At 40.6% G+C, this 143,719-nt stretch overlaps 3 protein-coding genes across 5 annotated transcripts; all 3 read left to right on the top strand.

Annotated features, from left to right (window-relative positions):
* Positions 1–26,869: 26,869 nt before the first annotated feature.
* LOC128940955 (phospholipid scramblase family member 5-like) lies at positions 26,870–37,895 on the top strand. Its single transcript, XM_054282783.1, has 8 exons — positions 26,870–26,956; positions 29,525–29,676; positions 33,705–33,747; positions 34,562–34,782; positions 35,725–35,886; positions 36,527–36,688; positions 37,577–37,659; positions 37,734–37,895. Exons 1-7 carry the CDS (start codon positions 26,944–26,946, stop codon positions 37,613–37,615), a joined length of 792 nt encoding a protein of 263 aa, XP_054138758.1. The 5' UTR covers positions 26,870–26,943; the 3' UTR covers positions 37,616–37,659; positions 37,734–37,895.
* Positions 37,896–50,960: 13,065 nt separating this feature from the next.
* PLSCR1 (phospholipid scramblase 1) lies at positions 50,961–62,504 on the top strand. 2 transcript variants are annotated; one of them, XM_054282643.1, is made up of 10 exons: positions 50,961–51,048; positions 52,833–52,945; positions 53,638–53,666; positions 54,462–54,530; positions 56,035–56,192; positions 57,182–57,224; positions 58,275–58,495; positions 59,282–59,443; positions 60,468–60,629; positions 61,836–62,504. In XM_054282643.1, the coding sequence occupies exons 3-10, from the start codon at positions 53,660–53,662 to the stop codon at positions 61,866–61,868; spliced, it is 855 nt and encodes a 284-aa protein (XP_054138618.1). In that variant the 5' UTR covers positions 50,961–51,048; positions 52,833–52,945; positions 53,638–53,659; the 3' UTR covers positions 61,869–62,504. The 2 variants fall into 2 exon arrangements, with proteins under 2 accessions (XP_054138618.1, XP_054138617.1); XM_054282642.1 differs by lacking the exons at positions 50,961–51,048; positions 52,833–52,945 and having other exon boundaries at positions 53,624–53,666.
* A 19,508-nt stretch (positions 62,505–82,012) lies between these two features.
* PLOD2 (procollagen-lysine,2-oxoglutarate 5-dioxygenase 2) lies at positions 82,013–131,619 on the top strand. 2 transcript variants are annotated; one of them, XM_054282681.1, is made up of 20 exons: positions 82,013–82,158; positions 96,766–96,857; positions 98,309–98,445; positions 103,816–103,979; positions 105,090–105,202; positions 107,096–107,159; positions 107,880–107,977; positions 109,696–109,797; positions 114,428–114,553; positions 116,175–116,296; positions 120,800–120,904; positions 121,164–121,289; positions 122,467–122,608; positions 123,810–123,872; positions 125,252–125,365; positions 125,769–125,834; positions 126,315–126,419; positions 127,742–127,888; positions 128,115–128,240; positions 129,279–131,619. In XM_054282681.1, exons 1-20 carry the CDS (start codon positions 82,062–82,064, stop codon positions 129,432–129,434), a joined length of 2,265 nt encoding a protein of 754 aa, XP_054138656.1. In that variant the 5' UTR covers positions 82,013–82,061; the 3' UTR covers positions 129,435–131,619. The 2 variants fall into 2 exon arrangements, with proteins under 2 accessions (XP_054138656.1, XP_054138657.1); XM_054282682.1 differs by lacking the exon at positions 123,810–123,872 and having other exon boundaries at positions 82,017–82,158; positions 129,279–131,617.
* The last annotated feature ends 12,100 nt before the right edge of the window (positions 131,620–143,719 follow it).

Genomic DNA, 143,719 nt, shown 5'->3' with positions numbered 1-143,719 from the left:
AAGCTACTCTGTGTACACTACCTGAAATACTCAGTCTTCCTTTAAAGAGTAAAATAAAAGTAGGAAAAAACTTTTTTCATACACTTTGACCTACAGTAGCTTTGGCTTTTACAGTAGTTTTGGCTTTTCTTGATTTATTTTCAAAGTTTCATAGAAAAATACATGTTACAGGTAGAGAATCAATTCATGCTTAAACTACCATAGGAAGGTGCCCAGGTTGGTTATTAATAATCAAACTGTCTTCGTTAATGTCTGTTTCAATTATTAGTTCTCCAATCACCCTTTTTATATGGGAAGTCACTCTGGAAATTGTTGGCACTGAATTTGAGATGAATATGGTAATAGTGGATGTATCATGTTAATGAGAATTCGCATATTAAGAAATATAAGGCACATTATTTTAATGATTCTACTGGCATCAAACCATGGAAGCCACAAAGTTATTTTTTAATGAATCAATCCCCACAGGCCTAAGGTAATTGTGTGAAAACTGTTGGTCTTTTTTTTCATTCCAGTAAAAGACAGCCCCAAACTGAAATTATACTTTTTCACTGGCTTAGCTGATGTTTTGCAATAGTGCCAGGCATTTTGTAAACCTCAGAAGAAAGAAAAAAGGCTTAGGAGAGCGCTGGAGTGGGGAGGTTGAGTCATGCCTCCCATTGCATGTCAATAAAGATGTGATAATTAGAGGGAGAAAAAGCAGAGCCTTCATTAGGCCACAGATTGCTGGAGTTTCATCAGCAAAGTGTCAGACTGAGCTCACTGGGATGATGTGTCTGGTGAGAGAGCCTGCACCCAGAGCATGGGGACAGTGGCATTTGGGGACAGCCTGCGCCCAGAGAATGGGGACAGTGGCATTTGGGGACAACCTGCGCCCAGAGAATGGGGACAGTGGCATTTGGGGACAGCCTGTGTCCAGGGCATGGGGACAGTGGCATTTGGGGACAGCCTGTGTCCAGGGCATGGGGACAGTGGCCTTTGGGGACAGTGGCATTTAGGGACAGCCTGTGTCCAGGGCATGGGGACAGTGGCATTTGGGGACAGCGCGTATCCAGGGCATGGGCACAGTGGCATTTGGGGACAGCCTGCACCCAGGGCATGGGGACAGTGGCCTTTGGGGACAGTGGCATTTAGGGACAGCCTGTGTCCAGGGCATGGGCACAGTGGCATTTGGGGACAGCCCGTATCCACGGCATTGGGACAGTGGCATTTGGGGACAGCCTGCGTCCAGAGCATGGGGACAGTGGCATTTGGGGACAGCCTGCGCCCAGAGAATGGGGACAGTGGCATTTGGGGACAGCCTGTGTCCAGGGCATGGGCACAGTGGCATTTGTGTAACAGGGACATGGTACAGGAAGGGGGAGGAGATGGCCAAGAGTAGAAAAGCCCTACTGTCCACTTTGGTTCATTATATTTTTCTTCTAGACGTCCTCTCTAAGAGTTTAATCTGCTCAAGAATTTTAAAAATAAATAAATGAGCGGTCCTGTCTTTCTAAAGATGGGAGTTAATGTGGGAGTGTGGGGAATAATGGAACCACACTGTGTATGTATTTTCTAGTTCCTGTGAATTTTGATAATTTCCAGATGGTCACTTCTAAGTATTCATCAAATGTGAAGAATGGTTTTATAGTCTGCAGTATATATTCTAGGACACCCCTAAAATGTCTAGAAAATTTGAATCTTTAGGTTTTGTTTTTCTCCCTAACCAACCACTGATGCCACAAGGAGTAATAATAAAAAAGTTCATATGATAGTGTGCTTTTCATTTTTGTGGATCCTGGAAATATATGCTAAGCCATGTACACCATCTGCTCCTCTAAGGTCAAAGTCCCAGCTGTATAAGCTTTAGGAGTAAATGCTGAAGAGCTGATATTTTATATGGGCTGAAGTTGGTGTTTTAAGTAGTTTCAAGCAATCCTTTCACAGAGTTCAGCAGTGCAACTGGCACTTGTAAGCATGCACCTTCTTTTGAGTTTTTAGCTGAAAAAATCAGAGTTCTTTACTGGGTGTCTTAAGCAAGGTACCAAACTTTGTCTCTCAGCTGGGACCAGAGAAGCGGGAAGGGACCTGTTCCCTCTGTGGTAGGTGGGACAGGAAACACTCTTCAAAGAGCCAGTTCAATGCACATCCTAATTTACTTGAGCAGTCTTCAGTTTGAGTTTGTACCTGCCTGGTTCCAAAATACAGCCCCATTATAAAATGCCACCCCATGTTGGCTTCCCTTCTCTTCCTTTTTTGGGCTGTTCTTTGCCAGATATTTGTTATCTGAGCACGAGACACTAAGGAATCACACAAAACCTCGTGGTGCTTATTCATGGTCCAGATACTTGTTTTACACCTTTGTCATTTTGAAGTGGGGAAAGGAATCATTAGACACAGGGGAAATGGAGGAAATCAGCAGCAGCATCCTTACCCTAGGATGGTCAAATATCCAAGATATCCTGGTAGAATAGTCCTGGTTGCTAAGCAGCTTGTGTTACCTTGACCCTTTCAAACCTTTTTAGAGAAATGAAACAGAAGAAGAGGATTGCAGAGCTTCACACCACAATTTGGCCTTCGCTTCTACTTAGTTGGTTGTCTTCCTAGAAAATCCCATTCCCTTTTACACATGCTTTTGCATCCTTATAGATGTAAAATATTTTTTTTATTTGCCGGGTGAAGTAGTTTTAAATAGAAAAATATTGCCAGCCCTGTGCATTCTAGCTATACAATCAATCTATTAAAATGTAAAATTAAAAAGCATATCTGTGGAATATGACTGAGTTGAGCCTACAGCCACAAGGGATAATCTACTACCTTTGTTGCCTCTCATTTTATTCTTCTCAAACATTAGTTCTCAATGCCAGAATTTGAAAGAAAACCAGAAATTCTCACCCATTTTTGTTCATCTTCTAAAACAGACACTTCTAGATATCGTCAAATATTTCAAAGGTTACATTCAGCAGCCTATGCCTAAAGGCAATGATGAAAATTGGATGAAAATACAAACATAATATTTAGAAATACTACTGAGGGAGGCAAGAAAAAAGGAGTCCTCCCAAACCACATTTCTGCTGCTCTATTGTTTAGCAGTTACACCAGTATCACATAACAGAATATCTCAATCATCAAATTATTGTTATTGGTTATTACCAAACAAAGAATTTTAAACTCATGGCTCAATTCACTTCTTTAAATGCCATTGTATGCACCTCTGATGAAGTGCTATTTGCTTGATCCTTGCAAGATCACACAAACCCTTCTGGGAGCTGAGGTTTACCATGGAAGTGTTATTTTGTTAGTGCCAGTAGTTTGGAATAAGCCACTCAAGGAGTCCTCTGTGCATTCTTCTGCAAATCAAATTATCTGGGAGAGCAATAAGATGCAAAAGACAATTTGTGTGAAGAAAGGAAAGCAAAGAGCAGGGAAGTAGTAGCAATTCCAGTTACTTTACTTGATATATCCCTGGAAGAAAGGGATGTTTTCCCACCAACACTGACCCAGGTGCAGTGGCACAGGTCTGTCTTGCTCCATCCCTTTTTGCTGTGAGTCTCTGCAACAGAGCTCCAGAGCAGCCTTGCTATCAGCTGTTCAGGGGCCATTGAGAAGGCTCCTCAGTTACTGGGAGTTGGTTTTGTTTTTCCCTCTGAAAAACTTTTGTCTTTCCCTGTTTTGGAACCAGCACTGGTTACTGAAGTTGGGTGGGTGAATTTAGGCAGTAGCAAGTGAGGGTTTTCTGTGGAGCCTGCAGTGCTCTTCCTGGATAGGTTTTTAGATCACAATTTATCAAAGTGTTTAGATTAGAAAACTGTTGTAGTTTGGTGTTTTTTTGCAGATAAAAGTTTTTAATTTGTGGTATTTTGGCCAAATTTAGCTACAAACTAGACTACATTTCACGTGGGTTTTAACTACACATGTGGTATCATGAGGAGGCTGCCACTTTATTCTCTTAGATCAATCTTCATGTGGACAGAATAAATTGCTTTGGTAGGGAGGACTTCATATGGAGTAATGTCCTTCCTGTTAGAATTAAGGGTGATCATGACAAACCTTTTTAGTTTCTGTTTCATGTGGAAGGCAGTTCTATTTCAGAATTTTTAAATCCTTTTTAAAATTTCGTGCCATAGGTAACTTTTCAAACATCAAGCAGTCGTAGGAACGTGGTGCAGTTGTGCCAATACTTTTTGGAAAATCTTTGTACCTCTAGGATGGAATTTAATGAGACTTGACAGTGCTCTCCTAAAAGGTCACAACCCAGGTGGTTGTGTCATCCTGCTCAGGAGGAGAACTCAGCATCTTGAATTCTTCTCTTCCTATTCAGGTTGGGGATTATATTGAGAGGTTTTAATGCCTCTCCTGTTGTACCCTCTGAGCTGTCAGAAATGGCTGTAACCACATTGGATGCTGAGATCCTTGGCCTGATTCAGGTTAGGAATAGCTCTGGGCTATTGGATACAACCACAGGAGGGGAAGGGTTCCTCCTTTGGCCCATTTGGAAAAGGGTTTGGTCCTTCCCTCCTTACAGGGCACAAAGATTATTTCCTACCTGTTCTCGTTCTTTGACCTGGTTATTTTTTAATAGGAGATAAAGTATTCACAAAGGAGTTTCTTCAAAATAGTTCTGCCTGGGCTGCTTCTCTCTGTGTGGAATTATGGAGTGAACACCTTGCTTAACTTGTCACTGCACAATGCTTCACGGTAGTGTGGTAGGAGCACTTCCATGGAGTGTTGTGTGCGTTATCCTACATTTCCTGAGCAACGTGCATTCCACCAGAATGTATCCTAAGCTTCCCAAGCCACGAATTTGCACCTCTGTACCTCAGTACATGCTGTTATCGTGGGAATTTTGTTTGGGCTGTGGATTAATCCTCCTGTGAATATGGAGAAGCCAAGCAGAGGCTGGGCACTGGTCTGGGAGCTCCCTGCCCTCATGGGTGGTGCTGAGCAGGGGATAATGCAGCCCCTGCCCAGTCTGAGTGTCTGCCTGGGACCTCCTCAGCAGGTTACCCACGTTTTTTGGTTATTCAGAGTAACCTCCCCTTGCCATTACCTCTAATGGGCAAATGGTTCATTTTTGTGGTTGTAATTAACATTGTTTGCCATTCTGTTCTCTAGATGTTTCAGAAGTAGGAATAATCTTTCCATTACAAGTCATGACTGCAGGTGCTGTGAGGTATTGGCTCTTTCAGATTATATCTATTTTGTATGAGAAATGTGTATCTTTGGCAGACTGCTAAATATTACTGCTTAAGTCCATTACAAGGGAGCACAGTTTTCTGTAACTTAATTTCCTAAGCCTAATGAACCCAGTAAATTTCCTCTGATGTCTTCCCAAGTTAATATATTAAATCTAATTTATTTGGCAAAAAATTGGACAAATTTCCTCTTAATTCAATTAACCCAGAAGAAAAAAATGTATTGTTATGGAAATCTGGGACTAATAATTCACAGATGTGAAAGTCCTGTGTTTGGTTCCATTCATTTACTAGCTTACAATTGCTATTTTTGTTTTCTATAATTTAACTCAAAAAAGTCCATTGTACCATGTACGTATTTGAAAAGCTTGATAAATGATAACAAATTAATTTTTTGTCAGTTAATGTTGCAGAAGATTCTTCTGTCCTAAGTGATTATTTGCATACTTATTGAGTATTATATGTGCCAGTTGATTTCCTTGATATGTTAACTGATATTTTGTGGGCACTGCTAATGAGTGGATGATGCATTTTCATTAGCAGTAGTGTTTCCCTGGCAATTTTGCTAGAACTCAGAGTGGTACAAAAAGAGTTCTCGTTGTTCATGTCTCAATGCTGCAAAAACCAAAGCTCTGAGTCCCCACAGAAGCCAAAGCAAAGCTGTGGCAGGGAGTGGGCTCAGCAGCAGCACACAAACATAAGCTTGCCTGTGCTGCTGCTTTGATTTTCTGTGGCCAGGATATGGATAACAGGGATATGGTTGCATATACTCTGGGAAGATAATTCATATTTTTCATGCCAACAGCTCTAGTCCTGCTTTCCTGCCACTTCCTCAATACATGTGAGAGGTCTAATGTAAACAATGGAGCCAAACCTCTGACAAATAAATTACAAGGGCCACTAATGAGTGCAAATCCATGTATGACCTTTAGAGCATTCGTGCAGCTGTCTCCATGCTCTGATGTGGCTTGTGCTGGAAGAAACCTACAGATAGCCAGGATTTCAAAATGCCTGTCTACCTCAGCATAATAGAGTTGGTTTCTTTCTGTTTGTGCACCTCGATCAGTTTCAGAATTGCTCAGGACAAGATTTGGCTTTAAATCTGTAGGGCAAAGATCATTAACACTGCTGCATTTAAAGTGGCTACTAGTGATACCCAAGATTATTTTACAAATGGTCCAGTTTTCCTGCTATAAATTTTTATCCAGACATTTACCTCTTTTCCAGCACAACAGCAATCTTATGAAAAATAGTCAAGAAGCTGTAATACTAAGGTCAACATTTTTAGTATTAAAATCAGCTTACAGTATGTTTGCTTGAGGTGCACATAAATTCAAAGAGGCAAGAAGTATAAACAGAATAGCTGGTTTCTTGGATGCACTCCAATATAATTATAGCTATTCACCCTTGTGACTATTTGTGTGTGTAGCTTAAAGCTATTTGCCTGCCCTAAGGTACGGTAGCAGTATTTTTATACATCTTTGTATCTGATTGAAATGCAAAACTCAGTAAACCTGGGAAGGATGCTAACAAGCTTAAAGAAATGTATGAGTAAAATTAACCAGCAGATTGAATGTGCCTTTTGACATTTGTTAGCAGCACCACCCCATTCCTAGCACAGGTACTTCTCATTCTCTTCAGTTTTGAAACTGAGATATCCCTTAAGGATTTGTCACCAAAATAGTGTATTTCTAATAGGCAATTATGAAAAAAAAATCATCATCAATCACATTTATTGCAAACATCTCATAAAACAGTAAAACATTTATGTGGCTATGGAAGGCAAGTATGTTGCCATGTAATATATTAAGATTTGCATATAAAGAACAGCAGGCAGCAAACAAGTCTCTTTCCCTTTCTTATGCCATTTATACAAATGCCTTTGATGCAATGTATCTATTTAATTTCCATCAAAATGTTATTGCTGCAACACCTGAGTGATACTGGCTGTCATTAGGTCTCCGAAGCACACCCTGGGAAGGGAGGGGTGATGCTGCTTCCTCCAGGTAGGGTCCATCAGCCGTGTCACACCTTGTCACAACCTATCTGTCACCCAGGAGGCAGGGTTTGCCTCAAGCTGATGTGCACCTGTCACTGACACACACACACACACACATACGCATCTATGTTTATACACATTTTTAATTTCTCTCCTCCCCAGTATCAGTTTTTCACCAAGATCAGTTATTTCAGTATTTAGCTTTCAGGCAGATTGCAGGGGTGTTGGGACTCCATATTGTTTCTGTGTGAGCAGGAATGAAAAGCAGTTGCTTGGGAAGGAGCACAGCTCTTTTTGTGGGGGACATGGCAACTGCCTGTCGATACCAACATCTGCTAATCTTCTCCGTAGTCATCTGTACCCTGTTCTCTGCAAACACTCAGAAATGATTTCCTTGAAACTTTTTTTTAATAGCTCAGAGTGAATCTACCGTGAGGCTGTATGATATAAAATGACTAATAAAATGTAGGGTTATTTCCATGTCAGAGTTGGTAACAACTGTCTTTATCTGGGTTTTTCCACAAGCCTCGAGGTAAAATGAAGCAGGCAGCATTGCAGAGAAGAGAGAAATGAATGACAACACATTGTATAAATCTATGGGATTTTTTGACACTTGACTTTGTACTATCATTTTAAAAAATTCTGCCTTCTATTTACTTGTCAGAACTGGATTTAATTCTTATATGCTGTAAGGAATTCACCGTGTTAAGATATTGATATAACAAATTGCCAAATGTTTTAGAGATTGATTCTTGCTGACCAAAATGGGCTTTCAGATTGGAAGTCTTTTTTTCCAGAAAACACCTGCTGAGATAGAAGTCTGACAGCTGCACAAAAGAAATATTCAGTTTGTTTAGTCTGCTCCTATCTAGCAATCGGCAGATGCTATCAAAAATTGTGTTTTTAAAATGAAAATTACCTAAGGATTTGGCAAAGGACCTTGGTTAAAAGGGACTGAGTGGCCACTGTCAGGTGAGCATTACCAGACTGATTGGTTGTTACTTCTGTCAGTCTTTCTTCAAAATTATGACAGGCCACACAGCAGGGAGCAAATGATCATTAATACTTCATCCCCTGGGACACAATAAACTGCCATTCACTTGCATACAAATAAAATACATAAAGCTTGTCAGACAAGGTTACAGAAAAAGGTGCCTTTTCAAAATTATTTTATACTACAGTGGGATGTGATCAGCTAAGACATATTTCTGTATTGTGTGGTGTATGTATGATCTTGACAGCAGCACCTTTGAATTCATTCTGCTTTAAAAATACATTTCAGTGCTTTTCCCTGATGCTTATTTTATTTCATTAGAAGAACATAAGATTTTGAGCACTCCTCAGCTCTGCAGTGGAAACTTAAGAATAGGTTTTGCAGGAGAATATTCCTCTGGAGCCAGTGCTGTTTCTGCCATCCAGCCCCACAGCAGAACAACCCAGGCTCTCCATGTGTGCCACTGGGTGCTGGCACAGGTGACCACCAAGTCCCAAATAAAGAGATGGCCACTGCTCAGAGGCTCACAAGATAAAACACAAGCTGTTCTAAATATCAATAAGCCATTTTCACAATATTTTTGCAAACAAAAAATCTAAAAAAAACAAATAATAAAAGCAAACAAACTGTTATGCTGTATTAGACTTTTGCTAAGGTCAGAAGGAGGCTGGAATGTGAGGCATTTTGCTTAGCCACTGCTTCCAGTAATGCCGTTCTGTTCTGGGAAGTGCACTGAGAAAGATAATTACTGATTTATGAGGAGACTTAACATATTCTGCCTATAGGGCTGTTTTGTTTTGGGTTTGTTTGTTTTTTGACACATCTACCAATGAATTATTAGGTGGTTATGCACTGAAAGTTTTGTGTAGGCAAGGCACATAGGGTTGCCTAACTAGTCTGTGTGGAGCTTCATAATCTCACTGTATTGACAATGAATTCCTTTGGCTTTTACTGGAAAAAACAAATTTTCTGTCATGCTCTTTGTGCTTCAACCCCCTTTACTCCTTTAATATTTCCCGTGGAAATATATGGGATGTGCTGCATATCCCTTTGTGCAAGCTTTTTTTTGGAATATTTCAATTCCAGTGGAACTACACTATTTTAGGAAGCAGAAGATGTGTTATCAAATATTTTGTCTGCTTTGTGAAAGTACAGCAGTTTCTATCATAGTAAAAGATCTCATTTAAAGAACTTTGATACCATACTTTGTTGCTTATTTCATTTTCAGGGCAGGTAAAGAATTTTTTTCCTTTGCCAAAATGGATTCTGAATTACTATTTTCACAGTTTGGTTGTGCTTGGTTTTTTTCCTTCTCCCAGTCTTGATGGCAGAGAGAGAACAGACTAATGAATATCTCATGACTGAGATAAATACTGGAAGTTTCACATGAAAGCTTGGTAGATGTGCCTGTGTTCTCTCCTTGGGTTTCTGTGCCCTCTATGTCCCAGTGCCACTGTTGGTATTGTAATGTCACCTACTTTGAAGATCTGCAATGGCAATGTTATTTAGTATTTGAGAATCAATTGATTGAAGAATTTTGGTGAGGAGTTTGCCAGTATTGTGTAAGAAGTAGTTAAATGGTGAATTGGTAAGAAGTAGTTAAATGGTAAATTGGTGAATCCACAGCACCACTGTCCGTGTGTGTGACTGGGCAGGGAGAACAGTAAAAATGCGAGCAGGAAATGCATCACTCCTGCCACAGCTCTCATTTCTGTTCTGCCTTTGTGCACGGAATTACCCTGGTTCTAGACAACCACTACACCATTTGAGAATGGAGTAACAAAATTAAATAGCACCCTGGAAAAAGTATTAGGAGGAGACTGAATCAATGTGATTTTTCCCTTTTATTTACATACACTAAAGCAGTTGTGGGTTTTTGTTTTTTGATCATTGATGAAATGAAAAACCACCTGCTGATTTCAGGCCTAAACAGAAGAGTAAATAGTATCTTTAATAAATAAATTTTCTTTTGGCAGAAGTTTAATGTAAAGATGGACTTTTAAATAGAATTTCAAAATAGATCTTTTATATTAAAGTCTATATTAAAGAAACATCCCATAGAGCAAACCTGGAGACTGAGAGCAGACTGGTTAAGGTAATGACTGCCTTGAATTCAGTGTAAAATGTTAAGTATCATGGTTCACATTGCTTGGGGATTGTGAAGTTCAGTAATGAAATCAGGATGGGATTTTTTTTTTGGCATAGTAATTTCACTTCACCTTCCTTAAGTCCTATTCCTTCTGCTTTGTGCATGCAGAAGCATGAAATCTAGGAATGATTAGGTGGCATTGGCATTGCAAAATCCCCAGAAAAATACTATTGTTAATGAGAATTGTATGTATAACCCCCTGCTTACTGCAGTGACAATTCTCTCCTATGATTCTGTCAAACATTGCAAAAACCAAATAAACCTGATAGTGCAATAATAAATAACTGCTCAAAATGCCCCTTTTTTTTTTTTTTGCTATAAAATTCAATAGCTAAATCCTCAACTAGATTGAATTCACCTCTCTCCATTGAGTTCACTGCTGCTAAACTGATTTACAGTGGTTGGGGAATTTTGGCACTTGTGAGTCAAGCTGCAAAGTGTGCAGTTTTGTCAAATCTGTTTGGGACATGGATGGAAGTGAATATGGGGTTTCAAATGTTCAAAAGCAGCACTGGTTAGAAAAACTCCCAACAACTCTGAAAATCCTAAACTACCAGTGCATATGTTCCAGTAATTTGCTCACCCCGCAGTATGTTGTGCTCCCTGGCTGCAGAAAACTTCTCGTGAGAATGTTTGAAATGTCACTGAGGTTCAGTGTGGATCAGGGTGCAGGTGGCTCTACAAAGGCTCTGCTCAGGGGATGTGTTTATACAGTTGCTGCTGACGGATGGTATTGATTGGCCAGGCCACTCATAAAACAAGCGACTTCACTTTCATCTTGCTGCTTTCTGTTCCTTCGGTAGATAGAAAAGTGGTTTTAATTATTCACATCATCCATTTTAATATTTTTCTTTTTCTCTTATCCACCCACTGTCTTACAGCCAAGTAATATTCTCATCTTCTCATTGTAGAACACTTGCAAAGGGGGCAAGAGTGGGTAGATAAGAAATTTTTGAGAATTAAATGTTGGTCTTGCCTCACTGGTAAGATTAGCAGAAGTCAAAATCTGCTGAAATCTCTATCCTTCAATATTGCCTGAGTCCCCTTCAGGATGACAGAGCACTTGACAGCAGCTGAGATTTGGGTGTTGGCACAGTGTCTCTGGTGTTCACTCACATATCTCAGGGTTCTGTTCAGCACTCACCTCCTACATGGGCACAGATCTGTGCTCTCAACCCTGCTGTGTTACAGGCTGCACTGCTTTCCACCAGAGAATATGTTTTTCTCTCTTTTTCAGCTTTCATATGGCTTGGGAGTTGTGCTAAGAGCTTGAGGTCTTTTAATGCTTCTGGGTTTTGCAGTTTGTTCATCCTCAGAACAGAAAGATGTGATCCGTACTGTAATGGGAATTTTGATGATCTTAATTACAATTGTCCATTTTTAATGTTTAATGTCCAATATTAATGGCTAGTGAGGAGAAAGTGATATCATGTGGTTATGTGCAAATCAGAAGACAGTGGTTGAGTTAACTAAACTAGAAGGAAAATCCTTGGGTTTGGGGACAAAATACTCTTTGGCTGATTTGCCAGCTTTAGTTAACATGAGCTATTTACTAGATTGCTGTCATCAGGATCTGTATGTTCCACTCATCATTCTCAGACAGACTTACTAAGAACTACTGCATGGGCTACCTGCTAATTCTGTCTCACCATGGGCTTGAGTCAGGCTTTCTGATGAGAGAGACCTTGAAATTTGAGGTTTTTATACTTTGTGCATGCTTCCCTGGAACTGCTCTTTCAAAAAATTTGCCCTTGGGGCCTTGAGTTTCTCCACAGTTGTATTTTTAAATACTCACTTTTAAGAAGCATGTGTAAAAATTATGAAAGCTACAAAATCTTTACTGTTTTCTGGCTTCATAAAAAAAGAAAAATGCATGAAGTAAAGAAATGAGTTGTGCAAGAGCAAAGAGTTTCTAGGTGGACTGGTTGATAACTCCAAGGAAAAGCAGGAGGTAGAGAAGGAGCATTGCTACTGTCCCTGGAATGGCCTTACACCAAGCTCTAAAGCAGTGACAGTCTCAGCTATAGTAAATAAAAATACACAGGTGTGCTCTCATTCAGAAGTAGCAACCTATTTATGGCACAACATTAAAATGAGATGGGGGAGTTCCTAAGTCAACTCACAGAAGGGATTGTTCAGACAAAGCTGTGACTTTTCTGCGGTTTTTCCTTTTTTCTTCTTGAGATGCTCCATTTTCCTTCGAGCTAATTTTAACTCTAAACCAGCTGTGATTATTTTCTTTTTAAATCAAGATGAGCTTTAAGGAGAAGGGGGGCAGGGAAACAAGAACCAAAAGCTGCAAGGTAGGAGCCCTCCCTCCTGTGCATGGAGTCTGCTGGAAAGCACAATTGCAGAGTCCTGCTGAATGGTAGGAAAAGCTGCCTCACTCTCCCATGACAAATAAACAAGTAAAAGAATTAAGAATCCCAAAACCAAGCAAACCTTCCCACCCCACACCACAAAAAAAAAAAAAAAAGAAAAAAAAAAAAAGAACAGTTTTGCAAAACCTTATTGTATGCCTCATTCATATTTAGCATCCAATCCTTACTGTACAGCACTGATTTGGGGTACTGTATATTCTTTTTATGCTTCTTTGGTTCCCCTGCCACCTCAGACTGTCAGAAGTAAAAATTTGTGACTGGGAGGAAGAAAGTTGAGCTGCTAACAGTGGATGCATATTGCCCATCCCCAGTAAAATAACCCAGGCACCCATGTAAATGAGGCATAAGGTTTGTAATGGATTGGGCTGGTAGCAGTGAGGTGTTCAAGTGTATCTCCCTGAGTTCATTAACTTAACCTGATATACAGTGGCAAGAATGATACCTGTGATCATTCCAATTAAAATTAAAGTTTTGTGCTTTCCTGTGATGCAAGCTAGTGCTGTGAAAACATGAAACACACCTCATAAATGCCACCCAGCTGCAAAAGTGACAACGTGAGTCTGCCAGCTTTTCCTAGTGGCAGCCAGAATAATGGGAATGGCTGCAACTGGCTTTTGTTATTGCTGGAAGCTCTGGCAGCTCACCAAGCATGGTAAGACCAAGGCAGTCAGACTGTGATAGCATTGCTCAACAAGTGATTAAAATACACTGGGGAAGATGTGGAAAAATATACTCTTAAATGGAAATGAAAAGAAAGTAAATATCACTGTAAGTGTATGGTGTGTGGATACCACTAAGAGAAGGCTGTAACAAGTGAGGATAGCACACCATCCTGCTCAAAAGAAGTATAGGATTAAAGCTTTGTTCTGTTTGAGCTCACTGCTTATTAATAAAGAGAGGATGGTAACTGAGGAGATGAAGAGACTGTATTGTGAGATACCACAGAGCACGGCATGTGTGATGTTCCTTCTGAAGCCATAATAACCATTTGATTTCTGACCCTGAGGTGAATTTTGTGTACTCATATGCATGAAGGAGGTGAAAGGATATGCACTGAGCTGTGCCCTTCTTTCCAAACTGTGTTTTCAGAAGTGATATAATTGAGGCATAAATAAAATAACAAAGAAGGCTTTTGTAGACATGTATTATTATTTCAAACTACCAACAGTTGTCTTTGCGCTTGCTGGTATTTTAGAGTCCTGAATTTTAAATGGCACAGCTCTCTTTTACCATCTCATGTAAAAAACACTCAATAGGGAACACATCTTAAGGGAAAATTCCAGAAAGCAGGTATGTATAGCCAACAGTCCTAAGGACTTTGAGTTCCCTGCTCATCTCCTCTTTGTCCTGTGACAGCTCTGAAAATAAGGAATACAGCCCTAAAATTGGCACTAGGTGAGTCCATATCCTTTCCCCAAAATTAAAATGGGATCCTAGGGCATGGTGGTTGCCATTATATGGGATGCCCAGAGCCAGCCCCTGCTGCTTTCCATTCAGAGGAATGGGACACCTGTGGATAAATCTCCACCTGCAGCTGCCACAGGCTGTCTGTAATTAGGCAAGTATTCTACTAAAATTATAAAATCAGATGGCCCCATCTCACTTTCTCTCTCTGGCTGGTGTTTCTGTAGGTGCCAGGAGCACTGAATTCTCCCCCTGTTCAATCACTTTGAGCAGCGCAAGCAGCACTTTCCCAATGCTCCTGGAGCTGGCACCTTCCTGCACTAGAGTTTGTCTTCTGCTGCCTCACTGTCCGGTGCTGCATCACTGTTCTGTGCTGTGAGCTGTCCCAACCCACGGTGACTGCTGTCAGTGCACACCCAACCTTCCTTCTCTTAGCGACTTCAGGCACTGTGCGCTGTTAGCCAGGTGCAGCTGGCTTTGTTCTCTGCAGCAGAAGTTCTCTGGCAGCATTGAGTGGCTGAGATGTGAGACCAAGAAGCATCAGTGCATCCTTTCTGCATCTGAGGGATCTCTGTGCTGAAAGGAATGGGAGAGAAACTGGATGGCATGATGCAATGCCAGCTCTTTCGCAATTAAACACAGAGTGCAGTTCTGGAGAACCACCTCAGAATCAAATTGTTAGTGGTTCAGAAAAATACATTTTACCACAAAATGTTCCTGCCTTTCTCATCATATTATCCTTCTCAGGATCACAGTCTATAATAAGCAGTGAATTAATGAATGGTAAAAACTCGACATTTCCTAAAGATTCTTAATAATAGTGGCTGATATTTCATTTTTTTCTCTTGCAAAACCCAACCCCAATGCCATTTTACAATCTAATACTTTTTGTCCACTACTTCTGGTTTTTGTTTTGGCAAGCCTTTATTTGAACAAGGATCTGGCCAGGTCTCTTGATACCATAGAGGGTATCAAATCTCATCCTGAGAGATTGGTATTTATTCTGAAGTGGTCTAAATACTGTTTGTTAAAACAATCTACAAAATCTGCCCTTTTTTCCCTATATTTCTTAGTAAAGGAAACAAGATGAGGATCTGTTCTTCAATTAACCTTTTCCTGTCAGACTAAAGTTTGAAATAAGTTTAGATTCAACACAAAGCCTGCTAATTAACACCTGCTTTTTTAAACCTAAATTTGGGCTAAATCACAGTGAATTCTATGCTTTAAAGGCTTCCCTGAAAGATAATTTCTGTAAGCAAAAATTATGAACCAGTTTTGAAATTACCTTTATTTCTGCTGTTTACAGGATGCTCAAACCTTCTTACTGCAGCAAGCATGCAAAGGGTATAAACTGTGCTTTGGGAGCACCTGAAGCTATGAGCTCTTCACCCTCCCTCCATGGACACCTGGCCCTGGCTGTGGGAGCTGAGCTGGGCACAGGCTGGGAAAGGTTTGTGGAGGGCACTGCTCAGAGACCTGTGAGTTTGTGCAACCTGCAGTTGCATTTCCTCTCAAGTAAACAATGAGGGAATACTTCCATGCTGTGCAGAGCCCAGGAGTGTTAAATGACCTTTATCGTCTCTTCCTGAATGTTAGTCCCTTGCTTTCTTTGTACATCAGTAACAGATTTATGGCACTTTACAGATTAACCTGCACGTTTCAGAGCATGTAAATGGATCTAAATGAAGTTGCAGATAAAAACACACATATTCCATGCTTTGAATGTCCTGAAAAGGACTTTTGAAACAGCAGACTAAGTAGAACATATTTTTCTGCATTTATTTCTTGCATTGGTGTTAAGATAGGGATTTTGAGAGCTGGATGAATATGACAATAGCAGAACATAATTTAAATTTGATAAATGAGAAGAACAAACCATGGTAACATAATGCCCCCTATGGTTTGTAAGGCAGTATGTACAACAGCTTTAAGGGCAATGCTTTCCTACATACCTTATTTTAGCAGAATCAGGATTACATGTTATGCTCCTCAGCTAGAGAGGAAAAAACACCTGGTTGGATTTTATTAATAGGTCAGATAATTAATTTAGATGCTTTAAGTCTCCTCCTCCTTTTCGGAGATGGAAAGCACTTGGGATGAGAAGCGATGTAGAGGGAGATGAGTCCTGCCCTGGGTGGGGAATGGCCCCGGGAGCGGCGGGCGCTCTGTAACGGAGGGAGCGGCCGCTGGATGGCAACATCGTCCCGCACATGGAGCGGGACAGACGGCCCTGGGCGCCGGGACAGCGCCGGGGACACGCACGGGCACCGGGGACAGAGCCGGACACCAGGCATGGGCTCTGGGGACAGTGCTGGGCCCCGGGGACACGCACGGGCACCGGGGATGGGCACCAGGGACAGCCCTGGGCACCGGGGACGGGCCAGGCCACGCCGGGCTCTCCTCCGCCGCGGGCTGTGGATGCGGACTGAGTGTCCCCTCAGGAATTCCCTTGCTGCAGGGTTTCCTTTACCCTCTCGGGCACAGCAGGTTTGCGGAGTGGGGATCACCCCAGCAATGTTATGCAGGAGATGATGTGTAAATAATGACAGGACACTTTGCTGATAAATTCGTGCTCGGTTTTTATCCTGCTAGCCCATGTCCCATTGAAAGGCAAGCCTTGCCTCTTGTGCCTTCGGATCCTTTATGGTGTCAGTTAGGGCAGAGCAGCCCCCAGAGCCAGCAGAGGAGCAAACCTGCCCAGCCAAGCCCTGTGGGATGAGGGCTATTGTCACATTGATCCAGCTCTCAGTGCCCAGCTGGGCTGTCCTGCCCTGCAGGGTGCAGTGATCCAAGGCCTAAACTGGACTAAATGAATTATGCCCACCTTTGAGCTGTGGATTGGGAAAAACCCCAAGGCTGGTTCTCTTTCAGTTCCCACAGAGCTCACAAATTCACTTTTAAGCCTTCCCAGAGAAAAAAGGAACGGCTGATCCTTGTATGGCGGGGAACTCAGGGAGGACACACAGGTGCCTATCAGTGCTCACATAAAATGAGAAAGAATCCCTGAGGGTTCTTGCAGGTCTCCAAGGAGTCCTGGAGCAAATGTGTTCAAGTGAAACATTCCAGCAAGTTGGTTTTGTGTCGTGTGATGGAGGAGGTGTCTCCCACCCCAGTGTTTGACGATTGTGTCTTGGATCTTTTTGTGTTTCAGTACTTAATAACCTCGATTATGCATTTCTATTTCAGTAATCACTGAAAAAGTCATGGTTATCATGTATTTATGTGTTTGCAACCTGGGAGCTGGGAAGGACAAAGTGGGAGTCACTCACGTTGTATGTTGTCAGAATATAATGGGAATTACTTTGGTCTTCTGCCTTTAAGATGGACACCTGCTAGTAAACTGAAGGCAGACTGATTGAACAGTAAGTACAATTAGAACTCTGAAAAGCCACAGACAATTCTTTTTGCTGTCAGTTTATGATGATATGATGATAATAATAATAATACATAATTAGATAATACAGTAATTATTTTGATAATAATCCTCTTGCTACCTTCCAGGTGCCGCCAAGTCCATACCTGGAGCAGGGAATGCCTCTTCCTCACTCCTTCTGCAACAGTCATTTATGTGTTGGACTGGGACTGAAAATACATTTCTCTGCTAAAATTGCCATGGATAAGGTTGTACAAGTGATTATTTGTTATTTCAGCTACTGATCCATGGGCATATATACAGTTAAAGTTTAAAACCCATGAAAAGACATATTCAGAGGATTTGTGAAAAATGAGACAGTTTTCCTTCCCTTAATGACAGGGATCTCAAATGAGTTGTGTTGTCAATGGGAGAGCAAGAGGTTATATAGTTTTCCATAATCTATAAAGCTTCTTCAGAATCATGTCATTAGCTTTCCTGTGGTAGAGCACAGCAGAGCTAATAATGCAATTATGGTTCATGTAGTTAAACTATGCTGCTGATATTTTTTTTTCCCAGGAGGCCTTCATTTCTGGCAATTCTAATCATCTTCATTGTACAGCTGTATAGATTCCATGTTTCACTCTGAGGGAAATAAAATTGCAAATAAATACCATCTTTCCTAATGTCTCTGTAAATGCCAGATTTAGTAACCATTAACCAAATGTTGGAGTCCATAAAATGTAATGTATAGTTCTGTGTGTATATATATATATGTGTGTGCGTGTGTGTATATATGGCACACTCATATACTAGTCACCAGAACAAACTATTGTGTTGGAATAGGCAAGAGTAGAATTTCTTCCAGTATTTCATTATTCTCATTTCTTGGTGCTATAATTAAAACATTTTCTGGTTTTGACATGCCAAGCCTCTCCCTGGCTTTCTACTGTTTTCAATCTGTAAGTATCAGAGTAAAATAGTATAATTACTGCATAAAAATGGTGTGTATGTGTTTAGCAGGAGGGGGATTATTTTGAACAAATCTGGAATTTGGAGTTCTTTATCTGGTTCTGTATTACCTGATACTCAAGAAGTATGAGAGCTGGCAAGCACAGGCTAATTAAGACGTTATTTAGTCTATTATTTAGCATTAATTTAGTACTCTTATTAATGAAAAATTACTTAAAAAAATCTATGTGCCAGTCCCCACTACAGCAAAAATATCAATCCTGAGATGTTGAAACCCTAATTAAAGAACATAAAATATGAAATAAGGATATTCCCTGTTTCTGTGGTCTCAGTCTTCCACGATTCAGATCCTTCTAAGATAAAATTTTAAAACAATGGATCTCTGAAAGCACTGCCCTGTTTTCTTGTGTGGAGGGGAAAGTTTCTCTAAACTTGTGTGTTTTTCTGAGTAAACTGCCAAACACATTACAAAGCCTTTCAAAAAGATGCATAATAAAGTGATGATAAGGCATGTTAATAATTCTGCTGACAATCATCCTTCTTTAACATGCCTGGGACATAAACAGTAGGAAATAAGCACAGACAATAATTGCTATTAGGTGCCTGAAGAAAAAACAAAGATATGAGAGGGACATGCTAATTAGGCTTCCTCGATGGACCACATGGTGATTGAAAGGAGATGAAAATAAAAATAAAGCAAACAAAGCTGAAGTATTTAGACAGCCTTGCAAGCAGTTGTTGTCTATGACAATGAACTGTCCATGGTTGTAAAGTCCTTAGAGACAATATCTGAGACAGCATCTGTCATTTCCCTGCGTACATCAGAGGCAGGGTAGCACCAGGGTGTCACTTTGGCATCTCGTGGGATGTGCAACAGAACTGATCAATCCTGAGGGAGCTGAGATGGGGAGGCAGCAGGACCAGCTTCTGCCAGAGCATCTTGTTATGGGAATAGAGCCATTCCCCTCTCTGTGAATGCTGGAGGAGAGAGGAACTGTGCAGCCATGGCAGGTGTGCTAGGGAAGGTCGCATGGCTTTTCCATTACAGCGCACTTTTAAGTTATTCACCTATTTCTACAAACTCTATTATTGGTAATTGTCTTTCTGTTACACAGTAACTGTTTTGGGTTCAGTACTTCTGTAAAGCATTGAAAAGATTCAACCTGGGAGTTTGAAAGCAAAATGCTGTCAAGACATACTAATTAGAAAAATTGTGCACACGCAACCTCCTAGTGTTCACTTTGCTCTCATTTGTTTTACAGATGGTGCTGGGTCAAAGAAGCAACCTGTCCTTGCAGGACAAGCAGTTCTGAAGTTCTGAGCATCTCTACGTTTTCATATATGCACAAGTGTTCTCCTTAGGTTTTTTTGCTTACCTAATCACACTGGTGATTTGCTAACATTTTCCTCTTCTCTTTTAATTTGTATAACAGGCAATCTGCAAAGTGATTTGCAGGAATCAAAAGTACATATTTGTTGTTTTTGGGATCAAGAAAAAATGGAAAAACTTGTTGTGGTTTTGGTTTTTTTTTTTTTTTAATTTTGCCAGTAATCGACCTGTGATACGAGAAGAGAGGAATATAAAATCAACCTGGGGAAAAAGAATCAGGTTTCCAGATCTGCTTTGAACAGACTAATGCATGAACATGTCTATAAAAATGGGTGATTGGACCCGTAGTAAAATGGCTGCTTGGTGCCCACTGAATGGTCCTGGCAAACTGAGGCACAAAACTCTTACTGTGTAGCTTGGTGTCCCAGATAAGTTCCTTGGGTTTTGTTTGACCCAGTTGGGATGCTAACAGTTGGATAATTGTTATTGCATTATTTTTCTGGAAAATCCACAGTAGATAAGGATTGTAATAAATTCTATGTGTTTCCCCTATTGGTTATCAATAGGAAATAATATGAAAAATAAAATTACCTGGAATCCTGCAAGGATTACTTAGTGGGCCGTTACCATTCCTTCAGTAGGTAGAAGGTCTAAAATGCAAAACCAAAACATTTTCAGATTAAAAGAAAACACTCATATTTATGCTGTAATATTGGGTAGACTTTCAAAGCATTGGTACTAAATGTAGAAAACAAATTGGATTGAGGTTCTTAGTTCCTTTTGTTATTTTTTAGGGGATGAAAAGCTTTATCAGAACTAAGCTCGTCTAAAACTTATTATTCTTTCAGTATGCTAATTAATAGAGCAGGATCATGGATTTGTTAATTAAAATAAGATACCTCAGGGAAACCGAAATTAATTTTGCTGTCCTAATAGAGTTACCATTATGCCATTAAATCTTATGGATGTCTTATCTATTTCTCTTTTCTTCCCTCCCTCAAAAAGTAAAAAAAAATTGTTTTATTTAGTTTGAATTTAGAATCAGAATATTGAATGGTGTTTTTTTGAAAATGTGGAGAAGATCAATGAATAATCTGTGCTCTTGGTGCAGCTTGGGATGGCCAGACCTTACCTGGACCTGCCTTGGCAGAAGCTCACACTGCTGACCTGAGAGTGGGTATCAACCTCAATTTCAAAGCTTTTCACTTTTTTACATTTTTTACAGAAGGAAAAGCACCTGACATATCCTCAGTGTTTTCTGATACTCTGGCATTTCACTACTCTTGCTTCCAATTTAGATGTTCCATGGAAGAGAGAGGGAAAAGAAGTAAGTGTGAGAGAAGCACTAGTTTTTCTTCTACACCAAAGCACAATTCTTCTGATTTTGCTTGATGAATTTTCAAGGTCAGCAAAAAGGTTCTCCATCATGACCAAGAGCGTTAATTGCAATTTGTATCCAAGACTTCTGTCATTCAATGTACTAGATGACAGAAATAATCTTACTAATATACCAGTGTAAGCAGAGCACTTTATCCCATTTTATCATAGGCCTAAATATGTAAAATTTGAGACAAGCACAAAATCTAATTGTTAGGGACTGCTGAGCAGTTGCAGTTTGCTTAGTCCTGTGAAAGCTTCTGACTTCCCAGGAAGAATGTCTGCTGTTTGCTTTCAGCCTGTATAGTGTTCAGAGGCATTGGCTGCCTTAAGGACAGGCAGGAGGCTGTTCTGTTACTGCTCAGTTCGTGTTTAGTCAGCAGACAGAATTTGGGATGTTTTGTGAATTTCAGTTGAATGTGGCAGCTGGTTTCAGGCAAAAGTAAAAATAATAACAGATGGAATTAATTTCAGCTTCTCAAAATAAATTAATGACAGTATATTAAAGTAAGCAGAAAAGTATCCTAAAATATCTTTGTTTCCAGTTTACAGTCAAATCAAGTAAACAGTGGACCTCCAATGTGCTCTTGCCACAGAGAAAGTTATTCTTTCTCACACTCAAACCCAATAAATATTAAAGGATATTTATCTGGAGCAGAATAGATCTTCAGAATAGATTTGCCTTCAGGATAGATGTGTTCATTATTTAGAACAAAATCACTTAGAAGTGAAAGACAAGTTTGGAAATTTCGTCATGAGCAGTGGTGAGTTTTGGTACAGATTTTGGTGCAAGGCATTCAGGTCTTCTGTGCTGCATCTTCCTGGCCTTATTTTTTGATTAAATAATGTTCTGCTTACATAAGTCTTGATGGCCATACTTCCTCTGCTTTTTATTCTAAAACCTGCTTAATGTGACTAAAATTGAAACACTTGGATGTGGGGATGAATTCACTTTTTTGGACTTTTTGTAGCTGTTTCAGAACTGGTAGGAAACCAGTAGATACATGAGCTTAGGCAGTGCCCACAGCCCCTTGAAGGCTGTATTTTCATAAGAACAAGATTTTAACCACTTTTAAAAATCTTTAAAACTCAGTGCAACAGAAATATACTTAAAAAATAAAAACTGACAAAAACCAAAAACCAGACACACCTGTTTCCCTAAAACCCCCCCAAAGACAAACCCCATGCCAAAGCCTTTTCTTTCTCCTGTGTCAAGATTTAGTATGGAAGCTGCTTTATGAATTTCCAGCGGATTGTTGTATTTTGCTGACATCTGGATTTAGTTTCCAATCCACACCAATACTTGCTGGGGTAGCATTAAAACCTCTGATATGTATTCAGTACCATGTGCCATCTCTAACCACAAACACTCCAAAGGTTTCTTCCCTTCCACAGTCACTCTGAGATTGCTATTTTGATCCCATTTCTCCCAGCGGAGTTGAATGCAAAGTAAAGCTCAGGTTGCTGGAGAGCTGTTGTTTTAAAGATTGCGTTTTGCTGTTAATTGGTGCACGACAGGCACCTTGTGTAGCAGCTCCTGGCAGTGCTACTCAGGATGCGGCTCCGCAGCGGCTCCGGGCGCTGCCTGCGGAATTCCAGCGCCTCTGCGGACGTCCTTGCAGGGGAGGAGCTCCTGCAGGCACCAGCTCAAGCAAGACACCTCACAAACTAAAGTTCAAGGTGAGAGCCCTTTTAGGTGCTGGCTGATTTAAGAAATTGTTTGGGTTGATTTTTCTCTCCAGTGCAGAAAGCAATACTTGATGAAATAATCTAACTCGGGGCTTGTAATTGCACAGGGTCACAGTCTGATGGTTATGATTGCTCTCAGCATTTCTTCCTCTGCTAAAGGGAAGGCAAGAAAAGGGAAGAAAGAAGGCTATAATATTTCTTGTTTAAACAAACGGCAATAGCAATGCATTTTAATGCTGGTCACAATTGATATTTCAAGGGAGGGAAATCTAGAATGCAAACAGTGATTGGTGATGATCCCTCTCAGCAGCAGGGGAGCTCAGGCTGAGCCTGGTGTGCTCAGGGCATGTCCTGGTGCTGTGTGTGCTGCTCTCCGCCTGTCCTGGTGCTGTGTGTGCTGCTCCCAGCCTGTCCTGGTGCTGTTCCCATCCTGTCCTGGTGCTGTGTGTGCTGCTCTCCGCCTGTCCTGGTGCTGTGTGTGCTGCTCCCAGCCTGTCCTGGTGCTGTTCCCATCCTGTCCTGGTGCTGTGTGTGCTGCTGTCAGCCTGTTTTGCATGGCACAGGGCATGCCTGGAGCTCAGGAAGGGCAGGTGGGCAGGGACTGAGCTCTCTTGCCTGAACTTATGGAGGTTGAGAGGAAATTTCTTCTTACCTGGAGGGGTCCCTAGTGGTACAGTGGGGAAAGGGGAGTGCCATCTTCTCCTGCTGAGTGCAGGGACAAACACCTGACACCAGGTTCACAAAGCAGTTTTCTGAACAGCAGGGAGCAGGACAAGAAATGAAACAGCTTTTCCTAATACTTTGAAATTTGGTACTGTCTCCTGTTTTTCTCTCGTGAAGGTGTTTTTTGTGAAACCATTGCCATACTCCTCCTATGGTGCCTGTAGAAAATGGAAGAGTGATTAGGCTCCAGAGAAATGGCACCTATGCTGAGCTATATGACATTTTTGCTCTCTTGATCCACCTGGTTGGCTGTTACTGCATCCTTTCTGGAGGAAAATCTGTGTTCTGTTTCTGTGCTGAGGACAAGGATGTCTCAGTCCATGGATGTGGTTCCTGCAGACTGCAGTAATTTGTGTAATAACCATTAACTGCAGTGGTGCTTATACGTCAGCTCAGCAGGGACGGATCTCTGGGCCTTTGTGGAACTGGTAGTTATAGAAAAGATGCAATTTTTCTTTAAGGAAAAAAGGAAGGTCTTAAATGTATAAACTCCTCCAGCTAAGCACTGCTTACTCTGATCTGGATAGGCTCATTGATTTTGATGGATCCATGCTAACTTGTGCCTTTCTAAGGATTTGCCCATCAATTTTTATCAGCTTTACAGCATGGGATCGAGGAAGAATGTTTTAGAGGTAGCAGGAATGTATGACTCAATTTCTTCTTTTTTTTTTTTTTCTTTTTGTTTCTTTTTCTTTTTTTTTTTTTTTCCAAATAGCTTTGAATGTGTTTCAGATGCCCAGCACATTGATGCAGAGGAAGGCAGTGTACTTTGTTTTAGTGCTGAGACTCGGACTGGTAGAGTCAGTGTAGGCAGTGATTTGGTTCCCCTGGGCCTTCTTCAAGGGGCAGAGGCAGCCAGTTCATTGTCTTGGAGAAATTCTCCTTTGGGTGCTGCTGCTCTGCTTCCTGAAGGCCCTAAAATATGGTTAGAAGTAGCAGTACACAATTCTTTAAATGTTTGTTCTCATTTCTTGAGTGTTCCTCCTGTGCCTATCTAAAGGGAACCAAAGAATGGCTGTCTTTGTGCTTGAATAAATATGATAAAGTCTTATGTTCCTTATGTCTTAGTGAGAATGCTTTTAATCATGGCAGCAGCATATTTGCACCAATATGTGAGTATTTATTTAAAAAAAATACTCACCAAAAATTCAGATTAAATTATTAAATATGTGGTTTTACTTGTAAGGACTTATGCTGGTGCAAGACTATTGCTTGCAAATCCTTCAGAAATCTGCTGATATATTCTACTACAATTGTTGCTTTGGAATAAACCAATAGGAGTGGGGTAAAAGGGGACATTGTAAAAGATGTAAAAATTTGTGAAAAAAAAGAAAAAAACCCACAAAATATACTTAGAGCAAGTTGTATTTCTTTCTGTTACGTATTTATTGCAATTTTGCAAGTAATGTCATAAAAATTAGTTCTTTGGAGCAGAACTATTTCAGGGAAATGTTTATTTCATGAGCAGCAGGAAAATGAAACCTGGCTCCTGCAGGGAGGGGAGGCTGCCTGTGCTGCCAGGGCAGCTCTTGGGCAGAGCCTGGGTCAGCAAATGAATCACTTGGACTTCTCAAAAAATGCTTTTTAAACTTCTTCTTTCAGCATATATTTTTTTTTAATCTGTTTTGTCTTTTTGAGCAACTTTTCTTAATGTATTATGATTGTTTTATGCAGTGACAGAATTACTGGGACGTTTTTTGCCCTGCAATTTTCTGGGACGTAAAATAAGTCTTTATTAATTTTTAGAGAGAATTGAGTGCCCTCTCATTTGAATTCTCTTCTATCATTTTAAAAGATAGATTTACTATATTTATCCAGAGCTCTGCCTGTATTTTTTCTTCTTTTAGGCTTTGTGTCTGCTCTCTGGATTAGAGCCTCTGCTCCAAAGAAGCCCATCCTTGACAGGGAGAAAGGAAGCAAAAACTTTTGGTCATTCTTAATTTTTATTTCCAGTTATGTCAAACTTCCTCCTAATGCAGAAGGACCTGTTCAGTACCCATTTTTCAATCACCAAAACGTTTGTCTCTGTCACTTCTCTGGTTGTTTCCATGTTGAGCACAGCTGGGCTGTGCTTGCCACTGCACCCAGGGAGTTCCCAAGCAGGCAATGATAAACTCCTGGGAAACTTTATGTAGCCAAATCCATAAGTAGGTCTGAGGCTCTTGAATTTGCTACTTTATTCTATAAAAATCAGCTTCTATATAATTTGGGGGGTTTTTAGAATGGAGTTTCTGTATTCTTCCTTCAGCGAATCCTCATCAGCATCTTCCTGAGCTGAAAACTCTGGAATTTAGTCTGCTCAACCATTCTTCAGACATATTCAAACCAGTGCAACTTGCAGTAGCAGAGAGGACAGGAAATGGTCCCCAGCACCTCCCTGTGCTCTGCTGGGCTCTGTGCATAGGCTCTGCCATTCCTGCAGCCGTGCATCCCAGCTGCCGGCAGATCACATCTGCCTGATGATTTCCACAGCAGCTTGGGCACCCAAGGCAGGAATATGAGCTGGTAAGTGAACATTACTCTCCCTTCTCCTCATCTTTTCCTCCCAATGCAATGAGGGTAATTATGTATGTCACAATTTTGTACAGTGCTTGTCCAGGACAAACAGTGCCAGACTGTTTCAGTTCTCCAAATCCAGTTCAAACACTTCACAGGGATCAGCAGAGCCCTGTGTGGATGTGCTGGGGGGCATGGTGGTGAGGGAATGAATGTACAGGATGATTTTCTGGGTCTGGGTGTAGGCATGACATCCCTCAGAGGAATCCTCTGGCTAATGTTACATGGATGGAATCCAGTGAGAAATCCAAGACGGCTTTTCCTGCTCTGTGCATGGAAAATGTTCACTAGGGTCAGCTGCAGGGAAATCATAGAATCATAGAGTGACCTGGGTTGGAAGGGACCTTTAAGATGATCTAGTTCCAAATGCCCTGACTTGGACAGGTACAGCTTTCCCTGGACCAGGGGGCTCAGAGCTCCATCCAGACTGGCTTTAAGCACTTTTAGGGGTGAGCTATCCACAGCTTCATTGGCTCCTCTGTCTTTACCGGACAGCCTGAAGAAGTGGAGACACAAACACTGAGCTAAAAGCATAGAATCATTATATTCCCAGAATAACCACAGACGTTATAAAGCAGGATTATAGTTCCAAGGTGCTCATTGAGGCAGTGGGCACAGTGCAGCTGTGAGCTCCTTTCCCTCTCTCCCCAGCTGGGATGGGCGCAGGGTCCGGCGCTCCCCCCGCGGCCGCGCCGCGCTCGGTGCCGCTCCCGCCGCCGATAGCCGGGACACAGACACCCTCTGAAGTCCCGGGCATGCTGTGAGCCCTGCTTTATTTGCTGCTGCAAGAAAAGCCTTTTCTTTTAACCCGGCTTCCTTTGAAGAAGTAACTCAGGAAGCTTCATGGCCTCTCAAGGTAAGTGCATCTGTAGTCTGTATTTTTAGATCGTGTTTACAGAGAACTACAGGCTTGTGCCTTTCCAGCAATCCGAAGTCTGATGAAATTTCAGGATAAAACCACATCAGTCAAAGCACAGTTGTTTTGTCTTCCTTTAATTTTTCAGCATCCAGCATTCGAGAGGCTCCTAAGGAGACTAAAATCTATAGTAGGATGTTATTTAAATAAAATACATTATAAAATGTTAGCCTCTGCATTCAGTCAGAAAATTGAGTGTGGGTATCTTGGTGCTTAAATCTGTCAGTCTTGGTGTTTAAACCTGTCACTACAGAATGCCTGGTAAGGGTGGGTACTGAGCCAAGGGTGCCACTATTTTTGCACACTTCTTCCCTATTTCACTTTGAAAATACCATATCAGCAAATGCTTTTCACATTCAGAACTGGCCAGAGATCTGATAACCCGCCATATGAAGAATAATAACTCAAGAATAACTGAATTTAATCAGATTACTCCTCTCTGGGTGTGTCTGTCATGTACTGACTTCAGCAGTAGCCATTGATTACTCAGAGCTACGGGCAAACGTGCAGCATTTGATCTAAGCAGCCTTCACAATTAATTTTCTCCAGGTTTGCAAATGCTTCATCTGAGCAGAAGGATACAAATCTTTTTTTCTCTTGAGTGCAACTCCATGGAGGTCATTCTGTAGGCATGTGCAGAGGCACGTGTTGGCCCAGGGAGTTTCAGCAATGTCTCACCATGTTTGCCACATGTTTATCATGTTTGCCACATGTTTATCCCTCTTTCTTGCCCTCAAAACACTCAAGACATTCTGCATTAGAACACTAAAAAGTACACAGGAGCAGGCAGGTTTTGCAGCATTGTTTTACTCTTGCAATATAGAGTTTTTTGTTTTAAATTTTGTTTAGCTTTAGCCATGTAAGAGAAATGTGGTTTTGCATATTTTTCCTGTATATCAGTTAGGAGAAATGGTTAAATAGTAATGGTGTGGAATATGGTTTTTAGTATGAAGAAACTGACAATTCATCTCTTTCAGGAATATACAACTCCACAAATTATGTTTGTACAGAATACTCACTGTATCATATGGTAACTTTTAAGGTTCTCCATGCTAGTAATGAAATGGGAATCATACACAAAAATAGACAAAGTGTCAGACTATCTCAAATTGTCATTAATATTTAATGTATTTACTGTTTGTTTTTTGTATAGCTTAAAATTTGACAGGTAGAACTGCAATTTGTTGTCTTTTTTCCCTCTTTATTATTCAAGAATAACACTAACACTGGGCTACTTCGTGGCATTTCATGTAACAACAAGAGTTACGGCAGTAACAGAACCCTGTGAGGTAAAGCGATGCAGAAGAGGATATAAAATATTTATTACCCAGTTATACATTTTTAAAAGCTAGCAACAAATTCAAAGGGGTTACTTCTTCCTGTGGTCTCAGACTTTGAAAGAAAGCAGTGGCTGCAAAGACAAATTAAGATCAAAATATGATTGAATGATGAATCTTTCACAGTGAGTTCAAATAATACTAAAAGATCTCATTTAAACCCCACAATAGCAAAAAAGAGATTCAGACTTAAAGCCAAAATTCCTTCTGAACCCCATTGTGTCTAAGTATTGTCACACATGTGATAAAAATGATCAGTTTGGGGACTGCTTTCCTGCCAAATCACAGGGGCTCAGCTCAATACAAGGCTTTGCCATTTGGATGGGGAGAGCTTCAGTTTGCTCCTCCTTGTTCCTGCAGAACAAGGCCAAGGAACAATGTACCTGGAAAAACTAGCAGGAATTTTTTGGCAGTCCAGTGGTTAAGGTGGTCCCTGTGCTGTGGGAGATGGTGCCTGTGGAGCAGAGTGGAGTTACAGGTGCCTGTGGCAGTAAATGCTCTCATTACCTTCACATTCCTGGCCAAGGTCACCGTCACTGTGCCCTAAAGGACTTCTTGTGGTAGCAAACCAGAAAACACAGCATAATGATATCTGATCCATTCATTAAGATAATAATGAATAATACACTATAAGGGGCTGTGTAGACTTTGATATCAGGGTTGTAATATCCAGCTTGGGGAATCTGAGATCCCTGGGAAGGTTATCTCTAATTAAGAGAAATTATGGGTGCCCTCAGGATGCTGGAAAGCATCGTGCTGGGACCCAGCCCTCGGCAGCTCAGGGCCCACAGGGCAGCTCACAGGGAGCAGGGCTGAGGGGTTTTGGCCACCCTGAGTGTGAGTCCAGGCCAGCTCCAGCCTTGCCACACAGGCTCTGTGCTCACCAGCTGCCAGAGCAGATCAGGTGCCCTCCAGGACCACATCTCCTGATTGAACTTCATCTGCAGTGATTCCTGTTTGCAGTCATTCCCCTTTGCATATCCCAAGGCCGCTTTATAATTAGTGCTTGATGTGTGGGACAATCAGGAGATTCCTTTCGGGTCCTGGCCTGAAGTACTGATACAATCACATGCAGAACGACGTTATTGTTCCAACTTTGATCCAAGAAGCTCCTAGCTGCTCCTTGGTCCTGATATTTCTGGGTTTTTTCTCTTTTTTTTCTTTTCTGCAGAATCTCAGGGACAATCCAGACTAATCTTTAAGGATTACCTCCCTGGTTCTTCTGACACTCCTCAGCAGAATACGCCTGTTGAACCAACAAGTCTCTGGAAGCAAGCATCACACGCTCAAAATTTGCCACCTGGTCTGGAGTACCTGAACCAGGTCCTGAATCTTTCTGACTGTTAGAATTGTTATGTTTTGCTTTTATGTTGCTTTGATAACCCTGGAGGTTGAGGTTGTTTGGGTTTTTCCTCTTGGGGGGCAGGGTAGGTTGAGATGGAGAGGCTTTTTTGTTGTTTGGTATTACTGTGAGATAAGGAACATAGGAGAAAGAATCTTGCCAATAATTTTATAGATATTAGATGAACATAAGTCTGAGTGGCTACAAACTTGCATTAACTCTGTGTGAGGAAGATAATGCTAATGCCCGGGAGAGGAAAATGCTTGAAAATGGAGGCAGAGAAGTAGATCATAGGTGGGGAAGAAAAATGAATGCTTAAGTCTTCTGTATCTTACTGCTAAACATGTGGCTGTCCCTTTTGCGCTGGGAAATCTCTCAGCTCCTGGAGCTCAGAGCACTGATGGTCTGCAGCTCTGCTCCACTCTTGTGTGCTGAGTAAGGTGTCACATGCCTGCCTGGCATTGGCAGGGACAGAGTCAGGTTAAGTAAGGTGTCACATGCCTGCCTGGCATTGGCAGGGACAGAATCAGGCCCCCAGCACAGTCAGATCATGATTCTGTTACACCTCTGCTGTGTTTGCATTTTGGTGATGCTGGGGAATGTTTACTTCACTCTAGATGTGTATTTTAGGCACACATTTCTGCTAGTTTTGTATAGAAGCAGAAATTGAATGTATTTTATATTTGGAGCTAAGTCACCTAGATAGCTAATGAAATGGGGAAACTCTTCAGAAGCAGTCTTTCATGTGGAGTGATGAGTTTCATTTCAAGATGCCTGAGCACAAAATGATGTGTGTTGCCAATTACATAAGCATTTGCTCATAGACCGTGGAAGGTACACTTTTAGTCTAAAAGTGATTGTGCTAGTCAGTGCTTGGCAGGTTACATATTCAGGCTCCTGTATGAACACGAATTACACCTCAGATTTACCCAGACAGTGCAGGCAATCAAATACCATCACTTCATTTCATAGAAACTTTGCATCTGATATCAAGACAAAAGAGCAGGTCACTCTCAGAGCTACAGCTGGAACTGAAGACCTCATTCATGCCTGTTCTTGGCCTGTGCTGCAGCCCTTGCTAAGGATTCTCAGTTTTCTCTGCAGTCTGAAAAGTGGGAAGCGTGTGTGCAGTGCTGCTGGCTGGCATGTTCCCACAGCTCGAGTTCCCATGTGCTGCAGAACCTTTTGGTGTGTGATGCTGGAGCCATCCTGGCCCTGAGTGAAAGGGGCTCCTTCAGGATGGATGGAGCACAAAGGAGGTCCCACCAGCAGGGAGAGGGCTGCCTGCAGAATGCGAGTGGGATTCACAGCTGCAGGGGTAATCCCTTTGGATTTATCCTCATGGACTAAGAGATTTTCACAGAATTAAATGCTTGAATGAAGATGTTTCTAGCAGAACTTGGAAATTATTTATGCTACTGGGAAGATTTCTAAAAGACTGGATGTCCTTCTGGTGCTGTGAGCACTGGGGAAAAGAGAGTCCAAACTCTTGGAAACAGGCACAGAGAGGTGCTACTGGAAGTGCACAGGGAACAGAGAACCTCCTTTAAAACAAGACTCCATCTGTTTTATCTGTAGAATAAAAACAACAGTATTGGTGAGGGAACCATACTGAGTGCCTAGGAGAGTAAACAAACTGTGGGAAAGAGACATATTTAATTTATAGAATTTCGTTACTAGAAGAAAGATTATATAGAGTGTGGTTGTGCATAAATACAGAATAACAAATAGGAATTACATTCTTCAGCAGGATTGGGCAGGATAACTGGATAGATTTGAGAAAGCTGAATGTATTTCTCAATAAGACCATGATATCTCTGATACAAAAGTCCAAATTTAGTCAGTCTCAGAGAGATCCTTACAATCTTGTTCTAAATAGCAACCCAAGGATGGGATGAGAGGAAAGGAAAATGTGTGTCCTGTAGGTAGAGGCCAGCCAACAGCATTTCACTCTGCAGATCCACATCCTGCAGTGAGTTCAGGTGAAGGAATCATTCTGATCAGCTGTTTGAGATGCACCAGAGAAGGGCAAAACACTGCTTCTGCCTCAGCAAACACATCAGCTTTCTAAGTCTATCGCTATTTAATAACTTCCTACAGAAAAAAGTTACCTAAAGTTCATTACTGTCTTCCAGATTACAGCCATAGCTCAGAGAGTAGTTCAGTGACCATGACAAAAATCAAATGAACTTTTTCTCACAGCAGGAATAGACAGGTGAAACCTTGGAGAAGAATTTTCTGAGTATTTCAACTGCATGTTGTGCCACCACTCAGGTTTAACTACTTTTGTAGAAAGCTTCTTTATTTAGACTTGGTTAGACTGATCAGATGTAAATTTGATGTCCACAGAACTGAATACTGAAAATGGAGGCAGGAAAATGAATACTGAGAATTAGCTGTGTATAAGGAATTTTAACATACCTGAGCTGAAGGGGACCAGACCCTTGTTAAGCCAAAGGGCTTTGAGTGCTTTCAAATGCAAGTGCAGAATTCCCTCAATCCACAAGTGCCCCAATAAAAATGCATCAGAATAACTGCCCTGCAGAAACCAGTGAAAGGCCGAACAAGGATAACAAGTGGTACTGCTGTGTTGTCTCAACATTGTTTATACATTGTGCACAGTAAACCAATCGACCAAAATCACTCAAAGCTTTTAACAATTCAGGGTCATTAATTTTCTTTCCCCTGTGAAAGTCTACATGGGAAAAAGAAATCCATGTTAAAATAAATACTAAAATATTAAAATAGCTCTACAATCTTTAACTTTTTTATTCTCTTTCCATCAGCAGAGCCCTTCCCATGAGCTCCAAGAGCTCTCTCATGAGACCCAAACAACAAACAGCAAAGATTCTTGGGAGAATATTTTTATGTCTAAATATTTTTTATTATTTCAATTACTGGCATGCACATTTCCGAGATTAATGAAAGGGATAAAGAGGTTCCTCCTTTTACCAGCTTCTCTTTGCAGCCTGAACTAGCTGCAGGAGCTGACTAGAAGTGACAAATCTCTGCAACAGTTTGAATATGTACCAGGCAAGATTTATCAAATTTAAAATATCCAGGCTCTAGAGAGCTGTGCCATGCTGGTCTCAGGTCGCTGTGTGCTTTGTGTCTGCAGCTGTGAGTAACAGCAAAACCCTGTGCCAAGCATTCCTTCATCAGGAATTTACAGAAAAATTACTGAAAAGAGATTGGTAAAGCCTAAAACTGTCACATAAAACAGGCATAAAAAGTCACATAAAACTGAAAGGTAGACCAGAATCAAGTCTTGCTGGTTTTATAGTGCTAGCAGCTCTTCTCCAAGAAAGAATAATGTTGGAGGGATGATAAGCACAGCAAAGCTAGGTGTGATGGCAAGCAGTTTTTTTCCTGCATTTGTAAACAGCTCATGGTTACAAAAGTATTTGTAAAAGACATTTTTAGTCAGCTAAGTGTTTTATTGTTGTTTTGCTCATTCTGGTACTCTGGCATGACCATTTGCCAGATTCAGGGTGCAGGGCTCGTGTTCCTGAGATAAGAGCGCTAAAGCTGGTTTGTGCCGTCGTTGGCATCCCCTGCCTGCCCTGCTGGGCTGCTCCAGCAAGGTCCTTTGGGATGTGGCCACTGCATATGCTGAGCTTGAGCCCAGGCTCATTCACTCCTGCACTGCCATGGTGCCCAGCACCAGCCTTGGGTTTGGGGTGAGGAGCTTCCCCTCTGACAAGGAGAAACACAGGACCAAGAGTGGATTCTGCTTCCTGTTGCTGTTGTCTGCCTCATTCCCCCTGTGAAGATTATTTTTGTTCAAGTGTGTGGATGAATTACATGGCCACAGCACCTAATGTCACATTCCTCAGCCATAATTTCATAGTGAAGTCCAAAGTGTGACTGGAGATATCCTTCAGGCACCCAACCTGTGCAGCTCTGTAAGGAAAGAGATCTTAATCACAGGGAGATGAGCAAACAGGACCACTGGCAGCTCCAGACCTATCCAAGACCCACCATCTTGTTTAATTTTTTTTTTAAGCAGCTGGACCAGATAATTATTCATCAGCAAGTGGACCTTCTGGAAGGTATGGTGCAATCCTTGTCACCCTTTAACAGTGCTGGTACGTGGGTGTCCCCAGAAGCCATCCAAGTCTTGCCCCCAGTTCACTGAAGTCACTGTGAACCCTCCTGCTGCCCTGTGTCAGGCTGTTATGCACTGACAGGGTGGGGAAGGCTCACTTTGTTGTTTGCCTGTTCTGCAGCAAACCACTGAGGAGTGAGTAGTCTCTACAACAGTCCTAAAATCAGTCCCTCAGACACCTCCCTCTCAGTGTTATTAAAGCTTAGCCATCTTTCAATGGAAAAATTTATCTAACAATTATTAACATACCATGAGAAACAAAGGTCAGAAAACATAAAATTAAGCAAAAGATTTTATAATTATTTAGTTTTTCAGAATTTCAAGTAATGAACAAGTAAAATTTTACTACCAGTAAAATACTGTAGAATGTATTTCTCCCATTCAGAATGGTTTTGGCCTGATTCTCAAACAACGTGCTGGGTGAAAGCTTTGTCACTGAGGTGGGGTCTCAGGATGTTACCTTTCACAGATGATAATGCCAGAAAAAGCCTAGACCAAAACCTCAAGATCTGAATTCTCTGTTGCGATATGTACTTTAGTGTACAGCAAATCAACTTCCGAATTAATTCCTTCAAAATACAGACCTGGCACTGTTATTTCTGTATATTTTCTTTGTGTTGCTACTTCAAAACAGTTTTGAAAAAAATCTTTGTCATAGACTACTAGAATAAATGCTCACATATATACACACTAACATTATACTGAAGTAATAACAAAGATTTTATTATGTTAACATTCTACTTGTTTTGCTTTATTAGCCATCCTTGGCACAGAGACCTCCAGCAAATACGAGATAAAGAACCCCCTGGGCCAGAGGGTTTACTTTGCAGTGGAAGAGAACGGCTGCTTTGACCGCAAGCTGTGCTCGCCCCTCCGGGCCTTCACCATCAGCATTGCCGACAACGCGGGCCGCGAGGTGATCCGCGTCATCCGGCCCCTCCGGTGCACCAGCTGCTGCTTCCCCTGCTTCCTGCAGGAGGTGAGGGCATCCCCAACGCCCTCTGTCCCAGCATCTCGCTGGGCAGCTCCTCCAGGGTGGCCGGGAGCAAGTCAGGAATTCACAGCCCCCTTTGGGTGGACACAACTCTTGATGAACGAGTTCTGTTCCCTCCCATCCTCCATCCTCCCTTCCATGGGACCTGGCTGTGCCTCCTCCCTTCCGTGGGACCAGGCTTTGCTGACACCCCACACAAAGCTTTGGTGTCTGGTGGTCTCTCCAGTCAGTGACACCCCAAGATGCTTCTTGCACTGACACAGGCAGAGATCACCCACTGAACTCCACGAGGGTGGAGGATGGAAATTCTGTGAAGCCCACTGGGGTCGGGGGTGGGAGTTGGAAGCAGATCTCTGAGGAGGCTGAGCCCCTGAAGATCTGTTTCTTCAGGGCCATATATTTCTGGGAAATGGCAGAACATGGAAGTAAGCTGCTTGGAGTGAAAAATGTGGATCCCGTAGAGCATCAGGTTTTTCCTCTGTATTTTTTGACTCTCCGTTATTCAGACATCTTGCTTGTGTTATGAAAATGTTTTACAGGTTAGCTCATCCACTTACCTTCTTAGCACTTATCCTTGTCAGGAGTTTTAAAGAAAAGGTCCTTTGGTAGTACAGCTACTTAAAATAAGCTTGTAAGATACTGCCTGAATACAATAATTTTTTTTCACAGTTTATAGCTTTTATAAAGTCTTTTATTGTATGTAAGATGTTGGTTTCTGGTGCAGCTTTTGAGTTTCATATTGTCCAATGTATTTAACAACACCGTCAGACCGTTCTGCAATATCCAGTTCCATGTTTGGTAAAATGATATGTTACTACATTCAGTAGGTATTTATCTTGTCATTTTATTAACAATACGCTATCACAGAAAAATACATTAATATAAAATCAGCTAAAACCATTTTTTGTTGTTTTCTTTGTTTGCTAGTTAGAAGTTCAGTCCCCACCAGGTACAGTAGCTGGGTATGTTGTACAGAACTGGGATCCTTTTCTGCCAAAGTTCACTATACAGAATGAAAGCAAAGAAGATGTGCTAAAAATAATTGGCCCATGTGCAACCTGTGGCTGTTTTGATGATGTTGATTTCGAGGTATGTTTTGTACAAGTGTCAACAATTTAAAAGTTTTACTACTTTGAATAAATTTCTCAGGTGAGAGGAAGAATGGGAGAGACTTGAAGAAACCCTGAATAGAGTTTTCTGATGTGAACAAAGTGCTTTGCTTTAGTTAAGAATCATAAAGGAATTTTTGGGTTTATCAGCTTACTAACTCATTAGCTAAATTAGAAGACTCCAGTGAGTATACTCTGAAATTTCAGTGTACTGTAAGAAACATGCAAATTGTTGCATAATTGAGAACATGCCTGACCCTGAGAGGACAGTGGTCCACAGCAGTGGGCCTAGGAGAATGTAGAAAACAGGAGAGAGGAAAAAACGCCAGAACTCTGTGAAAGAAAGGCAAAACTGGCATAAACTTTCAAGATTGCTTTCTCCCACTTTTTGTCCTCTCTAAAGATGCTGATGTTTCCAAACTTGAGACCCTTTCTTGCGTGCCACTCGTAAAGAGAAATTTGACACTAATAGAACATCGCAGCAATAACAATAAAAGGAGAAGCTGACAACTATAGCATACTCAGCATGTCAGGCCACAGTCATTAATTCTGTGGAGATGTCATCAGTGTGCACTTGATTTGTTTACATTTATGTCTGTTCCTGTTTTTCCTTTGTGCAGGTAAAAACTCTCAATGAGATGACAACGATCGGCAAAATTTCCAAGTATTGGTCTGGATTTGTCAACAACGTCTTCACCAACACCGCCAACTTTGGGATCCAGGTCCCTGTGGATCTCGATGTGAGGATCAAGGCAGTCATGATTGGTGCTTGTTTCCTCATTGTAAGTGTGCAGGTGGACAGGCAGACCTATAGAGATGTGCAGACCAGGGCCAGAGGGGCCCTTGCTGTCAGCCGAGAACTACAAAAATGCAAATGCGTTGGAAAACCAAATCCAGTGCCTAAAAGATAAATTAACTAAAACATTTTAAATTTTATGTCAGCTTTTTTTTTTTTTTAATGTTCTTAAATTTTTGTTTATTAAACTGTTTAAATAGTATTACACATGCAGTTTAATATTTTGTACAGAAGAATCAAATCTTAGCATACGTTTCAAACATACCAAACTCTCCCAAACCCCTTATTGTGTTTGAACAAGTGTATGAACCAAAAAAAGATTATGTTGTTTCTAATGGTAATTTCAAAGCAATTCAACATTTCTGTTGAGTGTTGTATGTAAGACCTTCAGGTCACAGGAAAATTCCTACAAAATTATTTTGTGAAGATAACCATAAGAACTAATGACAAGGAGAATACTCAGTGCTAGGGGTAAATATGAAGTTAAGATGCATGTTTTCTAGAATTAGAAATTGATATTTGCTGTGTAGCTCTTTTGCCAACATATTTGTATTAAAATGAAATAGTTTCAAAATAATCTCTGATACTTACATCAGAGACTGCAAACCAAAATTATAATACTAAAATTATTCACTGAAAAGTGTTTGCTTTAAAATTCCAACAACAATTCAGAAATTTTGCTTTTAGTAGGATAGAAATGACAGTTAAGATTTTCAGATTCCCCCCCTCCAAAACTGTTTCTCAGTGGCAGTGATAAAAAGTGATTGACTAATATAAATACTTTATGTAACAAAAGCCTGCAAGTAAGACTTTTGATAGTAATTTTTGCATTTTTGTGCCTTCCATGTCTAATGCATAGTTTGTTTATTTGTAGGACTTAATGTTCTTTGAAAACTCTTTGGATGGATTATAACAAGATGACAGAAACAATGAAATATGCAGAATCTGTTTCAGTAGGTAAAAATGAACATAAATTGATCTTCTTGCTTTGAAGGCTTATACATTTCTAATTCTTTTTCATTTTCTTCCAGAAATCGCTTGAGCTTTGGACATGATTTTGAACTGGAAAAATCCTTCTTCCTTATAGGAAAAGACAGGGAGCTAATGATGATGTTTATTAAAATATGTCTCATGTAAATAATAATTTCCCACTTATATTTTTTATGTGTAATAGCTAAACACATACTTTTCACACAGAGCACTGTTGCTTTGGAACAGTGCTATTCTCTTCTTTCTCTTTTGATGTTCCTGCATGGGGAATCATGAAAGATTAGATGAAGGCTTGCAGCATCACTGATGAAAGCCTAAGTTTAGAGAAGCCTTTGATGTTTTGCAACTGCTGGTACCAGTTTCTAACCACATGAGGGTGTGTTCTGGGGGTTTTGCTTTTTTATAATTTTAGAAGTAATTTTCTGATTTGTTATTTAATTAATAGTAGCAGACTGATTTGAAGGTAACAAATATAAAGACATTCCCGATGGGAAGTTGAAGATGTTACCTGTTTCAGTGAGTTGGAAGAATGGAAGTTTTGTTTGCTACTAAATTAATTTTGTGACAAAGATTGTTTTAATGAGTGGCAGCCAGAAATTGGACTTCCAGCCCTAGACTTGGGAACATAAGCTCTATTCTGAAAATCTGGTCTTCCGCTATTTGCACTGAAGGCAGGCCATAGATGAGGTTTGGGTGATGGTCCTCTGTGTGCTAGAGGCTCACAAATCCCCTCCCTTTGTACCAGCCAGGGTTAAGGATTCTTGCTGCCATCTGCTCAAGGCTTTCCTGAAAAGGTTTGTTCCTCTTTGTGATATCTGGTGGCTGGAAATTTCTCATTCAGACTTGCCTGAGGCCATCCTGGAATAGAATTATTCTTTTCCTTTGGCAAGCTCAGGTATTTTCTGTGATGACTGGGCAGAAGGAGCTTTTCACAGCTCAGCAGTTTCACATGGTTGTTCATTCCTGCAGCCACACCTCATCAGTGTTCCCAAACAGTTCCACCAACTTTTGCTAATACAAGCTTCCTTTGTAGGAATGGTATATATGCAAGACATAAACAGATTTTTTTGCTGTTGTTGCAAATTATTTGCTGTATGAACTTGCTTATGCCTCTGAAAAACTCCCTTCAAGAAGCAAACCAGTACCATAAAATGTTGGTGGCAAACCCAATTGCTTTCATAGTCACCAGTCAAGTTTCTAAGGGGAACATTTTACAAATCACTAGAAATGCTGGAATTTTTTTAATTTTTTTTTTTTTTTTAGTGTCAACCAGTAATTCAATTCTTGAAAACAACCAACACATCAACGGAAAGAGAGGAGATAATGAATAATTCATAAAAATGAAAAAGAGCTAAATTTATCAGGTGATTACTTCTCAACAAATATTTAGACTAATTTTAAATTAATGTTCATGGATATGAATTCAAACACAGTGAAGTCAGGAAGTTGCAACTAACGTTCCCATAGTGAAATTATCTCAGGAATGCTTATAGATTTAAACAGTATGTTTTAGATTATATACCACACTTAGGTATTTATACAGATTTACATATGTCTTGAAAATAATTGTGGTTAACAAGCTCTGACAATCATCATTATCTGTTAACCATTTCACTGCTGGCTCTCGCTGTGGCTCGTAGTAGTGCAATCAGGCTGCAGGAATTGGGAGCTCACAGGGAACCTCTGCTGCCACCTTTCCCCGGAGGAAGCGCCCTGCGAGCTTCCTGGGCCAGAAGCTCCCTCGTGTGGAAATCCCGGAATTTGCAGAGGAATGCAGGATTTGCCGAGGAATGCAGGATTTGCAGAGGAATACAGGATGCTTTTTGCTGTTCTCACACTGGTGTTGTTCTCTCAAATGCAGCTCCCACATGCCTGACTGTAGACTGAGAAAAAGAACCAGATTATTTTTTTTCTCTTTAAATCCCTTTGCCATGTTAGACAGAAGTCACTGCTATTGTAGCCATAATCCTGACTCTCATTCACTGTTACTGAGCTGTGTGTGGCTGAGCACTCGATTGAATTCACTGCCTTAAGCTGAGCAGCATCCCCACCTATCTTCCACTTTTCCCCTGCAATTTCCAGTCCTCTTGTGGCCTTTAACAAGCCAATGATGTCTCTAAGCAAATGTGTCCAGCCTCATTGAAGCCTACACAAAATAAGGTTTTATTTACCCACAGGGCTGGATTTGGTTGTGTCCATATATATACCTTGTAGGTAAGCAATATGTGCATATAATTTTCAATTAATTCCAACCAGATGATAACATGGGATAACAGTGACTTCGTTGCTATTTTTTGTGTTAATACAAAGGTTTTGCTATTTTTTGTGTTAATACAAAGGTTTTTTATTCATACACATACACATTTTTTTAATGTGTATGTGTATGAATATGTTTGAATGCCTCTGTTTACACTCAGGGGCAGCTTCTGGGCCATACAAGAACAGGCTCATCCCCTGGATAAAACAAGCAGTGGGGCTGGGACAGCTCTTGGTGCTTAGAACTCCCTCAGCAGGCTGCTTGCCCTCTGTGCCACCCTTCAGCATCCTGGTGGAAATTCAGTGCCATTGCCAGTGCTTTTCCAGCTGGGAGATCACTCCTCTAAACCACAGCTGTCACACAGGGCAGGGATCCATCCTCAGCATGGATTCTGCATGATGTTGCTAAAGAAGAGCTAATGTGTTTTAAGATCTTAACAACCTGCATCTCTAAATTATAACTTTTTCTTGTTAATAGCAATGTGTTTCATGTTATTGGAGCTACATATGCTCACTTTTCACAGTTCCCCCACAGGCTAGGAGTGGGTCCCAAAGGAGAATCCAGAATCTCCCAAAGGGTCACAAAGTTTTTCTAAAGCAAAATCATGTCCTGGATATCATCTAGAAAGAAACGTGATTGCTCTAAAGAAACAGAAATTTTACTTCATCCAGCAAAGCAAATATTTCTGATCAGTAGCCAAACTGTAAATCTGTGTAGTTCACACTCCTTGTGCTCAATAGATGGCAGCAACAGCTCATTATGACAGTGTTTAGCTTTTCACACATCATCCTTTTTTCACAGAGGATGCTGATGGAAGTTCAACATACCTTTAACCTCTAATTAAATTGTGCTCTTAACTGAATGATTTTATCTTCTCTATCTGCTATTAAACCTTTGCCACACAATACTGGATTATCTTTACTGCCTGCATTTATAGCTGAACTGTTATTTTATGAGATCTGATCAGGGCATGGGCAGAATACAGTCTACCACAAAGTGAGCTCCTTTGGTCAGTACTCAGCCTAGTTTTTTGCACCTGGAGCATCTCTCCAGCTTCTGCAGGTGGGCAGGGGAGAAGCCCCAGCCCCAGGACGCTCCCCATCTGCAGAAACAGAAGTGCCATGTGTAAAGGAGAGTGCTGTGTGGTGCTGTACCTAGAAAAGTGGAAGGTTTCTATGGGAAAAGATCATGTCATGATGGTCTGTTCCTGTGTGCTGAGGCAGAGTGGGGGAAATCCCTGTAGTGCCACAAACCCAGGTGGCACCAGCGCGTGAGGAGAAGTTGGTTTGCCTGTGGGAAGATCAGGCACTTCCTGTCAGAGTGTGAAGACGCAGAGTCTCTGTAAGTTCTGAGATCCTTTGGCTGTCTGATAATTTGGTGCATGCAAAAGTACTTCTCCTCATAGACTTTGCTGCCTGTATTAAAAAAATATTTTTGTGTCAATTTGGTTATTTGCTGGATTAGACAAACGTGGAAATGATCCAAAATGCACATTTTCTAATACAGTTGTCTAAATGAAGCTGTTTTGGGGAAAAAAAACAAAAAAAAAAACCAAAAGACATTTCCTCCTTCTGACCCTCAGTTATTGTATTGGTTTATTTTAAATTAGAATGGTATGTTCTGTGTTAGAATCATGAATCCTAGTTTAATTCAACTCAAGGTGAGTATTGAAGGAAAAATTACCTGCAAGTCATTTCATCAGGACTCGCTAACTTGATGTGCTTTTCCACTTTAAGATACTCATTTGAAGGACCTGTTTTTCTCTCTTCCAGTCACATTAGGTAAGTGCTTTATTTACACTTCTGGTGTTTTGTATTAAAAAACCCCATACACAGCAACAACCAAACCACGAAACATCCTGCAGGCTTCTGTTACAGACAGTGCTCTGTGAGGAACACCTGTTTCTGTCTAGAAATGACCATGGGCATTTTCTCTTTCTGCCCCCTCCAGATCATAGAATCACAGAATGGTTTGGAGTGGAAGAAACCTTAAAGGTCACCGAGTTCCACCTCCCTGCCATGGGCAGGGACACTTTTCACTAGACCACGTTGCCCAAGGCCCTAAAGGAAATATCACAGTGCATGTGTCAAGGTCCAGTATTGCATCAAAAGTATTTTCTTAGTCATCTATGGATTGTTTGCAGACCTTGGGTAAATTTTGGACATAATGACTGTATTAGTTTTCTATCCATGTGTCTTTTAAGCAGCTGTCACAATAATGTCCATTTATACCAATGAGAACTGAGAAAAGAAATGCAGCCTGGCATCAGAACAAGGATCACTACTAGAAATACCTTGTATATTTCACACTTTTCTAGAATTCAAGAGAAAGGTTTGAGCATTTTTTTAATATTTCTTCTGGGCTCCCTGAAGAACCCAAAGTGTCAAAATACTGTTTTATTTTAAAAAGTCCTATTTACTCTGTAAATCCAGGGGGGATATTTTGGCTATTATGTATAGGATAGCGTGCTGAGTGTATAGGATAGGAGTAAGAAAAGATTTTTAAAAACGATTTGTTAATAATTAATAATCCAGAGGAATTTCCATGACAAGCTGAGAGAGCTGGGGCTGTTCAATCTGCAGAAGAGAAGGGCCCAGTGAGACCCTACAGCACCTTTCAGTACCTAAAGTTGCTATATGAAAGTTGGAGAGGGACTTTTGACAATGGCGTGTAGTGACAAGACAAGAGCGGATGGTTTTAAATGGAAAAAGAGCAGGTTTACATTAGATACAAGGAAGAAATTCTTTATTGTGAGGATGGTAAGGCTCTGTCACAGGTAGCCCAGAGCAGCTGTGGCTGCCCCATCTGTGGCAGTGTCCAACACCAGGCTGGATGAGGCTCTGAGCAACCTGGGGTAGTGGAAGGTGACCTTGCCCATGGCAGGGGATTGGAACAAGATGAGCTTTAAGCCCATTGCAAACCAAATCATTGTAGAATTTATTTAATCTTCTTTCCTATCTCTAGTTCCAAACAATTGTAGATTAAGGCTCAGAACACCTGGCTAAAGACCCACAAGGGGTGCATTCTTCAGCCTTTGGCATTGCCCAGGACTGGGTTGCCAAACACTGTGATTGGAACCCTTTAAAATAAGACTAATTTACAAATGTTATGGTTTGAAATTCCAAGTACTTTAAAAAATACTAGTATTTAAACCAAGGAACTCCTTAGAGTTTAGACAGTTTTAAATCTTTGATTCTGAAATGTTTTCACTTAAGTAAGTCTACCATATCAGAGCCGCATCACTTCAATGCTCTGAAAATGCAACAGTTGAGATAAAAACAAGTTTAGCAGAAGCCAGGACAAGTGGGTCATTACTTAAATGAACAATTTGGTAAATAAATTAATTAAATGGTTCCCTATTAGGAAGAGTTTTATCTCTGGTTTTATCGCTTTCAGACTCTCAAGGGCCTGAAAAAAAATGAAATAAAAACCCACAGAAGAGTGAAATACCACCAAGAATTAGGGTGTACAGTGTATTTCACCCTCCATGACATGGTGGATATTGCTCTTGCAAAGTTTGCAGACCCACAGTTTGATCACTTCCCTTTCCTAATTGAGCCTAATAGAAGATCAAAGAAGTTTTTTTTTCCTTTTGCTGATCTGTAAGATTGGTCATGAAATGTCTTTTGTCTGCTGTGGATACTCATTCAGTATTCATCATTGTGATACCAAGCCAGTTCTTGCACTGTTACAAGCACGAGGTGTGTGGTGGCCCTGTCCTTGCTGCTGAGGAAAAAGGTTAATGGGTGCATTTTCTCCTGTTCTGCTCAATAATGGCAAATAGTGAGGGAGGAGAGGATGTGGAAGTTTCAGAGCAATCAAATAAGGACAAGAGACATTAAATCTAGGCAGGGCAGTGGAGAGAAGCCCTTGTGCAAACAGGCAGGTGTGTCATTGGCAAATACTTTGTTCAGTAAGGGCACAGAAGCAGCAATTGATATGCCAAGATCATCTGTGCCAGCAGGTGTGGCACCTAAATAAAGCACATGCACGTGATCCACAAAAACTTCTGTAAGGTGAAACTGTTTGCTTTCAGCTGCAGTGATTGGAGCCAGTGGGACCAGGTGTTCTGTTCAGGATTTGTGTTTTATCAACAGATGAACTTCGCTCCTCCAATAAGTTTATGCTTTGGACTTCCATACAACCTGCTGTTGTCATAAAGACATGTGATTTTATGGCTGGGGCATAAAAACGATAGATGCATGGCCCAACTAATACACTCATTTGAAACAGCTCCATAAAATGGTTTATCTTGACTCTCGTGGTCTTTTGTAGTTCTCTCCTGCCAGGACTGTGTTTGACTGGTTCCATTGAATGTGAGGTTTTAGCTGAGCTGTCACCACCCTGGGTAAGACCCTCGGCCCTGTCAGATGGGAAGGGTAAATTGTTGTGGAGCTTGGGAGGAGGAGAAATCTGATGGAAACAAATCCCTGCAAAATCAGGGTAATATGAGCTAAGGAAAGACTATAGGAACAAAAATTAGCAGGGAGTGTGGGAGGACACAAGGAGAATAAGATATTTCTAAGAGTAAATGAATGTTTTCAATCAAAAGCGAAGTCTAATACGGTCTTTACAAATACATTCTCAGTGGAAAAGAGTTATGGATCTCTGCTAAAAGTAAGCTTGGTGATCCTGCTTGGTGTAGTCATAATTCTTTACTGTATTGCTGATCTGTTCAAGCTATGATGTTCTTTTATCTTGTACTTAGGAATGTAACTGATAAGACATGATTAACAGAGAAAAAATGCTTAAGAAAATCTGCAGAGATGCAAAATGCCTCATGGAGCATTGATGTGCTGAGCACTATATGTATTTATTACTACAAATATGTAGTAGCTTTCTTGGTGAACTTTTTAGTCTAAAACCATTATAATAAACTGAAATAGAAGCCACTCCTGAAGCAGCTAAATCATTGCAGAGGCAGTAAAAAAAAAAAGTTTCACATTCCTCTCTTTTCCCATGATGTCCCAGAAAGTAAATTTTTTAAATAGCTTTGTTCAGTGTCTAATTTATAAAGCAAATATATCATCTTAACTGCAGTCATGGTTGATGTAGTAGGGTTTAGAGTTCCAGCACCTCAGTGAAGCATTAAAACCACAGGGTTTTGATGAAAGCCTGATAAAACAAATGTTAGGGTTTGAATCAGGTCATAAGGCCTTCTGTCAGATGAGTCCCATGCAACTGTAGACAGCTCTAACAGCAAGTATTTTATATTAATAGTTCAGAAAGAATAACTAGAAGTGCTGTAAAACATTTCTTGTAAAGCCATAGAGAACGCTGATTAATGGTAATATAGATCTAATTGGGCAGAAATCACATGCTCTGAAATTCTGGGAAAGATCACTGAAAGAGAACCATGTGCAATAATTGTAAGTACCAGTGTGAAAAAGACTTTTACTTCAATTTTGAAAACCTGCTTCAGGAACATACTGGCTCCAGAAACCCACAGAGGCTGCCTGCACAGACTTTGTAGGCCCCCTTATCCCATCCAGCTGGCAGGAGCTGCAGGGTGTGGGGCTTCTCAGAACCAGGGGGACCTCTCAGAATGGGGGGGACTCTGGGTCCTGCAGCAGTGCAGGAGCAGCTGGGCAGGGCTGGCTGCAGGTGTGTCCCCTCTGGCAGCACACAGCACAGCTGGCACAGCTGGGAGGGAGGCACCAGCCTGGCCAGGGCTCCCTCCATCAGCACAGGCAGTGTGGATGTGCTGCTGCTGCTGCCCTGCCAGCAGGGACATGGTTAAAGGGAGAGGAGAAGAGAGAAGAGGGCGTCTGTAACAACCTGATCACTAACAACCAGCAGCTCAATTACACTAAAGAATTGAATCAGAGATTGGATGGCAAAAACAATTTATAATACTGCATGATACAGCAACCAGGGAGAAAAACCTTCTGGGCTCGGAGTAACAAATCTGGCAAACTTGATTTAGGAAATAATAGGACTAAATGTGAACCTCCTGAAAGTTGTGCTCAGGATTTCTGGGAAGTGGCTCTGGCCTGAGCATGGGGCTCACTGCCTTAATGAGCAATTTCTTCATGTGTGATTATTCCACATCCCAGGGAATCAGTGTGAGGAAAGAGTTTACAGTACCTGACATGGGTGACTAAGTCTTAATATTGAACAGGATTTACATCTGATGTAAATATTTTCCATTTTCCTTTTCCTACCTTTTCTCCTCTCTCTGAAATCCCCCAGCTGTCTGTGTAAGAAGCAGTGCCTAGTGCTGGGCTTCCTCAATTTTCATTCTTAATTGAGTTGTAAATTCACCTCATAAACTCTTACAGATCTAGTGGTCCTACATTTACAACTTTTTAATTATCTTCTTAATTAACAGAAGCCTCAAGGTCCCAGTACGTTTCTATCAGATGAGTCTGCTATGAAACACATTAACTTGGACTTCACTGGTTTTAAAAACATCCTCCCCTCAGCCTGGTTCTGTGTATCAGCATTGCTCTCTCTCTTTGTCCTCTTGTTGATAAAAGTGCTTGGGCTGAGTGCTGCATTGCATTCTTTGCTGTGCTCAGAGAGGTGTGACTGGTGAGCAGGATGGGCAAAGGGAGCAGGGGGACTCCTGCCCTGGAGCCAGAGGTACCCTGTGCACCATGGCAGGGGGCTGCTGCTTACAGGCTTCCTTGTTTTATGTTCATTTTCAAAGGGGAGTGCCAGCTCAAGGCTGTGGTGTCCTGCCATAGCTGCTTTATATGATTCCAGTAACAGTGGTGCAGGAATGTTTGCCCTGGAGCAGTTTGGCCAGTGAATCCCACCCACACGTGGTATGTGCTTGTGAGAAAAGGCATTGGAGGGAGGGAGGGAGAGTTCAAGGACCACTGACATCTCACTGCTGCTGTATGATTCAGTTTCGCCTGCATCAGTGCTTAAATGAAAGAACTTGGCTTACCTTCTGCCCCAAAACCACAAAGATAACTGAGCAGCCTGGGAGTTCAAAGTGCCAGCTTTGACGTACAGAGCTGGATGTCTGCCCAGGATGGGATTGTCCTGATTTGGTTTTTTGGTGTATTTCATTAATTAGGCTGGTATTATTTATACTTTTCAGGAACAAAATCATGCCTAGGAGAGTGTTCCCTGTAAGTACCTGTTTGCAGTAGCAATATCCCTTTAGCAGAAAACAGGATTTACACAAGCTGCATTTTAAACTGCTGGTACCACAGTTAATCCTAAATGCTGTAAACTGTAATGGCCTATTTCTTTATGTTGAGTTGCTCTTTTCCTCCCAATATCCCATTTTCCATCTGCAAAGCAGCTTATGGTGGTTCATCTGCAGTGCTGACATTCAAAACCTTGCATGACTGGCAGCAGTAAAACTTTATTTAGCTCCCTTCTCAGGCTGAGAAGGAAATTGCTGTGGCACAAAAACATTCAGTAGCAAAACCAAGTGTGTGGTATTGCTTCCATTGTTGTTCAGTTGTTCTTTTCCCCTTGTGCTGGATATCTTGAGGAAGGGCTGATGGTGAGGCTGACAGCTCTGCGGGAATTGCTTTTCCTCTGTGAGGGATCATTACAATTGTTAGTGACAGCACAGGGGGACATGCTGCTCCCCAGGATACATAAAAATATAAGGGATGCTACTTTATGTGGTTCGGAAGTCATAACTGTCCACTGATGTTATCTGGATGTTGAATTAACTAAAACATTACAATACTAAACCCATTTTCACCCAGTTTCACTCTCAAAGGAAAACCTAGCCTTCATTTGTTAGACTGCAGGCTTGATGACTGACTTGACATTGTTAAATGTAGTCAAGTAAGTGAACAGGCCTGTTTGCAATTTCTCAATTGCAAATCTTTAATACAGAGATGATGTGTTAGCTGCTTCTTCTGGCTTCATGAATGCATATTTTATTAACTACCAAGACAAAAGGAGAGCTACACTGAGATTCAGGGGATGTCAGATGCCTATCAAGTGTTAGCAGGGTGGAATCCGTTTCCCCAGTTCCACATCAAAGAAATACTGAAAGTAATAGTGACACTAATACCAAGAATAGCAATTTATGTACTTTTTTTAAATGCTTGGATTTAAACTGCCTTTTACTGCATGTACACCCTGTCTGTCACACTGGTGGTGTGCTCATGCTAGATTCATCATGCAGTGTTAAAATGTCGATTTTGCCTATTAGAACATTGCATTATTTGCCTACCTGCTTTCAGAACCACTACTACTTTGGATGTAAAATATAGTATAAATGGAAAAAAGGAAAATAACTTACTGGTTCTGGAGAAGATTCCTTAAATGTGAATAGTTATTTGGAGGCAGTCTTTTAAAATCTAAATTTTCCAAGCAAGTTCTAAATATTGTGAAAATTGTATCAGGTCATTGTCACTTTGTCATCAAATTTGGGAATAAAACTAACGCTGTAATTTCAGCATCAGAAAGTGAAATCACTTTTATTTTCAGCACGGGGCATGAGGGGGATCTCTCTGCCTAACCCCCACACCACAGCTAGAGAACAGAGTTTAAACCTGTGTAAATGATTCAGACTCATTTCATCTCCCCAAATTCATACAGACATGCTAAATGTTCCTGCCAGTTCTTCTGCGTGTTTAAATCACCTTCCAGCAGCATTGCTGAGGCCCAGTTTCTAAGGGGAAGATAACCACTTGCACACACGAGTGCAGCCTAAGCACTGTAAGCTAAAGATAAAGGAATTATCATTGTTACAGTTAAAAGTTTTCCCAAAATGTGCACAAGTGAAGGATGGCAAACAGCAGAAAAAAGAAATTTGCACCCCATGGCTGGAGCTCCAGCCAGTGCAGCTCAGGAGCTTTTCCTGGCCTGCCACTGAGAGGAATCTTCTTTTCCTTTGTTCCCTTTCTTTCTCCTCTATTCCTTAATTTTCTTTTGCTTTTTCTTTTAATTTTGTTTCCTGGTAGCCCCCTCAAGTTTGTGCCTCAAACCTCACATCCTATGTCTTTTCTATAAAGACAACAACTACTCTCATCTTATCTTCCTCTTCATCTCCCATGCCTGTTGCTGTTCCAGGTTTGCTTTCCAGATTATAAACACTGGAGAAGGGAGCCTTTTGTTGGGGTTGTGTCCACAGGCACGGCAGGCAAACCCCTTGGTAACCACTTTTATTTCCTTCAGCAGTGCAAACAATGCCATGCCTGAGGTTAAATGAGGTGAGACAGCGTTTGAGCTGCACTAAGGCTGTTTGCTCTCATGTACAGCCCTGAGTGAAATGAACTTCCTCCTGTGTCCCCTCACAGAGATGTCCTGCCTGAGCACTGAGGGAAAAGAAGCTGGTGAGGGGATGTTAGCCAGAGAGATGAGAGCTGCTTCCATCATCCCAACTCCAGGTTGCTGGAGACCTCTGCAGGAGAAATGGGTACAGGAACTGGTCCCACTTCTGGCACAGGGCACCACAGGACCAGATGAGGACCCAACATCAGGAGCATCAGAACTTAAAGCAGTAGAAATATCCAGACCATAAGCAACATAGTAATCCTAGAAATCAGGGTCAAGAATTTACAAAGAATGTTTCTTTTCAGGTGAACATGCTTAAACCTAAAAGACTAAATTACTAGGAGCATGGTCATTTTCTCATTTCTCCTGAAACAATTCCAACTTTCTTTCTTAATGTTTTAGGCATTTCCCTGCTGATTAAATCTGCACACTGGACAAAATTAAAAGGTACTGAACATTTCCACCCCCTGATCTAAGAGAAAAGCACTGACTGTCAGTTACATCAATGATCCTAGCTAGATAAGAAAAGACATTATTTGATGTGGGAAAGACTGATAAATTACTTTGGATTTTGTGAATCATGGCATCATTTTTCTGCCACTACAGGTGAATAAGTTTTTTCCCTACTTATAGACTTGTGAAAGCAAGAGATATGCTGCTATCTTTGTTTTCTCTGGTAGGACAATGATATTCTCATCTAAGAAATGTTGTTCATCTCTGTGTCAAAAACTCATGTTTGCTTGGGCAATACAATTTGAATTTCAGTGTATAAGTCTGAACCAAGATAAATATGACTATGCTATGTTCCTGTAAGAAAGAAGGGTAGTATCAAAAGCTTCCATGTATTTATAATTTTCCAACCATGTCAAAATAATTCTATACCTATTTCTTAAGAGATGTTTAAAACCAATTTCTTGGTGCCTGCTATTAATCCTCTTAGTGGACTCAGTGCAGATGTGTGGGAAAATGCTAGTCAGCTTTAGATTAGATTCTTCTGTACCTGCGGAAACAAGCAAAATAAAATCCTCAAATCCTTGTCAAATCTGGTGTTTAGGTGAAATCCAGTGCAGGGCTAGATCAATAGTTTGGGGTGGGGTTTTTTTGGTTTAATATTTTTTATGGAAAGTTCAATATTGAAATGGAAACCTTATTTTGGGAGTTTGAAGACAAAGACTACAGGGTATGTACAAGGTGGCCTGCATTTATTGAATCCCCAGTCTTGGGTTTATGCATGCACCAATTACTGTGATCAGATTTATGTGGTTTACATGAAATAGAGTTTTCTTTGAAGAAACTTTCCTTTGACATACGTGGACACCAGCAGCTCCAATCTGATGTACATGAATGTACAAAAGAGGATGCAGAAGATCTGTTCATCAGAGCTGTTAATCAGGGCGTGAGCCAACTTTCCCCAAGTCCTTTGTTTCCCAAACAATTCATTGTTGTACATTCTTCTTCCTGTAACTATGAAATCCACATTAGTATGTTTTTCCTCCTGAGGTCCTGCCTTATAAGCAAGGTAAAATTGTGCCAGATACATTTGTTCTCTTTTCAGGGTGGATATAGAACTTGGCGTTACCTCGTGTATGCAACGTGATGTTGCTGACTAAACGGCAGAAATTGAGTTAATTAATTAATTGTAAAAGGACTGAATCAGCGTTGTTGCCGATAGACATGGAAAGAGTAAATGTCACGAATAGCGAAGCTGTCGAAATACCAGCGTTTCTCGGCAGGGCTGGGCCCCGGGCAGGAAACGCTGCCAGCCCTGCCCTCGCTCCCCGCCCCGCAGCGCGGCGAGCTGCCGAGCGGCGCGGGACGGACACGGGGACACGGGCACAGCGGGACACGGGCACAGCGGAGCGTCCTTAGCGAGCGGGGCTCCTTGCCGGCGCTCCCGTCAGGTATCCCGGGCTTTCCTCACGGCATGGGCAGAGATCCGGGGGCTGGGGCAGGAAAGCGCCGCCGAGGGGGAGCCCCGCGTGTGTCCGGCTGGGCAGCGCGGGTGGGTTAGGATTGATCCCTGTAGAGCAGGATCGGGCTGGCAGGGACTGCGTTCAGGGAGGTGCTGCTGCTGCCCGGGCTGTCCCGGAGAGCCCCTCGGGCCAGGCAGCAGCGGCTGCTCCCGGCTGGTCCCTGTGCCGGGGATGGGGCACATCGCTGGTCCCTGTGCCCGGGGATGGGGCACATCGCTGGTCCCTGGGCCGGGGATGGAGCACATCGCTGGTCCCTGTGCCCGGGGAGGGGGCACATCGCTGGTCCCGACTGGTCCCTGTGCCCGGGGAGGGGGCACATCGCTGGTCCCTGTGCCCGGGGAGGGGGCACATCGCTGGTCCCGACTGGTCCCTGTGCTGGGGATGGGGCACATCGCTGGTCCCGGCGAGCGGGAGCGGGCTGTGCTGCCGGGAACTGGCACTCCCAGCTCCTAGTAGAAGAGTCACTGTAAGGGAGAGGGTATCCTGCTCCATCAGAACAAAAAAAAGAGTAATTCCTTCTCTGAATAATATTTTCTTAACATTTGTACCAATTCATTTAATTAGATCAATGAGATGATTTTTTAAGCATGCTGTTTCTCCAGCAGTCGGGGGCTGAACAGTTTAATAGAATGCAGTGTAAAAAAAAATAGCCTCAAAAGGAAAACTATTGCATGTGTCCTTGCTATTCAGCTTCCTGGTTTTTGAATATTACAACTTCTTGGAAATCTTGGAAAGGGCTTGGCTTGTTGTATAACTAAGCATGTTTGTGCTTGGGAGCTTACATTACGTTAACGTGCTCTTTGCAACATTTTAGTGAGCTGGAAAAGAAATGAATCTACTTGTTGTGCTAGTATTCTGGTTTTCTGATAAAGGGCAGAAGGCCTATAATTAACATAATTATGGCACGTCTGAATTACTTGCAGCATATTTAGTGACATGCCTGAGGCTAGGGACATGTAGCTGTGTTATGTAGTTCTGAAAATGAGAAAGTGATCAGATAAAAAAATGAGGGCTGAGCTTTGTAAAATCTTTATTGCTTCCTACTACAGAGCATATCAACCTTTTCTAAATCCTAGATTGTACAGTGGCTGGTGTGTGTGGTTGTAGGGACAATGAAAGATTCTGGACAATTACAAAGCCTTTCTTTTAAATAAATCACATGATTCTGTCTCTACTCTCCCTTTACCAAGGGGTTTAGTTGTAATTCTCAGTATTTCATTGAAGTTCATGTAGCTGGAACATCTCACAGCATAAGCTGATCTTTTCTAGTTTTATTCTTCTATACTTTGTGATATTCCTCCATTCATACAGTAACTACAATCCAATCTACCCTATGAGTAGCACCCAATTTAAGTACGTGTAACAGGACAGTAAAGGATTTTGTTAGTAAAGTAGAAGAAAAAGTATATTAAAAAGGAATGGATTAAGAGCAATTGAATCTGCATGACATTCCAGAGGCATCAGACATCACCCCGTGAGAGCTGCTTTTACTCAGGGAATGAAAAGCAGGAAGGAATTGCTTTCAGTTTCGCTTCCCGGCTTTGACCAACCATCCTCATTGAAACGAAGTAGTTAGAAGAATCATTAACAGACACATTTTATTCATGGTTTAACTTGAACTGGATTATTTTTAGAGAACAACTAGATTTATTTTTTATTTTAAAGCTTTCAATCCTATTAAAAATGAGTGCCTGTACCATTCTTTTTTACAGTTCCATGCTTGGATCTCCTGACTGTCTTGGATCTGTCTGTAATAGCAGTTGCTGCTGTTGCCTTGCTTCACTCATTACCCCAGAGAAAGAGATAACTCTCAAGGTTTAAGCTGGTATTAGTAAGTGGGGTTTTTTTTGTGTGTAGTTTTATTTTATTTGGGTTAGATTGTTTAGTGGGGTTTTTGTTTTTTTTTTTTTTGTTGGTTGGTTGGTTGGTTAGTTGGTTGTTTTTTCTTGCTGTGAGCTATGTTGTTTGGTTGTTTTTTGTTTCTTTTAGTTTATTTCTCTTGGTAACCAAAGTTTGTGATCCTGTGAAGGCAAATACTGGATATGTGTTATTTAGTATTACCACTAGAGAAAGGGCATAGCTTGAAGAACTGAGTAGGTGGTAGCATGGCTGCTCCAGTGTTTGCCTGAGCACGTTTTGTGGGTAACAGCAATACCTGAGCCAGCTGCCCTTAAATTACTGCAGTAAATTGTTCATATGAATTACAGGATATTTCTGAATGGCTACACAGTGGAGTCTTGCACATCCCAGTGCTTTTCTGAGTTGAGGATGATTTCAGGATGGAATTTCATGATTTCAAAGCATGACTGTAGGCATAGAAAACTCAGACTTCAGTAGCAGTTGAGACATAGCCTAGAAGGAAGCTGAGATTAAGTTTATTTTTGCTTGTATTTGTAATTTCACTTTCCCATACAGTTTAGAGAGACAAATATCTTTTATCAATAACAGAGAACTCTGAATGGCTCTTATGTGAAAGTATATATTTAAAAATCATGAGACAAAAATGTTCTTTTGCAGAGCTACAAGCAGATCTACAACAATGCAAGGTGAGTAAAATATAAACAAAATGTCATCTTTTGCTAACATCAAAGACAGCACATTCAAGCAATATTAGCTTAGCTATTAGCTTACTTTCTAATTATATGAAATATGTATGAATGCTTTAACCTGAAATTATTTACATTTTAAAATGGAATATTTTGCAAAATGTAGAGCTTATATTTTCAGATCTTGATTTCCAAAGTTAAGCAAAAATAATAAATAATTTAGTAATCTTGAAATTCAAGTTATTTATTATTAAAAACTGAAGATGGTAAATGTTTTTAAGTCCATAACACTCCTCATCTGCTGGTGAGGCATTACTGTAATCTGAACTTGAAGAAGTTGGGAGAAAAGGTTTTACACAGAGGGGAATGGCTCTCTGCCATGTTCTGTACTGGAAAGCAGGCTGTCAGTTCCTGGCAATGCTTTGAATTCAAGCCTCTTTCTAAATAGCAATGAACAAAAGCATCTTTGCTCCAGGCAGAGTGAACTGACCCTGCTTGGATTAGCTGATCTCAGGAGGTCCCTTCCCAGCTGAACAATTCTGATTCTGTGACATGTTCCTGACATCCTGTGCAGCACCTGTCTTTTTTCTCTTCTTTAAGGGCCAGAACTCCATTAATTTTTTTTTATGCATGCATTGCTCATAAATATGATCTTGATGTGTATTTTTGCTGTACAGAAAACAGCTGCCTAGATTTTGTTCTATATGTACTCTGGAAAAGGAGTCAGTGCTGGGGATCTTTCACCCAGGGCAGGAGGATATGATCCATACTCAGGGTGTATTTTCATTCTTCCAGGACCTCCACCTGCCACAGCTCCTGGAGTGCCCTATGGCTCCCCTCAGCAGGTCCCTGGGCCTTACCAAGGTGGGTGACTTGGTTACAGATCTGTGAGAACATTAGGAAATAAGCATGGGGAATATGGGGTTGGACAAGGGTGATCGCCTCCAATTTACTTTTCTGCTATTAATTCTATAGAGTTTCTTTTAACTTCTGTTTTGCTGAAAGGTCATTTCTTTCCTTTGTGGTTCTGCATTTTAGTATGTGCTAAGCAGTGGTAGGAGTTAAGAATGTCAGGTGTTCCTCAGTGGTCACTGTGGGGAGTTTGCTAGGCAGGTTTGCTGGATGTTACTGATTGCAGTTCATGTGCAGCAGGTTCTTACTGGTAATCAGACTTTTTAATTACCATGTTACTTCAGTATTTCACTTTATTTTCCTCTGGAAATACAGAAGTGAAGAATTGTTTTTCTCTTGCAGTTCTGCATGTATTCAGTTCCTGTTTCTTACTCTGTTGCTGTACTTTGCAGGTGGTTACACCTTACACTTTCCCTCACTCGCTCTCTCCTCTTCTGTCTCGTTTTCTGCTCCGCTTCAAAATGCAGCTCTCCTGAACAGCTTCTCTCATTCTGGCAGTGATTTCTTTCTGAAGAAGCAAATCACAATAAATATCTAACAATCAGGCTCAGAGCATAAGTCAGAGGTAAAAAGCAAAATGTTTGGCCAAAGTTACTGTGCTGTTCATAAGTTAAAGCTTGTGCATCCTGGGACAAGGCACTCTGAGGTCTGTAAGTACAGCTGGCTGTAGCAGGGAGCAAGGCCTCACTGCCTGTGCCCTGGAGGTCACAGGGACATTGTTGTTTTGAGTAATTCTGTGTGCACACACTTGCCCACAACAGCTGCAGGTAGTTGGTTTGCAAAGCCTGTGCTCACTCATCAAAGTGGTTTTGAATTCCCAAGGGATTCTTCCCTGGGGTGGGTGATGTGGCCTCCTTAGATCACCTGAGGCACCATGGCCACTGCCTGAACTTTCACGTGCACTGGTCCATGTGTTGTAATGTATTGTGAAATTTGGTGCTGAGCAGGTGTGGACTGAAAGTCTACAAGTCAACTGGTTTGAAAACTGTAGATGAACTTTGCTAAAAGGACATTTCCTTTCACAAAAGTAGAAGGTATAGTTCCAGGAAAACTCTGTCTTAAAATTCCTCATTTGCTCAACTGACAGTGCATAAATGCCAATGCTTTTAATGTAATTTAAAGTATTCTTTCTTCTCTAATTAGAAATAACCTTCATTTATTTATTTCTGGTTTTTTTAATTGACTGTCTCTATGTGAATGAAATTTCTCTGTATTCAAGAACTATGCATTTTTTAAAATTTATTTGGTTTGATTTTGTGTGAGGCATCAGAACCTCCTACGGCAGTGTAACTCCCTTCATGAGAGTTATTGTATTGATAACATAAATAAATAAGGTATAAGGATCTCCATAGTTCCAAAGAGTGAATAAATTACTCTTTTGAAGATGGACAGGGCAATTATTTTCCAACATTTAGCTTTCATAACCATATCTTTCTTACCATGCCAAATGTCACAGGTGCAGGGAACTATGGATTCCAGGCACAGCCCATGGCGTTCCCAGGAGGATTTGTCCCCCCACCTGTCCAGAGCCAGCCCACCATGGATGGGACAATCTGGATGCCAATCCCTCCTTCTATTCCCAACTGCCCTCCTGGACTGGAGTACCTCACACAGGTACCTGCACCCTTCCTCCTTGCCCAGAGATGAGGCATTCTGCTCTGGGAAGCAGCCTGCATCCATGAAATAGCAAATAAAGCACCTGGCTATGTTGGAACTGAATAGGCTGCTGCTTGTGGGCTGCTAAGTGGAGCCTTTTCTATTGTCTAAATGCAGAGATACCTATTAGAGATGCAGCACTTATTCATGGAGTATCTTTCTGGAAAGTAAGGTGCTAAAGGATGAGAGATGGAGGTCTGTCATACATCCCTCCCATTTCTGAAGTTACTCTTTGGGAGATGTAATGTATTTTGGAAAAGTGCATAGAATAAATGCCTATTATATGGGAAACTCTAGCACATTAGAAGCACTTAATTTTCTATGTGATGTTTTCTTCACACCTCTTAATATTGTTAGTAGAGCTGCCAGTCAGACTTCACAGCATAGAGAACGCTAATAGCAAACTAAGAATTGTTTTCACATTGCTGAATATGTCTTTGTAGTGTAAAATACAGTTCATCTCAGCACTGGAAAGATTAATACTGATGTATTGTTGCCAGTTCTGCAAAGTGCTAAAAAGAAAGGGAAAACAAAAAGCACTGGTGAAGAGAGGCTGATTTTCCCCTGAATTTTCCTTTGCGCTGAGCAGTAGCTGGGCTTCTACTCAATACCCCCATTTCCTGCTTTTGTCTGTGTGGAGTCTGTGGGATGTGATGTGAGAGCTCTCTGAGGCTCTGAGTCCTGACAGGAGCACAGGTGTGTCAGCCCTGTGTGCTGTCACCAAACCAGCTTGGGTTCAGCTGCCCCCATCAGCTCCAGTGCCCTGGAGCTCTCTTTGCTGACCTGGCAGGGGACAGGCCAAGGAGGGGAGTGAGCTATTCCAGAGCTTAAATGGGAGATAATCTGCCTCTACAGTCTAAAATGAAACAGCAGTTCTTGAAACTACAGTTTTTCTTAGTTGTAACTTGTTAACTGTTTCTTCTGTTTAATTTTTCAACCATGACCAGATTGACCAGATATTAATTCATCAACAACTTGAAGTTCTTGAGAGTAAGTACAAAGTATTTAAATCTATTAATCCCAAGAACAGTGAAGTCTAGGCTTTCTTTGACACTATTTTTAAGGTGATTACCACCTTTGTCTTTCTTGTATTACCTGCCTCAATTCCTGCAGAAGTCCTGAAGAAGTGGAGGAGAAGAAGGAAAAACAGGAGGGAAGAATATTTTCAGCAGGTTCCATATCTCAAAAGATATACAGCAATGCAACTGAATAATCTGGGTTATAAATGCTATAGTTGATATATAGCTAATTATAGATGAAGTCACACATTTCCAATCTTACTTGTTAACGATGATTTCTATTCTCTTCCTTAGTTAAAGATTTTGTTTTCTGTCTTGTCATATCCCATCTAATTCCATGGACTGGCATGTGGCTTTGATCCCTTTTACAGGCAGTCCTGCTGTTTTAGCAAACTGAATGGCTTTCCTTCTGCTCTCCTCTTTCTGTGCTTTAAGAATATCCAAGTTATCAATGTCTGTCAAATAGAAGGAATAAAATGAACCATACATCCCAGATAATCTCTAACATTGCTGCTGCATTTTGCTTTCTGGTTCTTTCTACAGCATATAAGAATGCTCTCATTTGTTATAGAAATCAATTAAAATTTCTGTCTTGGCTCTTGTTGCTTTTGATGTGTGCTGCTGTAATTCTTGACTGGGAGGTTTTTTTGTGGCTTTCTTATTCTGAATTTATTTGTGCCCTTTTCTGGCTTCACCCCCAAATGCACATCTCTCTTTAACTCTTATCCATGCAATTCTCCCCTGAGAACCTTCCTTGCTGTGTTATTGGTAATGGTGGTGCTTGTTCGGGTGCCTGTGGCCAGGGGGGACACTGGGGACAGATGGGAATCTCATGTTTTTTCCACATGTCCTTGCTCATGGTGCATTCTTCCTTTAAACTTCTTCATCAGGCTTTACTGCTTGAGGGTCCTTTCCATCATTTCCCTCTGACAGACTCTGAGAGAGCCTTGCCTTCCCAAAGAGCAGGGATTGTCTGACCAGACCCTCCTAGCAATTTAGCAGGTTTTTCCTCTTTTTTCAGTCGTGACTGGCTTTGAAGAAAACAACAAATACGAGCTGAAGAACGCCCTGGGGCAGAGGATTTACTTTGCAGCAGAGGACACTGACTGCATGACCAGGAACTGCTGTGGGCCTGCCAGGCCCTTCACCATGAAGATTATTGATAACCTGGGCCGGGAGGTGATAAGGCTGCACAGACCCCTCCGCTGTGATGCCTGCTGCTGCCCCTGCTGCCTGCAGGAGGTGAGTCCTGCCTCTCCCTGCCCTCCTCCTCCTCCTCAGACAGGCACCACCTTGTCTTGGATCAGGAGGTGAGGTGAAATGAGTCAGGGTTTTGCCAGTGAGGTGAGGGAAGAGGGATGTGTGGGATTTGTGCACGGGGTTCTTGGTCTGGGAAGAGGGAAGTGAACTGCAGTACTTGGGCTCACTGGACAGTTCTGATTGAGGGTAATGAAAAATCTGACTGAGAAGCATGTTGGGGAACTTGTGGCTGGTGCCGAAATCTGCACTTGGAATGGAACAGTAAGGCAACAGCGTTCATAGACTAACAGCTAGGGTTTTCATTTTACAGCTCTGAAAGCTCTAGTGGCATTCAACATAGGAGATCATGAGGTTTTTTTAAATATTAACATAATTCTGGAATTATACAACTTCTGAAACTCTAAATCTAAGCCTACTCAGAGCTCCTGCTGAGGCATTTGTAGTAGCTGCACCCTATAATGCCTTCACTGAATGCTTTTGGGATATTCACTGCCTTCCTTTCACTGGACTTTGGTTTTTATATTGTCGATGCATAGTTTGTGTGCTCCGGAGCCTGAGGAGTCTCTTACTCTTTTCTTGAAGGCAATAGCTGAATAAGACGTCAGCAATCTGAGTGGTCTTCTGAAAATACTCACAGCAAAATGCTTTGTAAGGCCAGATTGTTGTGGAAAAATAGGTTGTTTTACATTTGTGTGCTGGTGTGGGTTTTGTCTCACTAGCATGTGAAAGCATGATCATTCACTTGGAGGTTTTCTCTTCCCTGTGAAGCTGGAAGTCCAGGCACCTCCAGGAACAACAGTTGGTTATGTTGTCCAGAACTGGCACATCTGCCTGCCAAAGTTTACCATTCAGGATGAGAAAAGAAATGATATTCTGAAAATTAATGGCCCCTGTGTTGTGTGCCGTTGTTGTGAGGACGTTCATTTTGAGGTATGCAATGTAAAAATTGTTTGCATATGTCTGTTTTCAGATAGTAGTTTGGTATTAGTTTGTTGCTCAACTTACTACTTATCAATTGAATTGTATATATTAAGTAATTTCTACATCATCTTTTAATGCTGGTATAATCGAATGACTTCTCTATATACCTAAATTACTCTAGATAAACCAGAAAAACTTCCAGAAATTACATGTTAAAGCCACTCATCAGTGATCACTGAGAATTCCCCGTGGCTGCACACAAATTCCTTAATTGATATATTTAGGAGGAAAATCATTTGAATTTGTTATGTCAGGCTCTAAGGAAAATATAGTAAGCTGTATCAGGTATTTATTAAAATGACTTCCTTCAACCCCTTATTTAATCATCTAATAATCATTCAATGAACTAGTAAGCTAATTTAGACTTGAAATACAGAGCTGAATAAGTGAAGAGTTACATCTTTCCTTTTAAAATAATATTGGCTAATGCAGCATTGTTTTTGTAGACATGAAGTAAAAGATATACAAGACTACAATTTAATGTTTAAAATGATGTTGCAAATAGTTACTATAGCAAATTTATATAATTTTATTTTGGAAATTAATCTTTCACATGACCCAGAAGACTGGTTCTAACTTTAGAAAATGTAATGTTGCCAGAGGGCTAACCTCTGCTTTTGAGCAGAAGAATGTAATTTGTTTAATTTTCATTTGAGCAGTTCCTGATGCATGGCAAGAGAAACTAAATTCACTGTCTTGGCTAAAAGACACCACTTCCAGCAGAGTGTGTATCCCAGCACCATCAAGGAACTGAACTTCCCAGTCAAATTCAGAATCAACTTCATGCCTCTGATACTTTAGACCAACTTTCTGATCGTCTGATTGCCTTTTGGTACAAACCCTTGCACTCAATAAGTGTGTTAATTAAAATAACAGTCTGAAGCTTTTAAATGGAACTATTCCAAAATGGGTTTGGGAATATTATGACAGAAAGGTTTGATGATGCTTTTTAAAATTTTATATTAAACTCTAGGTGATGTCTCTGGATGAGACTTGTCCTGTTGGGAGGATTTCTAAGCAGTGGACTGGTATTGTGCGGGAAATGTTTACAGACACAGATAACTTTGGAATCTCATTCCCAATGGACCTCGATGTGAAAATGAAAGCTGTCATGCTTGGTGCTTGCTTCCTGATCGTAAGTTATTCACTAATACTTGAACACAAACTAACTTTTTTCATCTCCATGTTTAAATTGTGGTGATAAAGGAATTAAATTTGAGCTCCTTCAAGTGGGCGACAGCTTGAGAACTTCTGTGTGTAAAACCGACCACAAAAGGCAACACAGAATTATTTCAGACAATAAGCTTATTCTAAACTACATGCAGAGCTAATTGTATTTAATAAGAGTTTCACATTTGGTGGGACTGAAAAAAGGAAAAGGAAAGACTTCTTCCAGACTCATTAGCAGAGGAAAGCAAATTTATGGATGGTGAAACCAGAAAAATACAGATTAGCAATAGCCAAGAGACCCATCCAAAGCCCAAGCAGCCCACTGGGCTGGTGGACAGCTGAATGCTGCTGCCACTGCCTCCCAGCTCTCTTTGGTAGCATGTGAAGCCCTGAACTGAGCAGGATTGATGCTCTCAGAGCAGCAATTTCCAAATGGAGGGACTGCTGTGGAGGCTCAGCTCACTGAACTTGTCAGAGCACTTCTCAGCAGTAGTCAATAGTGCAAAGCAACTCACTGTCCTCTCTGAAAACAGTGTGGAACACGACCCTGTTTCCATCTAACAGTACAGTTCTGCATCCAGGTACCATTCAGAACATGCACTGCTTCTGTGCTGGCTGGGAAAGGGGCATGTGAAGAGGCAGGAAAGGAGCATGTGAGGCACCTTGAATTTGGAAAGGTCTCTCCAACCTGTGACAGCCCTGAGCATGAGCAGGGTTTTGTTTAGCTGTGTGTGTTCCTGTGCTTCCAAGTGCTTCAAGTGCAGCATTAGGGAGTGGGAGCACCCTGGGCTTTCAGGCACAGAAAGGGGGCCCCCACCAGTAAACTAAAGACAGCCATTATTGTGATGGACTCCAGTCTGAGGGAAAATGAGAGGAAATAAGTCAGGCTGAACAAAGGGCAGAAATCCCTAGTAAAGGAAGCATAGCTGTGGCTAGTGATAGATTAAAGGTTCCCATGTTGGTCTCTCACTCTCTGTGGATGTCCCATTCTGAAAGACCCGGGTGGTGAGGGCATGGCAAATGTGCCTTCCCCTTCTTCTCACCCTTTCAGGTTTCTTAGAGGAAGGTGTACATCAGGTGCAATATAGCCAGGGGATCTCAGAGCTAAGAACCACGTTTAAGAATTCTAATTATTTGTTTTGTTTGCCTTTTTTTTTTTTTGTCCCCTTAGGACTTCATGTTTTTTGAGCGTAGTGGTAATTAAGCATCTAAGCAGGAGTTTGGTAATGAAATCTAGATGTTCTCTATGGAAGGAAGAAGAACATGGATTTCCCAGCTTTCCAATGAATTGCTGACCTCCAGTAAGAATATGAGAAATGTACATGTTACAGTTACATTTCTGTAAGCTAAAAGCTTTATGGTCTTATCTATTATTTTTTTAATATGGTGAAATAATTTTTAGTATTCAAATAAGGGCTCTTTATCTGCACAGATCAATAATATCATTTAGAGAAATATATAGCAACTTTTTTTCCCCCAAGAACTCTGTAATTTTAAAGTAACTAATTATAGTAGTTATTTAAAACTACTATCATAATACTTTGATTCCTAAAAGAGAGGACTACTTTTATATTCAATATTAATAATAACATAAGCCTAATAAGGAGACACTGATATTTTCCTGGATATTCTTCTTTGGTAGTTTTGCCTTAGTGTTCACATTCTGTTGTTTCTATCTATCAAATATATACATTCAGAGCAAAGGAATGCACTTGAAGAGAACTATCTGAAATGAGTGTAAAATGTAATTACTGTGGTGTCCTGGGTGTGTGTGAGCTGGAGCTCATTTCCCCAGCAGCCCTCACAGGGCTGTGCTTTGCCCTGCTGAGGACCCAGCAGTGTTTTGGTGCAGCTGAGCAGTGCTGGCCCAGCAGCAGCTCTGTCTCCCCAGCATCCCACCTTGTGGTGGTGTTTGAGGGTCCCCATGGTGAAGGAAGATATGAAGATCTTGACTCTATGTTTCAGAAGGCTGATGTATTATTTTACAATTTATATTATATGAAAAGAAAATGATATATTAAAACTATATTAAAGAAAGAGAAAGGAGACATCAGAAATCTAGAAAGGAATGAATAATAAAAACCTGTGGCTGACCAGAATCCCAAAACAGCTGGACATGTGATTGGTCATCAAGGGAAAACAATTCACATGCTGGGTAAACCATTCTCCAAATCACATTCCAAAGTAGCAAAACATGGAGAAGCTGAAGCTTTCCAGCTTCTCAGGAGAAAAGATCCTGGCAAAGGGATTTTTCCTAAGCTATGTCAGTGACACCACCTGCCTTGAGTAGGCTGGGGGTGGGCAAGGTGCTGGCAGGGGACACAGCCAGGCCAGCTGGCAAAAATTGGCCAAAGGGACATTCCACACCTGTGACATCAGCTCGGGTATCAAAGATAAGAAAAGGAGGAGGAAGGTGTTGCATTCAGTTTTTACAGTGTTTGCCTTCTCAAGCAATCACTTCCATGCTGAAGCCCTGCTTCCCAGGAAGTGGCTGGGAATTCCAATGGGAAGTACAGAATAAAATGTCTCTTTTTTTTTTACTTTGTTTATGCACACACAAACTTTTCTTTTCTTTTAGTAAACTGCTTTATATTAACCTACAAGTTGTTTTGTGTCATATTTTATCTCCCCTGTCCCTCTGGGAAGCATGGAGTGGCCTGGTAGGCACCTGGCACCCAGCCAAGGTCAACCCACCACCCTGAGTGATGGATATGTTCTCAAATATAACTCCTCCTGAGCATGACCTGGTTTTCTTATTTGGACTGTTATGAAACTTAAGCCCTGCATGTTCATCAACAGAAGTGTAGGGGTGACAGGAAATAAAACTGCCTGTGCCTGCTTCTGTTTCATAATCCTTTAATAATTGCTGTGTGCAGGAGTGTGGCCTGAGGCAAGGAAAAAAACTGTTAGTTCCTTCTCAGTTTCTCCAGTCCTCTTTGCTCCTCACTTAGTCCAAGGTTCTCACAGATTGTGAGTCTGTCTGTTGTTTTGGGGGCAGAGAGTAAACAGAACAAGTGTTCTGCATAAACAGAGCAGTTTCATTTCAAAAGCAGACACATGGAGTGGCAGGTCAACTTCTTAGCATTTTTAGCTTTATTTAAATTATTTACTTTTTTTTTTTTTTTTTAATGCCTAAACAATGGATAAGTTGCAATTTCTTACCCCTGCACACAAGCACATGCGCAGAAGGGTTCTGGGCATCCAGCTGTGGGGAGAAGTCCTTGCTGGTATTTTCAGTTGCATTTTAGTCCTGCTGAAAAGTCCTTCTGTTCAGTATTTTCAATTTATTGGTTGCTTCTGGACAGTCAAAAAGCAAAAGAAAAGGAAAATGCCATTGTTACTGTGTACCTGGATTCTCTTCGGTGTTGGAATTATTGTGCAAATTTGTGACAACAGTCCAGACTGTTCTGAAAGTCTTTAAGTTGTATATTATTCCTTCTTAAATTAGCTTCTGCTGCTAAATTTCCTTGTATATGGAGTTGCTGGAGGTGCATTTTTGATTCATCAGCACTATTCTTAGGGAATTAAATTAATATTATAATTTAATTGTTATAAATGAAAAAAAATATTTTGTGCTTTATTGCCCGTCTGTTAATGAGGAAATCTAATCTTGCTAAAATCTGCTAAAAGTTTCTGGTTACTAGAGTTGGGAGTAGAAAGTACATGTATTAGAAACCAGACCTGTCCTCTAGGGATTCACTTGGCTGAGTCAATCATTATTATTTTTCCTGCAAGGGGTGGCACACAGCTTCATTTCTGTCTGTAGCTCTGAAGTCCCAGGCTCAAGCATATCTGATGCTTGAAACTCCAGAAGTTATTAAAATATTTTTATAAACATTGCTTGGGAGTATTTGAAAATACCTATTTACTTCCATGGCAGGTGCTGCATAGGATTTAAATTTACAATTTGCATTAGAGTGAGGTCCATGGCTGTTTGAGGGATGGATGGAATCATATTTTGCAAGTAGACAAAGCAGGGATACCTTTGCCTTTGGTGAAAAGGATCTTGTGTTATAAATTCATCTGCTGACAATAAGCTGGGGAGGGTATGCAAATTTAAGTGAGGTATTAGGAGGTTGGCCTAATAGGACATAGGACATAACCAGGAGATTGTTTTCATTCCTCCAAGTAATTAAAATTTTTTTCATTCAATTTTTTTTTCTTAGTTATTCATCCTAAGTTCTGGAAGCATCATTGCTCAAATAACCTTGCATACAAAATTACACAGAAAAATTAATGTACATCTCTGTAGGGCAGTAAGGGAGGAATGGGAGAATGCAAATCATTAAGAATTATCAAATTCACATCAACATGTGTAGGAAAACAATGTTGCAATTCTTGTATCTTAAGAATTTCAGTTGCAAGCAGTAACAATTGTGTGAAGACTAATCAAAGCAAAGATATCTGTGCTTACACACAGATTTCTCAAATACAGTGAAATCCAACACTGAAGTTGTGTAAGTTTTGCTGTTGACCATTTAGATTTTTTTGCTTTTGTGCTGCTCAAGTTTAGTGGTCAGATTGATGCAGTTTATTCCTTTATCATGTATTTAGCAAAATTAGTAAATAAGGTGAAAATTTAGATAACCTGAGAGAATAAGTGAATCCAGCAAAGGAGTAAGAAGTGGCAGCTAAGCATGTTAGATTTGCCAGAATTGTGGTAAGAACTGGAAAGAAGTTCTGCAACCTCCGATCATAAAACAACAGAGAGAGAATTGGAGGAACTTTCCATCAGCTGGGAAACTGGATAACTCTGACACTGGTTACACACCTCATAAACTTGTATCTTATGAAACAGTTCACACTCTCTCATGAAGGTAAAAATATTGCATGGGAAGTCCTAACTAAAGCTCTCCAGGCCTAACTCTCTAGTTACCCAAACAGTATCTTATTGCCTTTAGCACCTCATTTTTTTCTGTTGCTATTTAATTGAAAAAATGGTTTTCTTTAAATTTTTCAAGAACTTGTGGAGACTTGCTCATTTCTGAAACTCTGTTAAATGAAGAATAAATCATTCTTTGAGCTGTCTTTTTTTTTTTTTTTTATTTTGAAAGAATCATAACAGATCCATATTTAATAAATCACCAGTCCAGACCTCTCCACTCTTCATCCTTCAGACAATAAGCAATACAATGATTTAACCCCCTGTCCATAAATCCAGGCTGTGTAAAGCATTAGAAGATTTCCAGCATGCTGCCTGTTATTCAATAGCATCTCAGTGAGTTGAGCTGTTACATAAAACCCTTTACAGAGTGAGATTTGCAGATGGATTTCTCTACTTCTGTTAATGACCTTTCCATCTGTGCCATCCTGGTAAGTTTTTCATCTCCAGTTGCACAGGAAATGCAGTTGCTAAATAAAACCCTGGGATTCATATAGTACACAAAACCATAATTTATATGATGTTGCTCAATAGAAAAGCATATTAATTCCACTTTCCAGAAAACAAAGTTATAAGTGTTTTTAAAAAGTGATTTATTACTTTAGTTATAAGCAAGATCAGGCTTTTGCTAATAACCTTGTTAATTGGAAAAGAGAAGGACCATTGTTTTAAAGTATTAAAGTATAGGAGTTTGCCTTTTAAAATCATTTTAGTTCATATTTGCAAAGTTCATAAAAAGGTCTCCTTGGGTGTTTTTGTTGACCCAAGGACAGCCTTTACATCCCTCATGTACCTCGTGCTTTGACTAACAAGAATAACTTTGACCAGAAGCTGAGAGTGGGAGCGGGACTGCACAGCAAAAGGTGAGTTGGGGAAGGAGAGAGCAGCTGATTTCCTGAGCTAAATTAACTCCCTCTGCTGTAGGTGCAGGGATAACTCTTGGGAAATGCAGGAGATAGTAAAGAAAATCAAATCTCTGTGCAAGGGAATTTGCTGTAAAATTGCATGGTTCAAGTGTTTCACTGCTAATGGCCACTGTATGATATGGATGTTAATAATCTGCAAGAGGAAATGGTGAAAGCAGGATTTGGGGAACAAGCTGTGAAACCAGAGACACTTGAAGATAAGGAAACCTCCCACAACCAGGGCAAGGAAACAGCTGTGGGTTGCATCAAGGGGAAACCACCACTCCACCACAAGGTAAGCAGCCATGTTAAGCAAAAAGCAATCATGTTGGTTTGATCTTAACATTCGTAAGGCAGGAGATAAAAAAGGTGTAAGAACTGCAGAGAAAACAGCAAGAGGTCAGAGGGAGATTCTCCCTCTAGCAAAGGGAAAGTGCAGCTCTCCCAGGGTGGAGGGAAGAGCCCAGCTGGTGGGATTCTGTTGCGTCAGGGCTCTACATGCAATTTCATGATGTGTATGGTTATACATGCCATGGTTTTGTGCTGGGGTTCAGTAGCTCCCTGTCACCATTCACTGGGAGGCTTTTGCACATTACTGGTTTTGTTCTGGAGAGAATTAATCTTCTGATTTATAGCTAAATTTGACCTACCACTTAGGTTTAGTTTATTTACAATTTTTACCTGAAAAACTTTACATTATTAAAGACAGCAATGAAGAGAAAATATCCATGAAAACACTGCAGCATACCAAAGAGGAAGAAGAGAGGAAAACAGGGATGTACAATGACTGTGCCTCTTATTTTTCGATGGGTGGCAGTGTTAGCACAGAAATTCTCTTTCCACTGCTTAAACCTGGCTCTGAGGTCTACAGGCAGTTTCTTTAGATGTCATTCTGATTTTCTCAGTGGAGGAATTTCACATTACACTATCTCCAAAGTATGTATTCCCTACATGAGTGTGGAAAGCAGGATGTGTCTTTCCCACCAAAGCAGCAAAATCCTAAGCTTCAAATGCAATTACGCACCACTAGGAAAATTACAAAGTGTGCATGTTAAATTATGATTGATTTAAAATACTTAGACAAAGTACTGTGTAATGTCCTTAAAGTTGCATTAGGCTTGGTAAATGGTATAATTTGGAGTTGGACTATATTTTCCGACAGAATTTACTACAGAAAGCAAAAAGTTATTAATATATCACAGCAGGGTACATCAAGGAAACAGGCTGATTTCACTGCTGGTTTAATGTCCTGGATTTATGTCTAAGGTGCATTTAGCCCCCTAGACATGAGATGGCTCAGTGTTAATGGCTGTGATGTGGGCTGTGACTTTGGTTTTGTTTTTCTCTCTCTTTTTCTTTTTAAATTTTGTTAAATTTAAACTTGCTGCTTATGCCTCAGCTGGTTTAACCTTTAACTGGCCTAGTTACTGAACCAAAGCAGGTGGTAGCATCTGAGGCAGTCAATATTTCTCCTTTGTTGCTTGCCTTTTCCAAGGAGCAGGCAGACAGTGGTGGGAGGCTGAGCACAAGCACAGAGCTGTGAGCTCCAGGACCTTGCAGCTCCCACTGCCCCTGGTGCACAACCACCCTTAGTCCCAAGGGAAAATGCATGCCAAAAAGGAGATGGGGCAGTGGGCTAGTGCAGATACCACTGGTCAGGAGCCTCCAGTTCCTTGGTTCATGTGCTGCAGAGAGGGAATGCCATGGAGATGTTCAGCCTCAGGAAAATTCCCATGCGACTGCACATCTCTGCATGGACAAAGGTGCAGCTCAAAGGTAAATGTGCAGCCACTGCAGCTCTGCCATGGCTCTGCCTGTGGGGCTGGCAGGCAGGGCTGGCACTGTGGTGCTTCACTGAGCTGGCTGCAGCCCCAGGAGAGAGCTGTGGGCAGCAAATGCTGCATGGAAACTCCCAGGATAACTGAGGCTTGTGCTGAAGGCTATAATTAAAGCTATTCATAAAAAGAGAAGTATAAACAAAAGGTAACTTGCTAATTTAAATTACCCAGTCATGTGTTTTGGCCCTGAAGACACTCAAGACTTTGGGGCTGCCTTGACCTTGGGGTTTACAGCAGCATTTTGCTGGTGTTGTGTGTGTATGACCAGCTCATCAGTACAGCAGTGTTTTCTGATTTAGGTCTTGGCTGCACGTTCCTGCTCTGAAGTGTAGTCCTGCTCTTGTGGAAGTGTACAGTTTCTCCTAGATGTGGGGATATTTTTTTTGCACAATTTGAAAAGCACGGCCTCCCAGGGTATCTGACCTTGCACAGGCATTTCTTTGTGCTGGGCTGCTTTCTGTTTGGTTACACCCTGCTGTACAACTGAGCTGTCATGTACATCACTGAGGAGCTCCCTCCAGCACTCTCTACATGCTGCAAGTTGCTCCTTTGGTTCTTTATGATCTTTCCCAAGCTCAGGCAATATTTCAGCTCAAGTTCAGCCTCCTGCTCTCACTGTGGCTCTCTCCGGCCACACATAACCACACAGAGCAACACTTGCTCTGGGGAATGTGAACAAAATGAATCCTCATACTGCAAGAGTGTGTATGTCTGGCAAAGACCTGCACATCAACACCTAAATCCTGCCTTCCTTTGCTCCTGCAGCCAGTCTTGCTTTTTAACTGGTATAAAACTTTTTTTTTTTTTTTATCCCACTGCATATGACTGTATGCAGGGACTGAGGCACACTGTTTTATAATCTAGTTTTTCTGAGAGCAGAATTTGTGGCTCATGGAAAATATAGGTCTTTCAGCAGACAGGCTGGGCTTGCTGACACTGTTTATGTCTGTATTCTGCTTGGTGCCAAATTGGGACAGAAAAGAAATACAAGCAAAGTTTTTCAGCACAGACAAGGGCTCACTGTGCCCTGTCCTTTCCACTGAACAAACTTTGGAAGGGCTATTAGAGGTGGTAAGCTAATATTAGATTGCACCAAGAATTAAAGACAGCCATTGAAATGAACAAGAACTTACCTATGTGTTGCAGAACATTAAAAAAAAAGGAAAATATAGGAAAATAAAAGAAAAAGAGAATTAGTTAATGTGGTAGTGGTAGAAAGAAGAGCAAGACAGAGGAAGGCAAAATCTGTTGAATAAATCAACTAAATTTTTGTACAGTGCTTGTGCTCCATTTATGGTGTTCAACTTTTTAAGCAGTATGCCTAGCTGAATAAAATATTTGTGCAAAATTGCATATTAATGAAAAGGAATGAAAATAAATTTTAAAAAATCAGTGGTTATGCATGCTCTAAGGAAGATACTACAATTTGATGCCAGAGTAAAATACCAACTAATCAGCATCTCTTAAGCTGCAAATATGAAATCTTTTCAGCAAATTGTTTTTCCTGGGGATTTGCACTTCAGTAATTATGTGTTGAAATTTAGCAAGAGTTCTCAGTATCAGAGGAACTCAAACCAAATTTGCAGAGAGAAGTGTGCATAAGTGAAGTTTTTTTATTTTCAGAAAGGGGTCTTGTGATGTAAACATCCACAAAACACATTTGACTTCAAAATCCTTTGAGCCAAGATGGGCAAAGTCAAAGGCAAGGAGCTACCTGGTCCAGAGGGCACCTAACACCACTAATAAATCTCTGCATCCCAGCTCAGATCCAGCCAGAGGAGGATTTAGATCTAGGTAAAAATTGGGGTATTTTTCACTAATCTACATTTATTATTAGAATTTGACTACTTAAAAATGCAAATATACCTGCTGACAAAGGCAAAAAGGATGAAAATGATGCTAAAAATATTAGAGCTTGAAATCTCAGCGGAATAATCAAGCTGCAGTCTGGAGTGACTGGATAAAAGAGCATGATGAGAGCCTTCTTTGGAAAGAAAAAGCTTTCTTTGGAGGTGTGCTGCCTGATTACAGGTAAAAATTGGAAAACTGCTGCAATTTCTGAAGCTTCATTCCTTCCCTGAGACTTTTAGCATCCACCCCAGACAGCTCCTGAGCTGTCTCCCTGCAATTCTTTTTGATTCAGGTGCTTTTTCTTTGGCTAGGAGGAAGAATAAGGCATTTTCCACCCAGGCTGCAACAAGTGCTGCTGTCTGTCCTTCTGCTGCTGAGGTAAATCTGTATTGATAAAGCATTTGCCAATGCCTTCCTGCAAACTCCCCCAGCAATTCTAGCAATAGCTGATGGCTGTTAGCAGGCTGTCAGCATGGCATCAGCAGTTTACTCTGCTGAGGACTAAAATGTTTTAATCCAACACATGTTCATGTTTGGCTGTAGTATGAGTGTATGAAAGAGAAATGCAGTGAGTGTGACATTCTGGTCAGAACACCTGATCAAGTGTCTCTTCTTATGCTAAAATATAAGAACTAGATTTCTTTTTTTTCCCCTAAAAGAAAGAAAAAAGGCAGCATGATGAGGATGCTCCTGTTAATATAGCAATTTTGTGTTTAAAATTTTTGTATGTGATGGAATTCTCTAAATAATTATCCTTGAAATAATGATTATATTAGACTTAGTTAGACAGTGCCCTGTTTGTTGGAGATTTCTGTGACTGTGGGGCAGTAACTGAGTTTCTTCCAAGTCCCATCAGTTCCATGCTACTAATGGAACAGATCCCAAGTGCAAAAGATTACTTTGGTTTGAAAGTTTACATACGCAGCTCCCAAAGGTGTTTTGGTGCAAGATTAAGAATTCATTCAATAAATTTAAAATAAATTTAAAAGCATTTCAATCCTTGAGAGTAGCATTCTCTTCCTCATCACCATTTGAAAGGCACAGGGTCCCCTACAGCACTAGGGCAGTGCAGGGGGGCTGAGGTCCCATTGCCAGTGTCACCTGCTGTCCCCCAGGGACCTGCCATGCACAGGCACCTCAGGCACAGCACACATGGAGAAACAAAGCACATTTGCTGGTACCTGCTTTCTGCGTGTTTGCTCACTGCCAAATATTTTCCAGTGGGTTGTGAGGAGACCACGTCGCAGAGAAATGTTGCTTCCTTGCTCTCATCCACCCACCATCTAAATTAGGTGTTTTATAAATATTTAATCACCAAAGCATCCAAGTCTTTGCCCAGTCATGCTCTCTGGTTATGGAGCCCCAAAATGATGGGAATCACAGGCTGAAGTTTGCCTGGAGTTAGAAGTGAATGGACAAATTCAGGATGAAGCCTCCTCCATAATGACAGGCAGATAAATCACGTCTGTTTTCTTCTACAATACAAAGAGGGGAAAAGCAAAAGAATGACCTAATTTAGTCTTGGAGATGAATAGTGTGACAGGAGAGTGTTCCTAAAAACACACATGAAATGTAAATCCTCCTTTCCTGTGAGTGCCTGGGCAGCAGTTGACTTCTGTGACTCACTTTAAAGAAATTCCATGGGAAAAGGGTAGGCTTTCTCTGGGATGAAAAGAACAAGAGTAAATGATAAAACGGTGATTGTAAAGAAAATTCCTTCCTAATATCCCCTGTCTGCACTATATGAAAAACAAACACAGCCAGTAAAGCTTTGATTACTGCAGCAAGTTCCTTGTCTTTGGAGAGGGGAAGAGGACAGGCTCCACAAACAGAGCTGCAAGCCTTTGAAGGTTGCCTGGAGAGTGCAGATCCCTTTCAGAAGAGAAAAGCAGTGCATCTCACCTGGGACTCCTGGTGTGCTGGCTGAGAGCCGTGGACATTGAGCCAGGAGCTTTTTCCTCACTCCAGTTGGTCCTTGGTGTGACGTGGAATCAGCCACAGGGGAATCACAGCCTAAACAACTTCCCCAAGTGGATGCAGGGAGAAAGAGTCAGAGTGGAAAGAGTGTGTGGATGGCCTAAGTGCAGCTGAGTTCCAGCTCACAGCCTCTGTTTATGGAAGTTTATATTCAGCTACATACATCATCAGCTGTCTCAATTACAGTCCTAGGGCATAGGGGGAATAAAAAGCTAGAATTATGTTTGAGAACTGGAGAATTATTTGTAATAACTCAACAGAGCAAATGTATATTGATAAATAGCAATCTGGGCTGCTCATGAACAGCAGAAGGAAGGGATGAAGAGCAGGATTAAATGGCCTGGCCTTACTAAAACAAGAAGAAACTTCATTCTCTCTGATACTCATTTGGAAGAAGACACATGAGGTATCAGGAACAGAAAGAGGCTGCCACTGAGATTTTGCAGAAGCCTGACTTCAGCAGTGTATAAATTTTCCTGAATATCTCTGATTTAGAGGGGATTTTTTTTTCTGCCTTTACATTGTCTTCAATAGGTGTTGGAAATTCTGTCATAGAGCTCTCTCTGGCTTTGGTAGCTATTTGAATAGGGTCCAATTTAAAGATTATATTTTATTTTGGAAGTAAGTGATTCCTATTCTTTAGACTGGAAAGTGGGGATGTTATCACTATTACCTCTTGGGGGGTGAACCTTTAAATTGGGTAATATGAATAGCCTGTGGCAATAATAATACCTCACAATAGCTTTATACAGTGATTTGAGGAGTCCTGATGGCTCAGTAAATATTTAGTAAGAGTCTCAACATCATCATTCACACTGCTAGCCCCCTGCTAGCCCAGGTGGTGCTCAATAGGTTTTTGCAGGCTGTCAGTACAATCCTGTGCACACTGTGTCTGACCCCTCTCTGGAGCCAAACAATACCAAACTGATACCCATAGTAAAATCTAATTCATAATAATCTGCTAAGATTACTAAATGTTCCTGCTGAGGAAAGATGTTTACTAAATACTTTTTATCTTTGAAAGACTTCTGTCAAGAAGCATCTTGAAAATGAGGATACGTGAAAGGGAAATAATATGATAATAGCTGATATAAAGATATTTATTTTGCTTATAATTTATATCACATATCTCTGATTAGGAAGAATTTAGTGGATTAACACAAATGTTTATGTAGCTTTTCCAAGCAGAGTAACAAAAGTAGCATTACTGACCTCAGTATTTCCTGAATCATATGTACAAATGCCACTCTAGGAACCTGAATGCAAGTAATAATCAGTATTCTCACTACATGTGGGGAGCATTATAGCTGAGCCACAGTGAGTTCTGCAGTCATATTTTCAGCTAAATTCTAAATTGTAGCAGGCAGAATGTAAGCACAATGGGACAGCCACATTAATAAGACCTTCCTGTATGTAAGGGTTTTGCAGAGGTGATAATTTGCTAGATATCTGCCTGCCAGAGTTAGATACAGGGGCTAGAGGGTTTTCCTTATTTCATTCTGGCTTTATCAAAGAACATTCTTAATGTGTAAATGTCTCAAAGGCCAGCATAGCCTTACATTGGTACAGGGATACAAGGAAAAGGAACTTGTGTCAACCCCTTTTCTTTGCCATGACAACAATTTGGCTTTTTCCTGGCCATTTAGTGGGAGCCTCCCGGGGATGAGTGCTCTGTGCCTACCAAGTGTCCCTCCTCCCTGAGGTACCCTGGAACAGAGGCTGCCTCACAATTTGTCTGAGGGTACTGCTAGCTTGAGTACTGTAATTTTCCATCCTCTAAACTCTACAAAAGTGATTTTGGCTACAGCATTTTAAACTACACATATCCTCTTGATGGAGTGAGCAAAGACTGAGGAAGAGGGAAAAGCAGAAGAAGACAGAGACCCAGGTATGTCAGCACCTGATATTCAGTTTATGTGCCATTTTGGCCACTTTCTTAATTCTGCCTGGAACTTTATGAGCAGCCATTCAGAGTGCTGGGGTACTGCAGGACTACCTGGGATTTCTGCTGTTTATCCATCACAATTTTCTCCCCACTCTGGAGGATATTGCTGCCTTCCAATACATAAAGTTTGTTTAGTTTTCTTTATATAGAAAGGAATTTCTTTCCATTATGTTCCCTAATGCAGAATCAATCTGTATGTTGCCTTGAACACCACAGGCTTAGGATTGTCTGGATGTGAAGAGCCAGATTACCCCTGAAACTACCCTCCTAAAGCCAGCACCAAATGTACTGCCAATGTCAGGTTTTGCCAATCTTGACAAGTCATCAGAATTATTTTAGTTAGAGACTTCATCTTCTTGAGCATCCAAACTAAATAAGCACAAATTGCAGTCTCTGAATTCAATGTAGCCATCCTCCTGGATTCTGTTGAGTGATGTGCTAAAAGATAATTAAATTTCAGAATCTTTTGAAAAGAGTTCTCTTGAGGTTCTGTTGGAAGTTCTCAATTTATTTCAGTCTCTCTATGAACAGCAGACAGGTGAGTTGTCTTGAACACAGAGTGGATAACATTCATCAGAACTGTGCTGCTGTTCAAAGTTTGCCTCTTCTGTGCCCCTTTCTGTGTAAGCTGAGAAGAGTCAAGCTCCCAGCCTTATAAAAAAGGATGTGTGCTTTTACTCACTGGCCTAAAAAATACAATAGAGAAGAACCATTCAGACTGGATGCATTTCTCTTTCACAGCACACAGCCTGTAACCTAACACTATTTTCATCCCTTCAGTACCTCCTGGCCATTTCAGTGTTAAAGCTCTGAATGTGTTTTGCTCTCACCCTTGCCCTCTGAGCCACTGAGTGAAGGGATGGAGCACACCAGTGTGAGCCAAAGTTGGGATGCCTGCTCTGCAGAGAGAGCTTTCTAGGAGTGATCTGAACCCAGCATCCCTTCATATCCCCTGTTATCAAATAAAGCTGTGTACACACACAATGCAAGATGGAAGAAGAGGATGAGAAAAAACCCTCAAACGTGTAAAGCTCCTAAATGTTTCTAAGTCTGAAAGCACACTCCCCTACTGATTGAGTAATGAGATTTTCTTCCTTCCTTGCTTGTGCCAGGGACACTGCTCCTCACAACCTCAGCTTTCCTGGTAACTGTATTTAACTGGTCATTTAAATATGCTATTTTTACTCTCCTTGTTTTTACTGGCTGCCACCTTTTCCCTGTAAAAGGTTTTTTTGTCAAGAGGCAAAATAGTTGGGTATTGAAAAGCCATATAATATGTTGACCAGCCACTAAATTAAGAAAAATCTGTGGTTCTTAGCTTTCCTTCACCTTTCCTGAGGCTGCTCTTTCACACACTGCCTGCTGAAAAGTGGGAGCTGAAAGGCTTTGTGGAAAGGGACTTAGCAGCAGCCAAATAATGGCCAGACCATCTCCTTTCTTTTCTCTCTTGAATCTAGTGCTCCAGAAATGCTGCCAAAAGTTGTTTTTGGGCCATCTGGGATTCCTCATTTGCACCATACAGGAAGTAGGAATAAGACTAATTTAATGGCAGTTTTGCTATAAATCAAACTAAATTACTTAAAAAAAACCCTACCTGTCAAAATTAGGACAGCAGTTTCTATTTACCTCAAACAAGTCAGCTGGAGAGAATGAGATCATTGTGGATAGACAGAACAGACATAAAACTCCCAGAGCAGGGGAAGAAGGAAAAGAAATTTTGACCAAAACCATTTCAGTAACAGAGGGTATGAAATCTGATGTCTTCCCGTAGGGGAATACTTGTGGGACATGATTCTCTGCTCCAGTGGTTTTCCCAAACTGCTACTCTAGAACTCTCCTCTGGTCTTCTGAAATCACAAAAATAGTCACTTTTAGAGGAACTATTGCAAAACCCATTGTGAGCTCCCCTATGGATCACACACATGTGAAACCCCTCAGCCTGCTCAACACCACAGGCTCACTTCTACAGTGATGGGGTTTTGACACACACAAAACTCCAATCACTTCCCAGCTCCAGAACATTTCTTAAAGGCATTTTTTCTACTAGTTTCTATTAATCCCGCACAGCAAATGTTTAAAATTTTTTTTTTTTGCCAGTTTTCTTGAATGTTGCTTCCTTTTCTATTATATTCTTTTCTGCATCCCCAAACTATAACAAAAGCAACACTTTAGTATGATGATGAATTGCGCATTTCAACACCTCTCATTTGAGGCTGTGGGAAGCATTTTATAGTTTATTGGGTGATGGGAGTGAAATCTTTACAAGATCAACCCTGATCAGCAGGGATTACTCTGCAGGATTTAATTCTCAGTTCCTTTGCCTATATAAATCACATAAAAATGAATGCAATGGAAGTGAAAAATGAGGATCAGACCTTTGTGTCCACTAGAAGCAGTACCAGAGGACTAATGGAGCTGGTTGAAGGCCAGATCAGCAGGATTAACACTCTTGTGGTGCTCAGTGACTTCTGTACCACAGGATAGACCCTTGAGGCTGGAGCAACCATGTCCTAAATGCTAAAGGATGGACCACAGACAAAAACCTAGCAGGGCTTTTCATGGCTATTCATGTTTTGCTGCTCCCATCTCAGTAAAAGAATGCAACTCTCCTTGTAATTTCAAAGCCACTCGTTCAATCTCTTTGAGTAATTATGGGATGACAGCCAATTATACCCTGGAAATGCTTGCTAGCCCTATTAATCTTTTGCTCATATGGGCTGTTTATAGCTAAAATTATAAACGAGTGAATGAAATGAAGGAATTTCTGATTGGGTGGTTTGGGAAAGAAACCCTGACTCCAACCCAAGAGGTTTCCCCAGCATTCCAAAGTGAAAGGTGCTGAGCATCCCTGGAAATCAGTGGGGCCTCAGCATCCCTGAGGAGCACTTGGCAGCTCTTGGCCATGGTTGGATCACACCCATAATCACACCACTGGGGCAGCACCTCAGAGAAACAGGCTGGTTGAAATTGAGGTTAAATTAAAGGGAGGCAACCAAAGAGAAACTATTTCCAGACAGCGAGACTAGAATTTCAGTGCCATTCAGCCTGATTCTTTGGAAGTAATTTATCTGTGGAAGAGTTCTTATTAGGGTTGAAGTACTTAAGAGGCTTATTACAGGCTTGCATACTAAGTTAGTGTGATGCACAGTTTAATGCCATGTTATTTCCAGATGGACTTTCATGTCCCTATTGATATTTTTTTAAAAAAGAAAAAAATTAATTATAATTTAATGCTAGTGTTTCATTGGCTTGTGGTCAAATTTAAATAACTTTAGGCATCTAAACTAAATATATCTGAAGAAATTTTTTTCCTATGACTGACAAGGGGTTTTTATTTTTTAAAATTAATTTGGAATGTCAATTCCTATTAGTATTACTCTATAATAGCAAACATCTATTTTCAGCTACTCCTGACTCATGTAAAATACTGATATGTGTTGAATTTATAATTCAAAACTAGTATTTTCTTTTTAGAAATTATACTAGGTAAATAATTTAACTGGAAAAATTGGTATGATTTACTATCTCAAAGGTCTTTTACAAATCTAATTTCAAAAACGAACTCATGTAACTACTTTAATTAATAAATTAGATCCATGATATAAGCAAGAAGTCAAACCCTTTTATTTAATTTCATAGTTTATATCCACTTGACCCAGGCAGTGAAATCACTGCTATGGAATTACTGCTGTAACACACAGAGAGGACAAAATAAGAAAGATATTTGAGAGGAAAATCTGGAATAGGAGATGAATCAATTTGTTCTTTATAGCAAATAACTAATGACTGCTGCTGTTGAAAATACATGGGGAATATCTGATTTTGCCCAGACAAAACTTTATTATCTGTTAGAAAACTATGGTCTTCATTGAGGTTAGGGACTTAGGATCCTTGCACGATGATTTTATTGTATTCTTGGAATGCTGCTGCTGGGGAATTGTTGAAAATCTCTTCTGTCTGTGGCTTTCCACTCATCAATGTTATTTTTTTTTTTGTTTTAATTAATGTATAATGAATAATTTTAGTGTTACAAGGTTAGGGAAGGAAGTGACCAATGCTTCTCCATTTTAGCATTTGTGGAAAAGGTAATCTAGTGGGGCTCCAGAATAAAAGAATGGTTTTGAGGTCTAGATGCAAGGTGAGGTAAATTCAAGGAGAGGAAAAGCACTGCAGCTGCGCACACTGGTGTTTGTTTCAAGGAGAGTGAGATGAAGAGTAATTAGAGGATGTGAAACAGGTCTCATAAGAAGTTTCTGTGGTTGAGAAGGCTTTCTGCAACAGGACCTGCCTCCCTTTGGCTGCAGTGGTGGGCTGGTACTGCAGTGAACTGTCCTTGTTTCCATTCCACGTGGCATTGGCTTCGTGCATTCTGAAATATAAAATTGGTGGTGGTTTGGGTAAGATGGGTTTCTAACCTCACAATAATTTCCTACAGACAATTAGGAGACAGGGAAAAGGAGGTATGGATGCGCGGATACCGACAGGGAGTTACTGGGACTGTAAAAGCACAACTAAATATCTAGGAAGAGCTACCAAAGGAGTTAGGATTAGAAACAATTCAGGAAGTTGTTGTCTTCTGCAGAGGTCTTGTAGAATTTTTCCCAAATTCTTGTCATCTTAATTTCAGATATTATTGCTGAGCTGTTGAAAATGCACAGGGTCTGAAAAATAAATAAATTTGGTAACTGATTATGAGGTTAGAAAATCATTTTACACAGTTAATTTTGGAAGTGAGGACTGCTTGTAGTTGCTCTCATTCTTGTTTTCCTCACTACTGCTGTAGATTTAGGACAAAAATAATCCTTGGGCTCCCTCAGTCAAGGTCTCACAACTAAAACTCTCTGCTGTCCTCCATGCCCACTTAACAAAAATGCATTCATTTGTTATGAAGAAATTGCCTTGTTGCAGAGGAAAGGGGAAAAGGCTCAATAAAGTGAAAAATCAAAGGAACAAAGAGTGAGAATAGCAAGAATGTGAGCCTGTTTCTTGGAACATCCATAGGAATTGCTTCAGGAGTTAACCTCTGTAGCTTAACAAGCATACTTGGACATTTCACACAATAGTGCCTATGTTATTCTTTAAAACTGTTGTGGTTTGAGGGTAAGTTTCAGCTTAGGAGCCCTAATATTTAAATGCTTTAAGTGCTGCAGATGCGACACCAGCAATACAGTCCTGAAGCAGCCTGCAAAAGCATCGGGAGAGCTGAAGACCCTGCTAGCCACCAGCTGCCAGTTCAGGCCTTGAAGTTGGTATTTGTGCACAAAAGCAGCGTTTCCAACCCAAGTGTCTGTGAGAGCAGGGCAAGAGAGAGCCCCTGGGCACTGCACAGCTGGTGCAGCTCAGTTCTGGAGTTTCACAAGCATTTTCCTTTCCATCAGCCAATGTCCGAGCGAAGCCTCTGGGGGTAGGAGAAGTCTTGACCACATCTGTCACTTTGAAAGCAGTATTTTGGGTAGCTCTCAGCTCTGTTTTCTCTCTGGGGACAAAGCTTGCATTTTCTAAGAAGAGTCTAAAATTGAAACTAGCCTTCAAGAGACCATGGAAAATAACAAGAAAATGCACAAATTTCTAGTCCAAGCCTAGGCTTGCACTTACAGGTATGAGCTGTGTTTATATCACAGTCCCCTCAACCCATTTCCCTCCTACTTTAGAAATCTGTCTTTGCCAGCTATTTCCTTTTCTTTCACTGTTGCATATTTACAGGGTTCTTTCACCAATTCTTTTCATTCTTCCCTGCTACTGTTTACTTGTACATTTTGATAACAAAATGCTTCTTAGGATTCCTCTTGGACACTCTCTCCTCTTTATGACCATTGGTTTCCACCTAATAGTGCTGTTTCATGACCTGTGTATTTTCTCTGGTGAAAGCAGCTGCTTCTGGCTGTGATTTCTCAAAGCACTGGATATGTACGTGACCATCAGCAACTGATTTTACTCTCAATTCTAGGGGCTGAGGCTTTGTTTGATTTCCATTCCATCCCTGGGAGCCATGACATCATCTCCATGGTATTTCTGAAATTATACCCAATGGTCCTGTTTTTTCCTCTCAGACTTTATTGAAGAAATCTGTGATTTCTTTCAGGGTTGATGGTACTAAGTGTGTTCTACGTGTCTTTAGTGATTTATTCTCAATGGGGTTTTTTTTCAGCTTTGTAATTACACTTTCTATCTCTCAGTACAAGTGTTACCATTAAGTTGTACTGGATCTGAGGTGAGATTTGATCTGTGGAGGACCTCTTTTGAAATGCTTGTTTAAACTGTTTTCTACCTTAAAACTACAGCTGTGATAGATTAGCTATTTTTTCCATCTTCTTTTTCCATTAGCCAAATTTCTTGAACTGAGGTAAATCTGAAGATAGATGTACTTGCAGGATCATCCCAGTCATGGCATTGCTCATTTTCAGCTAATGTGGTGAGATGATCAGCAGCAGTGGTGCTGCTTCTTGGAGGAGTGAGCAGAGGCTGTTCATGGATGTGTGCAGTAATGTGGTCATGCTGTCTGCATTCACAACATATTTGTTCTCTGGTGCGCCTGGAAGAGGTGGGAGGAAAAAGTGCATAATGAGTAATTTCCCAACAACTGGAGGATGGTTTTTGTTTCTCCATCAATTGCATAATTACATTTTTAGTTCCCAGCTGCTGCTTTCATGAGCAGAAACATTGCAGAAGCTCCTTCAGACCAAAGACCCAGTCCTTTTATTTGGTTTGCTCTTCATCTCTGCTGTCTGTGCAGTCTGATCCAGAAAGAATGAGCTCTTCCAATTCACCATAAAGACATCTGGGAGAATAATGCAGGTTCTGGTTTCTGCCTTGGGTTCCAAATAACAACGTGCACTTAGAGCTGTAGGAGCCCAGGTAAAGTTTTCCCTTTATTTCCCCCTTTTTTTCTGTTCTCTATAGGTCCAAAAAAGAACATCTGTTAAGCCCATAGAGACATTTGGGATAAAAAATGAGGTGTCTATTTGATGGTTATATACGTGGAACTCAAATACATGAATCTTACTTTCACCACTAATTTTTGTTTTGGATTATGCCTTTGGTCTTCAAATAGTATTTCCAAGGTGTAAATCTACACTGATTCCAATAGGTTGACATCTGCTTTTAAAATTTTATGGCATTTATGCAGCTTTTAAACATTTATGGCATTGAATATGCTTTGTATGTCACTTTTTATCATTTATGGTATTGAACATGCTTTTTTATGTTCACTTTTAAACATTTTTGTTATTTATTTGAATATGCTTTGTATCACAGTAAGAAAAAGAGTGAAGGTGGACCAGTACACTTTATCATCACCGAGCTTGCCTGTAGTGATTTTTGTTGGCTATTATTTAATGGTAAAAATGTAGCAGTCTTGTGTGCTTTGATTAGACAAACGAACAAGTCAGTGATGGAGGTTTTGACGGACGCGTCCTTCTCAAGCAGAGCGATGGGCAGCGCGCTCCCGATGCCATCAGGGCGCACCGGCGGAAGGGTCGCGTCGTTTCCATGGGCTCACGGCTCGGCGGCTCCAGGTATTCACACTGTCCCAACAAAACCACACGTTTGGGAATGCATTTATCGACACATAATGGCCAATGAAAGCACTGAGCAAGTGTCTGGCGGGGCAGGCGAGTGTAGCTGCTGGCACAGCAAGCAGCACCGGGCGGGCACAGCCGAACCCCGCTCCCATCCCCATTCCCGGGGCCGCGCCTGTGCAGCGCCCGCGGCGGCGGGGCCGAGGCGGGGCTTGGCCGCTCGCCCCTCCCCGGCGGCAGCACCGTGACCGACAGCGGCTCCTGTAGCGCCGCCGGTGCCCCGGCCCTCCCACCGCCGTATAAAGCCCGGCACGGGGGGAGCGCCCGCGGCTGCCGCCCGCCGCGGAGAGGAGGAGGAGCAGGAGCGGTGTGTGCCCGCCGCCGTCCCCAGGCGCCTTCTCCCCGCTCCTTATCCACGCCCGCCCCTCTCCCCGCTGCCGGGGGCTGCTGGCGCGGCCAGGCCGGCGGTGCGGAGGACGAAGATGGCGAGGAGCGGCGCTCGGTGGCCGCGGCTGCTGCTGCCGGCGCTGCTGGCCCTGGCGCTGCCCGCGGCGGCGGAGCGGAGCCCCGGGCCCGCAGGTGAGCGCGGTGCGGGGGCCGGGATGCGGAGCGGGGGCTGGGTTGGGTTGGGATGCGGTGCGAGTGCTGGGATGCAGTGCGGGGGCTGGGATGCGGTGGCCGTGCCCGCGGGAGGTGTGTGCGGGCGGCGGGGATGCGCTGCTGGCCGTGCGGCATCGGTCCCTTTGTGCCTGGCGGCTCGGCAACATCCGCCAGGAAGGGAACGCTGGGACCCGCCGCTTGGCCGGGTTATTTTTGTATTTATTTATTTATTTATTCCCCACCGGCCCGTCCCTGCCCCGCACGGTAACGCGGAGCGGCTCGGCGCCGCCGGGGCAGCGCTCCCCGGGTTGTTGTCGAGACGAACCGCTCGGCTGAAAGTGTCTTAACCCGCCCAGGAGTTGAGAGATCCCTAATTCCACTTAAGGGAAAAAAAAAGAAAGAGGATTCCTTAAGGGGAATCCTAAAGACTCCTAAACTTTCTCATTGCCAGCTCCCCCGCCCTTTTTCTCCCGTCTCCACGAGACAAGGTGTTGATGAACATATTTTTCCAGTGCTCAGAAAAGCAATAGCATCAGTCACTGCTTCTCTGAACTTGAGCAAACGCTGATGAGGTTTCCTACTTCGTGCAAAAGTCATCCAGAGACTCCAGTGCCCCTTCCCCTCCTGCAGAGCATTCCCTGCCTTTCACTCGTGTAGTGGTGTTTGCTTCAAGGAGCCAGGATGTAGAAAGAAATTTTATCTTCAGCATGTAAAATAATATATACAGGAAATTCCCTCAGATGGAGGGGTCCAAACACATGTATGTCCAACAATATGCCAAAACCTTTTTTTGCTCTAATACTGTTTGGAGTCTGTACTTCTGATTTCTATTCTAGGCATACAAAGGTATTTCATCCCACTACGTTATTATCACATGAAATCCAAAATAGTTTCATTTCTTGGCTTGTTTTCTCAAGAGTTATCAAGTTATTTTTAATATCTACCTTAATTTCTACTGGGGTGAACAAGGAGGCTTTTTTATTTGAGCAGCAAGTTTTGTTGGCTGGTTCTAACTTTGATATTAAAACTGCTGCTTTAGTTCATAAGTAGTATAAAAAGTTAAAATAATTAAAAAAAAAAAAAAAAGCTGTTGAAGAATACCAGACCACTCAAAGAAGTTCTAACTTCCAGTTTTGGTAATACTTGGCTACTTTTGGTCATTCAGAGTATTTCTCTGAAGGCTATGGTGTGGTTGCTGTGTGTTGGGGGGTGTGAGCATTGCCCTTCAGCCTTTGCTGCCCCTTGGAATGCACCCCTGGGGACAGGTTTGAGCAAAAAGTTGAGCTCCTATCCCTGTTTTCAGGGCAGTGAGATTGTAAGTTGAACTTCTTTGGAAATTAGTTATGGCAAACAGTTATCCCCCCAAACATATCTGTTCAAATAATGTTTTAACTGCACTTGAAATATGGGTTCTCAGGCTGGTGTAAACTAATAGCTGGCATGGTAAGGATTCTTCTTTAATCCTTCTGCTTTTCAAATGTGTGCAAAGCAGAGTCCCTATTCCAGACAGCAATGTATGATTCAGCAGCCCAAAAATAGACTGCTTTGTCTGTATCAATAATAAAAATGATTCTACACAAGTTACAGTGCAAGAAAGTACTGGTGGGTTTATATAAGGTGTTCATGCAGGAAGATCTTAATTCTTTTTAATTTAGACACGAGCAGCCTGAGTTGTAGCAATCTCTGCTGAACTGAAACCACTCTGAGAGCAGTTTCTTGACCTCAGACACTGCCTGTTGTGTTACTCGTTTTTATTCCAGTTTTAACCCTTAAATGTTTTCCCTAAGTCTGTGCTGAATTACTTGAAGAAGTAATACAGTAAACACACCTTATGGTGCCTCTATTTCTAAAAATCTGTCTTTCAATTTCTAGTCTATTGATACTTTGTACAATTCAGTGTAAAACAGCCGGTGAAGGCGCAATTTACATGTCACTTTTTACTGCAGTCCATTAGTGTTGCTTACTTGCAACAAAAGCTCTAACAAGACTGTCTGGAACCAGCTGCCAAGCTACATCTCTATTTCTTAATCAGACCTTCCTCAGAAAGGTTTGGAAAAGTGATTTTGGGAGAGCTGCCTGTTGCACAGCACCGCTTACAGGGAGCAATCAGTGCGGCCCTGTGGCAAAGCGTGTTTGCAGAAATCCCTCTGCTCCTTCCTTGGCCGCAGGGTTATGTTTCAGGCAGTCACAGAGAAGAGCACTGTTGAGCTCTGAAACACTGGTTCCTGTGTGCTGGAGATGCAAAAGTTTCTGTGTTAAAACATCAGCGTTGAAATACTTTCATTGCACCACACTTGCTGCTTGCAGATTGCTTATTGTGGCACGCAGAAAGTCAGTGGGAACGACATTTGTGATTGTGTGAGAGGCAGACACTCTCTTGGCAGCAGATGTAAATGATGTTCTCACCTAGGATGTTTTATCAATCAGCTGTTTGCAGGAAAATGCCTTTGCAGCCTGTGATTCTGTTCCCCAGCACGGCTGTGGTGGCTCGGCCGGGCCGCGCTGAGGCCTTGGGGCCCAGGTTGTGATGGTGGCTGTCAGGGGGGATTGAAGTGGGCCCCATGGTTTGTGGCTGTCTGTGTGCCCTCCCAAAGCAGGACGGGTGGCCTGGGGGGCTCCAGCAGTGTGAGTGGCTTCCCAGAGCAGCTGGGCTGGGAGGTGTGGTGGCTCAGCTGGCTGTGGAGCCCTGAGCCACTGGGCTCTCCTCCACCCCAGCATCCCCAAGTGCTGGTCACAGATGATTCAGGCAGTAACTGCTGGCTGGTGTAACTCTGCAAGGAGTTACAGCCAGCATGTACTGCTTTTTGGGACACAGCTTGTACTGCTGCCATTTCTGTTAATTTGGGCTCAGCCTGAGTGCTCTGAGTGACAGTCATCGATAGGCCTTTCCTTCTGGGTCACCTGGGATGCCCAAACAAGAAAATTTAGTCATTCAACCATCCTGATGTACTTATTAGAAGTACTGACAGATTTGGCATGCTTGGGGAAGGAGAGGCCATAAACACAGCTCTCTGTGCCTGCCTCTGTCTCTCTGCCCTGTTTTCTGCCTCTTGTCTCTTTACTGTGCTACTTCTGTCACCCCTTGTCACCACAGTACCTAAAACTGCTACATAAGCTTGTGTTGTGGAAAAACCTCCTCCAGATCTCTTGGGAGTTTTGTACCCTTTTTGTGAGAGCTGTATGAAAAAGCTGCTCCATAGAGGAGAAGGGGAAAAGCAGAGGGTGATGAAGGCAGAACTGACTGTGCAGTAGGCCGTGCTTGGGTTACCTGTGTCTGTGTCTACCATCACTGTGCACACTTAGATGGGAATTACCTACTCATGGGGATACCTTTAGCTTCCAGCTTTGAAATAAATAGTGAATGACAAATGAAACAGTGTGTAGTGGGAGTTGCGGTGTTTGGAAGTTAGTTAAAAATAAGCAAACATTGCGTTAGAAGTGCAGAGCAGTAAAGTTGTGCTTTCACCGTGTATTTTTTCCTGAAAAATACTCATCCTTGAAGATACCCAAGGTTTGCAGTCTGGATTCTCTGCAGCACTTGGGTTAGAGGCTGCACAATACCAGTCTCTTTAGCAAAAAACGAACGAAATAAACAAAAAGAAACCCCTGTAGATTTATTTGGTCAGGCTTTTCTTTCTTTTCTTAGGTGAAGATAATAATTAAACTGTGGAATAATTAAGCTGTGGAATTGCTTAATTAATTAATCCAGGGTTGGATGTGTCATTGCTTTGCTATGATATATGGTGGGGTTACTGCAACTTTGATTGTAAAGTGCATTTTCAGTTAAAGCAAGAAGTGAAGCTGTTGTGACCTTTTTTATCAGCACTGGATGCTGTAAATTGCACTGAAGGGGCACAGGGAATGACCGCTATATTTATCTGAGCCAGGGGTGGTTTGTGTTAAATGTATTTCTGTCAAGCATCTAAACTAACATTATTTCTCAGGGTTTTCTTTAGGTTGGTGATATATTCTCAGGAGTTATCATTTATGGGCAAGTTTTTAGCTTTTTTCTTCACTGCTGCTTAGTTAAACATAAGTGACTTTGTCTTTTCATGGGGAAATGTTTAGTTTGTCTGTTGAATTAGCACTCTTGCACTGTGTAATCAAAAGCAGTATCTTTCCATTTGTGTAGAGCTGCCAGTCTGAATTACAAATTAATTGACATGCTGTTTAAGTGAATTCCCTTGTCATGGGGAGTAAGCATGGTTGCAGTAAGGGCAGTTTTGTTTTTGTTTGTAGTGGGTTTTTTTTATAGTTTTTGAGGGACCAGTTGCAAACAGGTTGGAAAGGGAAGAATATTTTTGATCCCTCTTAATTTAAACAGTAGCAGCGTTCTCTCCAGCAGAAAATACAGCTTGACCAGACTAGCAGCAGGTTTGTCTCATGTGTAGTAATGTAGCTCTAGAGAATAAATGACACTTTACTCTCAAGGAATACATGCTTGCAAGCACAGCCTGATACTACGAGTAGCTTTAGGATTAATAGAACTGCTTCTTGATTTTTTCTTTAGGTGAATTTGATTTTAAAAATATGAATTATACTGGTGATAAGGAGACTAAATACATAAAGTTGCAGTTTTATCCCAAATATCTATTTTTGTAAGGAAAGAGCAAGTATGTTTTTAAAGCTGCAGTGTTTTTAATTAATAAAAACATACTGTAAGGAAACAGACAAAAAAATGCTTAACAAAAATAGACTTGTTATTTAAGTGCCACTCCTCTGAGAATGAATTCTGTATCTGTGGTTCTGTGTTAATGTGCTGAATTAGCCCATTCTTGCTGAAATCAGCTGTGCAGAAACTAATCAACATCTGATAGCATTGCTCTTTTAATTTTTTCTTCTTTGTAAATTAAAAATAGATTAACTTTTTAATTCACATAAATCTTTAATACAGTGTCTTTGTAAGCATTTTACTTAGTTCTGCCTTACTTCACTGTAAAGCCATTGTGTTGGGTCAGAACCAGGCCCATAACTTTAATACTCGAAGCTGCTGGGTGAAATGTATGATGTTAAAAACACCTTTAAATATACATCATACATGCCATGTTGTTGTGTCTTGTGTCTCAAGTAGGAGAATTTTTATTTCACAGTTTGAAGGACTGAGTTGTGCAGGACAAGGCACAAGTGTGGAGTTTGAATTTCTGGTTCACACAGAAAAGGGAACTTTGAAAAGTATAGGATTTTTTTTTTTTATTATTTCTGAGATAGTGTCACTCGCGTGTGAAGAATTTTATGTGTCCAGTGTTGGGACGCAGGGCCAGATGTGGAGCTGTAGGGGCAGCTTTTTCAAATGAACTGACTGATCTGGGTGGTAGCATCTGCTCACAACATGAACCGCAGCGCAGGCACGAAGGACAGCGAGGGACAGCTGTGGGTGTTCAGGATGGCCCCACTTCCAGCTCCGTTCCTCTCGGTTTTCTTTTTTTTAAAGACTAGTTGAAGGAGAAACTGTGATTGCAAATCTTAACCACTGAGTTTCATCGATGGATTGATTAACTGTCAAAAGATTGACTTCAGAATGCCTGGTGCTGTGTGCGACCGCTTCTGTTTAAACAGCTGGGTTTGTTAAACAACAGCCCAAGAAGGAACATGCTCTTCTGCAGATACATATTTATGAGAGAGACAAGAGAGGGCAAGGCTGCAAAAAGGCAGAAGCTGAGTAAACTTTCTCACTTAGCCAGCTGATGCTAATTGTGTCCTGCCCTCAGCTGCACAGCCCTGATGACAGTTTATAGTGTGCTGTCCAAGCTGTGTGCTCAGGCAAGACACAGCCTGTGCCATGACTCCATCCACTGCCTCTCAAGATGTTTGTGGTTTCATTTCTATTTGGGCACCCATAAACAGCTGCAACCTGATCTGTTCCCCATTTGTCAGGAAGTTAGGCAGCTAGGAGTTCCTTCATGCATGGCAATGATGTCATTTACAAACAGTGGATTTTAATTTTTTTCTTAGTTTGGGAGCTAAGGAACACATCTTTGCTTTACTGCAGAATAGCTGACTCAGTATGCAGAGTCTCATCTAAGTCCTCTGAAGCTGATGGAAAAGCACTTTACTGCTGCTTGTATTTGGCTTTGTTTAACTATCAAAACAAGGAAATCTTGCATTAGAGTGATTGCAGGCCTGAGCCCTGGCCACTGCTGCACTCGGGGCTGACGTGCGTGATTGATGAGTGCACATACAGTTCTTAATGAGCTCTTGTTGACTATATATTCAATACTTCTGAATTAAAAGAAAGTAAGTTAAGAGCTGAGATATAATCAGCTTTCAAATGTTTCCTGAAATCAGTCAGTTGTATATTGGGAGTCCCTGCTAACCTTTGAAAGTGCGTGTAGGTAGGGATAGAAATACACAGCTGTGATTTGTGTGTCACAAATTTTTATTTAGTTGGTTTTGACCTGGCTCTGTTCTACATTTGATCATTTTAATGTAACTGTTTAAGCTGCTGTATTGGTGTGACGTCAGAAGCACCAATAAAAGACAGCAGTGAGCAGCAGCTCTGTACACTTGCCATTTGAGTCACTCTGCACGGGAGAGGAAAGTGCCTGTTCACACCACTGCATGCTGTGAATTACAGCCTGAGGGGATTTCAGTTTGTAGAAAAACAAAAAGGGGAAAAAAATTATAGTATCCTGTCCAGGGGCTGTGTGTTAGCAAGCGCTAATCTAACATAGATTCCCTACTGTGAGAAAATTGAGAGCAGCTCCTGCTTAGTGCAAGGATGCGTTTTTGCTAGCTCAGCTTCTCTGTTCCTGTGGAACACAAGAGGGAGAGCCCTGTAACAGGCAGCATATACTGTGGCTGAGGAAGTTGCAACAGTACAGCTATTTGAAACTGGGAAATGATACCTTGTATATTTCTTTCCCTAGAGAGCTCCTGAAAGCTTCTTGCCTTTATTAGGTCTATTCCTTTTCTTGGGGCAGTGTTGGCAGCTTCAACACCAGCAGTTATTGCTCAGTAACTCAGCAAGATTTACAGATAACGTGGAAGAGCACAGGAAGGATTATCCATAGACAGCCCATGCATTGAGGGATCCTGATAAATGCCAGTAATAATCATAAATGCCAATTGTGGCTATAAACTGTTTGCAACGGCTTAAAGAAAGAAGTGCCTTAGAAGAACCTCATAAGTTTTTGGAAATTACAAAGGTAATGTTTGTGTACTGTCTGTATTTTGCAGTAAGACCTGTATGCATAGAAGTGCAGTGATTAAAGGGAGGTTTGTCATAGAGAGGAAAACAGACTCTGAGGTCTGTACAGTAAAGTCAGTTTCTTCAAATTCTGGTCTTTAAAGACATTCCTAGAAAACCTTCTCTCTCACACAAGAATTGTATTAGTATAGAAAATCAATATGTACTAGGTGTTTGGCAATCCATGACTGCTCTTAACTTGCTATCTTTTAATTCTAATTTTATAATTTATTTTAACTTGTACCACTTTCTGATCTCTCATGAGCTTTTCAAGCATATTTTGTCTCTCATCCAAGGATAGTTTTTAGCATCAATCCAACCATACTACTGAACTGCAGAGAATCCAATCTTATTATGTGATCATGCCTGTGGTTAGTGGGGCTTTAAAGCCAGTCTGCCTCTTGGGGAAGCAGTGAAGTGTGGGATGAGTGGAGGCATGCAGCAGTGTTCTGAACTGAGCATTGTATAAAGATCAGATTAAAAAAACTCCAGGACTCCCGAGTATGAAGTATTATTGTTTTATGCCCCAGTCATCTTTCCCCCTCCTGCAGTGTAATGTACATTTATTTCCTGAGAAAAGAAGATGATCATGTTTGCTATTTCAGCACATTGTTGTGTTTCTAAAGAATCCTAGGGGGAAAATAAACAGCTGTCGGATGGCTCTGTCTTTTCTCTCTTTATGCCAAAAGTTTTATTTGACCAGAAACTTTTCTGTTGGCTTACTGCTTTATTTGAGCATATGTACATCACAAGCTCTCACTGGATGTGTATATGCAAATACACACATATAGTTTGTGTTTTTCTCATTGGGTACTTAAGATCTTTGTTTGCTGCTGGATTACAGTAACCAAGCACATGTCTGTAGGTATAACTTATAATCATGGTTACATTGTATAAGATGGGTTTTTCCCATCTCCAGCTGTTTGACATCTTTTCAGAGTATGCGGATTTTCAAATATTTTGACACAGAATCCTAAGTTTAGGCAATAACTCCTATTCATAGTGGAAAATCCAAATTCCTTTTTGTAAAGTCTAATATTGCCTTTGTCAGTGATAAGTGTAAGATTGTGTTGTGCTAAAAGATCTGGATTTTGGAAGTGCTCTGTGGTATTTTAGCTGTCTTAATGGTTCTTGGGGTTTTGGGCATACGGTCTGAGTCCATATAAATGGGGAAGTTGCTGTTGGCACCATGGTGATTCTCTAGTTATCTGCAGAGCTTCAGCTTGTCTTGAAAGCATGAGGAAAAATTTGGTTTTGTGCTCTTTAAGTTCAACAAGAGGATCCATGCTGAAAACAGTTTTTCAGTTGTGTTGAGCATTAGTGCATTTTTCCAATGATAGAGAAGCATGCTTCTGTGAGGTGTCAAGGCATGCTGAATCAAGTCTATGCTTTGCTTGGAGTTTGTTTGGGGTTTTTTCCTTCCTTTTTTTTTTTTTTTCTTTTTCTTTTTTTGTTTGTTTTTTGTGGGAAACTCTATCCTGTTGGTTTCCCACATTACCAGAGATTCAGGAGACATAGTAGATAATTGCACAGCTTTATCAATCAGCTTGGATGCATCCATGTGCTTCTTCCAGGTATCTGTTCAGCCTATACTTTAGTACTACCTGACTTTTTTTTTTTCAATTTTGTGTGGGTGTGGTTTTTTTTCCTTAAACCAGTAGAAGTATTCCTAGTATCCTTCCAGTTTCTAAGCTTTTTCTGTGATATCTAGCAACTAATTTATTAGCTTGCTGTTGATTTATTTTGCATATTGTAATAACTGACTTTGGGTATCAATCTTTCAATTAAATGAGCAATCATTCCTGTGTTGAGCAGCTCAGGGTGGGATGAAATCTGAAAACAGGGAAGTAAGCTGTTTAATGTAGAATATGGATAAAAATGTATTACAAGTACCAAACATCATTTGTTTACTAATATAAGCCACTAGTTTTAAAGATAAGATAGATTTTAATGTCATAATGTGGTACCATGAACAGATGTCCTTTGATCTTACAGCTCACTTCTACTCCAGAGAAGTCTGTAGTAGAATCCAAGGACTAAATGTCAGCTTCTGTGTGGCTGTGAGCAATATCCTCAGTTTTGGCTGCTCTGAAGCTACTATACCAGTGCCCACAACCCCTGGTAGAAATTATGTAGTAATCTCTGAGAGTGTTCATTCAAGATAAATAAGAACCATGTGGGTGTGTGAGGAATGACTGTAGTTCTTTGCATGCTTCTTTGCCAGGATACGAGGAGAAAGGTCATCGCTACTTAAAGTGGTGCTGCCACAGCAATTCCTGGTTTAGACCTTGCCAGGCAATTCACTGAAGGCAAAGCCTCTGGTTTATTGATCTTCTTGCTGGAAATAAATATTTATGATGCAGTCAGGTCCCTGAAGGTAGCAGAAACAACAGGCTAGAAGAGTGAGTTGTTTTGATAAACTTTCACTGGATTTCCTAACGCGCTGCATGTGCTCCGTGTGCAGTGTTGTTGTCTTTCACAACTGGTGTGCTGGAGGGTTTCTAATTTGCATGTAAAAATGAATTCTGTTAGTCACTGGATATACTTTTCTTGGCTAAACTCGTGCCCTCTCAGGCTTGTTTTCAAAACAGAGCAGCTGTTTTGTGGGTGTAAGTATCGGAAATCTGTCTGACACAATTTCGTCCTAGTAACCGAACACATACCTGGCATGGAGCTCTTGGGAGATTTTTTTTTCATGCCTTCCTGTTGAACTTCAGCATAGGGTTTACATTTCCTTTCTACACAAACTGACATGTGGAAATAAATGCCAAGCTCAGCAATGCCCTGGGTGAGTGCCAGGGTGCCTCTGGCAGGCTGTGTGCAGGGGAGCCGCCAGCCCGCACCCTCTGTGGCATCTCAGCACCCTGCCAGTGGGAACCAGGGCACCACCTGCTGTGTTCCTGGTCTCATGGAAGCTGTCCTAATGGCTCTTGGGATCGTGAGCATACAGGCTGAGTCCATATAAATGGAGAAGTTGCTGTTGGCACCACTGGTGATTGTCTAGTTATCTGCACAGCTTCAGCTTGTCTTGAAAGCATGTGGAAAAACTGGGTTTTGTGCTCTTTAAGTTTGTGCTCAACTTTGAGGATGCTGTTTCTGTTGGAAGACACTCCCAGGATTGTATTTGTCCTTGTGTGGGGTGGATGGTCAGGGCTGAACTGCAGCCTGTATGTAAGGTCACACAGCAGAGCTCCTTGGGGTGGATGCCTTGATGGAAGGCAGGGCTTTGTGGAGGGGATGGTGAAGCAGGAATGGTATCTAGTTGCAGCTGGAATTCCTTGTGGGGATTTTGCTGTTCTCTCACTGGGGAGTATCAGGCTGCAGTGGCAGCTTGGGTCTGAGTAATTGCAGACATCCTTCCATTGCTGTGCCTGGGTCTTCACTGCCCAGCTGGAGACAGGGATGCTGCTGGGGACTCACTCAGCCTCTCCCTGCTCTGGGGCAGCCCTGAGCCTCTGCACCCACAGGGCATCCTGGGGCCAAGCCTGCTCTGTGCCCAGGGACACTGTGGGTGGCAGCAGCTGAAATAGCTGAGCACATCCTGAAATGGAGATGACACTTGGATAGACTTGCTGCCTTGGGAATGTTGTGCTTCACATTGACCCTCCTGTGAGATCATGGAAGTCACTGTATCCATGTGCTACACACAACTGGGATAAGTGTTCCAAGAAATTGTTGTACCTAAAGGTAGTAAGCAAGGAATAGATTTTTTTGGAAGTGAATGAAGTTGAAAAAGTTGAAAAAAAATTAGCAGAAGTACTTAATGGTCAGAAGCATTCTCTTCACTCACTTCCACTGGAAGAAACAAACATCTCCCATGCTATGTTTAGTGGAAATTTGCCAGTGAAACTGTGCAAGTTATCACATCTAAATATAGTCACAGCAACCTACAGGAACTAGGTTAATATTTTTATTAGCTGGAGGAGGATGGTTCTGGTTTTCTCATTTGGTTATTAATACCCTCTATAATGTGCCAAGGTAACTATCATTTACTGCAGTTTCCATTGTCTCTCTATTTATACTATATATAGAATAAAAGCATGTTTCTCTGCTCTTTGGTCAGACACAGCTTAAAAAAAGAACAAACCACCACAAAACCCAAACAAACCAAAACAAAAGAGGCCCCAGTAAAGACTAAGTAATCTAGAAAGAAAACTCTAATTCTAAGGGGACTTCAAATGCTATAATTACAGTTTTGCTGCACTTAAAAATTATTTAAGTACCACCTGCACTTAAAAGTCAGTGGTGCAACAAAGACATAAAATAAAGCCTCGTCAACTTCTTCAAGTCTAATTAAAAAAAAAAAAAACATGGGTAAGCATGCTATAAGGAAAACAGTTCCCATGTAAATAGTACCTTTAAAATAGCTTTCTTTTGTTCTGTGACCGTTTGCAACCCCCAATCTGGCAGCCCATTTAGATTGCTTCATTGTCTGGTGGTGCAGTATAGGCTCTTTTAACTTTTCATATCAGCATAAACTGTTTGCCTGCTCAGCTTTCTTCATTTTGTATAGTTCAGGCTGAAATCCCTTATGATTTGGCACATTATTCTCTTTCGTCCTGTTCCACAAAAGTCAAGTAACATACCAGACTCCATAGTGAATCTTGAAATACATGAATAATGTGTATTCCATTAAGAGAGAGTAACAATATCCCATAAAGAACAGTAGATTATTTTTTGCTTGCCAAACCGTACTTGTATGTTAGTTTAAACTTTCTTTGACTTAGTAACCGTGGAAGCAATCTGCAGCCCACATTCTGTCATTTCCATCATGTTGTCAAGTACAGATTTTTGAGATCTTTGCTGTTAGCATTTCTTAGTAATGTGTAGGTGTGAAATATGCCTTCTTCAAACCAAGTTCCATGGTTTAGTCAGTGAGCTGGTCACCTAGGAAACTTTTAATAATGGATCCAGTTGGCTTGATGATGCAATTCTGGTATGATCAGATTTTTCCAGTTCCCTGTAATTTGAAAATGTAGTGCTTGAACAAAAAGTAGCCTTAATTTCCTTCATAGAGGAAAATCCTCCTCTGCCTTCAGTTCTGTTTTAGTCACAGTCTAAGATACAATGGTCTTTATTCATTTTGTGGTGATTTTAGTAGAATTACTTGAAATTGCAATAAATTGTAATAAACTGTTTGGAAGGTATTGAGCCATTATTGCTCTGTTTCTGTCTCTTTGTGAGTCCATGTGAACTCATTGCACTGTGAGGTCCTCCTGTCCTTTTGAGATGTATTTGGGGGGTTTTCTTCTGATTCTTTGGTACAAAAGTCTGCTAGCACTTAAGAAGGGGAAAAGGGTGAAGCAAATTATCTTCCAAATCTGGCTTTCCAAAATTTTTGGATGTTCAAATTGAGTTGTAGGAAGAATTTACAATATATCCAGTTTCTTCCTTGTTGCATAGTGTATTGCAGGAGTGTCTGGTTTGGTAGAGCTGGCAGTTGAAATTGTCTCTAGGGCCTTTGAGGAAAAGGATTGTACTCCCCTGTTCACAGACATGCCTCCCAGACATCCCCACCCAAGGAAAAAAATTAAGAAAAAAAGGCAATAGCAGGATGTGAGAGAAATACACAAAATTGTGTGTAGTGGGGAGGGCAGGTAGAGATGTCATCTGCAGCTGAGGAACTTGGGCAGTGTCAGATAAAGCTGGAGGAGCCCTGCTCAAGGCACAGGCTGGTTTTGGTGGTGTAGGTACTGGGCACAGGGTGCTGTCACTGCTTAAAGGTCACACTTGTTCAAGGAGTGTCTGGGGAAGAGCAAAGTCACAAAGCAGATCAAGTGTTCTGCAATTTGCAGAAACACCACCTGAGTCAGGAACACCCTTAAACTGAGACCAGTATCACAGGTGCTTGTCTTATCCCTGCTGTACCCCACGCACACCATGGAGCTACTGGTGAGGATGGAGCAGCCAGAGCACTGTCACACCTGGCAGGATGCTCTGGAGGTGACCTGGTCTGAATCTGAGCCATATTTCAGTGGAAACAGTATGAGTGCCACCTGAGACCTTTTCTGCAGAGTGGGTTTGCCTGCTGTGGGTACTTCAGACAGACTGGAATTTCATTAGAGCAGATGGTTTTATGCTGCTCCACAAACTGTCTGTATTCTGACAGGTATTTCTGTCTGAGTCAATACACTTGAAGTATTGGCTGCAGAGCATTGCATGAGCGAGTTGCAAAGTGCATTTCTTCTATAACGTGGGAACTGGGTCATCATCGTTTGTGTTAACTTTTGCTGTTGTCACATAAAACAAAATGGGGAGTGGTGAGTGGTTTGAATACACTCAGGATGATGTCCAGGCTGTCTGAAGGCTGCTGAGCCTGTGGTGGTGGATGAGGCTGAAGAGTTAATAGGAATGTTTTCCATAGCAGACCCTTCTTGCACATGTTACTGGATTAAGGAAGGTAAATCCAGAAGATGTTTTTTTGGCAAGTAATGCAGTAACAGGCACTCTGTCTGGAATACTCATCATAGGTGATTAGTTTTTTTTTATTGTAAGGATTGATCTCATGGGCTCTGGTTAGAGCACAGCTATTGCTTGAACTTGGCCTGAATTGGGGAAGCTGCAATGTACTCTGACATCCAGGCTGGTCTGATTAAATACTTGATTTTAGGTAGGGATAAAACCTTCTCATAGCTTCAAATTATTTACTTTCATTATGCAGCATATTGCATAGGTTTCTAAATGTTGTTCAGGAGTTTAATTGGGAAGCTATTTAGAGGAAATTCACGACCCCATCTGAACTGTGCTAAAAGCTCTGGAATGTGAGGAGGAAATTGGTTGCATGGTCACTTTCCTGTGTGCAATAAGAGGGCAAAATTAGCAGTGCTGTAATGTACCTATGCTCTGAATAAAAAAGCCAATCAAACAAACTCCTTGCTCTTCGGTCTCTGCCCAAGGACTTAAAAGCACTAAATGCTGTTTGTTGGGGGTTTGGTTTCATTGGTTGGGTTTTTTGACTTGTTTTCATGAAGAGTATGTCCTGCTGGCTTTCAGGGGAGCTCCTGGGGTTGGGTAAAGTTCTCTTACTACCACTCAGCTGTGTGGTAAGCAGTAACAGGATTAGCTCAGACTGAAAAGTAGCAAGTTATTTTTGTTTTGAAGATTTCTTCCTGTCCAGTAGTCACACTATCTTTGTTTTTGTGTCTTGAACTAGTTGTTTACAGAGTAGACAGACTTGCTTTCTCTTCCAGAGGATAATTTTAAATACAGCACCTTGCCCATAGCAGTTTTTGTTTGGTAAGGTCTCACACCTGTACTGTGGCAGCATAATTGCCTTCTGTCTTTGAATGAGATGCAGAAAGTCATAGAGCTCCCTGAGCTAGTGCTGCTGTTCGTTGCATTTTGTCACAGACTGTGCCCTGAAAGCATATTAATGCATGTTCTTTCCTTTCCTTCCTCAGATAAACTTCTGGTCTTTACTGTAGCAACTAAAGAAACCGATGGCTTTCACCGCTTCATGCGAACTGCAAAGCATTTCAACTACACAGTAAAGGTATTGTGTGTGTTCTGTACCATATGTTTGTGCTGTCCATGCTGTGAAACAGAACCAGTAGATGGTAGCTGACCTTGCCTTACCTTCATTGTGTGCTGGGACAGAGGAAACAGCAGCAGAGCTGGGGGGCAGGAAGGGCACTTGCTGTGCACTTGCAACTCCCTGTTGCTCACCTGCTGATGCCCCTGAACCACCGTGGGAGGGAGAGGCTCCCTCTGCCTTAGGAGCTGCTTCAGGGGTTTGCAGCTCTCATGGTCAGCATCCTCCTCACTCACAGGTTCTGGCACATTTTATCACAGAGCCTTGTTTTTCAGTGTGGCAGATTTTGTTTGTATGAACACTTCTGGGAGCTGTACTGCGCTCAAGGGCTTTGGATCTCTTTCCTTAAGCAAGGCTGGAGCACTGCTGCAAGGAAGGAGGGAGGCTCACATCTGAAAATTTCTCTGTATTTCCCAGGAGCCTGTAATTTCTGAGAGGACAATGTGTCTCTATCATTCTTTCCAGCCTTTTCTGCCTTGCTCCATGCCTCTGTATGTCACGTACTTAGGTTGGCCTCTGCATGACCTTGGGAAAAAGGGAGGGCACTAACCTTCTAAACTTTCCCCAAAATTGGTTCTGCCAAGAGAAAATCCAGGAATTCAGATGCTGTTATGAAATTTTTCTTCTTTCTTACCACAGTGCCTACACTATAAATAGGAAATTATTTGGGTCTTTGACTTCTACCACTGAATTTGGAGGACTGAGAGAACCTTCCCTAATATGATAAAGCTGTAGTAGAGCGCCTGAGCTCTGGATACATCTTTTAGCTCTGCAGATTTTTCCAAAACATCAGCAGTGTATTTCTTCCAGGCTTTATATGTTCCAAAAACTTTATGTTCAAAATACATAAAGGGCTTTTTTTTTTTCCTCTTTTTTGACATGTAATCTGCTGTACTGCTTGGCTGGGGAGGAGTTTTATGTTTAACTCAGTTTTAGCAGTGAGCTGTGTACTGGAAAACCTGTCCTTTCCTTTTTGTACAAAAAACTTGCAATTTGAATTAGTTATACCTTGATCCACCTAGGTCTTTTGTGCCTCCTGTTCCTAAAGGGATGTTATGGAATTTTAAAGGTCTTATTCGGAATGTTTTTCTAATACAGATTTTGAAACAATCCTTAGCTTTTTTTTTCTATTTTTTTTTCCTGAAGGAGACACATTTGAGTAAATGGCAGTAGCAGGCAGTTGCTTGATTCTTATTTGGTGAAGAAATGTCTCTCTCATGTTTTTGCAGTGATGTCATGGTGCTGAATGTTGCTTCAGACATGGAAAACCTACGATGCTGGAAGTGCTGGCTTGCTATGCTTTAATGTGTTGCTTCTGCTTTAGCATCTGTTTTCAATAAGGATCTGCTTTAAAAAAGCCTCATGGGTTTGAGTACTAGCAAAAAGTGGGTTTTTTTCCCCTCTTATTGCAGGTTCTTGGAAAAGGTGAAGAATGGAAAGGTGGTGAGCTGCCCAACTCCATTGGCGGAGGGCAGAAGGTTCGGCTGCTGAAGGAGGGCATTGGAAGCTATGCTGATCAAGAGGACTTGGTTGTACTGTTTGTGGAATGGTGAGCAGACCCGGCTTCTTGTCCTTGTGTTTTACTCTGGGTAGACATGCAAAAGTAGCTCCTGTGACATGCTGAAAGTTTCATGACGCTTTTGTTCTTCACTGTTTCATTTGAGAGAGTTGGCATCTTTCTTCATTCATAAAAATAGTGGATTGCTTTTGGAGCAATTGTTACTTTTTAGCGGATTTACAGATGTAAGAGTTCTGCTGCCTCCAGGGGGTAAAAAAATGTTGCTGGGAGCTAACAGGCTTTTAGGCAAGCATTTGTCCTCTCCCTGCTGAGCTGCAGTGAGAGCAGGATGTGGCTGCAGGCTGGGAGTGTGGATGGGAGGGGAGCAAAAGCAGCTCCAGAAATAAAGAGTCCAGTAGGGACCAGAGGCATTATCTTGTTCCATGAAGTAACAGTGATATGGAGGAAACTGGAAAATGGCTCCCAGAGGAAAGCATTTAACAGGACACTGTCTGTGTGTTAGAGAGCTGAAACAAGTCTTGGTGTCAGATGTAGCTTGGTGCCTGTGCTCTCTGTGTGATGGAACATGGAGAGACAGAGCTGCTGCAGGTGCCAGATTATAGCTCACAGCACAGCTATGCTTGAACATTCTCCCTGCAGGCCAGATAGGCTTCTCCTGTCACTGAAAGCATAGAGCTCAAATGTGCTCAAAACACACATTCTCTGTTGCTTCCCTCTGCTTTTTCTCTTCCTCTTATTTTCCTCCTGTGGCAGCAGCATTGGCAGAGTAGCTCAGAATCCAGCTTGCAGCAGACACCAGGCCCTTCCACACTGATGTTAACCAGAGCAGGGTCACAGCTCTGAAATAATCACTGAAGGAAGGTGTGGGACCATGTCTGGAATCGGGGACAGGGAGCTCCAGTGGTGACAGGCAGCCTTGGAGAGGGGAGCTGAGAGTGAGCTTGGAGACAGTCATGGATGAGTTCACCCCTGCTGCTGTACCATGCTGGAATGTCTGCCCCAGAGTTCTCTTTCAGCTTTTAACCTGCTTTATGTATTTAAGACTTGACAGTTGAAGAAACTTAGGGGCAATTTTTCAAGGCTTGGCAGGTTTTGCACAGCAGACATCACCACAAGGCAAAGTGGCTGGACACTGGCAATTTATGGAAAGCTAATTTGTTTTGCACAAGTTAACGCTTTGGGAAAGTTGGAGTAGCCATTAAATTGGTGGTAAATTCAAATACATTACTTAATTTTCTGTTCCTAGTTTACCTCTTGTGATGAGTAACAGAAATACCTAGAAAGCAAAAAATCTAAATAATTGTCACTAATTTATAAATAAGCATTATAAGCATTATTATGCTGAATATTTTTTTAAGCATGCTTAGGTCTGTGGAAGTTACCTAATTTGAAGATACACATCCAGTTTTTGAATTTCTTTTTTTATTGACTTGTTCAATTTTGCATTTCCTAAATGAAAAACGTATCTTTCTAAAAGTAAATACATTGTTTGTGTGTTCATAGTGTTGTCCTACTAATCATACAAGAACTGAAACTTTTAAAGGTTAATTTCAAAGATTTTTTTGCGCTAAAGCTCAGATAAAACAAGCATTTCCCAAATGTTTTCTACTTACATCAAATTTCTTTGTTTCTGAATTTATTATCCTAATTCATAACAATTTTCTTCCTGTGTGGTAAAATATGTAAATTTATTATCACATTGGTACAGAGGTCTAGCTCAAATCTTTCTCCACCATAATTTGCTCTCTGGAGGGGCAGGCTGTCTGCTGGCATGGATGAGAGAGTACAGAGGACCATGTGTGTCAAAGCGCAAAAGCCATAATCTTTCTTCCTGTGAAAAATCACAGGATTTAAGGCCCCCCAAGTCCCTGAAGTCCAAAATCTGAAGTACATATTTGTTTAAAGCTGGTGGAACTGATTCCAGACAGGAGAGAAAAAACCAGTTTGCTGATGCCGGTATTATGTTTTAATTCTAATGAGCTTTTACATTTCCAGAAATCCTGGTTTGCAATTTAAACGCTGATCAATGTGGCAGTAAGTTTGGAAAATACAAATGTCACGAACTTCCTTTCTTCTTCAAGTGTTTTTTATTATATTCATTGTGAAGCATTTGGAATATTAATCTTGGGGGGGGGAAGGAAATATCTGGTTTGCTTACTGTAACTAGGAAAGTAATTTCTAGGGAGCTGTTTACTTAACAAACTTAGTTTCTCAGTTTGGGGTTTTTTTTTTCAGCAGTTTTTTATATGGCTCAGAATTCTGGAAATAGTCTGAACTTCTTCTGTGGACAGCTTGTGCCTATGTGTAGATAGCAAAATGCCTGCAGATGGAACACTAGTTAAATTAGGCTTGTTTTTGCTTGAGCCAGCTTCTGGTTTGTTTTGGACCATTTCAGATTGAACTGGCTAATGGCCAGTGTAGACTGGATAAATTGGTTGGTGCTGTGACTGCTCATCCAGAACTCTCACAGACATCTCTTTGTATCATGGAAGAATTTTGAAGCCTCTCAGTTTGTTCTTTGTTTTGTTGTATTTTTTTTTTCACATTCATCAGAACCTAAGGGATAATTATATTTTCCGTGTATCTCAAAATGGTTAAGGTGTGGTCCTGGTGGGAGACACAGTCTGAGTGACAAAATAGTTTTGTGTCTGTTTTGTGACATTGCTAGTCACTAGTAGGCACTATCTTGTGTTTTGAGCTCTCACCCTGCAGCTCCATTAGTAGCAAGTTCTGATTGTTGAAGTTGAGGATGCAGAACTTGCATGGTCAGTTCTAGAGCACCTGAGTGTCTGCTGCAGTTTCCCTGTGTTGGTGGGAGTGCAGGGTGCATAGCCAGGATGCTTTGCTGCTGCAAAAGGGAGGGAGGGAGGAATGGATTCCAGTCCCAAGCATCTGGGAGCTTCAGGAAATGGGATTAGGTTGTGGAAACTTTCTGGGGTTTTTTTTATTTCTTCTTTTTTTTTTTTTTTTTCCCTTCTTGCTTTCTACTTAATTTGGAGGATTTATAAAGAATAAATAAAAGAGTCTCTGAGCTGTTCCTGCTTGCCAGGGAAGCCTGCTTTTTCCTGGATACGTCTGCACTGTTTTTCCCTGTCAAATTTTGAAGTCTTGTTTAAAGTAAGTCATTATGTCATCCCTAATAACAGTAAAAACTGTCAAGGATAGTCTTGGGGCCTGTTTTGTGATGGCTTTAGTGGTGTAGACTTGAAGTGAATCCCCCCTTACAGCAGGAGATGGGGTCTGAATAGGCCAAATGTTACCTGACAGAGGGTAAACAACGCAAATGATACATTTACAGGTGTAAAGGAGTTTTCCTTTCCATGGCAAGAAAAGTGGGAGCCTCATAAAGCAGCTGATGAGGGTACTGTCAGCAAGGTGGAGGTCCTGCTCAGGAAGAGGTGTGGTGGCATTAAGTCACCTCTTGACAAGAGAGCCTTGACCATTAATGGCAAGTGTGGGTTCCAGCTGGATTAATAGAACTCCACAATATCCATTGCAGGTTAGCAGCTCAGCTCTGGGTTCAGGATTATAAACTCGGCTCTATTAAGTAGCATATCCCCTTTCACAAGCAGAGCCTGTGGCTGGCCCAGCCTGTTGTTCAATTTGGCTTTCTTTCACAGGATGACATCCTTGGAAGCAATGTTCCAGGGTGTTGGGCTCCTTCCTGCAGCTGTAAGCCCTAGCAGCAGCAGCACTACCCTGCTCACAGAGGAGAAGCACAGCCTGCCATGAGCTGTTAAGTTAAAGGCTCAGACAGTTCTCTTTTTGTCTGTCTGCAATGTGTCTCCTGTTTCTTGTGTGTTCTACAGACTTGGTCTGGCATTGAGACGGGCTGCAGAAATTGAATGGAAAAGGGAGTGAAATGTATTCCTGTAAATTTGGGCAGAAACAGGCATATTTTGTGAAACTGGGGAAGGTCCAAAATGTACAATTTCTTTCATGTCTTTTTCTGCCAAAGTTGCAGAAAAACATAAGAGTTTTCAGAAAACCACTTACTTATATAGACTACATAACACAGTTCCTCTCCAGGGTTCATACTTTGCTTTGTGGTGAAAATATTTTCTTACATTTGCAAGACAGCTGTTGTTCAGTTCTCTTAGGCCAATTTGATGAAATCCTCTTTGAAGAAATGACATCTTGAATAATTTCAGAACTGTAATAAAGGAGTACCACAAGTTGGTAATGGTTGATCTGTTGGTGCTGTTGCTGGGTAATCCATTGCAATGCAAAATATTCTGTGTACTGGAGGTGGGAATGCTTGGTTTTGGGTAGCTGTACTGTTACTTTTCCTGTTATCAGGGCTAGTGATTTTCAATTTTTAAGGTATATGTGTAGGGCAAAAATATCCCTGTGTTCAGATGAAGAAGCTGCAAGGCTGAGATGCTGCCATTGAAATATTTTGCTGCTTCAGCCAGAGACTAATCTATGATGTGATTCCAATTTCACTGTGACATTCTTCATGCTGTGTAAAGTGAGCCTTGAAGTAGGAGGCATTGGCACAGAGCAGCTGTGGATGCCCAATCCCTGCAATTTCCGAGTCCAGGCCAGATTGGATGGGGCTTTGAGCAGGCTGGTCTAGTGTGTGGCATCCCTGCCCATGGTGGGGGCATTGGTTTGTTTGCTTGGTGGTGTTCCCAACCCCCTGTGCCCACCAGGCATTGATTTAGATTTGGCTCAGCCACAAGAAACCACCAGGCTTGGGATGCTCCATTCTTACAGGACCTTGGCCAAACCCAGGCAGGATTCATTCTGGTTTGGCACATTGTTGGCCTTTGGCTGTGTCTAACAGCCAAAGATGAGCCCCACACCTTTAGGCCTTTATCCTCAATAGGAATTGTGACTCAGAGGCAGGTAAGGTTTTTCATAAATAAGTATTGTATACTTTGAGCCTTTTAAGTCTTTACCACATTAAAGAGGTTGAAGGAGAAATCTATGCCTTGTTAGGATGCATATGGGGAACTAGACTTAATTGAGATCTAAGAGCCATTGCTGTTGTGTTTAGGAGCAAGATCATCTAGATTTTCTCAGTAAAAGTCATCTAAGTCATCTTTCAGTCCTGCTTTTTAATCTGTTAAAGTTTGATATTTTTAATTATTGTTCTTAAAAACATAAGCAAAATAGGAAAATCAATTTCAGGTAAACAAAATTTGAAGAAAAACGAATGCCCAAAATGTGTAAGACTAAAAAGCAGGAGGAGAAACTACTTTGGAGAAGTAGTACTGATTGAAGTATCGCTCCTAGAAGGGCATACAATTTTTACATAGTGGTTAAATATGATATAATTGAGTCATTTTTCAGAATGAAAGGGCTGTTTGATTTTTAAATTTGAAAAGTCCAGTTTTGAACACAGAAATATTAAAATCAAACCAACCTAACAGATGTATTTTCTTTCCTTTTAAGCTTTGACGTTATCTTTGCTGGGGGCCCTGAAGAGCTCCTAAAGAAATTTCAGGAAACGAATCACAAGGTGGTGTTTGCAGCAGATGGACTGATTTGGCCAGATAAAAGGCTGGCAGACAAATATCCTGTTGTCCGGAGTGGGAAACGATTCCTGAACTCAGGAGGCAAGTGGGATCCTCAAACACTTGAACTTGAGCATGACCCATCTCTGTTATCTGTTCTGTGTGCTTGTTGCATGTGGAGCTGTTCCTGAATTACCCAAGTACAAATCTGATCACTGGATATGCTGTCATCTTCCTCCCCTCCCCACCTGAATAGCTCCTCTTCACTGCTCAGGCATAGTTTTCATTCACATTTGCACAGTCTGTGTTTGACAATAACTTGTAAAAAGCCGATAAATACGGCCAGGGTCTAGCCAGTAGCTGTGCATGGCAGTGCAATGCTGTGCAGGGATGACCCCATTGCTGCAGGAACAATGCAGAGCACAAGCCCAGCAGAGCAGCATGTGCTATTTATAGCCTGGTCACAGAATTGCCAAACTCTGGAGCTCTCTGCACGAAGGGTGGATGTGCTGGCAGCTCTGCCTGGCCTGGCTGCGTGGCTTACACAGCTCCTACAAGGAGTGGGAGCTGCTCCTGTAATCTCAATGACGGATGAATTCTGAAATCCTCCTTTGAATGCCAGCTTTGCTAATAATTTAGCACTTGATTAATACATGCACTGATTCAAACACTGTGCTGTGCAGAAACTATTGAGTGTTTCATTTCTGGGGCACCCTTCTTCAGTGTGCAGGTCTGGTTCTTTCCCTCACCTATCTGTCCTATCATTTTTTTATTTTGGTGTATGTTTGTTTTGAGTTGAATTCTCATTATATTTCTGGCAGTATTAGATTCAGGCATCTCTGCCAGTAAGAACTGATTGATGACAAGGAAGCTTTTTCCACAAATGGGCTTCTTGGGAAAGTGATAGTCTGATATCATGCTTTGGCCTTCTCAGAACTATCCTGGGCAGATCTGATTTATTTTTTTCGTGAAAATACCATTAGTATAAAAATAGCCAGTCATTATTAACTGGAACTAGCCAATAAGTATTAATTGGAACTTTTTGAAACAGACCTGTTACATACCTCAGGAGGAAGATTGGATATTGAGCCAAGTTTCGTAAATTTCATACTTTTTCTTTACTGGCAGCACTCAGAATGAAGTCCCTGGTTGCTGGACAGCATTGCAGGGTGGTGTTTTTTATGGAAATAACCTGTGTGTGTGATGTTGCAGGATTTATTGGTTATGCTCCATCCATAAATCGTATTGTGCAGCAATGGAATCTGCAGGATAATGATGATGACCAGCTGTTTTACACCAAAATCTATGTTGACCCATTGGCAAGGGTAGGTAGTAACTCGCTTTCTCTTTTCTTTCTGCTTGAAATAACATGCTGCTCCTCATAAAACATCAAGAGATGAAAAGAGAGGGAATGCTGTCTATACTGCAGTGCCATGTTGACAGTTGTTTGTTCTCCTGAGGTTCCTACTGCTGGAATGATGAACAGGCTCCCAAAGGGTCATGACTTGATATATTATTTCAGGCTGCCTTCAGCCCCAGGCAGGTTGTGCTTCATTGTTAGAAATAGCAGCTCTGAGGTATATGATCAGACACATTTATCTCAATGAGGGTCCCGTGTACTTGGCAGTTTGATGGCCAGAGAATGTGGCATTTTGCCAGGGTGTCACTGAACTACTTGCTGATCCAGTGTTTTATACTTTGGCTTGCTGCCATTTCAGATCCTGCCTTCAGCTTTCTGTACAAATAAGTTCAATAAAGCTGCATTGTAAATTTTGGGTGAAGATCTCTCTGTGTCCTCACTTAAAGTTCTCTGCTGAGTTGCAGTGTTGAAGCATGATAGGTGTTAGAGGTGTGTCCCTGATGCTGCAAAAAGAGGGATAAGGGAAGCTGACAGTATATTGATGCAAAAAGACTTTAGAAGCTGATATAGAAGAATTTGGAAAAGGATTTTGGGAATTTGTATGCTTAAGGCAGATGCAAAGTTTTTGAAATGTATACATGTTTTTTCTGGCATAACTTAATGGAAAATCAGGCCTGTTTGGCTAAAGATTCAGAAAAAGAATATTTCTGTTGGAAGAGACCTGCAGTGATCATCTAGTCTGACTGGCTGACCAATATGGGCCTGACCAAAAGCTAAAGTGTGTTGCTAAGCTCATTGCCAAAATGCTTTTTAAGCACTAGAGAGGCTGGAGGTTTTGACAACCTCTCGAGGAATGGACCCAGGGTTTGACCACCCTGTTAATAAAGAAATGCTTCCTAATGTCCAGTCTGAACCTTTCCTGGTGCAGCTTTGAGCCATCCCCACCAGCTCAGCACCTCCCTGTCCCCTTGCCCTCCTCAGGAAGCTGCAAGGAGCACAGAGGAGCCCCTCAGCCTGCTCCTCTAAACGAGACAAACCTCAGCTGCTCCTCATGGGAAATTCCCTCCAGCCTCTAATGATTGAGTTGCTTACATGCAAGTTCAGTCAGATGCCAGGTATGCAATTGAAGAGACAGGGTGTAGAGATATTAAAGCTGATTCTGCATCCAAGTCAGAAGTAGCATAATTGGTTGTCTAAATGGATTGTCTTCTAGACCAGAGCTGTGTATCTGTGCAGAGCACTGCTGCACCGTAATTCAAAACACTTCCATGGTGCTTGCTGTACATCACCACTGATTCTCTCTGTAGTAATAATGTGCCTAATGCTGTGGAATGTGTAAGAAGATCTTGGAAGACCAAAAAAAAGGACATCATCTGTTTTTAAGCATGTTTGAAATGTTACATACTTGAATCAGCATTTTAAAAATGGTAAAACATGGTATTTAAGTAAGCTAGGATTAGTAATACAACATTAGGAACATGTTTTAAAATCACCAGTGTTTTCTATCCTGACATGATACTTACATTTGACTTTTATATTTTTGTGACTCTGAAACACAGCATGTTTTGTTTCTTGGCCAAGACTAGTTAATTTTTTTTTATGACACAAATTTTCTTTGGCATATACTGCAAAATTGCAGTTCCTGTGGAGAGTTATGACCTTTATCCTTCAAGTTTAAAGTTTCTGCATATACAAAATAATTGCTGTAGAACTGCACAACTTGGGAATACAGACAAATATAGCAATCTGAAGAACACATTTTCCCTGATTCCTTGCTGCCACTGTGGTATAATTGCAGTGTGGCTGTAAAAACATTGGCTTTTAGAACGCCTCAACAGCTTTGGTGCTTTGATTTCAGGAGAGCATTAACATCACTTTGGACCACAAATGTGCAATTTTCCAGACTCTAAATGGAGCTGTTGGTAAGTGTATGATTGGCACATTGTGTGTTTCATTAACTGTTATTAACACTTCTTTTTCTGCTTAACCATGAGTGTAGTTCTCTAAACATGCACTTATTTTAAAGGAGTGTTTGGATGGGTAAAGCTGATCACCAGATTAGTTACAGGTCTTCTGGGTTGATTATGAATTGAATGCTCTCATTGTAAAATATTTGATTTAAAATGGGAAAAATAGTTTTAAATAAATGAAGGATATGGAGTTAAGGATAATTTTTCTATTTGCCTTTTCAAAATTTAATTACAGGAGTAAGATTAGTAATTAAAATTGCATTTTAGATGTTCTCAAGCAAACAACTGTAATGAAGTTGAATAATGTAGAATTCTCTTTATTTAACTGTCATGAATTTAAATGGAAATATGCATTTGTGCAAACTTCCTTTCTTACATCTGACCTTTAATTTTGGAACAACTTTTTTGTAGTCAGATCATATGTGAAATAACTGATTTCTCTATAAATATCAATACTGAAGCTACTGATGAGAAACTATGAAGTTTGATGTTACCTTTCTTATTATAAGGAGCTTAGAATTCAAGATCTAGTTAGAAAAATTAACAAAAGCTTCTAAATAAATAATACTGACAATGATAGCAACAGCAAGGTATATTGTATCATCAAGGACTTAAAAACTCTGAAATTTTAGCTTTTTTATGAACTTACTGTACTGCTTTGTTGATTTTCAGATGAAGTCCTTTTGAAATTTGAAGAAGGAAAAGTAAGAGCAAGGAATTCAGTCTATGACACCCTACCAGTCACCATTCACGGAAATGGTCCAACTAAAGTGAGTGACAGCTTGGTTTTATTTTCATGTAAAGCCAAAACATCCATAAAGGGAAAAAATAAAATGGTAGGAGTATGAAACAGTCATAGAACACCACTAGTGCACATTTCCATTTAATGTTATTAGGAATTGAGAAGATAAAAGCCCCCTTTGAATTCATGTTATTCTGCTCACTGTAACTAGATATTGCTGCTGAAACAACTCATTTTGCTCCCAAATTTATCACAGCATGAGATGTTAGAAGCAAGTAAGCTTGTGTTAATTTTTTCACTTAAACAGAGCTGTTCTTGAAGCCAGTGAAGAATGTCCATGTGGTTATTAAGTCAGAATAACAGGGGCAGGATAATCTAGCCAAGGGTAATGGGCTGGGATACAAAACAGTAACACATCTGTTTCTACCCTAGACCCAGATGTGTGTATACACATATATAAAAAATACATTGCATTAAGGCAAACAAGGAAGTCTCTGTGTAAGTGTGTCTGTCTAGGTACAGGTACTGGCTTTTGCCATTGCCTTCAGTGTCACTGATCACTGCTGTCACTGTGCCCATGGCTTGTCAGCTTTGGGCAGGTGGTAGAGCCCTGTCTGCCCTGTGAAATAGCTATTTTGACAGATTCTGCTCATGTGTAAGGATTCAGTGGTTCAGAAGTCCCTGCACAGTTTCTCAGGGAAATGGCTGTGTTTGGTAATGTGGCAGCTGCATCTCTTTGTTCTGTGCAAAGAAGTGTACAGATGGATCATTTACAATAGTGTCTGTTGGATGAAGGATTGGGCATGGCTGCTTTCTAATTCCTTCTGAATAAATGTCCCTAACTGTAGCTCCGTATTTTCAGAAAAATGCCTTTCCAGGAGAATGAACCCATTAATATCCCAGGGACTGCTTCTTCTTTATTTTTATACTTGTATTTTGATTTTGGAATCAGTGAATATAATGATGCCTTTATCTGTTTCCCTTATAACTACTCAGTAGGGGTGAAATGTATCACCAGTTCCTTCAATTTCTGCCTCAATTAAATCCTCAAATTCTGTCATCACTGGCTTTACTGACATGTTGCCAATAAAAGGAAAAGTTCTGTATTTTACAGTTGGGCAAACAGCACAGGAACTTCTTATATTAATCCAAGAGTTATGCTACATTAAAAAAAAAACCAACACTCCACCTCTGCCTGTAGTGATGTTTTAAAAACAAAGATGAAAATTTTGCTATGCATCACTTTGTCAGTGTGGTTAAATTCTTCTGTTTTAAACCCAGGATGGAATCAAAGGGGCAAAAGTATATTGGGCAAAAAGTTTTCTCTAGTTTGTATATAAACTAGCATTAAAAAATTCCCAGAATTCACTCCCAATAGTTAAATTTTTTTTATTCATGAGATACTCCTGCTTTGTACTTAATCTCTCTAATCTGCAGATTAGTAAATTGCGCTGGTTGCACTTCTCGAAATGTGTACCGAATAATTTTTACATTGTGATGTGTAACACTTTTATTTTTCACCTCAAGTGCATGTAATTTTTGAGATACTTATTTTTGTAGACTTCATGGTACATATGTAATCTGTTTTTTCAATAAAAAGAATGAGAGAGAATTTTTTTATGTATGTTTCTTGTCAGTTGCCTTTATCTACAAGTGATTAAATGTGTAAACATGAATTGTTTGAAATGTACAGATCATCCTTTGCATGCATCTTTCATTAATTTAAATTCTTCATTTATGTATCAGATTCACCTGAATTATTTGGGAAACTATATTCCCAATGCTTGGACCCGGGAAACTGGCTGCACTGTTTGTGATCTGGACTTACTGGACCTGTCAGCAGTCAAGGTAAGAGCCCTCTGCACTGGAACAAGGCCCTTTGGGTGCAGCTGAGAGGTGTCCAGTGATTCCTGAGGCCAAGTGGCTTCTTCATGCAATGTGTTTTACTACTTTCAGGAGTATATTTATACAGGTATTTTAATACAGGTTTGCACAGTGTTACTGAAGAGGATGCCATACCCAAAAGACCTCCAGATTTTCACCTCTGTTCACTGAGGGTGAATAAACAATTTTTGAATTGTGCAAGGTTCTAGAGAGTTATTAGAATTTGGGAAGAGGTAGAAAAACTCTAGAAATTTCAGATTTTTTGACCTACAGAATAGTCAGATGTTGCTATAGGACACGAAACAACACGAGGGCACACACTACTGCTCTCAAGGTGAAGAAAAAGGAAGTTTATTTTCTGACTCCAGCATTTATAGTTTTCCAAAAGTGACAGTGGATTGGAGGGTGAAAGTGCCACCTCTCCAATGACACTGGACAAACCAACAGTCCATCAAATTTCTCCTCCTCTATAAAAGAATGCAAAGCAATAAGTTATTTACAGAAAGTGTGTGAGAAAGTTTGTTACAAGAATGTAAACATCAGAAGGCTTAGAAAATCTTAAAAAATCAGGGCGACAGCCAAAATGCATCATTTGAGCAATGTGTGTTGCCAATAGAGTTTAACAGTCAACCAGCATGCTTATAATTTCTATTTTCTGAGATTAAACAGTCCAAAACTGCTTTGCCTTGTAGAGGAAAATGCAAATATTTGTATTATGTAAGCAAATGTGTTTCTGTAGAAGAAGATCTGGATTTCAGTACAGTTTTCAGCATTCTTCTAGGACAAATACACCCATACACATGGTGTGTGTATGTATCCAGTACTTGGCAGCTTTGGCTCTTCCACTCCAAGCATGTTGTCTTTCATGTCTCTGTAAATATTTCAGCTTGTACACAGTAAATTTGAGGCAGAGTAAATACTGACCTCTGCCATGTGGAATTGTAAGACTTGGACGAAAAAGTAAATTCTGATTATGTCTGACAGGATCTTTCCAGCAGATGTTTCATTTCTGTTCTGTATTGAAGACTTGAATGAGAACAGGTCTTTGGAAGAGCATGTTAAGGATAGCATGAAAGAAATACTGGCTTGTTATCTTTGTAATGAAAGGAAAAAGTGAAACAATTTCTGGGCAATAAGTAGCTAATAGACTGGAATATAAACTAAAAAAGTTTTTGCTGGAATTTTAATAACTTTCAGATTCTTTCTCTGCTTTTAAATTTTATTTTCTCTTTTAAGATAAACATGTGAATGGTGTTATAATTAGATAGTGTATGCACTCCCATCATAAATTTTACCTGAGGAAAAGATGACAAAGATTTTTTTCCAACAGTGTTGGTGTTTAAGATGTGGTTTCGGAGCAGTTAAATCTGAAAGCCAGTAAGGGGGATGCAATGATTTACTGGAAAGCTTCCTATAGTTTCTATACATCTGCTTGGAATGTGTCTTCTTTACTGTAATGCATTCTTTGGACTCCATGCCTCACTCACTCTGCCAGAAGAAATAACAAGGCTTTTCCTTGGCCTCAGGGGAGGAGTTTACTTTAGGCATTTCTAAGTACCAGCAGGATTTCATTTTCTGAACGTGCTCTCTGTTCAGGCCAGTCTGGTTGCTACTTAACAAGACATTTTCAGTGAAAAGAGCAGTTTCTTTTCTGTGCCTCTAATGAATTTCTCTATATTGTTTTATTTAACTGTCTGCATTTATACATTCATATCTTCTGAGGATTTTGCTTTTTTTTTGGGATTGCCTGTAAAGGAGCTCAGAGGTACATATGCAAAGTCTTTGCTCTGCCCTTGTCCTTTTGACAGAAACAGGATCTTCTGGGCTGCAATCATGACTGAGGTGTGGAAAAACTCAGTAACTTCTCTCTTCTGGTAATGTCAGCAGCCTGTGCCACCCCCAAATTAACCACCTGTTCAGGTAGAAGCAGCATAATGGAAGATAAGTTGAAGAGGGCAATTGGATTCAATAAGTGCAAATTGTTGCTACTTTCTTAAGGATTTTGGTGGGGGGTTTTTTTGGGTTTTTTTTTTGGTTTTTTTGTTTTTTTTTTTTTTTCTGAAACCTAAATTAAGTTTGTTGCCCAACTTAACCTCCCTAGAAATGCTTTTAAACTCTAAAGCTTCTTACTGGTGTGGAGACTTTCCAGTGTGGCTGAAAAGGATGATCTCACTCCTCTTCTCGTTTCACTGGCAACTCTTGTGGCAAGAGATCCTGGACTTTGTTCTGTGCAGTTGTACTGAGACATTGTCCTGTGTTTCTTCCAAAAATTGTCTTACACTCAACTACTGTTTATTAAAAAGTAAACTTTTAAAGTCAAATAAATGACCTCACTGAAATGAGAAAATCTATCAGAAAATGCAACATCTGGGTGCAAACTGGGTATTCCCAAAGAGGTTTTGCTGAGAGGCAACTTCTGATTTCACATACTTAAAATGCTCATTGTGACCTAGATTCAGATTATGTAGTGACTACTTTTTGTGGCAAACCAAGGTCTGAATTGATGACCTCTGTGCTTTGAGGAGATGCAGTTTACAGGAATTTTTCCCCCTAATTTCTTGAACACCATTGTGCTTTGGTCACACTGAGATTTCATGTTCAGAGCCAAGCAGTTCACATTTCAGTGTAATGAAGCAGTGTCAGTAATTCCTCATTGTCCCTATAGCCTTTGCACACCCAGCCTGAACCTCTTTCTGTTTCCCCTGGAGAACAAGGGGAGAATGACTCTGAGTTAGGAACATGTACAAAGTACAGAGGCTGCAGCAGTTGTAGCTCAGTGTGCCCAGCTTAGCCCGGGCAGCTTTCCTTGTCCCTGGCCATCAGTGGCACCTGGCACTGTCACATTTCCTGAAAAATCCCTTCGCCAGGATTTCTTCTTCTGGGAAGATGAGAAGCCTTAGAGCAAAACCAACATCATCTCATTTGCTTCTCCCTGTTGTGCTGCTTGGGAATGTGGCTGGAGATTGTTTACCTACAGGTGCATGTTTGATTGGTTTCATGTGAATTGTTTTTACTTAATAACCAATCACCATCAGCTGTGTTGGACTCTGAGGAGTCATTAAGTCAGTCATGAGTTATTATTGTTCATTCTTGTTAAGCCTTCTCTCTGTATCCTTTTTCTTTAGTATAGTTGTAGTATAGCATTAATGTAATAGATATAATATAACAAATATAATTAATTTAATATAATTAATACAATATAAAACATATATATTGTATATTATGTTATATATTGTATATTATGTTTTATATTATAACATATAATATACAATATATAACATAATGTGGAATATATTATGTTATATATTATATTATATATTATGTCATATAATATATAATAGCATAAAATAATAAATCAGCCTTCTGAGAACATGGATTCTCATCTCTCACCTGGTCCTGGGGACCCTCTCAAACTCAGCAGGCACCAGTGCCTGTGCCAGCCTCAGCAGTGCCACCAGAGAGGGGCACAGGTGCTTTGTGGAGACACAGCAGTGCTTTGCTGATTGTTCTGCAGTTTTTGGGGTGTCTGTGTGGCTGTGCTTCCCCAGCAGTCCATATGAGGTTTGCAGCTGTGAGCAGGAGGGGTCAGGGCAAGCACTGGGTGTTTCTGAGTTCCCGTGTAGACACTGTGAAACCTCAGCATGTGTTGATGCTTTATCCAGACACTTCTCAAGTGGGTGTTGGCCTGTTTAAAGAGCTAGCTGGCGGCCTTTTATGCTCATATAAGGTTTCTCTATGAGCCTTGTAATGGATTAGACTTTTATAGTAATTGTCTGGTTTAGAGATGGAAATAATTTTTAGTCAGTGTATTTGTGTAGGAGTTGAGGCCTTTGAAAGTTAAATTTTTTTGTCTTGCATACTGCAATAATACATTTCAGGAGTAAAAAAAAGTGCTGTCTGTGTTTCTTTTAGTGGTCATGATCTCATGGTTTCTATCAAGCACATACAAAGCAGCCAAATACCATCAAAAGATGTGAATTCACTTTAAGATAAGGGCCATGAAAGTTCAGTATTCTTGGATGTAAGGATACTCTGTTAGTTTATGAAAGATCTCTCTAAAATCAGTGAGTAGGGAAGGAATGCAGGGCCCAGTTAAAATGGATGGGGGGAAATAGTGCATATACATTTATAGAAGGGTATTGGAGACTTTGGCTTAAGGTACAGCTGAGTAAAATATTTGGTGGTATTTATTCTTTAACTATTTTTAAAAAACTGCTCTCCTCTATATTTTCCTGTAAATGTAATCTGTGTCTGTACCTTGTTTAAAAAAAAAAGCCATTCTGTTCCAGGCGAGTTTCCTTAAATGATTCTTTTGCTGTTTTAGTGGGTTTTTTAAAGTAAGAATTTTAAAACCATATTACATTATTTTCTACTTCCAGTGTGTTTCATACTAATATTAAATCTATTATCTTTGCTTATTTTGTGAAGCCAGTGGAAATAAATGGGGTGCATAGCACTTCTGAGCACACTGGTTTGGATTGTTTGAAAGCTGTGTGGACTAAGTTTACTAAATGACATTAGTTGCTCTTTACTATAAATAATCTTAGAAAAGAGGCAAGTCTTATTGGTTGTATCAAAATATCATTTTTTTTAGGAATATCCAAGAGTAAAAATTGGTGTTTTCATTGAACAACCCACTCCTTTCCTAACTAAATTTTTAGACAGACTGTTGACTCTGGACTACCCACGGGAGGCACTCAGTATCTTCGTTCATAATAATGTAAGTATGACTTTATCATTGCACAAAGCTTCAATTTTGGAAATTATGCAATGAATCAGAGTGTGGAGTATATGGATTTGATTTAAGAACAGAGTTAAAATGCATAGGAAGAGATAATCCTTCAGAGTTTAGTATGCAGAGCTGGAAAAATTAAATGAAGTTGTTTCAGGACTTACTGAAGTCTATTTAAAGAAGATTATTAGATTAAATTTACTAATGAAAAAATGTATTTTGAAGTGTCTGCTTCTGGAGGAAGTACTGACTGATATAAACAATAGAGTAAAATAAGAACAGAACAGTTCCAGCTGGAAGGGGCCTGCAGTGACCATCTGGGCCAACTGCTGACCATTGCTCAGGACTGAGCAACAGTGACACCAAATTGCTAACAATTGTCACCAAATTATTAACAACTGATAGTTGACATGGGACCTTGCTTTCATCATGCTGATATCACAGTGAAATTTTTGATATTTTTGTTTCTGTTGGCACTCCTGCTGGGTCCATGGAAAGATTGGTGTGTTCAGATGTATTTTGACTGGCACTGCAGATAAGTTGTTTTTGAACACTCCCTGCTAATTGCCTAATATCTGGCATTGCTGATACTTCCCCAGTGACTCCAGTCAGTGTTGCTGTTTTGGGCAGCCTGGTCCAATGGAAGCTGTCCCTGCCAGGCAGGGGGGTTGGAAGGAGATGATATTTAAAATCCCTTCCAACCCAAATAATTCTGTGATTTTAATGAGTGAGATGTCAAATGTGTGCAATTATTTTGGAAAAAAAATGAGGCTGGAAGAGAAATGGGAGTAAAATTTAGTTGTACCCCTTTTCTGTGTGCATGCATTGCTGTTGATATGATAGCAAAAAGGGGATCAGTAAGAGAAGTAGGGCTTATCTCTAAAGTGTTCATTGTGGTTTTGTAAGGGGATTTTGAGAGTATAAATGTGATGGGCACATGGGAATTGCAGGCTGTGTTGGTTTTGTAGCTTCAGCCAAAAGTTTTGTGGTGTTTGAAATGAATATAAAGACTGAACAGCTTTTTATTATAGAGGGGGAAAACCCCTACCCAATATTTCAATTATTCTAATGGCAGCCATAGTAGGCAAAAGCTACAATGAAGGCACTGGTTTGGAAGGACTGTGTGCAGCTGATAGCTCTTAAATAGAGATAAATAGAAAGGTAAGGAGGAGGGTAAATAGGAATTAAAGAAACAATCAGTGGGACTGCATTTTAAAGAAGCAATGGCTGTGCCTGTACAATTTGGTACAGGTACAGCTCCCTCTCTAAAGTGATTCTGGAGAAGCATAAAAACCTCCTGCATGCCACTGAAGTTGTAGGGTGGGTTTTAAAGACTGTAACATAAATATTCTGAAAAATACTGCATTGGTGGTTTGTGAATTTTGCACTGTTGTACATATTTGATTAATACTGCTGATGTGTGGGATTATTTTCCTAAAGTTTTGGACAGAGGAGGTTCATTTTAATGACAGATATACTGGAATATCTTCAAACACTGTTTGGCATTGTTTCTTTAGGACAGAATACAGTGTGTTCTTGGACACTGTGTTTATGATTCATAGCTATTGCTGCCTTGCATTTGCAATAAAAAATGTTTACATGATTACAGGAGGTTTACCATGAAAAGCACATCAAGAAATTCTGGGAAAAAGCCAAGAACATTATCAGAAATATTAAAATTGTTGGACCTGAGGAAAACCTGAGTCAAGCAGAGGCCAGGAACATGGGAATGTAGGTTCTAATTTATAAATGTGTTGTACTGATGCATACACTCACATTTTTCCATCTTGCCATGTGTGTTATTTTGTACCTTTAATGTTTGCATCTTCACTTGTGAAAATGGGAGTTTTTGTGGTAGAAAAGATCTAGATATAAGACATGAATTGTCAAGTGTTTTATGGTTTCTGTCTAATATAAAAAGTTGTTGATCATTGTGAAAAAATCTCTCTGGTTTGGGCTATTTCAATAGTCTGTCATCTTCTCTTGTGATGATGGCCTAGACAAGGCATAGTATTTTTTTTTTTTTTTATTTTCCAGCTACCTTACTGCAGATTTTTTTTTCATTTTTGCATTGGATGTGCTTTTAACAATTGCTCTTTGTCCTAGTGCTTACTCTTTTTTCTTTTTTCTTAAGTGACATTATATTTAAGTAAGCATATGGTTAAAGCTTGACCTGGATGTGCAGGTGACTGAATTCTCTTTCCTCCTGTGGCTCAGAGAGGCAGGAATATCCTTCAGAAGTGCTCAAGCAGAAGTTTCTCACAAAGGCAACTGACTTTATCTTATGTTTGGTCTTGCTTTTTTCTTTTGTTCTTACTAGACTATCCGAAACTTTAGCTTTTTAACCTGGCATTCTGTGCCCAAAGTTGAGCCTTGGAGTTTGTGTCCCCTGCCAGCCCTGCCTGTCACAGGGTCCCTTCAGTGCTACAGCTGGCTCTTGCACAGTGGCTTGTGGCTCTCCCAGCACATCAGCCACATGATGATGGAATTCAATTATCAGCCCAGGATCCCACCAGGATCAGGAGCACCTTGCTGTGGCCCTGCAGCAGGATTCATTCTATGATCACACTTGGAACTCACTCTTCTGCCAGATCTTCCCTGAGTGCCAGAGCACAGGAGTTAATTTCAAAAGGCCATTTCTGCTCAGAGGTTGAGCATAGGCTGTTCATAGGCTCAGCTGAAAGAATGAAGGTCTTGAGTCTCTGTGGTGTTCTTGGAAGTTGGTGTGAATGGAGCTTTGTTGTGCTGGAGGCTGATCCCTGGCTGAGGTCCACAGCTCTCCCCTCGCCTTTCTAGGAAATGCTGCAGATGGCCAGTGGTAGTCTAAGCACCCATTCACATGTTTATAAATCACTCTTTCTCTGTTTCCAATACTCTCTAAAGCAGATGTACACCCATGAAAAACTTTTTTTTGTGCATGTTGTGTGTAACTGAGGTGGAGTTTCTGGAGTTGCCTTTTCCTTTTTGTTGTTATATGGACAACATGAGGCAGAATCTTCAGTGTCATCAATATCTATAGTAATACTAAATCTCACCCAAAGAGCTGGAAACCTCTCATCTTTACACTTGAAACACTGGAGTGGCATTTCCATATCTTTCTCTTTTTTTTGGCCTTTGTCTATATGGTATAAATTCTTACAGTTAGTTCTTTATTTCTTGGAGGAAAAATCATCATTGTTTCTGCCTTGCTTGCAGATGAGATTTCAGCCAGCTGTTACAGAATTTGTTATTACAGAAAACATGAAAAGCAATTAAATGTGTTCAAGTAATAACGGGAAGTTGGGAAATATTCACTTCTGAGCTTTTATTTATAAAAAGTATGTTTTCCATAATATTATTTCTCCTGGTACTTACAGCCTTCAGGATTTCTCTTTTGGGATAGTTGGTTCTTTTTTGTTCCTCCCTCAAAAATATTAGTAACAGAACAGGGTAGGAATTTTCCAAAACTTTATAAAAAACGTCATTTATCTCAGCTTTTAAATGGGAATGTGCACATTGTAGCTGTCTGGAGAGATGCAAAATGTAACCCTAAATGGCAGGAGATGTCACCCAGGGTTTTGGCTGCAGACTTGTATCTGGAACACCTTCTCTTTCAGAGGTCTGTCAAATGATTTAAGTGTTCTCCCTCTGGGCTTGCAATCCATATTTAGAATTGTATTTCCAAACTGAGATGTCTGAAAATGATAACTTGTAATTAATCAAGTTCAAACTATGTCTAAAAAAAGAGAGGAGGCTCAATGGCAGAGGAATTGGGGGGACAACTTGTCTCTGTCACAACCAAGCAGACCCTTGGACTATCTCAGTGGAAAGTGTGATGAAAGGAAGAGCTGTGACATTCTCCCATTTTCAGATGAGGTCACTGTTCCAGATGGATTGTGGTTTGTAAACTCAGTCAGACATCACTCTGATTGCAAAATACTTTAAACTGCTCTGCTGAGCTTCACACTGCCAACCAAAACTCTTGGCTTTCTTCTGAATTGTTGCTAATTGCTGCACTGAAATTGCTCTAAGTGATGTACAAGGACACAGCTTTTCAACATTTGGTCTTACTTCAGGGCAGGTGGGGTAGAAAGCAAGTAGATTGAAGGGTTTAGCCTTTGAATGTAGATAAGGAAGCATTTTATACATTTTACACGAGCTTTGCCAGAAAACAATTTCCACTGTTCCTGGGAGTGACCTGGATATGCATACAAATAGTTTCACATATAATCTGGGATTTCTACCTCTGGAGAGGTTAGCATGCACTGTAAGAGTGTAATACTCTAAACCAGAGTATTCCATGAGGATAGAAAGGGTTACATTTATTTCCTTGGGCAAAGCTACTGGGCAACACTGAAAGCCTGAAGAGAAGATGCACTAATTTCTGGAGAGTGTGCTTGCTTTATTAATTCTGACTGAACCTTTTATCACTTTCTTTCCCTCCATGTGAAACCTGTAGTGTTTTGGAGAGATTTTTTTTTAGTTACCTTAAAGTGCCAAGGATCACCAAATGCCAAAACTTCGTGCTTGCAGCATAATTCTTGCAGCATTTTCAGATACAAGCCATCATGTCAGATGTGAAGGATAAGTTCTGCCATGTGGTGATCCAGTCTTCAACACTGTAGAAAAACAAATAGGAGGAAAAAATAAGTCCGAATAGTAACCTTGAAATTTCCTGACTGTTTAGGACAGGAATGCTTTTAGAGAGTTCTCAATTGAGTACTGAATGACTGAGTGTGACTTAGACCAAAAGTTTTAATTTAGTATTTTGTGGTTTGGATTGTTATGTGAATGAGGCACAGGAGGGTTTCTAACACTAAGCACAGGGACCAGTTGGAATAGAATTTTCTGGGTCTGGATTTAAAAGGGATGGGGGCAGAAAAAAAAGGCAAAAGTTAAAGGACAATGCATTTTGCTATTATGTAATTAATTTTCTAGGTATATTTGCCTATAACTAAATATAAATTTGTTCCACTTCATCACATTTCTATAATTAAAATTAATTCTCTTCATGTTTTTGTTAGCAGCAGAGGGTTTACCTGCTTTTGGGGCAGTGCTGGCAAGTGTTGTGGCTGGGATCAAGTCTGGTCTCAGGTCTATTTTCCTCACTAGAATAAGGATAAAGGAGCTGAATGGTTTTTGGAAAAAATTTTACATCTAATGCCAAGTGCAGTATAAAAGGTATCAAATCAAGTGGAACTTGAACTAAAGCACTGATTATAGATATTTTAAAACAAGAATTAAGATAATGTTTCAAGCTGTTATGGTGGAATTAAAATAGGGAAAATAGACAAATTTAATAATGCCACCTGCATGAGAGGAAGCTATTTCTGTAGTATTGACTTGAGGAAATTGTTCCACCTTCTCTAAAAGTATATTTGATTACTTATAATCTCCTATTATTCTGATGGCATAGGAAAGCTGAATTCACTATACCAAGTTTTGGCCTAGCAAGTCCACCCTGCCAGAAACATACAAACATAGTCTGTGTATTTTTCATATTTACAATAGAATGTGTTTTCTTTGTCTTTCTCTTGAAGGCATGGGAATTTGTGCAGTTTATTCTTCTGAGATCAAATTCACAACTGATAGAAATAGTGTATGGAGACATTCAATTACTTTCTCCAGTATAAATTCACTGCCTTTGCAATTGGTTTATATTTCTCTTTACCAACTTTGTTGTTCTTGTAGGTCAAAAAGACAAAGAAGACGTCTTTAAATATATGTTTCCTTATAAAGGTTTATAAGTTTTTGTCTTACACTCTCCATAAGGTTTCAATTATCATTCAGATTGCATCTGTGGAATCTTTTTCCAAAGACAGCATTACAGCCAGTTGCTAGAGGAGCTTACTAAATAAGGTCATACTTCACTGCTAAGTGATTGTACTGATACCCAGCTATATAAATTAATGGCATGTTCCCCCTGCCCCATTCTCTATTAGGGCACTCAATAGAAGGCATTACTGGACTTGGTAAAGGCTAGAGGCCACTCAGTTAATTAAAAGGAAAATATAAGGCATCTAATCCATGTATTTTAGTCTTCCAGTTAATGAGACTACTGTAGTCTGAAGACACCTTTCTTTACAATACTGTGCTGCAGAGGACTTTGAATGCAATGAATAACTTCAGTACTTATTTGTAGTTTGGGCTTTTTTTTAATCTTTGTGTTTGTTTTGTTTGTGATTTTTTTCTGGACATGTGTCCATGTGGACACTATTATTAACACGAGTTAATAATTCTTTTTTGTCTCTTTAGGGACCTTTGTCGCCAGGATAAAACGTGTGAATATTACTTAAGCATAGATGCAGATGTCGTCCTGACAAACCCAAAAACTTTAAGAATACTGATAGAACAGAACAGGTAGAGTAAATCTCTTATTTTGTAGAATTTGCTCTAAATTGAAAGGATTCTCTGGGGTCTGTCCAGAGAAAATATGATCCTGTTTATTTTTGCAGCGTTAAATTCTCTTTGTTTACTTGTGATATTTCATTGCCATAGTTCATAATGGGCTTGGGGGCCATCAATTCACAAAGCATTTTGTTCCTGTCAAACAGCAATTCCTGATGTGAATTTCAGTTTCACATTTTCATATTTTCTTATTCAATCTGTCACTTCATAGGAAGATAATTGCTCCACTAGTAACTCGCCATGGGAAGCTTTGGTCCAATTTCTGGGGTGCTCTGAGCCCTGATGGTTATTATGCTCGATCAGAAGATTATGTGGACATTGTCCAAGGGAACAGAGTGTAAGTAACTGCAAACTAATTCTTAAAGTCAGGGCATCCAGTGGTTATTAGCAACATATTGCATGAAGATATACGAGTATGGTATTACTGCTGGAGAGATGAGGTTAGCTATATTTTTTTGTGTTTTCTGTTTCATAGAAATACACTTGTTTACTCCCACTCACAGCTTGAAAAAAAAGCCAAGTGTTTAATGTGAAGAGCTGGTGTCAGGTCTGGACAGCCATTACTGGTACCTGCCTGATGGTGTCTGGTTGCTCACCAATGCACAGTACAGAAAAAGGCAAGATAAACAAAAAGCAAACCCAAAACTCTACATCCCTGCAACCTCAGGCAAAAGGAATGGTTGTTGTATTCATTAAATGACTTTGTCATCTCCTTGGGGCAAATGCTTAATCAATGGAACAGCTATAACTTTTTTGTTTGTTTTGTCCTGTATATGATGTCATGTGTATCTTAAGGAGCTCTTCAGCAATACTCCTGTCAAGGATAAACTTTTGGGTTTATCCCTCCCCTGAATTAATGTGATGTTCAGTTGTTCTAAGCCTCACTGTTCCATATGGTGATGCTTTTCTTTGCCCTGGAAGAACAAAAGGGTCTGAAACAGACTGCTTGAATAGGGCTGGCTTGTTTTCAGTCCTACTGTTCTAAAAGAGGTGCTTGTGGCACTGAGAGGGGGGAAATCTGCAGCGGGAGCATTTTGAAAGCAATGCTTTTGTGTTGAAATTGGCTCAACCCACATGGCCTACTGTGGTCTGTGGGTGTTTGTGTGAGGAGGTCAGACCAGCTGTGTGGAGTCTCAGTGAAGTCTTTAAACTCATTTAAAAATCTGGTTTGGAGTTACTTTCTCCATCTGGTATTGTAAAATAATATTAACAGAGAGTTTGACTGATGGCCTTAACTATGGAAACATGAAGTACATGTGTAGTTAAAATTCCATAGAGAATTTGACCTTGCAATATTTTTATAACAGTATTTCATGAAAATTGAATTACTGCCTACGCCTACTTTTGAGATGTCCAGATGTAGTTTTCCAAGTGTCTTGGGAACCTTTCAATTTCTTCTTGCAACTTGCTTAGTCTTGTCAGCAAATACAGAGATGCTGATTTGATAGAATAGGCAACAAATTAGTTTTCATAGCATTAAACTATTTTTGTGTTCGTTTTTCTTTTTTCAACAGAGGAGTATGGAATATCCCTTACATGGCTAATATATACTTGATTAAGGGACAGACTCTGAGGTCTGAGATGAAAGAAAAGAACTATTTCATGCGTGATAAGCTGGATCCTGATATGGCACTCTGCAGGAATGCCAGGGAGATGGTAAGGTGTATCTGAAACAGCTTGCTTGCAAATACACACATTTCTTTGTGTCCTGCTGTACTCATAGACTGCTTCACTTGATTGATCTTGGATATTATGTTTTACTTCTAATTCAAAGTACTGGCCAATTTTTGTGTGATAAAACCCTTCAGGTGTATTTTTGAAATTGTTGAGAACAGAGGTTTTTTCAAGGCCAATGCACTGATGCAATGACTGCATGGTGTTTTCTAGTTAAATTCCCTGAAAATTTCTGTTGAAGTTAAAATATCTTTCTGCTTGGCACAGCCTCAGTAGAGGAAAGAGAGCTCAACTGCTGTGCTGTATGTGACTTAAAATTTACCAGTGCACTTGGATCATCTCTATTGTGCACATTTTTATACAGTGTGAAACTTCCAGCAGACTAAGTTGGAATATTTTGCCATTTTTTATAGGTAGATATATATTGAAACTAATAATGGACAGTGATAAATAAAAACCTAGGTGATTTAAGAAATTGTAGGAATTTTCTTAGAGAGCAGGAAATACTCATTAATTTTTCTAGATAGATTAAAACTGTATCAGATAAATGCTACTTGTGTTAACCTGGGAGAAATGAAAGAACTTATTTGTACTGTAAAGTTATGAATCTGTAAATCCATATTTCTACTGATATTTACACTAGTTTCAGCACAGAGACAAATAAGACCTAAACCAGACCTATTTCCAGACACTGTAGCATTGAAAAATATTTTTGCTGAATTGAACAAGAAAAGTTGGCAAGTATTAATTTTTTTATCCCCTCATAACAAGGCATGATCTCCTCTGTTTGTGCTGATTCTTCAGAACATCCCCATCCAGTCCTGTTGTATCCAAACCTCCTCAGCATCAGTTCCTGCAAAACCTGTGCTTTCCATGTGCTCATTAACCTAATCTGACTGGCTCATGAGAAAATTGCTTCCTCTTTTCCTCTGTCAGTCTGGGCTGTAGGAGGGTTTGGAACGTGCTTGGTTTTGTACTGCAGCAGATAAGAAGGGGCTGGTGGAAACAGCTTTGACATGTGTATGAAGAGCTTTGCTTGGAGATGCATGTTGTCTGTGAAGGCATATCAGCTTTGGTCAGAGGCTGCTATTTCTCTGATGTACCTGTGGAAACCTAAAACTAGCTGGGAAAAGGGAAAGAGATTGTGTCGGAAAACTGATGTGATGATTCTCCTTCATTTTAGACTTTACAAAGGGAAAAAGACTCCCCTTCTTCGGAAACATTCCATATGCTCAGAGCCCCAAAGGTGTTGCTTTATTTGTTTTTTATTCATTAGTTATTATTACATGCAGTATCACTCTACCACAGGAAGATACTTCTCCTCTGTCCACTTCCTCTGATGAAACGCTGCTCTGGCTTTCTCTCCAGTCTGCTGAGGTTCAGGTTTTTGCCAGGACAGGTTTTTCATGCCAGCTGAAAGCATCTCAGAGAGGCTCTTGGTTTCCTCAGGGGGGTTCCTTGGTGGTTCTGAGGTCAAGGTGTGCTGACACTGCTTCTGTAGCTAAAATGGGTGGAGCAGTCCTAGGAGGGAGTGAAGCTCAGATCACTTGTAGGTCTGCCAGGCCCCCTCTGTGACCACATTGTCACTTTAAGCTGGTTTTTTTCACCCAGGCCCTCCTTATTCTCCCTGCTGCAGCTATTTTATGATTTGATAAGTGCCCAGAACTGGGCATGTTTAACATAATCGTTATCTTTCTAACAGTTTAACTCTTTTTCAGACAAAAACATAGAAGTACCAAAGTACCCAAATGGTAATGCCTTCATCTGCTGCAAATCCAAAAGTCACAAATATTTCAGAAAAAAAGTTTTAGTCTGAAAAACCTTAAACTAAAAGAGTCTAGAATCTAAGTTTCTTTTAGAAACTTAGAACCTAAGTTTCTTTTCAAAATACTATTTTTCATAGAACCTAAGTTTCTTTTAAAAATACTATTTTCTGCTACTACTTCTAATCAAGAGAGTTCTGTTAATACCTTCTGTTAATAGCTTGATAATACAGCTGTATCTTACTTGATATCTTCCATATAATTACATGAACAGACTTCAGAGTGCTCAGCTGTTTTGGATGCTGATCTGAATATTCTTGTGTGCTGTATTTGCCAATATCTTTTTATTTCAGGCCAATTCGCCAGACGGATCATGTAGTGAATACTCTGAAATAAGTTTCTTGTTCTGACTTTCATGAACCCTTTGATTGTTAGCTTATTCTTTCAGATTTTAATTTGAAACTAAACCCTAGATGTTGATTTTCTTGTGTTGTGAGCATTTTCAGTTTGAGATCAGATTCTTTCAGTGTGTTCTGCTTAAGTTTTCTGGAAAGCAAATCGACCAATCACTCCTCTGCTTTTTCCTTTCTATAACTCTGCATATATTCTCAACAATATATGTTTTGGTTTGATGTGTTTGGAAAATAAATGAAGTAAATGTTTGTAAACAAGAAGTTATGAAGAGTAGTTGGTGATTACAGTCAACCATTTGAAAATTAGGATGCTGAAAATTAACAGCACTTTTACAATATGTGTGTGCAAATATGTGGTTATATTTTATAAAAGCACAATCATGAAAACCTTTTTAAAGCTTTGCTAAGATGGACAGTTTTGCTAATGATGCTTTCTCTAATTGGTATAGGGTGTTTTCATGTACATTACCAACAGACATGAATTTGGAAGACTTCTTTCTACAGCCAACTACAATACTTCCCACTACAACAATGACCTCTGGCAGATCTTTGAGAATCCTGTGGTATGCATCTAATGATTGCTAAAAAGTTATTTCATTTAAAAATATATATAAATTTATATATTATAAAGGGCTTGAAATTTAAAGGCTTTATGTGGAGAACTTTTGTTTACTGTGTGCTAAATATTGATCATGTGCTAAAAGGTGTTCTTACCCATCCCCGCAAATGACAATATATCATATCAGTAAGCCAGCTGGTGACCAGAGCATGAAATTGGAGATGTGGCCCTGAGGTAACAGGTTTCATGATTTTTGACATGATGGGAATGAGTTTATGAGAATAAAACAAAAATTTGAATTTTTTCAGGTGCTTTCATTAGAGCAAATGAATAGAATAGAAATTATTTTTTATCACTTACAAATATCGTTCTTCTGCTATAATGTTTTTAAATAATATTTTTTTTAGGATTGGAAGGAAACTTACATAAATCCAAACTACTCAAAGATCTTCACTGATAACATAGTAGAACAGGTGAGTAAAAGTAGTTTTTTAGAAATTTGAGTGAGTGATAATAAATTGGCATGCAGTAAATACTTCCATGCAAATACTGTTTTGGTCTGTGACCAATCAGTTTTTTAATGTTTTGGATTAGAACTGAATTTCTGCCATTTGATATTGGCTGCTTGCTTTATGCAACTGATCTGGACAGAGCACTTGTGTTGGATGATCAGTTGTGACAATTAGGGACAGTGATTTAATGAACATTGCCTCTCTAAAACGCTGGGATAAGTTTTCTCTGTGTAAAGCGATATTCTGTTTTAAGCTGTTCTCCCATATTAACCTGTAATGTGGAGGACCAGGGTTGTTATTTAGAGCCATAAGGCACAGAAGGTGTGGGTGCACTGACACGCTCTTAGTGCTGGGTCAGGGCTTAGAATGAAGCCAAAGTTTTTGCTTTTGTGAGACTGTGCTTGAGAATCAAGTTTCTGATTATTTGGGGTTTTCTTGTAGCCCTGTCCAGATGTGTTTTGGTTTCCCATATTTTCTGACACTGCCTGTGATGAACTAGTAGAAGAAATGGAACATTTTGGGCAATGGTCTGGTGGAAAACACCAAGTAAGTGTCAGCCTATATAAACGTAATCTTAATGAGTGATCTTAACTACTTTTGCAACAGTAAGTCACAGTGTCCTGCAACAAACAAACATCCCAACAACTGCCAATGGTCTGAAACATCTGCTTTGTGGTAAGAAGTGCTTAGTTTAGTCTACCATGTAGCTGCTTCTCCAGTAGATTTAGAGGCATTCTTCAATTAATGTTGTGGTGTGCTGACCCTGGCTGGATGCCAGGCACGCACCAAAGTCACTCTGTCACTGCCCTCAGCTGGACAGGAGAGAGAAAGTAATAAAAATTTTACTAGAGAGATAAGGACAGGGAGAGGTCATTCAATGGCCAACACAGGGCAAAACAGACTCAGTCTGAGGAAATTAGTTTACTTTGTACTCTGGTTCAATTGGTAATACAATGAGCAATGAAACAACATTTTAAAAACACCTTCCCCCACTTATCCCCTTTCTGAAAGGCACTGCCACCGCAGAGGTGCTGTCTCTGTCACTGCTGGGCTCAGCCTTGGCAGTGGCAGGTGTGGATGGCATTGGCTCCACAGGGGAAGTTTCCAGCAGCTTCTCACAAAGGCCACCCCTGCAGCTCCTCTGCTGCCCAAGCTGTGCCACTTAAACCCTGTGCAGACTTGGAATCAGCACATTAGACACCAACAGTGGTGCAGCTCTGGAGCAGGCACCTGACAGTTACCCAAGGCTGAATTTGGGTAGCTGTTGATAGCTGTTCAGACAAGTTTTACTCATTTACCTCTTAAGTACTGATTTGTCGGACTTGTCCCCCTAAGGAGTTACCTGAAAATATTATGAGATATTGTGTCAACATTCTCAGAGAATTCAAGGTATTTATTAACTACCACTAAAATCAGAGGAATGCTTCTCTTATTCACAAATGTGGTACCATGAGCAACTATAGTCATAATTGTTATGTAGGTAGGAGCCTCTGGAAAGAATTTTAACATACTTTTATCTTCAAATTATTTCATCATATATTACCCTGTCAAGTTGAGGCCTGAAGTCTCTTGATCTGATAGAATTTCAGTTGCATCTACAGCTCAACAAATAAAACTTATTATCCCAAGAAACCCTTTTATTTACAGGTGACACATCTGAATATTGGCTTATCCTATAAAAAAATTTGAGATTTTGCTCTCAGCACACTTTTTTCCTTGGCAGTTAGCTGTGGAATTTGCTGTACAGACAGCCCCTGAAACGTTGCTTTGTTGCAGTTCTGTGATTCTGCAGATTTCAAATAAATATTTGTTGAAATGTCAGAAACATCCCATGTTCCTGTTTCCAAGCTATTTGTGGTGTTTTCTAGGACAGCCGCATTTCTGGAGGTTATGAAAACGTCCCAACCGATGACATTCACATGAAGCAAATAGGATTGGATAATGAATGGCTGCATTTCATACGAGAGTTCATTGCCCCAGTCACACTAAAAGTCTTTGCTGGCTACTATACCAAGGTATGGGTTAAAAGCTTTCGCAGAAATTACTCCATGGTGTGACTAAATTTAAGTATTTTAACGAATACACCTCTTTGGTTTGGTTGAGAGTTTATATATGGCATAGCAGTAGTTATAGGTGGATGTTGTTGATGTTTTATTTTGACTCAGCTTTAAACAAACTCCCAGGAATCCTGTGTGTGACTTGGCAGCTCACAGCTTGAGGTCTGCCTGTGTTTTGTTGCAGGGCTATGCTCTGCTGAACTTTGTTGTGAAATACAGCCCTGACAGACAGCGGTCGCTCAGACCTCACCACGACTCCTCCACGTTCACCATCAACATCGCCCTCAACAAAGTAGGAGAGGACTTCCAGGTGAGTTACTGCCTTAAAAAATGTTCTTTGAGTATCTAATATTAGAGCCCAAATGCATAGAGACCCAGCTGAGAAGGAATAGATGCACATCACAAATTGAGATACATTCTGCCTTGTGGTTTTTTGACAAGCGCTGTATTTGCTCAACTCCAGGATCCAGAACTGTTGATGCAGTCAGACTGAATTGATCAAACTGGTTTCAGATGGTGGGAGAGAAGGGGTTTGAAGAAAAACTTAGGAGATGTTTGTAATTTCATTTTTAACATTTCTGAAATGCTTCATTTCTGTACAGTGAAAACCAGTTTTTCAAAAGAGTTTAAATAGTGCCAAGTTGCCTCAAGTGACTTCTTTTCTGTAGAATTTTTCTTAATGGCTCTTTTTTAGATCAGTCACAGAATTAAAATTTTTAACTATTGTGTCTGTTCACGTTTTTTCTGAGCTAGATTATTTTCTGGTCTGATATTGATTCAAATAAAACAGTCCCCAGAGTGTGGAGCTAGACAGAGCAGTGGCAATAATATCCAGCTTTTACTTACAGAGAAATTTAACCTGTTGTGTTTATAAGCCTTTATCATTCATAGTACTTAACACCAATAAATATGCTTGGCACATGTACTGTTTTAAAAAGCACATCTTCAGAGTAAAAGCAGCAGCCAGATTAATTCATTTAAGAATTGTTTAAATGAGGCCCTGAGAAGGGTGCAGTCCTGAAACAAGGCCTGTGAACACAATTTGCTTCTCTCTGGTAGAATCTATAGTGAAGTTATTGAGGATCTGTTTGTCAGATTTGTTGCTTGAATGAGTTGTTATGCAGTGAATGCTAAAGCGAGACAAGGGGAAATCTGATTGCAAATGCTTGTTTGTTAATTAATGCTCTAAAGATGGTGCCATGTAAACAACATTGCTAATGGAAGGTAAAAGAAAAAACCCAACCTATTAATAATAGCAAATTATTTGAAGCGATGGATATATAAAAAGGAATTTATTAAAGCACAAGATAAATGTTGGGGGTTTATTGTGTTTGTGTTTTTACTACAGGGAGGTGGATGTAAATTCCTTAGGTACAACTGCTCCATTGAGTCCCCCAGGAAAGGATGGAGCTTCATGCACCCAGGAAGACTTACACATTTACACGAAGGACTTCCAATCTTGAATGGCACAAGATACATTGCAGTATCATTTATTGATCCTTAATTTTATTTTTCTTTGTCCTCTTCAACAGCAGTGTTCTTTACATAAACATTTATTTATAGATCTCTTCTGGAAGATGGTGATAAAAGAAACTAAGTTACTGTTACTACACAACAGAGGTACTTTGGGCTAAAAGGAGGAAAACAGAAAATGTTCTAATATTGTTGGAGATTTCTTGATATCTGCTCTGAGCCTTGAGTCCCAAAGTAAACATGTCCTACTTGTTTTTCCATTCTGCTGTCCTAAAGAGTGGGTAAGGAGAGAAAATGGAAAAGCACAGTGAACCCATTTCTTCGTTGAAAAAACCCCAAACCCAAGGAATGCTAAATACAAAATCATCGGAAAAATTGATCGTGGTTTTCAGTCAGTTAAGTGACACAGCTGAAGTTTGGTTGTCTGTATATTTGGTGCCAACCAAAGAAAGGAAAATCACAGCATAAAAACAAAATCAAATTAATCTTGTTTACAGTTGTTTCTGGTAAGCAATAATTCCATATGCTGGTTTATACCGAAGGGAAAACGTCTCTGTATTCATTGTCAATACTGAAATGTACACCCTTAGAAGAAAAAAATAAATTAATTGCAGAGATGGAACAAGGATGAAATCCTTTATCTAAGGAGAAAATGTTTTATCATTTGTTCTGAGAACTTATCCTATTGAAAGCTTACTTTTCTTCAGCAAGTGACCTTTGTTTAAAGTGAGTTATTTTTCTAAATGTGTAGTTGCACCCAATGGATACTGGAAATTTGATGCTTATTTTCAGAACGCTGGTAAATTTTAATAGGATGTTTTATAGGGACAGTTTTCTACTCTTAAAATTACTTGAATTTTGTATCAGGAAAATGAAATGGTGGCAGTCTCTTTTAAAGCTAAGGGTCTTAACTTGACATTTATTTTGAAAAAATTGGTTTAAAATATTCCTACTGTATCTACTGTTTGTAATTTAAAGAAACTTGAAGCTGACTGTCTCAAAGTCTGCTGTGCCAAAATGCACGACATGTTGGAAAACCTTGAGAAAAATAAAGGGTAATTTTAAATTAATGGAGCAGCTGTTACTTGATGTATCAGGTAGTTTCTTTGCATTTGTGACTGTTCTTAAAATACTGATTTACTGACAAATATTTTGTCATGATCTGTAGATGGGAGATGGGCATGTCAGATTTTGGGTTGTTTGCTACTGGAGTTATTTCAGTGAGTTCCTATGTACCAAGCCTTGCATTACACTTTCAGAACAACCCCAGCAGGAGTGATGGTTCCTGGGTTTGTTTTTATATGGAGGCTGTTTGATGATCTAAACAGTACTTCATTTTTTAACTGTGTATCTTTGAAGAAGGTTTATATCACGTTTTCTGAACAGAAACTTTATTTGCAGCTGACAGGATTAAGAGAGAGTTTCAAAGATTTGTCTTTCACTGAAAATAACCACATCTGCATATGTCCCTGTTCTGCAGTTTTGAGGAATGAGTTTTAGCCATATTTAAAGTTATGCTGAAGCAAATACATCAAAGTGAGTTAACCCCAATAATACATTAAAATGGGCTAGTTTGAAAAGGAATGGCTTTTGACAGGAAATTTTTTGCTTTCTTTTAATTTCTCTTTACACTGTCAACTTTTTTGCTTTTTAGGCTAATATTTGGGGGTTGCTATCCCTCAGCTTTGTTTCCTGGTATGGAACAGCTGTCTCAGTGTCTCTCTCTCTACTGCCTGTGCTTAGACAAACCTTACAGATAAGAAAGTCTTCAAGTCTTCAGAATGAAACCAGCCTTTGTTAGTCATCTTTTCTTGAGCATTTGTCTGTGGTTTCTTAGGCTAACCTAGAACAGAATAATGTTTTTTACCATTAGATCAGTTAACAGGCAGTTTGTTTTGAGGAGATTTCTTGGAAAAAATCACAGAAATACAATCCTGTAGCACAGGGGAGTTTCTGGACTTCTGCAGAATTTTTCCTCCCCCCTATAACTTCTATTTTAGTTATGTATTCTGTAATTCTCAGCAAAATTTATCTTTTTGGTGTGTATTTTGCCTGAAGGAAAACCCTGAGGGCTTTAATTGCTGCTTAATTTTTGTGTTTGCAACTCTTAGTTCACTCTGTCACGTAGTGTCAATTAACGCTCTGTTTACTGTGCTGCACATTTGTTGGAAGGGAAAATGTGATTGCCATGTTTGAGTTACTAATGTTCTCTTATTTCTTCTTTCAATAAAGTATTTGCAAAGGGTGGTAGCTGCCTTTCAAGTGGACAGCAGCAGGTATGGAAGTGTTCTCAGTAACTTCTTGGGAACTCACACAGGCCAGGAAAAGAATTTTTTTCTGAACAGTTCACCTGCATTAGTCCTGAAAGCTTTGCCCTGCTGTTGGAATGTGAGGATATGAAATCACATAGACTAAACAGAAGTGCCACTATTAGAAGATTCTCTCTTTATTTCATTGCTTTTAAAAGCACTTAGACTCTTGTGTCTCTTTAGCAAAGTTTGTTTTGGGGCGTAGAAGATCCAGCAGCAGCCTCAATTCCAGCAGTGTATGAGAAACCTCGGGAGTACAGGGACACAAGGGTGCTCTGCAACAGATGAGGCATTTGTAAAGTATTTTGTTTGTTCTGCTTTCATCAGGCTTCGCTTTTCACTGTTAAGTGCTTGGAGAGACTGTGGTGTGGGTAAGAGAACAGTGTATAGGCAATAGATTTCTGAAGTCGCCTTTTGCTTAAAAACGCTGAATATAGTTTGGTTTTATTTCATATTTGTGAGCTATTCCAGCTGTACTCCTAAGAAATGTTCAGTGCTTTTGGTTGTGTCTTACACATTTAATCTTCTTTAACATCACTGTTCAACAAGTAATTCCAATATCTATTTGTCAGTTCATTTTCTTGTTCCCAGAGGATTACTCTATCATGGTTACTGTGAGTGGGTAGGAGTAAGACTGACTAGCCCCAAAAGAATAGGGTTTTTTCAGTGAGGCAATAATAATGAAACCTATTTGATTGTGCCTGTTTCTTTATAATGACTTTTCCCCCACAAATGCTGTATTCATGGACTAAATGCTAATTCAGTGCAGGGCTTCCACAGCAGCTTCTCTTTTGCAGCAGATAGAAATATTAAAGAGACAGAAAATCTAGTAAGGACCCTTGTACTTCTTTCCTCCCACGCGTGTGTAACCGGTTTTGCTTTTGTTTCTCTGCTTGAAAGAACTGGTTTAGATTTTTCTCTTCAGCTACTGCAATGAGCTTTTTGAAGAACTTCAGTTTTATCTGATTTATTTCTGATGTGGTCTTCAGTGGATTCAGTTCTGGAATGAGTAAGTATTTTTTTGAATTTGCCTCTGTAAATTCTCACTTTCTTGTATGGCAGAATAAGCTGCTCTGCTATTTTTGAGAGTGGAGGGGAAGACAATTCCTGTCTCAGCAGCCCCTATGACTGAGGTGTCAATTAAATTGCTTGACTATTACTTTTTTGGGGATTGTTTTGGACTCCACAGCATACTACAAATTGGAGGGGAGAGCTTTCACAAAATGCATTTGTAGAATTGATATTGGTAGTTCTTAGAGGTGAGATTTACACTAGTAGAGTTAACTGTAGAGTTAACTGTAGAGTTGGAAGAATAAATAAGTAATTTATGACTGCCAGGATTTTGTTGTACCTAGATGGTGGAAGTGCCACTTAAATGGCTTTCCAACACAAATTCTTTCTGTATCTTAATGTAAGATATAATAAAGCAGATAGTCTTGCTCAGCAGTGCTGAAGAAGCTAGGTCAAAACCTTAAATAGAAATGGAAAGAGAAGCTTTTATTTTCTTCAGTGAAATATTTGGCACTTTGTCTCTTTTTTTTTTCCCCTTCCTCTCTTCTGTGTGTAATTATCTTCCTATTTGACATATGGGTCAAATCTGTGTAAGTGCATCCCACTTACAGGGTGGTGGCTGCATTTTATTGTATTTCAGGGCTAGGGGGAGAGGAAAATGAGGAAGGGATGGGTAGAAGTTCAGAATTCACCCCACACAATTCCTTCCTTCTGCAGCTGTTTGCACAGAGCTGTTCCTACTAACAAGAAACTAACAACTAACAGGAGGAGAAGCTCTTGATATCCTGGCATGATGCAAAGGCTGTTAAATGCAGGATCATCTTTTCTCCTGGCAATTTATTGCTGCTGGAAAGTGAGTTTTCTGGATGAAGCTTCACTTCACAAGAGCTGTTTTGGCTGTGTTAAAGCAATGCCCCTCAGGATTATTTTGCACAAGGATCAAATGTAAGATCAGCTCTCTGATAAAGTCATATTAATCGTAAGCTATTTAATAGAGTGTGGCAGCAGTTCAAAAGTAGGATTTCAGTCAGCATGATTACAGCCTGTGTTGGCATCAGTGCAGCTGCAGAAGCAGCAAAGCTGAGAGCCTGGCCAGCGAGGAGCCTCTTGGCCTGGGGTGATGCTGTGCTGCTTAGACAGTGGAGAAAACTGGGATTTCTTGAAAAAACTGCTTATGTTCTGGGTCCTGTGCATGCCTTGGTACTTGCCTGCTCCACTTGCTTCTGTTTTATGGCTGTTGAATGTCTGAGTGCCTGAGGTTGGCAAGGGAGATGTTCAGTCATATATAACAGACTCAGGAACTGGTCTGCTGGCCTCAAGCCAGAGTTCTCCTATTTCCCAGAATTTTGCTTAGCTGTGAGAGGAGTTGCTCAACTACCAGTGACTCTGTACCACTTTGTTTCTGCAGTCTGTTGAGACAGAGGCGCAGAGAAAGAAGGAAGGGAGTAGAATACATTTATTAGAAGCTACTTCCTTGCTGCAGTGTCTGTAGTGTAGGCAGGGCACGAAAGCATTGCATTTTCAGAGCCTGAATTGGAATGACAATCTGTGAGCACTAATGTAAACCCATGAGATGGTTTACCATATTTAATAGTTTAAATAATAGTTTAAAACATTAGGACCTACCCTTCAGGGTGGGCTTTGCTGACACTTGAGACTTTAATCTTTCTCACACGTGGGTCACTGGTCTCTCACGGTGTACGGTCATCACTGTGTGTGAAGAGGAGCTTTGCAGCCTTGCTGTTCTCCACTTCTTCATGTCTCTAGCAGCAGGACTAGCAGAATAACTGCTCAGGTCTTTGTTCCTTAAAGCAAATTGCTGACTGGTAACAATTGTCACTCTTCTGTAAGGGAAAGGTTCAACTTCAAAGTGTTCAGCTTGTGATGTTAATATTTGAACGATAGGTCTTTCTCCATCTCTTGTGGTAGCAGTCAGGATGGAGAGATGGAATTGGTGAGAGTACCAGAGAGGGTAAACTTCATCCTGCTCTGATCCCACAGTAAGCACACTGATTAAAGTGAAATCTAGGGTTTACTGCTAGAGTTTGATCCAACTTAGTTGCCCCAGGATGTGTATAAAGAGCTTAGAGAAAATGGAATGTGCTTTTTAAGGATTAAGTCCTCTGATGTTTTAGCTCCTAAATTATATCAAATCTCTGAGCTTATTAGAGATGAAGATTTCGGGGAGTTAACTTGCTTTTTCCTCAGAGACTTCTAACATAGACATGGAAAGAAGTGTAGTACACTTATTTCTGTAAGAAGTGCTTTCTAAAGAAAGGTACTCCAGCATGAAGTAAATGAGAAGCTGGGGCAGAAAGCATTAAGTGCAAGCCACTAGAAGCTGGATTTATCTGTAGCAGGGCTGGGAGAATCTACGAGTGGGCGGGCACAGAGTGCAACAATGAACTTCTGGCACAGCCAAATTTAGAGACTCATCATCTCTGAATCACTTTTGTACACTGTGATTCACCCAGGCAGCTATTTCAAGCATTTGGTCATTGTCTAAAACACTTACCATGTAAAGTAGGTTAGGTCCTGGTATATAAAATAGTGATTTGCTGCAGAATTTCTAGATCCAGCTGTCACACACTTATTTTTGCTATGCCATCAGGAATTGTAAACTGGAGATTTTGATAGAGTTGCTTGAACATAGAGGAAATTCTCAGTTCTTATACTTCAATCAAATGTGTTAATCTGCATGAGAGCATTTTGGCCACATGTGCTATGAACTTTTCGTTCTCTTATCCTCCTTGCCTGTGTTCCCATCACTCAGGCATACAGTGCACGTCTCTCCATCCAAGCTGTGCCCCCTCCACATCCCATGTGTTTGCCAGATGTCAGCTTTCCAGGGACAGAAAACAAACATGGGTGGCCAATGGCTTGTGCATCAATGGAGGCAGGAGCAAGGCAGACAGAGACAAGGGATCTTTATTCTCAACTGTTCTTGAAGTGTAAATTTTTAAACTGCTTCTTCAGAGCTCTACAGAGCTGTGCTCTGTGAACAAGCACAGATGAGGTTTCCTGATTTTCTGTGAGTGATCTGTGCAGCCAGTGGGATGAGATGGACACAGAGCAGTTTCTGAGCTCCCACAGGTGAGCCCTTCATCCTGAGCTTGTGGCTCTTGGAGCAGGTGATCTGTGCCATGTTTCACTGCTGTGATCTGCCTTTGGTGAGGGCTAAATCTTCTTCTCATTATCTCTCTGTGTATGTGTATGAATACAAACCTATGCTTCATTTTTTCCTATAGCCTAGCTGTAGCTTGGCCTTAGGGTTCTGCAAATAGGGTTTTTTCGTTGTGCAGCTCATACTGAAAAAATTATCCCCTTTTTCTGAAGATTAGGGCACACAGAAGAGTACATAGGGATGGCTTCATTTTTTCTCTGAAAATTACTGAAGAAAGGGCATATGAATATGAACTTCACATGAATTAATTGATCCATGTTAGCTGTTCAAATAACAAAAGTAACAAAAATGAGATGTTTTTTAGCTTGAACATAGTGGTATGGAAAATGAGGTTTTTCAGCATTAGGTAGACATAATCTACCTGAAGTTACACAAACAGGAAAGGCTGAATGGACATCCCAGTATGTTTCCAGAATAGCTGTGCAGGTGTTCTTGAGCATATAAACGGATCTGTTCTTGGCAAGCTGTTTCCATTTTTATTTACTTTTAATATCAAGGGAACAAAAGTACATTAATGTACTGCTATAGCAGCATTCGAATGCTGGGAATCAAAAGCTCAAAATAAATAAATACAGATTATATTGCAGAGGAGAGAAAACCTTTGCAGCCATTGAGACAACAAAAATATTCCCTGCATGGAGGATTTTATCACCAGAACCCTGAGATGAGCAAAGTCATCAAAATACCACAGCCTGAAGACAAATTTTTTTCTTTTGGCATAATTTTAACTCTCTTTAAAAATAGCTTCTAGTTGCAGACTTTATTCTTGAAGGGTCTTTTCTTCATGTACAACCAAAATGAGAGATTTCATTAAAACATATGTATTCAGAAATAAAGCCAAACTACTAACCTAGTCAAGGTTCCTTAGCTTAGATGCCCCCAAATGCAATGCTCAATACCTGCCCACCCTCATGCTTGGCATTAAAATTCCAGGGTAAGTTCTGCTGAGCTAGAAGGCAGAAAGGAGTCAAGTGCAGGGACAGGTGTATTTTTGACAGGTTTAATGCAGTACTGACCCTGATTGCATCTGTGAGTGCAGGTTGTTAGTTTAAGGGTTAATTTCAGCTAGAACAAGCTTTTGCACACAGCTTCAACACGTCCTCAGCTTGTGGGTACGTAAGCACAGGTAAGAAGTTTGCAAAATACTTGGGCCCAAAGTGCTAATTTATCTATTTCCTGCAAAGCAGGAGGTGTGATTTGATAGTGAGACCACAGAGGCCAAGGGTGGAGAGAGCCTGGGTCCACAATTCTGGTGTCTTGGACAAGCTTCATGGGATAAGTATCTCAAATATAAATTTTGCTTCTGTATAATTCTTTTACAAATATTCCCATCTGCTTTTGCCCTTTTGTTTTTGATGTGCTTATCTCCAAGCTGAAGATTTTATGTGCAGCATGCTGTATTGTAGTGCTGCTTCTTTCTTCAAAGGCAAGCCAAGGAAACTCTTTTGGACTGAATATCTTCCACAGAAAATCTGCTCATGATAAAAACTTACAGCAAAGTTTACTAGATTTTTATCTTTTCTCTTTTAAATGTCTAAGAAGTGATGAGTGTTTGTTGCTAATGATAAGAATGTTTTCTTCGCACTACTGAAGCTTGCAGATTTTTTTTTTTTAAAACCTTACTAAAGAAAACTGACTTGGGATTCAGTTTCATTTTTAAAAGGAAAGAAATAAGTTTGTGGGTTTGATTTTTTGAGTTTTTGTTTGTTGAGATTTGTTTCTTTAACAATTGGAACCAAGTAGATGTATACAAAGCAAAGTTATAAATCTTAATCCATAGGAAATGAGTTTAGAAAAAGTGCAAGGCAGAGGAATTGAGTGAGCAAGTGACAACATTGCATATCATGGTCTATCCTTCATGCAAAAAATAAAATTAAATGTCTTATTTCAATCCACTTGCCAAGCTGTAATGGAAAGTGAAATATATTGATCATGTCAGAAGTTAACAGATCCTTGGTTGTCTTCCATTTTCTGTTCTAAGCTGAATTCCCTGTAGGCATCTCTGCTGTCGTTTCTCACATTTTGCCGGTTGAAAAAATAATAATTATTTATAAGGCCACTAATTGGAACCCCCACATTCTCCCACCCCAACTTTGGTTCACTCTTTGTTCCCTTGCCAGCAGTTGTTAGATAAATTTAATCATTAGTTTTTGCCTTTACTGTGCTGCTTTCCCTGTGTGTTGCTGGTGCAGTGTCCCGTGGTCCGAGCAGAGCACTGCTCAGCCAGGGCACTTCTCCATCCCTTGTGCCAGCTCCTTTCTTGAACCCAGTGTTTTCCTAAACGCCTGTGGTCCACTGGTAAAGTGATTACAGAGATGGCTGCAGTCCTTCCTCACTGTTTTATGGAACATTTCACTGCTTCTCTTGGATTCCTGGAAGTTGGTTGAAGACACAGAGCTGCTTTCTGTGCTCCCACCTGGCTTGAGTTCAGCATGCTGATAGCCCTGTGCACAAAGTGAACCTTGATAAAGAGAATATTCTTCCTTTTCATCTAGCTTTCCAGCTGCCTAGGTTTTGAATGATGAATGTTTTTCTGTGTTGTAGGGTGGTGTGGGAAAGGAGAAAACAGTCCAACAGCACAGCCAATACCACTGGCAATAAAAATGCTACTTAAATGTGAAGCATGGTTTCTTCATGGTATGCTTCTCCAGACTCCAGTTCCTCTCTTCATCCCTCCTTTGGTTCAGAAATAAATACATTCAAACCAAATGCCAAAATAGAACTTTCCTTTTTAGACTGGCTGTAAGTTCAGTACTGTCTGAAGACTTGCATAGATTGTGGACTAATAGCTTTGCATACTGTCAATTTTGTATTTATCATTCAGGAAATTATTTGAATGTGTGCTAAAACTCTTTGAACTAAACTGCTGCCCTCTGCAAGCTGGAGTGCATTATGTTTTGGTTAAATGATAACACATGAAACTCAAAGAAGGCCCTCTGAATATGTAAAGTTGCTTTTTATGCTCATTTTCATGAAAAGTGGGGCAGAAGGCTACTAGAATTCTCATATTCACTAAACTTAAACCAAGAATAATAACAGCATGAAAAAATGTTTATAATTTAGGAGTGAGTTTTGGATAGACCTACAATAGCCTCCTGTCTGCTAAGCTTCTGGTAATTTATTCTGCTATCTTGGGTATGTATTGCATAAATATACCGTAAAAACCTTATTTGATTTATTTGGTGGTTACTTAAGGCTGCTTACAGGAATAATCTTTAAAACTCTGATAAATAGAGACTAAAAAACCATAATTTTGAAACAATTAAAGTGTATGAACAATGAAATAATGAGATCTGTTTAGGGGCCATGGCTGCAAAATGCTGGATTTCTGCACATTTGACTTAAGCTTATTGGAAATGACTTTTCTCAATTTCATTTCATGATCTGTGTGTTCTATAAACTCTCTTCTGTAATTTGCTGGGGAGGTCAAAATATCTGAACCAGTTAATAAATGTATGAGCAGAGCAGAGACAGTGAAAGGAAAAAAAGGCTTTGTCTTATCCATGTACTTTTTCTCTGGTGAGTAGAAGTTGCAAATAAAGTAGTGGCTTAACCTTGTCTGCCATTCTGCAGCCAAAACTGAATTGTACAGATGCTTGTTAAAACCAGGATGGGGTTTGGATAATAGAAATTAGGACAGAAATAAAAGCTGCAAAAACACTTCCAACATAAAACTTAAGGTACAATCATAGGAGTCAAGTCAAGCAATATGGTCATATTTGTGCAGTGTGCATTTGTCCACGTGCACCTAAAAATGTCATGAATAATACTTGCATACCCACATTTCTAGGTGGAAGTTGCAATTTACAACCTGGGAGAGGATGAAATAGCGTCTGGTAACAGAGCAGCGCTCGCACAGCCTTTCATCTGAGTGCGTCAAAGCTTTTGATGGGAAAATTGTGGCTCAGAACTGATTCGTTCATTCCATTTGGCAGCAAATCTGGGAAGAGGCTGCAGAGTCTCAGTTTCCAGCCCTGGCCTGGGCCCCTGGGTGAGTGACTCAGTTGCCAGGCGAGCGGCCGCGGCTGCTGCGAGCGCTTCCCGGCATTGCAATGGGGCTGGGGCAGGAGGGGCTCCGAGCAGGGACAGCAGGCACAGCCTCTGCCAGCTCCTCTGCACAGCAAGGAAACACAGACAAAACTTTCCCGACAAGCTGATGTTTGGTGTGGGATCTCTTTCCTGGTGCTATTCTGTTACTTTCTAAAAATGTCTTCTGGTGTGAGCCCAAAATCAGCCGGACTGCGGGAGCCAAGAGCGGCAGCAGAGCCAAAGCGATGCCGTGGGAGCATCTCTTCCCTTCCCTGGTCAGCAGAGAGCCTGAACCTCCCTGCTCTGTGCTCAGCCTCTCCTGTACCTGTTCTACCTTCTAATGAAATGCTACCTCTGACTCTGGTGCTCTCATGTGTTTGCCAGATGTCAGCTTTCCAGGGACAGAAAACAAACATGGGTGGCCAATGGCTTGTGCATCAATGGAGGCAGGAGCAAGGCAGACAGAGACAAGGGATCTTTATTCTCAACTGTTCTTGAAGTGTAAATTTTTAAACCGCTTCTTCAGAGCTCTACAGAGCTATGCTCTGTAAGAAAGCACAGATGAGGTTTCCTGATTTTCTGTGAGTGGTCTGTGCAGCCAGTGGGATGAGATGGACACAGAGCAGTTTCTGAGCTCCCACAGGTGAGCCCTTCATCCTGCGCTTGTGGCTTTTGGAGCAGGTGATCTGTGCCATGTTTCACTGCTGTGGTCTGTCTTTGGTGAGGGCTTTTGCAAATCTGAATGTTAATATACAGAGGTTGTGTTAATACATGATGGGGCTAATTATTTGGTTAATGTGTTCCTAGATGGTGGTTCAATGTGCCACTTCCATATGGTGTATAGTGGTGAGTATGAAGTTACCTGGAGGAGTGTGGCGCCTTTACCAAGCCTTTCTGCTAATTATTCGGATAAGAAAAAATAACTGGTACCTCCAGAAGTAAAATGTCATCATGTTTCTTTGAAATTATTTACTGTTCCAAATATTTTCCTTACCAAAACACTCAAGTATTTCAGGTGACCACTGACATACGTGTTTAGTTGTACATTTTCAAAGCCACATCAAAAAAATAATATAGAACTTAAAAAACTATATTAAAAAAAATGTACAGACCCATGTCTTGAAGTTTCTTAACAAGAGGCAGGTGAATAGAGCAATTTTCATCAGCTCTAATTTGATGGATTTTTCTACTCAGTCAAGTCAGAAAAATTGAAATGGAAACTTTGTATACTTCAGTGAGTGCATTAACCAATTATTGGGGTTTGTAAGCTTCTGTGAAAAATACAAAAAGGAAAAAATTATGTACATTTTACACCTTAAACCTGTAAAATGCTTGGGCTATTATATTTTCTGAGTATTCGTTGTTAATTTAGTTTCTTTACCTGCTCCGGAACGAAAGATCTTGAGCTGCTGACTAATAGAATGTGAAATTTTTGTGTTTCCTCATAAGTTCTCTGTTGGCAAAGTTCAGTTGTTTCAATGTAATTTTATTGTCAAAGGAAGTCATTATCAGAAAAGGCAATTTCTTTGTGAGTAATGCCAGTTTGAATTTTCTGGATTGGTTTTTGATTTTTATGGGTGTGGCGGGTCAGAGAATACAACTGCAATTTTTTTTCTTACTTGAGATTGTTGATGTCATCTTCTGTGTGAGCTGAAAAGTTACAGCTTTGAGCCTTTTTGTGCTGTGGGATTTCCTTTCTAGATATGGTAAATGGGAAGAGCATTTTCTAAAACAATAGCTGGAAAATAAGAGAATTCCTAAACTGGCCTTAAAGACTAATCCAGAAAAAAAAGCCTTATCTTGTTTGGTGGCTACATAATGTTTTGCTCCTTTAAATGCACTAAAGGAGCACATGAAGGGTTAATAACCTTTTTTCCTATAAGAATGGAAAACGTAGCAAGTATCTTTATTTATTATGGGGTTTCTGTGGTTGGCAGTTATGAGTCAGGTTAAATCAGACTGATGGGGCAAGGGGGAAAGGACAACTTTCTTCACAGAGAAAGCAGAGTGCTGAAAGAGGAAGGTGCATGGAGTGGCTCTTGTGCCACGTGTCAGCCCTGCTTCGCTGCTGCACACCCTGGTTATCCTACAGCCCTTTGCAGCCACAGCTGGGCTGTCAGCTGGAGAGGTCGTGCTGTGTTTATCCTGAGAGGTCATTCTTGGCCAGGGATCAATACAGATCTGGCAGTCCCAGAGAGTTGTGAAAGCATGAAGCAGGGCTGGAGAGCTTTCATCCCATCAGTGGAAATTTGGAGATGCAGAATGGGTTCAGTCTGTGATTTGGGCTGTGGGTGGGTGCAGGGAAACCTCTTTGTTTTATGGCTCTGCTTTCCATCGACAGCCATCCTCGCTGCAGGAGCACAGGAGGAGGTGTGGATGCAAATTTGGGGCTGCTGTGCCACTGCCAGGGCATCTGCTCCCTCTATCACCCGTTCAGCTTCGCTGGGCTCGGGTGACAAGCCTGGGAAGCAGCAACAGAAATGTCCTGCTGCCATTTTTAGTCCTGACTGACATTTATAGCATCAGGCACAGAAGATGTCCCTCAGCTCTGAGTGAATGAGGCTCTAAATCAAGAGCTGTTTGGCTGCTAATAAAGCAGCTGCTTACTCATCAGATCTTGCATCCTCAGGAATTCTTCACATCTCTGGTCAGGTTTCATTGTAGATATATGGAAAGTGTATATCCATCAAGGAAGATGCTATTAAGGACAAATAAATGTGTGTAGTATATTTTATTTGAATTGTCACTTGGATGGAGGTGCTTTCAGAAATGGCTTTTTAACTGGGAGACTGTTTCAGAGCTGAAGTGATTCAGAGGAAGAATAAAGCCTGTGAAACTCACCTCAAGCAGGAGTGGAAATTTGTCTCTTGCACCATTGTATAATTCAACAGTAGGTTAGAAGTGCTTTGACCTGCAGAACCAGGTCCTCTAAAAGCAGCTTGTACAGACAGCAGCTTTTTCCATGTCCTGACTAATGGGTGCTGGCTCCTGCGTTTGCAGCCATGAGGAGGAAGCTCAGCTTGAAGGCTGTGCCGAAGCTCATCCCTGAGGACAGAGACCACGAGCCCTGGCTGCTGCCAGGCTCTCCCCACAGCACTGGGAGCCTCAGCGTCCTGCAGGGAGGCATTGGGAGCTGGGAAATGCAAACCAGGCCTTGGGGGCTTTTGGCACCATCCATCACTCTCTCTTTTTATAAGACACCATACCTGGTTTTGCCGTCCCTCACTTCCCCCGTCCCAGAACAGAATAAATACTTGTCCTGAATCTCTATTTCCTAGTATTTGGAAATCTGCTCTGAAGGTGTGAAGGTATAACAATTGGACAGGGAATAAAGAGGAATGTTTCTGTTAAACCTGCTGCAGAAAAGGAGAGACAAGTAACTTTTAAATTTTATTTTACTCCCTCCTCCTCCTCAGAAGCCAAATCCAACAAAATTACCATTTCAGGAAATGCACAGATTTGCTTTAAAAATTTCCTTCTGTTTCAATGTAATTTCTTTGCTGGCTCATCTCTGGAATTCATCTGCATTCATTGTGTCAGCAGTCACTATAGCCTAAGCACCAGTGTAAAATTTTCCAGGGGATTTTGTTAATTTGACTCCTTGTGTTATGCTGATGCCTAATCAATGGATTGATTGTGGCAAGAAAGATTTCAGAAATTTGATTTTCCAGTGCATGGTAATTTCTGCTTTAAACTTGGAGATTGTTAAGGGAAAATGGTGGCTCCTTCAGGCTTTATTGGACAGATGTATATGAATGCTGATTATGCTATTTATTGTGTAGA

This window comes from Melozone crissalis, unplaced genomic scaffold (genome assembly GCF_028551555.1).
Source record: "Melozone crissalis strain CALT ecotype California unplaced genomic scaffold, PUWL_Pcris_2 ptg000034l_1, whole genome shotgun sequence".
NCBI classification, from domain to species: domain Eukaryota; kingdom Metazoa; phylum Chordata; class Aves; order Passeriformes; family Passerellidae; genus Melozone; species Melozone crissalis.
This window is presented reverse-complemented; position numbering and strand designations above follow the sequence as displayed.

Bases quoted from the DNA above. Each gene is read 5' to 3' on its own strand.
- LOC128940955 (XM_054282783.1), top strand. The intron at 34,783-35,724 runs GTGAGGGCATCC...TTTGTTTGCTAG, and splicing joins TCCCCTGCTTCCTGCAGGAG to TTAGAAGTTCAGTCCCCACC. The intron at 36,689-37,576 runs GTAAGTGTGCAG...GTTTATTTGTAG, and splicing joins TTGGTGCTTGTTTCCTCATT to GACTTAATGTTCTTTGAAAA.
- PLSCR1 (XM_054282642.1), top strand. From the start codon at position 53,624: ATGTTCTTTTGCAGAGCTACAAGCAGATCTACAACAATGCAAG. The intron at 53,667-54,461 runs GTGAGTAAAATA...TCATTCTTCCAG, and splicing joins CAGATCTACAACAATGCAAG to GACCTCCACCTGCCACAGCT. The intron at 56,193-57,181 runs GTACCTGCACCC...AACCATGACCAG, and splicing joins GACTGGAGTACCTCACACAG to ATTGACCAGATATTAATTCA.
- PLOD2 (XM_054282681.1), top strand. From the start codon at position 82,062: ATGGCGAGGAGCGGCGCTCGGTGGCCGCGGCTGCTGCTGCCGGCGCTG. The intron at 122,609-123,809 runs GTAAGGTGTATC...CCTTCATTTTAG, and splicing joins GCAGGAATGCCAGGGAGATG to ACTTTACAAAGGGAAAAAGA. The intron at 125,835-126,314 runs GTGAGTAAAAGT...GTTTTCTTGTAG, and splicing joins CTGATAACATAGTAGAACAG to CCCTGTCCAGATGTGTTTTG.